The 131,063-nt window shown below is 46.1% G+C and overlaps 2 protein-coding genes across 3 annotated transcripts; one reads left to right on the top strand and one right to left on the bottom strand.

Annotated features, from left to right (window-relative positions):
- Positions 1 to 45,692: 45,692 nt before the first annotated feature.
- On the top strand, positions 45,693 to 110,147 carry LOC119464448 (venom metalloproteinase antarease-like TtrivMP_A). The gene is made up of 14 exons (XM_037725428.2): positions 45,693 to 45,989; positions 47,063 to 47,229; positions 54,756 to 54,848; positions 55,605 to 55,728; positions 72,767 to 72,814; positions 73,007 to 73,155; positions 77,825 to 77,896; positions 87,820 to 87,944; positions 88,548 to 88,597; positions 90,275 to 90,383; positions 94,201 to 94,332; positions 96,136 to 96,286; positions 97,980 to 98,090; positions 109,882 to 110,147. The coding sequence occupies exons 1-14, from the start codon at positions 45,917 to 45,919 to the stop codon at positions 109,921 to 109,923; spliced, it is 1,446 nt and encodes a 481-aa protein (XP_037581356.1). The 5' UTR covers positions 45,693 to 45,916; the 3' UTR covers positions 109,924 to 110,147.
- Positions 110,148 to 116,134: 5,987 nt separating this feature from the next.
- On the bottom strand, positions 116,135 to 125,498 carry LOC119464447 (shematrin-like protein 2). Of its 2 annotated transcripts, XM_037725425.2 has the most exons (6): positions 125,330 to 125,498; positions 123,723 to 123,898; positions 122,141 to 122,214; positions 120,147 to 120,227; positions 116,394 to 116,591; positions 116,135 to 116,351 (listed from the first exon to the last, which is right to left on the bottom strand). In XM_037725425.2, the coding sequence occupies exons 2-6, from the start codon at positions 123,869 to 123,871 to the stop codon at positions 116,302 to 116,304; spliced, it is 552 nt and encodes a 183-aa protein (XP_037581353.1). In that variant the 5' UTR covers positions 123,872 to 123,898; positions 125,330 to 125,498; the 3' UTR covers positions 116,135 to 116,301. The 2 variants fall into 2 exon arrangements, with proteins under 2 accessions (XP_037581353.1, XP_037581350.1); XM_037725422.2 differs by having other exon boundaries at positions 116,135 to 116,591; positions 125,330 to 125,497.
- Positions 125,499 to 131,063: the final 5,565 nt, after the last annotated feature.

The following is a 131,063-nucleotide window of genomic DNA, read 5'->3' as shown; positions in this document are numbered from 1 at the left end:
AACATTTTTTTTGCTCTCACAATTGTAGTTGAATCGCAGTATGAACGTGCACGGAATTTAAAGGCTGATTGGTTGCATTCTCCGCTTTGAGTCCGACCGTATAGCGCTTCACATCATCTATTTAGCGCATCACGTCAATGCTAACAAGGATAATGCGCAATGAAGGTGCATTGACTTATAATGCGCCAGAAGAGCAGGGTGGCGAGCTTAGGTGGAGCCTGTTGTGTAGTAAAACAATTGCATTCGCGCTAAGAAAATTATCAGGTGCTAATTATTTAACTCAGACATAAGTTAAAAGTAGTGTTACGTGTTCTCAATATATAACGATAAAGACCTGAAAATTAACTTCCGAGGTGGTTGTCTCTGAATCAGTGAAAACCGGAAAACCCCGAAAGCGTGCTCCATTGGCTGAGAAATCTCTCACGATGTAGATGTCCTTGTTTCCTATTAAGCTGAAGTATTAATTTCATAGCCCTAAAAGAATCGCGTTTCAGTTGTTATTTTCACTCGTTGGTGTAATAATTAGTGCTTTTAGTATGTGTTGAATAAAGTTGTGTAATATCCCGTGCGTTACACTTTCTCCAAAAATTATGCAGTTGCTTTACAGCACAAGCCTCGATAAACACCCATTTCTTTTTGGCATTGAAATTGGACCGTGAAAAACACCGATCCAAAGGGAAAAAGATAAACACTGAGATATAGCCCCCGAATCTGAAGAAAATGAAATACTGAAAACACGGAAATCCAGTTATAAGTCTGTACGTTACATCTATTCAGGTTGCATACATGTATGCAACCTTAACCCCCGCAGGGGCGTCTGCGTCAGCAGGCGTTTGGTGTGTTGCGACACCACGGACCCGAGCACACGAGGGTTGGACCCTCCCACGTTTAAACGTGCGTGGTTTAGCCGTGTCCGGGGAAAAGGGGATCCTGGGGGTTGAGCCGATGCTGAGTGCTTGGACCTTTATGGCCCCTCGGCGGAGGCAACACACCCCTTTGGCCTCGGCTTCACGTAGACGGCACTCCCGGACTGACCCATCCGGGAGAAATCGGTAGTTGCCTTTTCCTATCCTCCTCTCCAACCTTCGTCTTTCTCTCTTACTTTTAATCTTTCCTGTCTTCTCCTCTCTTCTATATTCCTTCCGATCTTCTTGGCAGCGAGGGTTAACCCTGTGTGAGTAGCCTGCCTAGGTTATTTCATATTCGGTTATAGTGGTGACGTACAGCTGGCGTCTGCAGGGCCTATGTTTACAGGCACTGCAGCGTCCCCTAGTAGGACTCCATGGTGGGTGGCTGGCGTTTCTGCCGAAACGTGAATATTTTATGGCTAATTCTTTTCCCGCGCTTTCTGATCGCCCCCAAAAGAGGGGGCGCACCGAAGAAGTTTTTAAATTTTTTGGCCGACAAGTTGAAAACTTTCCACGCTACCACGTGGTACACAGTGAGAAAACTGAAAAGACCGTGAGAGTGATCTCACCCTTTATCGTTTCAAAGACTCTGACAGAGACTATAGGACCAGGTTACAAAGCGACGAGGATGGCCAGCGGTGACCTCCTCCTGGAACTCCGCGATAAGAAACAGCATGATAAACTACAGAATATAGTGTCGTTTGGAGACTTTCCTGTGACTGTGACCCCGCACCGCACAATGAACACCACCCGCGGTGTTATTTCTGATGACGACCTGTTGGAGCTCACCGAAGATGAACTTTTGGAAGGATTCAAAGAACAAGGTGTTTTGACTGTAAAACGAATCAAGATGAGGCGCCATGGCAAGGAGCTAAAGACAAAACACATAATCCTTACTTTTGGTTCTAGTGTTCTACCCGAGACCATTGAAACCGGATACATTAAATTACGTATCAGGCCATACGTGCCAAACCCTCTTCGATGCTTCAAATGCCAAAGATTCGGCCACAGTTCGCAGAACTGCCGAGGCCGTCAGACTTGTGCGAAATGCAGTGCAACTGAGCATCTCTCTGAATCATGCGAAAACTCTCTCCACTGTGTGAACTGTGATGGGGAGCACGCCGCATACTCGCGGTCGTGCCGATCCTGGAAAAAAGAAAAAGAAATTGTAACAATTAAAGTAAAGGAAAATCTAACGTTCAAGGAGGCACGCAGGCGGGTATCCTACCTGCCAAAGAAAACCTTTGCCGAAGTGGCGCGTCAGGGGGCAGCGTCGCAACGGCTTCCGGCGGCTGTCCGGCCCACACACAGTGAGCCGGCAGTGACGCCATCCGCCCCCCCCGGCGGCTGCAGCTCGCGCTGCTCCGCCAACTCACAAGAAGGGGCCATCGACCTCCGGGCTGGTGGCCTCAAGGGCCTCGTCCCTCGAAACGAGGCCTTCCCGTCAAAACAACCGCTCGCAAGAGCGCGTGTCCAGCGCCTCGCAAGAGGCGATGGACACAACAACCTGCCAGACAGCGCCGCAAGCGCCAAAGGAGCCGCGAGAATCTCGCGATCGCTCCAAAAAAGAAAAAGCCCGCATCACAGGGCCCGACAAGGGCTCTGTAAGTTAAATTAGTCTCTTTTTTAAACACACAGCACAAAAAAACACTTCCAACATCAATACACAAATAATACAATGGAACGTCAGAGGACTCCTACACAACCTCGATGACGTCAAATAAATCCTACACAGGTTTAATCCTAAGGTGCTGTGTGTTCAAGAGACACACCTTAAATCTACACAATCAAACTTTCTCCGGCAATACGCCATTTTTCGTAAAGACCGCGATGACACAGTCGTGTCTTCCGGTGGTGTGGCTATTGTAGTCGATAGAGGTATTGCCTGCCGGGAATTAAAACTTCGTACGCCCCTAGAGGCAGTTGCTGTCCGAGGGGTGTTGTTTGACAAGCTGATCACTATCAGCTCTATATACATCCCTCCCAATTATTAACTACATAAAACTGAATTTCAAAACTACATAAATGAACTTCCGGAGCCATACATAGTTCTCGGAGATTTCAACGCACATAACACCTTGTGGGGAGACTCGCGTTGTGATGGAAGAGCTCGCCTAATTGAAAACTTTCTTTTTTCCTCAGGAGCATGTTTACTTAATAAGAAAGAGCAAACGTACTACAGCGTGGCGCATAATTCATACTCCTCCATAGATTTGAGTATCGTGTCGAGTACACTAATTCCGTACCTGCAGTGGTCCGTTCTGAAGAACCCCTTTGGGAGCGACCACTTTCCAATTATACTAAGCTTAACAAAACAATATGGTTGCTCGCCACATGTTCCCCGATGGAAGGTTAACTCTGCTAACTGGCAACTTTTTAAAGAAATAACATATTTAGGCCAGGATGACATTGCCTCTCTTAACATAGACGATGCTGTGGCGTATATAACAGGTTTTATCACTGACGCTGCAGAAAGGTGCATACAACAAACTAATGGACTAGCTAATAAGCGTCGCCTGCCTTGGTGGAACGAGGAATGCCAAAAAGCACGTAAAAAGCAAAACAAGGCCTGGGGATTGTTTCGCAACTCCCCAATAGCCGAAAACTTGATTAATTTTAAACAAGCAAAATCGCAGGGCAGGAGAACGCGCAGACGTGCTAAAAGAGAGAGCTGGGAAAAGTACATCTCCAGCATAAACTCGTATACCGATGAAACGAAAGTCTGGAATAGGGTAAATAAACTAATAGGTCGGGAGTCACATCCCCTACCCTTAGTAAATAGCCAAGGTGATAGCCTGGAAGACCAGGCGGATAGTCTGGGCAAACACTTCGAATATGTATCGAGTGAATCGCAGTATACACAATCTTTCCTGAAGTTCAAAGAACGCGAAGAGCGGCAGCCCCTTAATCGCAAAGGTTCATCAAATGAGGCTTACAATCGACCATTCAGCTTAGCCGAACTTAAAGCATCTCTCGCTTGTTGCAACAACTCAGCGCCAGGTGGCGACCGTATCATCTACGAAATGATTAGGTACTTACACCCCGAAACACTGACAACACTCCTCTCTCTCTTTAATGCCATGTGGGCGGCTGGATATATTCCTTCCTTGTGGAGAGAAGCCATAGTCATCCCGATTCTTAAACAAGGCAAGGACCCGTCTTTAGCTAGCAGTTACAGGCCAATAGCGCTAACAAGCTTCCTGTGCAAGTTGTATGAAAAAATGATAAACCGGCGCCTAATCTGTTTCCTAGAAAATGACAAAATACTAGACCCCTTCCAGTGTGGCTTCCGAGAAGGTAGGTCAACATAGACCACCTTGTTCGCATCGAGGCAAACATCAGAGATGCGTTTATACATAAACAGTTTTTACTGTCGGTCTTTCTAGATCTAGAGAAAGCGTACGACACGACATGGCGCTTCGGGATTCTGCGAGATCTTTCCGCGATGGGGGTCCGTGGAAATATGTTAAACACAGTCGAAAGCTACTTGTCTAACCGGACGTTTTGCATAAGAGTGGGCAATGTTTTATCTAGAACATTCACCCAGGAGGCTGGCGTGCCACAAGGGGGTGTGCTTAGTTGCACACTCTTTAGTGTAAAAATGAACTCCCTGTATACAGTTATTCCACGCAGCATGTTTTATTCTGTGTATGTCGATGATGTACAGATAGGTTTCAAATCATGCAACATTGCTATCTGCGAACGACAGGTACAGCTTGGATTAAACAAACGGTCTAAATGGGCTGATGTAAATGGATTTAAAATCAATGCAAAGAAAAGTACGTGCATACTTTTCTCAAACAAAAGAGGCATGACAAATCTCATGATTAATCAAGAGGAACTATCCGTGAGCAGTGAACATAAATTCCTGGGAATAAATCTAGACTCGAAGCTTACCTTTATCCCCCATCTTAAATATTTGAAGGCAAGGTGTCTGAAGACGATGAACCTTTTAAAAATTTTGTCGCGCGCAACATGGGGTAATGACCGAAAATGCCTACTGAACTTGTACAACAGTCTTGTCCGCTCACGTCTTGATTACGGAGCTATAATTTATAATTCCGCAACGCCAAGTGCATTAAAAATTCTAGACCCCGTTCACCATCTGGGCATCCGCCTCGCGACCGGTGCTTTCCGAACAAGTCCGATCCACAGCCTCTACGTAGAGTCGAATCAGTGGTCACTTCATCTGCAGCGTTCATATAATAGTTGTACATATTTTCTTAGAGTACACGCGAACATTGAACATCCCTCTTATTCAACCATAAACGACATGACCACTGCCACACTCTTCCAAAATCGACCGGCATCGAGAAAACCGTTCTCTTTGCGTGTGCGGAATCTTAGTGAGGAAATGGGCGTTCCGTTGCTTGAACACTGTCTTATGGCTCCAGCGAAACTGTTACCGCCGTGGCAGTGGCAGCTCATAGAGTGTGACACATCATTCGTGGAGGTCACTAAGCACGCACCAGAGGCACATATCAAAATGCATTTCCTGGAACTCCAGTCCAAGTACACATGCACAGAGTTTTATACAGACGCTTCTAAGTCACGTGACGGGGTGTCGTATGCAGCCGTCGGCCCATCCTTCTCGGAATCCGGTGTACTCCACCCGGAAGCAAGTATCTTTACGGCTGAGGCCTATGCACTATTGTCAGCTGTGAGGCATATAAGGAAATCTAAACTTCAAAAATCAATCATATTTACAGACTCTTTAAGTGTCGTAAACGCTTTAAAGCCACCCTGTAAACAGAAAAATCCTATACTCATTGAGCTCTATTCTGTACTGTGTAGAGCGTATGTATCTAACCAGCATATCATTATATGCTGGGTGCCTGGCCATAGAAGCATTGAGGGTAATGTGCTAGCTGACCGAATGGCTACGTCAATAACATCGCACGCTACTAATTCCTACAGCTGCTGTTTCTGCAACAGATTTGAAACATTTCTTCCGTAAGAAATTGCGAAGCCATTGGCAACGTCTGTGGGATGCAGAAACAAATAATAAGCTTCACTTGATTAAGCCACAGTTAGGTTTCTGGCCCTCCGCAACGAGAACACGGCGAACTGATGTCCTGTTCTGTCGTCTCAGAATAGGTCATACATTTGGCACCCATAGTTTTTTGTTGACCGGGGATGAACCACCAACCTGTGGTAGATGTGGTGAGAGGCTAACCGTCCTCCACGTTCTCCTGGAGTGTCGGGATGCCGAAGCAGATAGAAAAAAACATTTCCCTTTAGCTTACCGCTATCATGTCCCTCTGCATCCCAGTATGTTTCTTGGTGAGGAACCGCTGTTTAGCACCAAAGCAGTCCTCGCTTTCTTAAACGACGTGGTACTGCATGTTATAAGCCCAATAAATTCATAGCGCATCCTCTCTCCAGAGGATGCTGCTGTGATAGTAGTTTTGTATAAGCACATGCCTCCAGGCCCTTGTGGTTCAAGGGCTCTGTTTAGGCAGTAGTGCTTCTTTCCAACTACTACATCTTAAATATTTTAAATATCGTGTCATTCTTTCTCAGTGCATTCTTCATTTCATAGTACACCTCATTAGTCATTGCCATGATTTTAGTGCATGTATATTTTACGCATTTTACAGCGATTATTTTTAGGCCCCTTTACAGCCACACTTCATCTACTTCTCAGAATTCATCGCTCCACTGCACACTCACAAACACTGGCATGGCGCTCTTTGGTCATAACTGGCCCTTGCGCCATAAAACACCACACAACATCAACTTAACTTAACCTTAACATTTAACTTGGGCCAAACGTTAAAAATATGCAAATGTTACGTAGCTGGACAGAACCAAGGTAATGTTGTTTGCCGTCGCCTAGAAATGCCCAGATTATTTTTTTTTGCATTCCGCCTAATTACATAATTAGCCTTAAGTAATTAACTAACTTCTCAATTATTATAATTCGATGAAAAGTGTCAATGATAAAATTGTAGGCCAACATGAGAAACTCTCAATACTGCTTTTTGTTGCTCAATACGGGCTACATAAAAATGTTTTTCCGATTGGGAAAGATGCCCGCCCACGAATACAAGCAAAATTGCCGCGCGACTAGCCACTAGATGCACTTTTGCCTGTATTCGCGGGAACCTTTCACACGGGCATCTTTCACTGTGCTCCTGACTGTATATGCGTGATAACTCCCTATGCCTCAGAAAGAGCGCCATTTGCCTTCTTTCGAAGTTGCTTTTCTCGAACAGTCACTATTTTTTTGTATTCAGGAGGTAAGCCGAACCAGACAACGGAGCCAGTGAAAGGATGCCCCATCGTTACAGGAAGCTTCAATTTTTCGCCGCGGAATACGTCTCTGCTAGGACGATATTGCGCATTAGGCAACGGCGACAAAATCAACGATCAGGAAGAAACGGGCCCTCGCTGGATTGGATCGGTGAGCAAAAGCTGACAGCCATGCTTACTTGAAAGAAAGAGTACCGGTAGTTAAGTAGGTTTCTACTGTTTTACGACTATGCTGTAGACACTTTCCCACGAAAAAAATATAGCTGTTGCGATATTTAAGAAAATTGGCTTTTGTCTTCATTAAGAGCCTATTAACGATATCATCTTGATAGCAGAGAGCAGAAAGGTTTAATCGAAGATTTCTGCTTAACGCTTTCTGCAGAAAATTATTTAGGCATCGTTAACAAGGGCTTATTTATTTATTTATTTATTTATTTATTTATTTATTTATTTATTTATTTATTTATTTTATTTATTTATTTATTCATATTACCTTATATGTCCAGTGAAGGGAACTGAGTAAGGGTGGTAACAGTTTCTACAGAACAGAAAAAATGTTGGCATCAAGTACAAACACTAGAGTGGAAGATACCGTGTTATCAAAGAGCGTATTGACGTTATCGCGAAATGTTTCGCGGTTTGACATGAATCGGATGTGGTTCAGAAGATTGTTCTAATGTGAAATAGCTCGAGGCAGTGATCATGAATTAAATGCCCGCGTTTGACCATGTATGCGCATGAAGCTGAGCGTGTCGTGAAGGCGTCGTGACGTGAGCACAAGTGCACGAATCGGCAGACGGTGCGATTCAATTATATAAATGTACCTGTGAAACAGACAGAGAAGAGCGATCATGCGGCGAGTTTCTTAATGACTCAAGTGAAATGTCTTCTTTTATTCGGGTAATGCTAGAAAGATGGTCGTACTTACGCGAGATGAATCTAGCTGCTCTTTTCCGAACCGCTTCCAACATGCTCATAAGGTACTCCTGATATGGTGACCATGTGGATGAAGCAAATTCTAGTTGCGGACGAACATAGGTTAGATATGCTAATTTCCGTACATTAGAAAGTGTGTTACGCAAGTTTCTAGGCAGATAACTGACGGATTTAAAAGCTTTAGAAGACATGGCTGCTACATACATAGCCCAGGAAAAGTCATCTGTAAGGTGGACGCCAAGACATTTGCACGATGGGGTATGGCAAATTATGGTATTAATAATCGAATAGTGAAGCAGCGAACTCGTGCATTTACGGCTAAACGAAATTAACTTGCATTTAGAAGCGTTAAGGGACATCTGCCATGTTTTGCACCAACTATAAGTAAGGTCAAGGCTATTATTCACTACTGTAAACTGCTGACGCATAGAGAGGAAGTTACGGAGCCAAGATTGGGTTAATGAATCTAAACAAAGAGAAGGCAACTTGGAAATCAAAGGGCAATGAGGTACAGTATCTAAAACTGTAGAGAAATCAATAAAAAGGCAGTCAGTTTGGTCATTATAGCGTTCATGTTAATGGGAAGGTCAGTGATGAGGTTTGGCCACAGTTCTCAGAACTGCCGAGGCCGAATAACCTGTGCCAAATGTGCCGATGAACATCCGTCTGAATGTTGTGAGAACGCGCCACACTGTGTGAATTGTGATGGGGAGCACGCCGCGTATTCGCGGTCCTGTCCATCTTGGAAGAAGGAGAAAGAAATAGTAACGATCAAAGTCAAAGAGAACATATCATTCAGAGAAGCGCGAAGGCGGGTGTCCTACCTGCCGAAGAATAGCTTTGCCGAAGTGGCGCGTCAAGGGGCAGTGCCACAACATCCTCCGGCGGCTGTCCGGCCGACACACAGTGAGCCGGCGGTGACGCCATCCGCTCCCTCGGCGGCTGCAGCTAGCGCTTCGCCGCCATCCCGGAAGAAGGGGCCATCGACCTCCGGGCTGGTTGCCTCAAGGGTCTCGTCTCTTGAGACGAGGCCTCCAAGGCGAACAAACCGCTCGAAAGCACGGGTGTCCAGGGCCACTGAAGAGGCGATGGACACCTCTGGCGCTTGCTGCGCCGTCTGGCACAGCAAGCGCCTAAGGAGTAGCGGGAATCTCTCGACAGCTACAAAAAAAAAAAAAAAAAAAAAGAAGAAAACCCGCATTGCAGGACCCAAAAAGACCTCTGTAAGCTGATTTGCATTCCCTAAACACACAGCACAAACTCCTTTTCAATTTGAACACGCAAATATTACAATGGAACGTAAGGGGTCTCCTTCATAACCTTGATGATGTCAAAGAGCTCCTTAAATATTGTCACGTAGTAGTGACGCTGAAGTAAACAGTCGTAAAACTGTGTATGACGAAGCTGATTCTTTATTGGGCGAACCTGTGCCCACAAAAGCAAGCTACACTCGAAGCAGAACGATAGCGGCGAACACAGTCGGCGATTGTCGAAATCTGATCAGCGGTGAAACGCGCCGGCTTTTATACATGAGTCATTGAATGTTCCAGATTAATCCCTGGTACCCGCAGTGTCTTCCAGAAAGTTCTAGACAATTCGCGTCGGTCATATAATCTGATAACATAAGCGCCGGTGAAAACAGGCAACGGAAAGAAGCATCGATAACGTTCGAGAAGCTTCCCATGCAGGCGTGTCCTGCGCCGAGCGATAACGTTTAACATTTGTTAGCTAAAGCCCCTATATAAGAAAAGTACCGCCATCTACTCTTTCCTCCGCAGCCTCCTCTCCTAAAGCGCTTGGTTTTATTGCGATAGCAATTATATGGACACTTCAACCGGATTTCTGCCATCGCCGTCGTAGTCGCCGTCGCCATCGTCGTCGCCGTGAGGTTCCCTATAGATAAAATCTTCGCCGCGCGCCGTATGCCCGAGCGGAAGCGTGCGGGGACGCGCACTATCACGGAGAGCGAACGCACTCAATCTCCCACGCGCAAGCAAGGAAGCGGGAAGCCAGCGCCGGAGGTAGCGGAGGGGGGGGGGGGCGCACTTCCACTCTGCCAACAACCGCGCTCGTCGCTCGCTCGCACCGTCGCTTATCTCTACACGGCTCTGACCTTTATGCGCCGTGCATTCGCCGCTCAGTTTCCGTTGAAGCGATAGACCGCACGTACCTTCGCCCGTTGGTGCGGCGTATGCGCTTGCTGCCAGCGTTTTGACAGTCGTTGTCTGCAGTCATTCAGTGTGATCTATTCATGTTTGTTTGTGCGCGCTCACACCACGCTTGTTCAATCAGTTAGTAATAGTCGGACCACATTTTCCAACGCACGCTACACATGCAATGCTGCCCGGGTCGGCAGTGCAGCGCTACAGGTGTGTCCCTTCGCACGCGCTGCCCACGGGAAGCGCTTCTCGATCATCAACACCACCGTTTCACACGCGCCTTCTCGTGGTCATCGAGTCTCTCTTCATGTCGGTCTACTTACGCCGCAGCACACCTGCTTACTTAATCAGGTCATGTTTACTACAATTCATATTGCTACCAAAGCCGCTCACCTTACTTCGTATGACATTGCTGTGTTGCTATCGCATTCATTGCTTCGCCCTTAGGGCGAAACTGTGACATTTTTTTCTTTACTTTTTGCTTGCGAAAGCCAAGTCGACGGTGGCGCACCTAGAAAGTTTACGTTGAAGTTTTCAGGCCGGGCGCGCGCCGCCGCCGCCGGCGGCGACTGCGGCTGCGCAGAGTACTTCCAACATGGCTCTGAGGTGTAAAAAAACAAAATATAAAGAAGTTAAAAGCGCGCGCTATCATCGTCCTATCGGAGATACAGGAGAGAGGGAAGCGGCGTTTATCAAAGGATGGCGGTACTTTTCTTATATGGGACTTTATTGTTAGCCGGTGGAAAGCGGCCACCGGTGAAAGATAAACATGCGTACGTGTCAATATAGTCCGAGCGTGCTGTGTGTCCAGGAGACGCACTCAAAGCAGAACACACAAACTTTTTAAGGCAGTATGCCATTTTTCGCAAAGACCGCTACGACGCTACCGCCTCGTCGGGCGGTGTCGCTATAATAGTCGATAAATGTGTTGCCTGTCAGCAATTAAACCTCCGGATTTCCCTTGGGGCAGTTGTTGTCCGAGCAGTACTGTTCGGTAAGCTAGTCACAATTAGTTATATTTACGTTCCTCCTTGAGTAGCCAACCGGACACTTAACCTGGTTAACCTCTCTGCCTTTCACCTCTTATTTTCCTTCCTTCCTTCCTCCTTGCTATCAAATTTCCAAGAAACAGTTTCAAAACATGATCGATGAACTTCCTCCGCCATTCATAGTTGTCGGGGATCTAAACGCTCATAGTACCTTATGGGGCGACTCTCGTTTCGATGCGCGAGGACGCCTTATAGAAAATTTTCTGTTTTCTTCAGGCGCATCTATACTTAACAAGAAAGAGCCAACTTATTACAGCGTTACACATAACACATACTCAGCCGTATAGTAAGTATAGTATCGAGTACTCTAATTCCGTATCTGGAGTGGTTTGCTCTTAGGAACCCCTTTGGGAACGACCATTTTCCAATTATGTTAAACTTAACGAAAGAAGATACATGCTTGCCACATTTTCCTCGATGGAACATGGACTCGGCCAACTGGGAAATGTTCCGGGAGCTTACGTATTTAGGCGGAGATGAAATTGCTGTTTTTAATGTAGGCAACGCTGTTGCATATCTAACAGGTTTTATTATTGGCGCTGCAGCTAAATGTAATATTAAACAAACTAGCGGACTGGCTAATAAACGTGGCATCCCATGGTTAAACAACGAATGTCGGAAAGCGCGCAAAAATCAAAACAAAGCTTGGAGACTACCTCGCAATTCTCGAACCGCTGAAAATCTCGATAATTTTAAACGGATCAAATCACAAGGCAGGAGAACACGTCGACATGCAAAGAGGAAAGGTACATAGGTACGATAGGTACATCTCCAGTATAAATTCGTACACCGATGAAACAAAAGTCTGGAATAGGGTAAATAAATTAATAGGTTGAGAGTCACATCCCTTACCTTTAGTAAGTAGACAAGGTGATAGCCTGGAAGATCAGGCAGATTGTCTAGGGGAACATTTTGAATATGTCTCAAGTGCATCGCACTATACCGAAACATTCCTGAGATTCAAAGAACGCAAAGAGCGAGAGCCCCTCAACCGCAAAGGTTGATCGAGTGAGGCTTACAATTGCCCATTTACTTTAGCTGAACTTAAATCATATCTTGCTTGTTGCAACAACTCGGCGCCAGGTGGCGATCGTATCATGTACGAAATGATTAGGTACTTACACCCCGAAACACCCAAAACACTCCTGTCTCTTTTCAATACCATATGGGCGGCTGGGCATATTCGAGCGTCGTGGAAAGAAGCTATAGTCATTCCAGTGCTTAAACAAGGCAAGGATCGGTCCTTAGCCAGCAGCTACAGGCCAACAGCGCTAACAAGCTGCTTGTGCAAAGTGTTTGAAAATAGGATAAACCGGCACCTAATCTATTTCCTAGAAAATAACCTGCTAGACTCCCTTCAATGTGTTTTCAGAGAAGGAAGGTTGACAATAGACCACCTTGTTCGTATCGAGGCAAACATCAGAGATGCGTTTATTCATAAGCAGTTTTTACTTTCAGTATTTCTAGACCTAGAGAAAGGTTAAGACACGACATGGCGATTCGGGATTCTTCGCGATCTTTTCGCGATGAGCGTCCGTGGGAACATGTTAAACACTTTTGAAAGGTATCTGTCTAACCGCACTTTTCGCGTAAAAGTGGGCAATGCTTTATCTAGACCATTTACCCAAGCGACTGGTGTTCTGCAAGGGGGTGTGCTTAGTTGTACACTCTTTATTGTAAAAATGAACTGCCTGCATAACGTCATTCCACGCACAATGTTTTATTCTGTCTACGTCGATGATGCGCAGATGAGTTTCAAATCATGCAATATTTCTGTCTGCGAACGACAAGTGCAGCTTGGAATTAGCAAATTGCCTAGATGGGCGGATGAGAGTGGCTTCAAAATAAACATACAGAAAAGTACCTGCGTACTTTTCTCAAACAAGAAAGGGGTAACACCACTGCCAAGTATTACGATCAAGGGAGACCAGCTCTTTGTGAGGAGCGAACATAAATTTCAAGGAATCACTCTAGACTCTAAGCTCACGTTTATTCCCCACATTGAATATCTGAAAACGAAATGTCTGAAAACAATGGACATCCTAAAACTTCTATCACGCACAACATGGGGCAGTGATCGAAAGTGCCTCCTGAACTTGTATAACAGTGTTGTCCGGTCGTGCCTTGATTATGGAGCTATAATTTATCATTCCGCCATGCCAAGTGTATTAAAAACTGTCAGCCCTTCCACTGGGGTGGAGATGGAAGACCAGCGAATCTGTACTATATGGTGGGAATTATGTATTTCCAATTATGACTATTAAAATGTGATGGTGCAATTTGGTTATTTGAACTATTAAAGAATGAGAACTATATACGATCCGGTGGTTTTCATTTATTTAGTGACCACAGGGACCATGGCCTTATTGTCGCTACGGTACACCGCCATAGGGTGTACGGCAAAGGTTGGTACGTGCGAACGCGGGCAAAACGCAGTCGCCGCCGACAACAGTTGTGCGCGTTGTTTGTGTGACCGCACACTACCGCTGTCCGCTGTCAAAACACTGGCTACGTGATGGAACGGCTACACGCCGTTGTCCACACTGTTAGGGGAGAGGCGGGCGAGAGCCCCACTCCAAACTCTTTGCCTGCCATTATGTGTAAAAGAAAATAAAAGAAAGCGGCGGCGAGCTCGCTCCTACGTGAAGCTATAAAGGGCATAAAACCAGTTAAAGGGGTGTGAAAACCACCGAAAGCGCAAAATTAGCAGAAAAAAGAAACCAAGCCCAGAGAGAGTCGGCGGCAAAGGCGGCAGAGTCCAGCAGGGCTGCGCGCATGCGCCGCAGTGGGAGCGTAGTAGTAGTGATTTTATTGAAGAAGAAAATGACGCTTATTTCTGCTGCCCAATAGGGAGCACGGCGCAGCGTCAGGGGAAGGAGATAAAGGTGTTGAAAGGAAGGGAAGAGAAGGAGAAGCAGCAAGTCTCATCCGATCATGGAGGAGGCTGGTGATGGAGGCGGTGGCCTGCTGGGGGCGAGCGCTTAGCGATGGGCGGTGATTCCGTTCAATTCCACTAACTCCAAAAGGCTAGGAGAGCTCGGAGGTGGGGAGGCGACGAGAACAGGAGGTCGCTGATTGTCGCAGCAGGTAGACCCTGTTGCCTGTAGGCAGCGATGACCCTTGAGCGGTCCTGTGCCAGCGCTGGGCAAGCACAGAGAAGGTGCTCGAGGGTCTCGGGGTCGTCGCAACGTTCGCAGGCCGGTGAGGTGGAGCGTCCCTTGGCGTGCAGCCGCGCCGCCGTCCAGACACAGCCCGTGCGCAGTCGAAGCAACGTTGCGCGTTCCCTTCTGGTAAGGACACACTCTGGAAGTGGCCTGGAACCGTTGCCGTTTGCCACTCTGGCATCCAGGTGGACGGTTGTGAGCAGTTTTTTCAGGCGTTGCCTTGAAAAATCCGAGGAAGCGACTGCTCGTGTGAGCGGCACTTTAGGATGGTGGGCGGTTTTGGCGAGGGTATCCGCTGCCTCATTACCGGCTATGAGGCAGCGGATACCCTCGCCAAAACCGCCCACCATCCTGAAGTGGGAGAGCGGGCACGCACACGCACAGTCTAGGGTGCCTCGATGCCCTCCTCGCCCACCGCTCCCCTTCCACTGGGAAGTCGCGTTTGCTCTCCACCGTGCGTTCGCTCCCCGTGAAAGCGCGCATCCCTCGCCCTCACGCGCGTTTACTCGCACATACAGCATATGGCCAATGAGAGTTTTTTTTATTGCGATAGCAATTATATGGACACTCAAAAGCAGATTTCTGCCGTCGGCTTCGCCGTCGCCGTCGCCGTCGCCGTGAGGTTCCGTATGACGTCATTTTCAGATGAAATCGTCGCCGCGCGCCGAACGCTGTATGTGCGAGTGAAAGGGCGCGAGGGGCGCGTCTTTCACGGGGAGTGAACGCGCGGCGGAGAACAAACGCGCGTTCTGCGCCGTGCTCGCTTAAGGGCTGCAGAAGTAGGCGTCTCTTTTCTCCTTTACAATCACCATATAGGTAGAGCAAACGCGCCTTCTTCAGACGCGCGAGAGGCCGTGGGGGAGGGGGAGGGAAGGGAGGCGACGTTTAGCTGCGGCACCAAGTGCCTATTTATATCAGAGGCTCCAGCAACAGTCACCAACGCCGCACGCATTTTGAGCTAACGCGGGCAAAACGCCGATGGCGTCGACAACAGTTCTGCGTGTTGTTGCTACCAAAGCCGCTCACCTTACTTCGTATGACATTGCTGTGTTGCTATCACATTCATTGCTTCGCTCTTAGGGCGAAACTGTGACATTTTTTTTTGTTGCTGGACGCAACCATCGAAGAGTGAGCCCTTAACAGCTTTGCTGTAAAACCCTAGACCCCATCCACCGTCTGGGTGTCCGTCTCGCGATCAGGACAAGTCCAAACCAGAGCCTCTACGTAGAGTCGAATCAGTGGTCACTTCATCTGCAGCGGTCATACAGCAGTTCCACATTTTTTTCTGAAAGTAAAAGCGAACATTGAACATCCTTCTTATTCAACAATAAACGATGTGACCACTGCCAAACTCTTCCATAACCGACCTGCAGCGAGAAAGTCCTTCTCTTTGCGTGTGAGGAATCTCAGTGAGGAAATGGGTGTTCCAGTTCTTGAACATTGTCCTATGGCTCCAGCGAAACTGTTACCACCGTGACAGTGGCCGCTCATAGATTGCGGTACATCGTTTGTAGAGGTCACTAAACGCGCCAGAAGCACATATTAAAATGCATTTCCTAGAACTCCAGGCCAAGTACTCATGCACAGAGTTTTACACAGACGCTTCTAAGTCACGAGACGGGGTATCTTATGCAGGTGTAGGTCCATCCTTTTCGGAATCCGGTGTACTGCACCCGGAAACGAGCATCTTTACGACTGAGGCTCATGCACTATTGTCGGCTGTGAAGCATATAAGGAAATCAAAACTTCAATAGGCAATTATATTTACGGACTCCCTAAGCGTTGTAAAGGCCCTGATGTCATTCTGAAAACACAAAAATCCTATACTCATTGGGCTGTATTCTGCACTGTGTACAGCGCACATGTTTAACCAGTATGTGATAATATGCTGGATACCTGGCCACAGGGGCAATGAGGGTAATGTGGTAGTAGACAAAATGGCCACAACAATTACAGCGCAAGCTACTCCTACTGCTGCTGTTCCTGCCATAGACCTGAAGCCTTTTTTACGAAAGAAACTTCGAAGCCACTGGTAACGCTTGTGGGATGCATAAACAAAGAACAAGCTTCACGTGATTAAGCCACAAATAGGTTTCTGGCCCTCCATAACGAAAACGCGACGAATTGATGTCTTGTTCTGCCGACTGCGTATATAGGGCACACATTTGGTCCACACAATTACCTACTCACTGGCAACGAACCTGCACTATGTGGAAGATGGGGTGAAATGCTCACCGTCGTCCATGTACTTGTGGAGTGTAAGAAAGCAGAAACCGAACGGAAAAAGCACTTTGCGCAAACCTTTCGTTACCACATCCAACTGCATTTAACATTGCTTCTGGGCTCAGAATCATTTTTAATGTGAAAGCAGTTCTAAACTACCTAAATGATGTAGTGCTCCATGTTATTAGCCCAGGAATGTCGTAGCGCACTCTCTCACTAGAGGGTCCCCGCAGGGGCGTCTGCGTCAGCAGGCGTTTGGTGTGTTGCGACACCACGGACCCGAGCACATGAGGGTTGGCCCCTCCCGCGTGTAGCCGTGCGCGGCTTAGCCGTGTCCGGGGAAAAGAGGATCCTGGAGGTTGAGCCGATGCCGGGTGTATGGACCTTTACGGCCCCTCGGTGGAGGCAACACACCTCTTTGGCCTCCGCTTCACGTAGACGGCACCCCCGGGCTGACCCACCCGGGGGAAAACGGTAGTTGCCTTTTCCTGTCTCTCTCTCTCCAATCTTCGCCTATCCCTCTCACCTTCAATCTTTCCTGTCTTCTTCTCTCTTCCATTTACTTCCAACATTCCTGGCAGCAAGGGTTAACCTTGTGTGTTATGATCTACCTTGATTATAACATATGCGGTTATAGTAACAATGTACAGTTGGCATGGCAGTGCTTGCTCCATAACAATCTCTGCCGTGTCCCCTCGTTGGGCTCGGTGGTGGGTGACTGGCATTGATACCGAACAAACAACTCATTCCATGGGACCCTCGAAACCCTTCTCACCTGATCGTCCCCCGAAAAGGGGGCGCACCGACGCAACCTTTGAATTCTTTTTGAAGAAACGAGACACATTCCCTAAGTATCATGTGATTCACTGTGAAAACACTGATAAAAAAGCAACAAACATTTCACCCTTCTTGGTGTCAAAATGTCTCACGGAGGTAATTGGAAGTGGCTACAAAGCCACCAAGATGGCAACTGGGGACCTTCTGATTGAAGTAAAAGACAAGATGCAGTGCGAGAAACTAACAAACCTGGTGGCATTTGGCGATAAAACCATATCTGTTAGTCCACACCGAACAATGAACACCGTCAAGGGGGTGGTTTCAGACGACGACCTCATGGATTTGACTGATGAAGAACTCCTGAATGGATGGAAAGAAGAAAATGTTATAAATGTACAACGCATAAAAATCAGGCGCGATAACAAAGAACTACCAACCAAACACATAGTACTTACTTTTGGCTCTAGCACACTCCCGGATGCAATAGAAACAGGCTACCTCAAACTGCGTGTTAGACCCTACATTCCAAATCCACGACGCTGCTACAAGTGTCAGAGGTTCGGTCATGCCTCTCAAAGCTGCCGAGGACGACTAACTTGTGCGAAATGTGCTACCAAAGATCACTCTGCTGATGACTGTACTGCTGAGGCCCATTGCGCGAACTGCGATGGCAGCCACCCTGCATATTCCAGATCTTGCGTAGCCTGGAAGAAAGAAAAGGAGATCATTACTATCAAAGTCAAAGAAAATATCAGCTTCCGGGAAGCACGACAGCGTCTTTCACCTGCATTTTCGATGAAAACTTCTTTTGCCGAAGTGGTGCAACAGGGGGCAGCACCACGACGGACCCCGGCGGTCGCCCAAGGCACGCGCAGCGTATTGAGGCGACTTCCACCCGCCCCCTAGGTGGGAGCAGCTGAGGCTGCCCTGCCTCCCTCGAAATCGGCCACACCAGAGGCCTCTCCTAGCGCTGGCATCAGCCATTGCAGCTCAGAGGCTAAGGAGGTTCCATCGGCCTCCGGGCTGGTGAGGCCACAGCCTTCGTCCCTCGAGGCGAAGGCTACACGACGTACACATCGCTCGTTAGAGCGAGTGTCCAGCGCTTCACAAGAGGCTATGGACACTACCCCAAGCAAGGTGGTGCAACCAGCACCTAAAGAGCGGCCAAACTCTTTGGACCGCTCTAGAAAAGACAAAACCAAAATTACAGGGCCGCAAACAGCTCTGTAATCTAAGGCAACACTTCCTTTTTGTACACACAGCACCAATTTACTTTCATTATGGATACACAAATCATTCAATGGAACGTCAGAGGCCTTCTTAGGAACCTCGACGATGTCCAAGAACTTATTTACCAACACAATCCAAAAGTGCTGTGTGTACAGGAAACGCACTTAAAATCGAAACATACAAATTTTCTCCGACAGTATGTTACGTTTCGTAAAGATCGCGATGATGCTCTCGCATCATCAGGCGGTGTTGCCATTGTAATTCACAAAAGCATCGCATGTCAACGTTTGCAGCTACAAACGCCCCTTGAAGCAGTGGCAGTTCGACTTGTTCTTCTAAACAAGCTCATCACCATCTGCTCACTTTACATACCCCCCCATTACCACTTACATAAACATGAATTTCAGTCCCTTATAGATGAATTGCCAGAACCCTATCTTGTTCTTGGCGATTTCAATGCGCACAGTAGTCTGTGGGGCGACTCTCGTATCTATGCGCGAGGTCGTCTTGTTGAACAATTTTTCTCCTCTGGCGCGTGTCTCCTGAACAAGAAGGAACCTACATTTTACTGTCTCGCAAACAGAACCTTTTCTTCTATTGATCTTAGCATAGCTTCCCCGTCTCTATTATCTGAACTTAAATGGGAAGTTACCAAAAATCCGTACGGGAGCGATCACTTCCCAATACTACTGCGAACAACCAAAACTGAGCCGTCACCACAAGCCCCTCGATGGAAGATTGACACAGCCGATTGGGAGAAATTTCGAAATCTTACTAGTAGCATCTCCTGGGCCAACATGTCTTCGTTAGGAACTGATGCTGCTGTGGAATATTTTACTTCCTTCATAATTGATGCCGCTTCTAAATGCATATCCGAAACAAGTGGTGCGGCATGCAAACGCCGTGTCCCATGGTGGAACGACGAATGTAGGAACGTTCGTAGAAAACAGAACAAAGCGTGGGGGTTGCTACGCGATTCTCCTACTGCGGAGAATCTTATCAATTTTAAGAAGGTAAAGTCCGAAGGCAGGAGAACGCGCCGACAGGCCAGAAGAGAGAGCTGGCAGAAGTTTTTATCAGGTATACACTCGTATACAGATGAGGCCAAAGTCTGGAACAGGGTTAACAAGGTGAGAGGACGACAAACATATTCACTCCCTTTGGTAAACACACAAGGCGACAGCTTGGCAGACCAAGCAAACCACCTGGGTGCACACTTTGAACATGTGTCCAGTTCATTGCACTATTCCCCAGAATTTACAAAACACAAAGCAGCAATAGAAAAACAAAAACTAGATCGAAAGAGCACCGGGAACGAGCCTTATAACTTGCCTTTCTCTTTAGCAGAGCTTCAGGCATCACTCTCCTGTTGCAACCAATCTGCCCCAGGCCCTGACCGCATATTATATGAAATGTTGAAGAACCTGCCCTCTGAAACGAAGAAAACCCTTCTCTGTCTGTATAACTCTATATGGATTTCCGGCGAGATCCCCTCTGCCTGGAAAGAGGCCATAGTGATTCCTATCCTGAAGCAGGGGAAGGATCCATCGTCTGTATCGAGTTATCGGCCGATAGCGCTAACAAGCTGTCTCTGCAAAGTCTTCGAAAAAATGATAAACCGTCGCCTATTACATTTCCTCGAATCAAACAAACTGCTTGACCCATACCAGTGCGGCTTTCGCGAGGGTCGGTCCACCACTGACCATTTGATACGTATCGAGGCGCAGATACGCGAAGCTTTTGTTCACAAACAGTTCTTTCTGTCTGTGTTCCTAGACATGGAAAAGGCCTATGACACCACATGGCGGTTTGGAATACTGAGAGACCTCTCCCACTTTGGTATACGTGGTAATATGTTGAATATGATTGAAAGTTATCTGCTGAATCGCACATTCCGTGTTCGAGTTGGCAATGTTCTATTACGACCTTTTGTGCAGGAGACTGGTGTACCCCAGGGAGGCGTGCTCAGCTGCACACTCTTTATCGTTAAAATGAACACGCTTCGTGCTTCGTTACCACCCGCTATTTTTTATTCCATCTATGTGGACGATATACAAATAGGATTGAAGTCCTGTAACCTCGCAGTGTGCGAGAGACAGGTACAGCAGGGGTTGAACAAAGTGTCAAAGTGGGCAGACGAAAACGGGTTCAAAATAAACCCCCACAAAAGTTCTTGTGTTCTTTTCACCAGGAAGAGAGGTCTCGCTGCAGATCCCACTATCGAAATGTATGGACAACAAATACCTATAAACAAAGATCACAAATTTTTAGGCATCATACTTGACTGTAAGCTTACTTTCATCAACCACATAAAACATCTCAAGGCGAAATGCCTAAGAACAATGAACTTACTGAAAATTTTATCTCATACATCCTGGGGCACCGACAGGAAGTGTTTAATGAATCTTCACAAGAGCCTCATTCGGTCACGATTGGACTATGGTGCCGTAGTATATCACTCTGCCGCCCCTAGCGCGCTAAAAATGCTAGATCCTGTCCACCATCTAGGTATCCGCCTGGCCACTGGCGCATTCAGAACAAGCCCCGTCGAAAGTTTATACGTGGAATCGAATGAGTGGTCACTCCACCTCCAGAGAACATACATCAGCTTCGCCTATTTTCTCAAAGTGCACTCCGATCGGGAACATCCTTGTTTTACAACCCTTAATGATTTGAAGTGTCCAACGCTTTTCTATAATCGACCCTCTATGAGGCGGCCTTTCTCACTGCGTGTAAGAGAACTTAGCGAAGAGATGGATGTCCCACTTCTAGAACATCGCCTAATGCCTCCAGCTAAGCTGTCACCGCCCTGGGAGTGGCAGGTGATAGAATGTGATCTATCCTTTGTAGAGGTCACAAAGCATGCTCCCGACCTCGAAATTGCAATGCATTTCCGCGAACTTCAATCGAAGTACTCGTGCTCGGAATTCTATACCGACGCATCCAAGTCCCATGCTGGCGTATCTTACGCCGCGGTTGGCCCCTCTTTTTCAAAATCCGACGTATTAAACCCCCTAACAAGCATTTTCACCGCAGAAGCCTATGCAGTACTGTCTGCGGTGAAGCATATAGAGAAATTGACACTACAAAAGGCAATAATATTCACAGACTCGTTGAGTCTTGTAAAAGCGCTAACATCTTTACAAAAGCATAAGAATCCTGTTGTTATCGAGCTTTACTCACTCTTGTGTAACATTTACCAATCTCGTAGACATGTAATAATATGCTGGGTGCCTGGCCATAGAGGCATCGAGGGCAACGTGCTAGCAGACCAGTTGGCCACATCAACTACATCGCAAGCTATTAATCCTACCGCTGCTATTTCCTCCACAGATCTGAAGCCTTTTTTGCGAAGGAAACTGCGAGGCCATTGGCAGCGTCTGTGGGACGCTGAAACAACTAATAAGCTCCACTTGATTAAGCCACAGTTAGGTTTCTGGCCCTGTACAACTAAAACACGACGAACTGATGTCCTATTCTGTCGTCTCAGAATAGGACACACATATGGTACTCACAATTTTCTATTGAATGGAAATGATCCTCCAACATGTGGTAAATGTGGCGACAGGCTCACCGTCCTCCACGTCCTCTTGGAGTGTCGGGAAGCCGAAAGAGAAAGAAAGAAACATTTTCCTCTCGCATACCGCTATTGTGTCCCTCTGCATCCCGCTATGTTTCTCGGTAAAGAACCACTTTTTAGCACCAACGCAGTCCTTGCATTCTTGAAAGATGTTGTGTTACATGTTATTAGCCCAATAAGTTCGTAGTGCATCCTCTCTCTAGAGGATGTTGCTGCGATAGTTTTTTAACTGCACATGCCTCCAGGCCCTTGTGTTTCAAGGGCTCTGTTTAGGCACTTGTGCTTCTGGCCAATTCTTGTCTCTTAAATTTTTTGTAACTCGTATCATTCTTTCGCAATGCATTGTTCATGTCCATAGTACTCATAATCACTCATTGCCATAATCTTATCACTTATAGATTTTACGCACTTTATAGCGACTGATTTTAGGCCCCTTTACAGCCATGTCACATCTAGTGTTCATATAGTTCACTATTCATGTACCACTATCAAACCACTACCATCGTCTTGGCGCTCTTTGGCCACATCTGGCCCTTGCGCCAATAAACCACAATAATCATCATCTCTCACTAGAGGGTGCACCTGCAATAGTAGTTTTTGTAGAGCACACACCTCCGTACCCTTGCGTTTAAGGGCTTCGTGAGGCGGTAGTGCTAGTTACGTACTGATAAATTTTATTCTATAATCGTTCTATAACATATATTTTAGTTACAGTACACCTCACTGTTATGTTCACTATTTTAATACCCATCTATATTACGCACTTTTAGACCACATTTTAGGCCCTTTTACAGCCAAGTAACATCTACATATTGCAATCCATCCGCCCATTGCATTGACATATCGTTGTCACACATCACCACTTGCATGGCACTCTTCGGCCATATCTGGCCCTTGCGCCACTAAACACAGCACATCATCATCAGCTTTTTCTGCGGCGTCCTTGTCTGTATTTATTAAGGCAGATATAAATTACTATTTTGATAACCGTCGCTTAAAAATGAGACACAAAGCGGCTAGAAATATTTGTAGTATTCTTTAGCATTTTTGAGTTTATATATCAATACCAAATGAAGTAGAAACTTTAAGACTGGTAATCATGTTAGAGATTCTGTCAGCAGTGCCTATCATTGGTGCCATGAAGGCGAAGTTTCACTCTGGAACAAATGGCACATTGGAACAATCTTCTTGTGCAAAAACAGATGAGAAATACGTATTGAAAGCTACTAGACAACCTTCATCAGAAACTGTAGTTTGTTTTACATCGATGGCGTTTGGTAGAATTATAAGGGCAAATTGCTTCTCAAATTCTTTTATGATTACCGCTTGTAATATTTATCTTTGGTTGTGCCTAATGCGTCACAATAAGATTGTAGGCGTTCCTTATATTCATCCCAAAAAGAAACCGTATTATTACGTCTCGCGGTATAACAAGCGCTTATTTTTGTTTCGTAGCGATCAAAGTTGTTTAGTAAACCAAGGATTAGTTTTATGGTTTGCTATAAAAATTAATGGTACATACTTGTGAACTAAGTATAATATTTTCGCAAAATGTTGCCAGAATCTTGCCGAAAAGAATATCTATTTTTAGTTAGATAGCACTGGAAACTGCATGATTTAAAGCGACTGAACTGTGACCTTTCTGGCGGATGTAGGGTGCTGCTGCTCAAGTCAGCCCGCGAGAACTACTTATCAATTTATATTTACAGCCGTAGCAGTTATACGTAGTTTTCAGATTCATTCACTTTCATTGTACTTTCTTAGCTCACCTTAAATGGCACTTGCCATGTTTGCTGCGCTCGTGGAGGTGCCTCTACAAACACAACCTATTCCGTGATTCAAAAGCCTCCAAAAAATACATGCAAGAAAAGAAATCCGCGGTAAGTATGACTTTTCTGCGAGTAAGTAGACGCTCCTAACGTTGAATAATAACAATATTCAGAGCTTAAACCCGTTCTTGCGATGTGGAGTTTATCGTCTACTTAGTGATACACTAGAAAGCAACATCATACCGTAATTCCGAACAAAGTTCGACGCTACGTCTCAGTTTCGTTGCTTTGTCCATGATCTCCTAGGAAGCTGAGCTTTGAAGGATGAATCATGAAAAAGGCGACTTCCGTGGCTGTTTACCATATTGATAGCCAAGAAGCTGTCCGTGCTTAAATTTGATGTCAAGTCGGATTCCAAATCATAAAAAAAATTTTGAATGCGTTACATCTGATCGGCACTGAGACATATTAACTATTGGCACTAGTGCTATCAACGCATGAAGGCTGGCTCTGGCAATTTGACAGTTCAGAACATTTTCTGCCACAGTTCGAACCCAGGTTGTCGTTGATGCCCGACTGCTTGCCTTCTTACATCCTTGTTTTTGTCATCATCTTTAGTGTATATCTGCTTTCGTATTCATCTTACTGACATATCTTCGAGTTACTTGTATTTGCTTACTTCCAAGTAAAAATTCCCAACCTTGACAACATAGACCTAAACTGAACATACTGAAGGATGTGGCTTATCCACTTCTAGAATTCAGCAAGCAACTTTTATAACAATACCGAAAACAGCATGGTTATAAAGAAAACACCACGGTACAATAACATGCCATGCCCTGTCGTTCAGCGCGGTCAAATTCGTCTGCTGAATTCAAGGAAGAACAAACCTTAGTAGTTAGGTTTTGAGAGTTTAGTTAATCGCGACTTGTCAGTAGAGATCATGCCTGACAGCAAAACATGGCAGCGCTGACAATGGGGAGATTATTGACTTCCTCATAAACAGTGCTACTGCAAACTTAGTAAACATAGAAATTAATTCTTTTGTTTTCTGCTGAAGTTAAATGGGATAGAACACACCCGCTAGCTTGACCTACCATCACGACCCTTTTGCTCTCATTCTCAGTAAAATAAACATGAGTGACCCGGTACGCCACATTAAGCAAACGCAATGACGGGAGAAAATCGCGATTAAAGGCAAAAAAATATGTGTGTTGTACAGAGGGTGGTGTGTGTGGATCTTAGAGGCATATTCCCAGAGGTCCTTAGAACGCTAAACGGAAGCTATAATTTGTGCATTTGTTCTTATTTTTCAGAAGAAAAATTAGACCAAGGACGAAAGGAACTGGATATTGAAGGCCATGGCGCAAGACAGCAGACTAGGTCAACTGTGGGAAGAACGTTTCTTTCTGACAGTGCTTTGAAATAAACGGGTGTTGTAGAAAAACGAAACAAACAAACTGAACTTTACTGCTTACATTTTACTTCCTCGCGAATTCGATTCCCCGCCGCGGCGGCCGCACACCGAGGGGGGGGGGGGGGCGTGCAATGCAAAAACGCTCGTATACCCTGATTTGGGCGCACGTCAACTAACCTCAGATGGTCAAATTAACCCGGAGACCTCCACTACGGCGTCCCTCATAGCAAGTCAAACCAACAAGTACCCATTGCCGTCTCATAGACCATAAGGACTAGACTATAAAGCACACTGCCGTAGGTCTTCAGGAATATTTCTGACCATTTAATGTTTTTTTACGAGTACTGAAATCGCATAGCAGAAGCGGAAAACACATTTGGCAACAACGTTCACAGAGTCTCAGTGCTATTTTAAAGTGTTTTGCGAAAGAGCGGTAACCTTGCAACCATGACAATTCGGTGAAAAGGAACACGCGTGGCGATGGACTCGATACTTCTCTTTAGCGAATAGTAAAGACCAGTCAAAACACGAAGTACAGAGAAGAGACGTGGCAGTCGTTGTGTGTGCCACGTCTCTTCTCTGTACTTCGTCTTTTGACTGGTTTTTACTATTCAATATGGACCAACTGACCCAGATTGCAACTCTACTGCAATGCTTCTCTTTAGCGCCCCATTTGGTGAAATCCGCAAGTTCAGTGGAGAGAGCAGATATGGTTCATTCCACGCCAAGTGTCCCAACCGTGGTGCTCGACCATGAAATAGTCTTATTTCTAAACAAATAACAAAAAAATTCCACGTATATAAGCATTAAGTGCACAGTATTCTTCCAATAAATTTTGAGCGGAAAAAACGTTTTGGGCACATGAGGGCCGTTTGAATTTCACTAAACGGTGAAAAACCAGCTTCGAAACAAAATATGCCAAAAATCTTCTCGCGCATTCTTTCTAAATTTACGTTTTTGAGTAGTCTCAACCTTTTTATTTCATTAGAAAACATTTTCACAATACCTTTTTATTTCTTTAACCCTGGACACCGACTTAAAAATGCGCAAATCATAGCGTTATAGGGAAATTTTTCCCAAGGTCACCGAAGGAAACCTGAAATGTACTACTATCTTCTAAAATTTTATTTTTGGCAAAATCTGAAATAAAAGCATGAATTTTGCACAAATGCTATTTTCGCATATTTTTAGAGGTCGGTAACACACTAAGGTGGCCCATGAAAAAATACGTAGGAAAGTGGATATATTTCAGAAGCATAACTACTTTAGGCGAGGAGATATTAATTGAAGTAATTTGCGTTTTCCCCGAGAAATGTTTGAACTTGAGTTTGCTATAGTGAAATATTTAGGTTCGAGCTTCGACTTCACCTTATAACATATTGGCGGGAAATAGAAATCAGGGTGGGCCAGATGGTGGTGTGTGCGGAGAGGAATAAAAGCTATCATCACCATAAGTTCGTAAGAATTTAAATACAGAAGGTATGCTGACATTGCGCACTTCCGGGCTACTGGAAGTATAGATATGCGGCCGCCTACACGTTAAGTGGCTGAGCGGGCCACAAATCGCTTTCATGAGCGTGAACTGGGAGCACCACTTGCACGACAACATGATCAGTCCCGGTGAAAGCAGCGAAAAAAGACGAATACATTTGGGGAATATTATTGATAGGCAGCTTTATACCCCTGACACACGGGCAAAAGTAAAGTCCTTTGCAGGAAACCCTTTTTGTTACTCCGAAGGACCCTTTGCAGAAAGGAGTTGCGCCGATGACACACGGCAGCGCACTAACTTCTTTAGGTGGTTCCTCAAATGAACGCCGCTAAAAAAAAGCGCTGCTTGTTAAAGCAGTAAGAGAGAAAACATTTACAAGAAGCTGAGCATGTAGATTACAAGATTACATTGAGTGATTGTAGAACCTAAAAACATTTCCCCCCATTTTGATGGCTTATTGCGCATATTCGGAATTCAACATGGTGGCGCTAGCGACGCGGTGCGGGTGTTTGAGAGCATAGCTGGAGTAAATATTCATTGTACAACAAATCGCATTACCTCTAAAAACTAAAACATTTTCCAAGGTAACAAAAAATACTTACGAGGCACCGCAGTTATGTGACAGGTTTTCTTCTATTGATAAACTGGAACGACTGAAGCTCACACCCACCGGGAGATCAGTACTCCGACACCTGAACTACAGCGAGACGTACGTCGCAGACATCGACAAAAAAGAACGAATCCCATCGGACGTTCGAGAGTCCCTCTGCATTGCACCCATCCCGCGCAACATGCATCCCATATACCACAAGAGTAGAAGGCAAGCTAGAGAGCAACCCAACGCCATCAAACGAAGATTCAAGCAAGACCCGGACGCCCGCTACACCGACGCGGCCAAGTATCCGCATCGAAACGCGTACGCTCTCAGCGTTGTAGACTCCCGAGGCCTCGAGTGAGCATCGGCCACCGTCAAGACACGCAACCCGGAAACGGCGGAAGCAGCGGCATTCGCTCTCGCCACCACTCCCGCAGGGGCGTCTGCGTAAGCAGGCGTTTGGTATGTTGCGACACCACGGACCTGAGCACATGAGGGTTGGCCCCTCCCGCGTTTAACCATACGGGGCTTAGCCGTGTCCGGGGAAAAGGGGATCCTGGAGGTTGAGCCGAAGCCGGGTGTTTGGACCTTTATGGCCCCCCGGTGGAGGCAACACACCTCTTTGGCCTTCGCTTCTCGTAGACGGCACCCCCGGACTGACCCACCCATGGGAAAATCGGTGGTCGCCTTGTCCTGTCCCTCTTCTAAATCTTTTGCTTTCCTATCAACTTACCTCCCCGCAGGGGCGTCTGCGTAAGCAGGCGTTTGGTGTGTTGCGACACCACGTACCCGAGCACTTGAGGGTTGGCCCCTCCCGCGTGTAGCCGTGCGCGGCTTAGCCGTGTCCGGGGAAAAGAGGATCCTGGAGGTTGAGCCGATGCCGGGTGTTTGGACCTTTACGGCCCCTCGGTGGAGGCAACACACCTCTTTGGCCTCCGCTTCGCGTAGACGGCACCCCCGGACTGACCCACCCGGGGGAAATCGGTAGTTGCCTTTTCCTGTCTCTCTCTCTCCCTCCAACCTTCGTCTTTCTCTCTCACTTTCCATCTCTCCTGTCCTCTCTTCACTTCGTTTTACTTCCAATTTTCCAGGCAGCAAGGGTTAACCTGGTGTAGTTTATCCATCCTTGGGTCTATTATATTAGGTTATAGTGGCTATGTACAGCTGGCGTCTGCATCTCCTTCGGGTCTTGTAGCGTCCCCTTGTTGGGCTCGGTGGTGGGCGGCTGGCATAGTTACCGAAATTATTGTTACCTTATGGCTTTATCGTCATTCCCCCGACTCCCTGATCGCTCTCACAAACGAGGGCGCACCGAGGATATTTTTCAATTCTATGGCAACCGAACAAAGAACTTTCCACGTTTTCACGTCATCCACTCTGATAAACTTGAAAAGACGGTGAGAATGATCTCACCCTTCCTTGTCTCGAAATCTCTAACCGAAGTTTTCGGTCCAGGTTACAAAGCATCGAAAATGGCCAGTGGTGATCTGCTACTCGAACTCCGTGATCAGAAACAACATGAGAAACTGCCCAATCTAGTGTCCTTTGGGGATGTTCCAGTAACAGCAACCCCGCACCGTACCATGAATACCACCCGTGGCGTCGTATCCGATGCTGATTTGTTGGAGCTATCTGAAGCTGAACTCCTGGAGGGCTGGAGTGATCAGAACGTCATCAGTGTCAAACGAATTAAGATAAGGCGAGATGGTAAAGAAATTCAGACCAAACACCTAGTACTTACTTTCGACTCAAGTGTTCTGCCCGAGTCCATCGAGACCGGGTACCTCAAGATTAGAGTTAGACCATATGTGCCAAATCCTCTGAGATGCTTCAAGTGCCAAAGGTTCGGTCACAGTTCGCAGAACTGTCGAGGCCGGCCGACTTGTGCCAAGTGCAGTGACAATGAACATTCTTCTGAAACATGCCAGAACACTCCGCACTGTGTCAACTGTGATGGCGAGCATGCCGCATACTCGCGGTCGTGCCCGTCTTGGAAAAAAGAGAAAGAAATTGTGACAATTAAAGTAAAAGAAAATATTTCATTCAAGGAGGCACGCAGGCGGGTGTCATACCTGCCGAAGAGCAGCTTTGCCGAAGTGGCGCGTCAGGGGGCAGCGTCGCAACGGCTTCCGGCGCCTGCCCGGCCCGCAAGCAGCGAGCCGGCAGTAACGCCATCCGCCCCCTCGGCGGCTGCAGCTAGTGCTGCTCCGCCGTCTCAGAAAAAGGGGCCATCGACCTCCGGGCTGGTGGCCTCAAGGGTCTCGTCCCTCGAGACGAGGCCTTCAACACGAAGAAACCGCTCTCAAGAGCGGGTGTCCAGCGCGCCGCAAGAGCCGATGGACACATCTTCTAGCCAGATGGCGCAGCCAGCGCCTAAGGAGCGGCGAGAATCTCTCGACCGCTCCAAAAAAGAGAAACCCCGCATTACAGGACCTCTAAAGGGCTCTGTAAGCTAACTTTCTTGTCCTAAACACACAGCACAACACTCCTTTTAATATGGGCACTCAAATAGTTCACTGGAACGTCAGAGGTCTCCTCCAAAATCTTGACGACGTTAAAGAACTCCTCCGCAAGTTTAGTCCCAGGGTGCTGTGTGTTCAGGAAACACACCTCAAACATACACAAACAAATTTCCTCACACAGTATGCTATTTTTCGCAAAGACCGCGATGACACTATTGTGTCATCCGGCGGTGTTGCTATCATAGTTGACAGAGGTGTTGCCTGTCGGGAAATAAAACTTCGTACGCCCCTGGAGGCAGTTGCTATCCAAGGGGTGCTGTTTGACAAGCTAGTCACTATCAGTTCAATATACATCCCTCCAAGTTATCAAATTAATAAAACCGAATTTCAAAACTACATAGATGAACTTCCGGCTCCATACATAGTTGTCGGAGATTTAAACGCACATAACTCATTGTGGGGAGACTCTCGTTGCGATGCGAGAGGTCGCCTAATCGAAAACTTTCTCTTTTCCTCAGGAGCATGTATACTTAATAAGAAAGAGCCAACATACTACAGTGTGGCACATAATACATACTCCTCCATAGATTTAACTATAGTATCGAGCACACTAATGCCGTACCTAGAATGGTCCGTTCTTAAGAACCCTTTTGGGAGCGACCACTTCCCTATTATATTAAACTTAACAAAACCAGATATAAGCTCACCACACATTCCCCGATGGAAGGTTGACACAGCTAACTGGGAACGTTTCCGAGAACTTACGTACTTAAGCACGGATGATATTGCATCCTTTAATATTGAAGACGCTGTGGCGTATATTACAGGCTTTATAATTGACGCTGCCACGAAATGCATCCGTCAAACTAATGGACTAGCGAATAAACGTCGCATCCCGTGGTGGAATGAAGAATGTAAACAAGCACGGAAAAACCAAAACAAAGCTTGGGGACGACTTCGTTACTCCCCAACTGCTGAAAATTTGATTAGTTTCAAACAAATAAAGTCCCAGGGTAGAAGAACACGTCGACGTGCTAAAAGGGAGAGTTGGGAGAAGTACATCTCCAGTATAAATTCTTACATGGATGAGACAAAAGTGTGGAATCGAGTAAATAAATTAAAAGGCCGGGAGGTACACCCATTACCGTTAGTCAGTACTCAAGGTGAGAGCCTGGCAGACCAGGCAGATTGTCTGGGCGAACACTTCGAACATGTATCCAGTGCGTCCCACTACACACAAGCATTTCTGAGGTTCAAAGAACGCGAAGAACGACAGCCCCTTAAACGTAAATGTTCATCGAGTGAGGCCTACAACTATCCATTTACTTTAACTGAACTTAAGGCATCCCTCGCTTGCTGCAATGACTCGGCGCCAGGCGGTGATCGTGTCATATATGAAATGATTAAGTACGTACATCCTGAAACTCTGAAAACACTCCTGCATCTTTTCAATGCCATGTGGGCGGATGGGTATATCCCGTCCTCGTGGAAGGAAGCTATAGTTATCCCCGTGCTTAAACAAAGTAAAGACCCGTCCCTTGCCAGCAGCTACAGGCCAATAGCGCTAACAAGCTGCCTGTGCAAACTATTTGAAAAAATGATCAACAGGCGCTTAATCTGTTTCCTTGAAAGTAACAAATTACTAGACCCCTTCCAATGTGGTTTCAGGGAAGGTATGTCCACAACAGACCACCTTGTTCGCGTTGAGTCTTATATTAGAGACGCTTTTATACATAAGCAGTTCTGTCTTTCAGTGTTCCTCGACCTAGAAAAAGCTTACGACACGACATGGCGCTACGGCATTCTCCGAGATCTCTCGGCGATGGGTGTCCGTGGCAACATGTTAAATACAATCGAAAGTTACCTATCTAATCGCACATTCCGCGTAAGAGTGGGTAACGCTCTGTCTAAGTCATTCACCCAAGAGACCGGTGTACCACAGGGAGGCGTGCTCAGTTGCACACTATTTATAGTAAAAATGTATTCCCTGCACACAGTCATTCCACGCACAATGTTTTATTCCATTTATGTCGACGATGTACAAATAGCCTTCAAGTCATGCAATATTGCCATCTGCGAACGACAAGTGCAGCTCGGAATAAACAAATTGTCCAAATGGGCGGATGAGAATGGCTTTAAAGTTAATGCTCAGAAGAGCACTTGCATACTCTTTACTAACAAGAGAGGCGTAACGCCAGTCCCAAGTATTGCAATCAAAGGAGATGCGCTCTCTGTGAGCAGCGAGCACAAGTTTTTAGGAATCATTTTAGACAGTAAACTCACATTCATTCCTCATATTAAGCATCTGAAGGCAAAATGCCTGAAGACAATGAACCTTTTAAAGCTTCTGTCGCGTACGACTTGGGGTAGTGATAGAAAATGTTTGCTTAACTTGTATAAAAGTCTTGTCCTCTCACGCCTTGATTACGGGTCAATAATTTATAATTCTGCAACGCCAAGTGCGTTAAAAATACTAGACCCCGTTCACCACTTGGCTATCCGTCTCGCTACTGGTGCTTTCAGGACAAGTCCAATCCAGAGCCTCTACGTAGAATCGAATCAGTGGTCGCTTCATCTGCAGAGGTCATACAGCAGTCTTATATATTTTCTGAAAGTACAAGCGAACATTGAACATCCTTGTTATTCCACAATAAACGATATGACCGCTGCCACACTCTTCCGTAACCGACCTGCAGCGAGAAAGCCGTTCTCTTTCCGTGTGAGGAACCTCAGTGAGGAAATGGGTGTTCCGATGCTTGAACAATGTCCTATGGCTCCAACGAAACTATTGCCGCCGTGGCAGTGGCAGCTCATAGAATGTGACACATCGTTCGTAGAGGTCACTAAACACGCGCCAGAAGCACACATTAGAATCCATTTCTTAGAACTCCAATCTAAATACTCGTGTACAGAGTTTTACACAGACGCTTCCAAGTCACATGCCGGGGTATCTTATGCAGCCATCGGTCCATCGTTTTCGGAATCCGGTGTACTGCATCCGGAGACAAGTATCTTTACGGCTGAGGCCTATGCAATATTATCGGCTGTAAAGTATATAATGAAATCAAAACTTAAAAAGACTATCATATTTACAGACTCGCAAAGTGTTGTGAAAGCATTGCAATCACTCTGTAAACACAAAAACCCTGTAATTAATGAGCTCTATTCCATTCTGTGTAAAGCGTATATATCTAACCAGCATGTGATTATATGCTGGGTGCCGGGCCATAGAGGCATTGAGGGTAATGTTCGAGCAGACCAAATGGCCACATCAGTTACATCTCAGGCATTACATCTCCCTACAGCTGCTTATCTTTTATTCGCTTCGCCTCGTATATATTTTATGGTCATAGCATACCCCACTTTTTACACTTATAGCACATATATATTTGACGCACTCACACATTAAATGATTTTAGGCCCCTCTACAGCCATAGTGCACTTTAGACTTCATTAACCATTGTTAACTCATTGCATCATGTGTATGGCGCTCTTTGGCCAGAACTGGCCCTTGCGCCATTAAAACCAAATCATCATCATCATCCCTACAGCTGCTGTTCCTGCAACAGATTTGAAGCCTTTTCTGCGAAAGAAACTGCGAAGCCACTGGCAACGCTTGTGGGATGCAGAAAGAAATAACAAGCTTCACTTGATAAAACCACAATTAGGTTTCTGGCCCCCCGTAACGAAAACACGACGAACTGATGTCCTGTTCTGTCGTCTAAGAATAGGACATACATATGGCACCCACAATTTTTTGCTTACGGGTGATGAACCGCCAACCTGTGGTAGATGTGGTGAGAGGCTGACCGTCCTCCATGTCCTCGTGGAGTGTCGGGAAGCCGAAACAGAGAGAAAGAAATATTTTCCTCAAGCGTACCGGTATCATGTGCCTCTTCATCCCATCATGTTTCTTGGTGAAGAACCGCTTTATAACGCTAAAGCAGTCGTCGATTTCTTGAACGATGTGGTCCTGCATGTTATTAGCCCATTAAGGTCGTAGCGCATCCTCTTTCCAGAGGATGCCGCTGTGATAGCAGCTTTTTATAGCACATGCCTCCAGGCCCTTGTGGTTCAAGGGCTCTGTTTAGGCAGTAGTGCTATTTGCCAATTACTGCACCTTAAATATTTTAAATACCGTGTCATTCTTTCTCAACGCATTCTTCCCCTCATAGTACACCTCATTAGTCATTTCCATGATTTTAGTACCTGTATATTTTACGCACTTTACAGCGATTATTTTTAGGCCCCTTTACAGCCACGCTTCATCTACTTCTCAGAATTCATCTCTCCACTGCACACTCACAAACACTGACATGGCGCTCTTTGGCCATAACTGGCCCTTGCGCCATAAAACACCACACATCATCAACCTATCAACTTACCTTTCTGTCCTGTCATCTCTTCCCAACTTTTCTGTTTCTCCCAGGCGGCTTGGGTTAACCTGGTGCGGTATATCCAACCTTGAGTATGGCGCATTGGGTTAGAGCAGCGAGGCACGGCTGGCGTGTGCAAGTGATTGCTATGTCAAACTTGTAGCGTCCCCTTGTTGGGCTCCGTGGTGGGTGGCTGCCATTGCTGCCGAAGTAACTACATCCAGCATGCATAGAGCATCATTTCCTCTGCTACACGATCGTACCGCTACAAAGCACGTACGCACCGAAGTCTCCTTGAACTTTTTCACTCCACGCAAAGGATCTTTTCCACGATACCACGTTATCCAAAGTGATAAACCTGAAAAGCCCGTAAGAGTAATATCACCTTTCCTCGTATCTAAATCCCTGAAGGACACCATTGGACCAGGCTATAAAGCTAGCAAGATGGCAAGCGGCGACCTCCTTCTTGAGGTTCGTGACAAGCTACAGCATGAAAAACTGGCAAATCTCACAACCTTTGCAGACATCCCTATAACAGTGACCCCACATCGTTCCCTGAACACAGTCCGAGGCGTGATTTCAGACTCGGACCTCTTAGAACTAACTGAAGCAGAACTATTGGAAGGCTGGCAAGGCCAAAACGTCATTGAGGTAAAAAGAATAAAAATCAGGCGAGACAACAAAGAAATTCCCACAAAACATCTGATCATTACATTTGCCTCTAGTGTGCTACCTGAAACCCTTGAGACAGGCTATACCAAAATCCGTGTAAGACCTTACATTCCCAACCCTCGTCGATGCTTTAAGTGTCGGAAGTACGGCCACGGCTCGCAAAGCTGCCGAGGTCGACTCGCCTGCGCAAAATGTGGTGACAAAGACCACACTTCCGAATACTGTCTTGGAACACCCCACTGTGTAAACTGCGAAGGTGACCACCCACCCCACATATTCCCGATCCTGTGAAACTTGGAAAAACGAAAATGGTGTAATTACATTGAAAATTAAAGAAAACATATCGTTCCAAGAAGCACGAAAGCGTGTTTCTGTTTCCCGCAGGGGCGTCTGCGTCAGCAGGCGTTTGGTGTGTTGCGACACCACGGACCCGAGCACATGAGGGTTGGCCCCTCCCGCGTTTAACCGTACGTGGCTTAGCCGTGTCCGGGGAAAAGGGGATCCTGGGGGTTGAGCCGATGCCGAGTGCTTGGACCTTTACGGCCCCTCGGCGGAGGCAACACACCTCTTTGGCCTCGGCTTCACGTAGACGGCACCCCCGGACTGACCCACCCGGGGGAAATCGGTAGTTGCCTTTTCCTGTCTCTCTCTCCCTCCAACCTTCGTCTTTCTCTCTCACTTTCCATCTCTCCTGTCTTCTCTTCACTTCGTTTTACTTCTAATTTTCCAGGCAGCAAGGGTTAACCTGGTGTAGTTTATCCAGCCTTGGGTCTATTATATTAGGTTATAGTGGCTATGTACAGCTGGCGTCTTCGTTGCCTTCGGGTTTCGTAGCGTCCCCATGTTGGGCTCGGTGGTGGGTGGCTGGCATAGCTACCGAAATTATAGTTCCCTTTATGGCTCTTTCGTCATTTCCCCGACTCCCTGATCGCCCTCATAAACGAGGGCGCACCGAAGATATCTTTCAATTCCTTGGTAACAAATTGCAAAATTTCCCCCGATTCCATGTTATTCATTCTGATAACTCTGAAAAGACGATGAGAATGATTTCACCCTTCCTCGTGTCAAAGTGTCTCACCGAAACTCTTGGGGCAGGCTACAAGGCATCAAAAATGGCTAGTGGAGACCTCCTTTTGGAACTCCGCGATACGAAACAGCACGAAAAGCTTCCAAACCTAGTGTCATTCGGGGAAATCCCGGTGACAATATCCCCGCACCGAACTATGAACACCAGTCGTGGCGTTGTCTCCGACGATGACCTGATGCATCTGGCAGAAGCTGAACTGTTGGAAGGCTGGAGCGAGCAAAACGTGATCAATGTTAAACGAATTATGCTAAGGCGGGACGGCAAGGAGATCAAAACCAAGCATCTAGTACTTACTTTTGGATCAAGTATCCTGCCCGAGACAATCGAGGCGGGCTATGTAAAGCTACGGGTCAGACCCTATATTCCAAATCCTCTTCGTTGCTTCAAGTGCCAGCGTTTCGGCCACAGTTCCCAGAACTGCCGAGGCCGACAGACATGTGCTAAATGTAGTTCCGATGACCATGCCTCTGAAACGTGCGAAAACACACCACACTGCGTCAACTGTGATGGCGAGCATGCCGCATACTCGCGGTCATGCCCGTCTTGGAAGAAAGAAAAAGAAGTCATCACGATCAAAGTAAAGGAAAATATAACTTTCAAAGAGGCTCGCAGGCGGGTTTCATACCTGCCTAAAGTCAGTTTTGCCGAGGTGGCGCGTCAGGGGGCAGCGCCACAGCGGCATCCGGCAGCTGTCCGGCCCACACAAGGTGAGCCGGCGGTGACGCCATCCGCCCCCTCGGTGGCTGCGGCCAACGCTGCTCCGCCGCCCCAGAAGAAGGGGCCATCGACCTCCGGGCTGGTGGCCTCAAGGGCCTCGTCCCTCGAGACGAGGCCTTCACGTCAAGCCAACCGCTCGCAAGAGCGCGTGTCCAGCGCCTCGCAAGAGGCGATGGACACAACAACCGGCCAGACGGCGCCGCCAGCGCCTAAGGAGCGGCGGGAATCCCTTGACCGCTCCAGAAAAGAGAAACCTCGCGTCACGGCGCCTGGAAAGGGCACCGTGAGCTAGTCTTCATCTTCTGAACACACAGCACAAACACTTTCTTCATTATGGAAACACAAATATTACAATGGAATGTTAGAGGACTTATTCACAACCTCGACGATATAAGAGAACTCCTACACAAACATAATCCTAAGTTGCTGTGTGTTCAAGAGACACATCTGAAACCCACAAACACAAACTTCCTTCGTCAATACACCATCTTTCGAAAAGACCGCAATGAGGCTAACGCCTCGTCCGGCGGTGTAGCAATAATAGCAGATAAGTCTGTAGCTTGCCAACATGCAGCCCTCCAGACGCCCCTTGAGGCAGTGTCAGTTCGGGCCATTCTGTTTAACAGACTAGTAACTGTCTGTTCCATTTATGTCCCCCCCAATCATCGCCTTGAAAAAACAGACTTTTATAACCTCATTGACCAGCTTCCCGAACCTTACATCCTCGTGGGAGATTTTAATGCTCACAACACGTTATGGGGAGACTCGCGATGTGACGCGAGAGGTCGTCTCATTGAAAATTTTCTTCTGACCTCTGGTGCCTGTCTCTTTAATAAGAAGGAGCCCACGTATTACAACGCCCAACACGATTCGTATTCATCGATAGACCTTGCACTTGGATCCGCTTCCCTTCTGCCTGACCTTGAATGGAACGTCATCAAAAATCCTTTTGGAAGTGACCACTTCCCTGTAACTTTAAACTTAATAACGCAGCATGACAACCCTCCCAGTATTCCTCGATGGAAATTAGCATCTGCTGACTGGGAGCATTTTAAAGAATCAACTTATTTACCACGAGATTTTATAAACAATTTTAGTATCGACGATGCTGTTGCATATTTTACCGCTTTTATTATTGATGCTGCTGAAAAGTGTATCCCACAAACGAATGGTAGCTCACGTAAAAGACGTGTTCCCTGGTGGAACGAAGACTGTAGACAGGCGCGAAAAAGGCAAAATAAGGCATGGGGCATATTGCGTAGATCTCCAAATGCTGAAAATCTCATTCAATTTAAACAGATTAAATCGCAGGGAAGGCGGACACGACGTCAGGCAAAGAGAGAAAGCTGGGTGAGGTTTATCTCGGGTATAAATTCCTACACACAGGAGGCAAAAGTGTGGAATGGCGTAAGAAAGCTAAAGGGGCAACAAATTCATCCGTTGCCTCTGGTTAATGACCAAGGGAATACCTTGCAGGACCAGGCAGACTGTCTTGGGGAGCACTTTGAGCATGTGTCAAGCTCAATCCATTATTCCAAATCCTTCCTCAAATACAAACAGATAGAAGAATGCAAGCCATTTATACGCAAATGCCGACAGAACGAACCATATAACCGTCCTTTTAATATTGCCGAGTTGAGAGCTGCCTTGATCGCATGTAAGAGCTCTGCACCGGGACCCGACAGAGTCGTGTATGACATGATTAAGAACGTGCACACTGATACACAACTAACACTACTGGCGCTTCTCAACACTATTTGGGCTGCCGGATATCTTCCATCCGCATGGAAAGAAGCGATTGTGGTCCCTGTATTGAAGCAGGGTAAAGATCCTTCCTTGGCGGCAAGTTACCGTCCCATAGCTCTCACAAGTTGCCTGTGCAAGCTATTTGAAAAAATGGTTAATCGACGCCTTATACATTTCCTTGAACTGAACAAAATGCTTGATCCCTATCAGTGTGGCTTTAGAGAAGGCCGATCCACAACTGATCATCTTGTGCGCATTGAAGAAAATATCCGAGACGCATTTGTACATAAACAGTTTTTCTTATCGGTATTCCTCGATATGGAGAAGGCGTACGACACAACATGGCGTTACGGAATCCTGAGAGACTTGGCGCTAATAGGCATCCATGGCAATATGCTAAGCCTAATACAAAGCTATTTGTCCAATCGTACCTTCCGCGTCAAAATCGGGAATGTATTTTCACGCCCATTCATTCAGGAAACTGGTGTACCCCAGGGAGGCGTGCTCAGCTGCACACTGTTTATCGTTAAGATGAACACACTCCGTGCCTCATTACCACCGGCTATTTTTTATTCCGTCTACGTAGACGACATACAAATAGGCTTCAAGTCATGTAACCTCGCAGTGTGTGAGAGACAGGTACAGCAGGGCTTAAACAAGGTAACGAAGTGGGCAGACGAAAACGGGTTTAAAGTTAACCCCCACAAAAGTTCTTGTGTTCTTTTCACAAGAAAGAGAGGCCTGATTCCAGATCCCTGTGTAGAACTGCATGGACAGCAAATACCTGTGAACAAAGAACACAAGTTTCTAGGCATCATACTTGACTTTAGGCTAACTTTCATCCCCCACATAAAATATCTCAAAGCAAAATGCCTAAAAACAATGAACCTCATGAAGATCTTATCTCACACATCATGGGGCAGCGACAGGAAATGTTTAATGAATCTTTACAAGAGCCTCATTCGTTCGCGACTGGATTACGGTGCTGTAGTATACAACTCTGCTGCCCCAAGTGCACTAAAGATGCTGGATCCCGTTCACCATCTAGGTATCCGCTTGGCCACCGGTGCTTTCAGAACGAGCCCTATAGAAAGCCTATATGCAGAATCGAATGAATGGTCACTTCATCTCCAGAGATCGTACATCAGCTTCACATACTTCCTCAAAGTTCACTCTGATCATGAACATCCATGTTCTCAAACCGTTAACGATTTGACGTGTACTACACTTTTCCATAATAGACCCTCTGTGAGACGGCCTTTCCCACTACGTGTGAGAGAACTTAGCGAAGAAATGGATGTCCCACTTCTCGAACATCGTTTAATGCCTCCAGGTAAGCTTTTACCACCCTGGGAGTGGCAGGTGATAGCATGTGATGTATCCTTTGTGGAGGTCACAAAGCACGCTCCTGAACTCGAAATCGCAATACATTTCCGTGAACTCCAATCGAAGTACTGTTGCCCTGAATTCTACACCGACGCGTCAAAGTCCCATGCTGGTGTATCTTACGCGGCCGTCGGTCCATCTTTCTCTGAATCAGACGTATTGAACCCTTATACAAGTATCTTCACTGCAGAAGCCTATGCAGTACTGTCTGCGATTAAACACATTAAGAAATTAAAGCTACATAAGGCAATAATATTCACGGACTCCTTAAGTGTCGTAAAGGCACTAATGTCTTTAAGGAAACACAAAAATCCTGTTTTCATTGAACTTTACTCATATTTGTGCAATATTTACTCATCTGGTAGACATGTGACAATATGCTGGGTTCCTGGTCATAGATCCATCGAAGGTAATGTGCTTGCAGACCAAATGGCCACATCAATTACATCTGAAGCTACTAATCTTAGCAGTACTATTCCCGCCACAGATCTGAAGCCTTTTTTGCGAAGGAAACTGCGAAACCACTGGCAACGCCTGTGGGAGAGTGAAACAAATAATAAACTCCACCTGATTAAGCCACAGTTAGGTTTCTGGCCCTGTACAACTAAAACACGACGAACTGATGTCCTATTCTGCCGTCTCAGAATAGGACACACATATGGTACTCACAACTTTCTGTTGACTGGTAACGAGCCTCCAACCTGTGGCCGATGTGGTCAGAGGCTGACCGTCCTCCATGTCCTCTTGGAGTGCCGGGAAGCCGAAACAGAGAGAAGGAAACACTTTCCTCTTGCATACCGCTACCATATCCCTCTCCATCCCAGTATGTTTCTTGGCAAAGAACCACTTTTTAATACCAAAGCAGTCCTAGGTTTTTTGAATGACGTGGTACTACATGTGATTAGCCCTAGATATTCGTAGCACATCCTCCCGCCAGAGGATGCTGTTGCGATAGTGCTCAGTATAGCGCATGCCTCCAGGCCTTTATGTTCAAGGGCTCTGTTGAGGCAATAGTGCTTCATGCCAATTTTCGCATCGGACTTACTTTGCAAATAGTAACATTTATTTGCAATGCATATTTCATGCTCATAGCACACGCCATCAGTCATTTCCATAATCTTATTACCTGTAGATTTTATGCACTTTACAGCGACTATTTTTAGGCCCCCTTACAGCCACGTCATATCCACCACTCGTAATTCATCGCTTCAATTCAAACTCATTAACACTGGCCTGGCGCTCTTTGGCCATTATTGGCCCTTGCGCCATTAAACCCCATATATCATCAACGTGTTTCTGTTTTTTATACCGCAAGGTATGCTGATGTGTTGCGCAAGGGGGCAGCATCGCATCAGACTCCGGCATCGGCCCGGTCCACAAGCAGTGTGGCTGCGGCTGTGCCACCAGCCCCCGTGGCGAAAGCAGCTCACGCTGCTTCGCCATCCGCGAAGGCGGGCCCGTCAACCTCCGGGTTGGTGGCCCCAAAGGTCTCGTCCGACGTCTCGAGGCCTTCACGTCCAACACAGCGCTCTCAAGGGCGCGTGTCCAGCGCCTCACAAGAGGCGATGGACATAACACCTATTCAGATGGCGCAGCCAGCGCCTAAGGAGCGGCGGGATTCTCTCTACCGCTCCAAAAAAGACAAAACTCGCGTAACGGCGCCTGGAAAGGGCCCCGTGAGCTAATATTAGTCTCTTAAACACACAGCACAAACACTTTCTTCATTATGGAGACACAAATACTACAATGGAATGTTAGAGGACTTATGCACAACCTCGACGATATAAGAGAACTCCTACACAAACATAATCCAAAGTTGCTGTGTGTTCAAGAGACACAACTGAAACCTACAAACAAAAACTTCCTTCGTCAATACAACATCTTTCGAAAAGACCGCGATGAGGCTAGCGTCTCGTCCGGCGGTGTAGCAATAGCAGCAGATAAGTCTGTAGCCTGCCAACATGTTGCCCTCCAGACGCCCTTGAGGCAGTGTCTGTTCGGGCAATTCTTTTCAGCAAGCTGATAACTGTATGTTTTATTTACATACCCCCAAATCATCACCTCGAGAAAACAGACTTTTATAATCTTATCGATCAACTTCCCGAGCCCTACATACTCGTGGGAGATTTTAACGCCCACAATACGATGTGGGGAGACTCACGATGCGACGCGAGAGGCCGTTTCGTAGAAAACGTTTTAGTAAACTCCGGTGCATGCCTCTTTAATAAGAAGGAGCCAACATATTATAATCTTCACCACAATTCCTATTCATCGATAGACTTGGCGATTGGATCTGCTTCCCTATTTCCTGACTTAGAATGGAGTGTGATCAAAAACCCATTCGGAAGTGACCACTTTCCATGAACTCTAAGCCTAGTAACGCAAGGTGACTCACCTCCTCAAGTACCTAGATGGAAACTAGCCTCTGCTGATTGGAAACTTTTTAAGGAATCGACTTTTATATCCCGTGATTTTATCAGCGAATTTAGTATAGATGACGCGGCAGCGTATTTTACCGATTTTATCATCGAGGCAGCAAAGAAGTTCATTCCACAATCAAGTGGTAGCTCATCCAGAAGACGAGTTCCATGGTGGAATGATGAGTGCAAGGAGGCGCGTAAAAAACAAAATAAAGCGTGGGGCATACTTCGCCGATTCCCGACCGCAGAAAATTTGATAGAATTTAAAAACATAAAATCACAGGGAAGGCGAACGCGATGACAAGCTAAAAGGGCAAGCTGGGAGAAGTTGGTGTCTATCATCAATTCATACACACAGGAGGCAAAAGTATGGAACGGACTAAGGAGGCTTAAGGGACAACAAGTTCATACGTTGCCCGTGGTGGATAAAGAAGGAAACACGGTGGAAGACCAGGCCGACGCACTTGGTCAACACTTCGAGCATGTGTCTAGCTCCACCCACTACTCAGCGAGCTTCCTGAAGTACGAAGCAATAGAAGAACGTAAGCCACTGAACCGAAAATTCAGCCCAAATAACCCTTATAACCGTCCTTTTGGCATTGCCGAACTTAAAGCCGCCTTGTCAGCATGTCAGAGCTCTGCACCGGGTCCGGATCGAATCATGCACGATATGATTAAGCACTTGCACCCCGACACGCAAATCCCACTACTCACACTTTTTAATACTATCTGAGCCGCTGGGTATCTTCCATCTAAATGGAAAGAAGCTATTGTCATCCCAGTTTTGAAGCACGGCAATGATTCATCATTGGTGACCAGCTACCGGCCTATAGCACTTACGAGCTGCCTTTGCAAACTTTTTGAGAAAATGATCAATCGCCGTGTTGTACATTTCTTTGAGTCGAACAAAATGCTTGACCCATTTCAATGTGGCTTTAGGGAAGGCCGATCTACAACCGATCCCCTCATTCGCACGTTCGCATCGAAGCAAGCATCCGTGATGCTTTTGTACACAATCAGTATTTCTTGTCTATATTTCTTGATATGGCAAAGGCGTACGATACGACATGGCGGTACGGTATCTTACGAAACCTGTCGCACATGGACATTCGAGGTAATATGCTTAGAACTATAGCAAGCTACCTGTCTAACCGTACTTTTCGAGTCAGAATTGGCAAGGTATTGTCCCACCCATTTACTCAAGAAACTGGTGTACCTCAAGGAGGGTTGCTCAGTTGCACGCTGTTCATTGTTAAGATGACCTCGCTCCGTGCATCACTACCTCCAGCAATCATCTATTCTGTCTATGTAGACGATGTGCAATTAGGCTTTAAATCTTGTAACCTCGCAGTTTGTGAACGACAGATACAGCAAGGCCTAACCAAAGTGTCTAAATGGGCAGACGAAAACGGATTCACCCTTAACCCCCAGAAAAGTTCCTATGTCCTTTTCACAAGAAAGCGAGGACTAGTCCCAGATCCCAGTATCGAAGTGTCTGGGCAATGAGTACCTGTGAACAAGGAGCACAAGTTTTTAGGTATTTTACTTGATGCAAAATTGACCTTCATTCCACACAAGAAATAGCTGAAGGCAAAATGCCTAAAAACAATGAATTTCGGAGTAATCTCATGGTCGTCATGCGGTCGTTGTCACAACATCATCTTCATACCATGGTCTCCACTATTTTGCACACATTTGTGTCGTCAATACCTTTCAGGAATGCTGCCCATGACAGGTAATAATCAAGAATTGTTTCTGCCTTAATTTGTATTAGCATTTCTACATTACAGTTAAAAGGACACCTAATTACCACCCATGCTTTCCTTGGCTTCATTGTCTGCTGGATTTATGGAGTCGTAACTAACAAGAAATGAGGCCGCTTGGTTTTCGTTATTCTTCTCGGTCTCGCACAAGAAGGTATCGCTACTTTGACTCATGCTGAACCAAGTAGCGCAGTCTTCAGCGTTACTAAAATCACTGCAAAGGTTCAAACATGACTGTGTGATGGTCACGAAGGGTCGCAAACCTAGGCGCAGGGTATATGCATGTTCGAAGGTTACAGTGAAGCAGTTAAGCTTGTGGTGGTGCATTTAATTCCTGTTAGGTAACGCAGATCCGTCCATTGCTTTCTGTGCACAACCAAACGTGATAGCTTGGAGAAACTGCAAGTCCCAATGAAAACGAAAAATAAACCTTCGTACCCTCCCCCAAGGGCCTTGCGGAGCCTGGCGGCTAGGCGGGCGCGCGCGGCCACACGGAGTAGAACGCCCCCCCCCCCCCCCCCCCCTCCCTACCCACCTCCCGGAGTGTTGCGCGTGACAGAAGACGGCTGGCTTCCTTCCCGCTTGCTCCCCTTGGGTGCGCGAAATTGAGCCGCGATCGTCGACTCTATCTCGCACGCTTTCACTCGCTCACATCGTACGGCACGCGCCGACGATTTTATCGCCCTTGGACTTTAAATGGAACCTCACGGCGACGGTGACGACTACGCGGCGACACCGACGGCAGCAATCGGCTGGAGTGTCAATATAATTGCTATCGCAATATAAGAAATAAAGGTGGATAAATTCAGCAGCTCCTTGAAAATTTGCTGGCGTTATAATTGTGTGTAAAGCGCATTAAAATGCTAAGTTATCCTATAAATTAAGAAAAATGACAGCCATAGCCATCGAGGAACAAAAGTCTAAAAAGGTGTGCCCTATTCTACCGCTGCCAAGTCCCGCCATGATATCACTTGGATGAAGCAGCGGCTTAGGTGAGTGGCGATGAAAGCTAATTTAATTTAGTCCTCAATGCAAACTGAAATTAGGAACTTCCCTATTATGCTTCTATTAACTCGCGCAACCAGAACGACGAGGTTATTTTGTATCTTTCGTGTTCTCCCTTGTGAAGTAAACATTTGCAGTCAGCAGTACGCAGATGACGAACGCTTTCACATAGTTCCAAACACCCTGTACGTCATGATGACGTTAGGCACGGTGTCTGCGTGTAACTTGACCCCAGCAACTGTTCTTCCCACGTCATTCTGAATTTCTACTTTGGTTGTAGCTTATATTCATTATACTATCAGACAGAAGCAGTTCAGGTTTCGAACTTGAAGCTATAGAGCATACGTACCCAACTGCGCACGACACCAAAGATCAACGTATTGTTCTGTCATTGAGTGGACAGCGAAAGCGTTGATGGAAAGATGACTCCTCTGTTGGTGCGGAAACTTTTACACCGTCAAAACTACAGTGCATTGTCAATCCGCCCGAAGGTACCTTTTACCAAGCACGGGTTGTGTCCCAGCGGTTACCTGAAAGCAGCCAAGCTCGAAACGTCACCCGCCACTCATGATGAGAGTATGAACTTTTAACCCCCCTGAAGTCACACTTGGCGAAAACAGGCAAATAAATGCGGTTGTTTTTTGGAGACAACTGTTTATATATCGAAGAGTGAATGTTGTAAAACCAGCAGAACTTGTCCATCGCAGCTGTGCACCTGACCATTTAAAATGAGTGAAAAGACAATGAAAGAAATGCTCGGCATTGTCGTGCTCCTCCAATTTCTTCTGTGCTGTCGTGCCGGTAAGTCCTCAACTGCACCTTCACTGAGATTTCGCCATTCACATTAAATAAATATTGATAACTAGAATGATTCTATAATGTATACGGCTTAATTTAATCAATCTCGATTAACAATGAGTTAGAAGCTTCAATTTTTTTTTGCCTCAATGTATTCTCCAGCGATGCTTGTTAGCGTGTGCCTTCTAGAAAACGATAGTATTCAACAAGATTTCTAAACAGCTTTGTAGTATATGTTTACGGTTTCTGTTGTTAGTGTAATTATTTGTTCTTGTTTATTTGTAATTAAGAAACAAACAAAACAAATAAGCATCTGTTCCAAAAGTATGTGTGATCTATACTTAAAAGGAAGAGATCGAGACAGCGACCAAAAAGGTTTAAATATATTTAAGAATACATTAACGTTTCGGCTCCCCCACGGGAACCTTGTTCACATTGAAACATGCGGCAGAGCTTGCGGCTCAAGACATGACTAAGGCATTTGGCATACATGAATAGCAGATTTCCTTCGTTGCGATTAAGAGTGTGCGCCATGGTTCGGTGTCTCTATCTGTTCCTTTTAAGTATGCATCATCCCAACCAGACGGGCTTCCGTCATACTCTCGACTTAATACGTGTGATCCAATGTCTCGCCCACTTAGTGTTTATAGGGTATAATGTAACACATAAGACGATTCTAGCATCTTCAGCTTACATTTCAACTATTCTGCATCTTTTTAGCTGTCATATGATTAAGTTTATTGCGTCGAATATCTAAATACTATATTATTGAAGTCACGCTTTTGCATTTCACCTTGTGCTATTTCTTTTTTACTTTACAGAAAGTATTTAGATGTTTTTGCTGTTTTCAGTACGTCGTTACATTTGTAGTTACAACAGCAAATGGAAACATTATTTTGTGTCGTTTTTATTGTTCTTTTGGTATCTGATTTATTGTTGTGAAAAGGCCATAAAAGAGTGGTTTTTGCTAATTCATTATAATAAAATGTAAGCGTTCAGTCAACTGAAACTCTATACCCTCCGCACTTTGATGCTTGACTGTCTGATGCTGTCTTTTCACTTTGATCTTCGAGCAGGCAAGGGATGGCTAGTATTTCCTACAATCTTGCAAGAACGCATGACTGCATCGAATTTGGTTCTTCGGCTGAATGACGACATAACACTAAATCTCCAAAGAAGCTCTGTGCTGGCGGAGAAGCTGTTGGTTGTTACAACTACTGAGCGAGGGTACAATTTGGACAAAGTAAGTGCAGAGAGTTCTCCGTGGAATATTATTGATTTATTAGTTGCGACTATGACAAATCAGTTCTACAGAAGCCCGCAAAGTAGAGGAAGGTTCATGAAAGTGAAAATTGTCATCCACCCTACCGTAGCTTAAAGGCACAAAGGCAGCCCGAGTTTCTCAGCGAGAAGGCTTCGCAGACGAAGAAAAATTCTAGATATTTTTTTAGTAGCGTTAGTGGCAGCGTTAGAATGTGTAGGCAGCGTTAAAAATAACTTTGAAAGTGAGCTCCTCACTGAAAAATCACTCTATTTCCCCTCGAATAAGTTTTTCAGGCGAAGCTTATATACGCTAGCCTGCGCCGGCAATGAAACGCTAAAACTACTATGGCTCATAACCGCATTGGAATTTCGGATATGAGTCAGGGCAAGAACTAAAGAAATACAGAATGAGGGAAAGAAAGAAGGAAGGAAAGACAGAAAGAAAATAGGAAAGAAAGAAAGAGCAGGTGCGGGGTAAGCTGCGCCGGCGCCGGATCACGTGACGCGCGCGACCAATCAGGGTGGCTTGGTGTGTCGCGGGGAGGGTAAAAGAAGGAAAGGGGGTTGGCGTGAGGTCGCCGGGTTCAGATAATTTCTGGTCTGTAACTGCCGCCATTCGACAGACCGCTTTTTGTTGAGCTTTTGGTGAGGTGGTGGGAAAATGCACCTGTGCAATTTGTAGTGCTGTGCGATGTCATTAAATCTGGTCATACGATCCTCCCATTCCCCCTCCTCTCCATCCTCGTTCTCAGGTGAAAAATTAACATCGCCCGTATTTGCTGCTTATACTTCGCACAAAGCTCAGCATATAAGAATCGACCTCATTTCCACGTAGTGTATGCAAAGAAATTACTCTCTACCTCTCTTCTCAGCACAATGCAACATGTCGGGAGGACCCCGCAGGGGCGTCTGCGTCAGCAGGCGTTTGGTGTGTTGCGACACCACGGACCCGAGCACACGAGGGTTGGCCCCTCCCGCGTCTAACCGTGCGCGGCTTAGCCGTGTCCGGGGAAAAGGGGATCCTGGGGGTTGAGCCAATTCCGGGTGTTTGGACCTTTACGGCCCCCCGGCGGAGGCAACACACCCCTTTGGCCTCGGCTTCACGTAGACGGCACCCCCGGACTGGCCCACCCGGGGGAAATCGGTAGTTGCCTTTTCCTATCCTTCTCTTCAATCTTCGTCTTTCTCTCTCACTTTTAATCTTTCCTGTCTTCTCCTCTCTTCTATTTACTTCCGACTTTCCAGGCAGCGAGGGTTAACCTTGTGTGGTGCAACCAACCTTGGCTGTACATATTTGGTTATAGTAGTGGCGTACAGCTGGCGTTTTGTAGGACCTGTCTTTTCCAGGTCCTGCAGCGTCCCCTCGTTGGGCTCCATGGTGGGTGGCTGGCGTCGCTGCCGAAAAATTCTATACCTATGGCTGAACAATTCCCGCCACTCCCTGATCGCCGTCTGAAAAGAGGGCGCACCGAAGATGTGTTCCAGTTTTTTGGACGCCAAACACCGAATTTCCCCCGATTTCATGTAATTCACTCTGAAAAGTCAGACACATCAGTACGTACAATTTCACCTTTCCTTGTCTCAAAGTCTTTGACTGATATTTTTGGAACAGGCTACAAAGCATCCAGGATGGCAAGCGGGGATCTCCTCTTGGAACTCCGTGATCTCAAACAATACGAGAAACTGCCCAATCTAGTGTCATTTGGAGATGCCCAATTAACAGTAACCCCACACCGTACTATGAATACCACCCGTGGCGTTGTCTCAGATGATGATCTGTTGCAGCTGAGTGAGGCTGAACTCCTTGAGGGTTTCAGTGATCAGAATGTCATCAATGTTAAACGGATTAAAATGAGGCGAGATGGCAAAGAACTCCTGACCAAACACCTAATACTTACTTTCAACTCAAGTGTCCTGCCCGAGTCCATCGAGGCCGGGTACATCAAGCTTCATGTTAGGCCATACGTGCCAAATCCCCTTCGATGTTTCAAATGCCAGCGGTTCGGCCATAGTTCGCAGAACTGCCGAGGCCGCCAAACCTGTGCGAAATGCAGTGCTCACGAACACTCCTCCGAGTCTTGTGAAGGTTCTCTACATTGTGTTAACTGTGAGGGGGAGCACGCCGCATACTCGCGGTCGTGCCCATCTTGGAAAAAAGAAAAGGAAATAGTGACAATTAAGGTAAAAGAAAACATAACTTTCAAAGAGGCACGAAGGCGGGTTATCTACCTGTCTAAAACCAGCTTTGCCGATGTGACGCGTCAGGGGGCAGCGTCGCAGCGGCTTCCGGCTGCTGTCCGGCCCATGCGTAGTGAGCCGGCGGTGAAGCCATCTGCCCCCTCGGCGACTGCAGCTAGCGCTGCTCCGCCACCCCAGCAGAAGGGGCCATCCACCTCTGGGCTGGTGGCCTCCAAGGTCTCGTCTCTCGAGACGAGGCCTTCACTGCGAACAAACCGCTCTCAAGAGCGGGTGTCCAGCGCTCCGCAAGAGCCGATGGACACATTTTTCAGCCAGACGGCGCAGCCAGCGCCAAAGGAGCGGCGAGAATCTCTCGACCGCTCCAAAAAAGAAAAAGCCCGCATCACAGGGCCCGACAAGGGCTCTGTAAGTTAAGTTAGTGTTTTTACACGAGACACACAGCACAAACTTCGTTTGCAACATGGCCACACAGATACTACAGTGGAACGTCAGAGGACTACTTCGTAACCTCGACGACATCACAGAACTCGTACATAAATTTAATCCGAAGGTGCTGTGTGTCCAAGAAACACACTTAAAACCTACACAGTCCAACTTTCTCAAGCAATATGCCATTTTCCGTAAAGATCGTGACAACGCTTCTGCCTTGTCCGGAGGTGTAGCCATAGTTGTAAATAAGTCTGTTGCTTGCCAACAGTTTGCCCTTCACACGCCTCTCGAGGCTGTATCTGTGCGAGCAATTTTATTCAACAAGCTTATAACGATCTGCTCCATTTACATACCACCCAACCATCACCTCACTAAAACGGAATTTTACAGCCTCATCGACCAGCTCCCAGAACCATACATTATCACTGGTGATTTTAATGCTCATCATACCCTTTGGGGAGATTCGCGATGCGACGCGAGAGGTCGACTCATTGAAAACTTCCTTGTTAACTCCGGTGCGTGCCTCTTCAATAAGAAGGAACCAACATACTACAATATCCATCATAGTTCATATTCATCAATAGACCTGTCAATTGGCTCTGCCTCACTTTTCCCTGACTTAGAATGGCATGTAATTAAAAACCCATTCGGAAGTGATCATTTCCCAGTAACCCTAAACTTAGTAACTGAACATGACTCTCTTCCCCATGTCCCTCGCTGGAAACTGGCCTCAGCTGACTGGGAATGCTTTAGGGAATCCACGTACTTATCACGAGATTTTATAAATAATTTTACTATAGATCATGCCGTATCATATTTTACTGCTTTTATCATTGACGCCGCTGAGAAGTTCATCCCTCAAACATGTGGCACTTCATTTAAAAGACGGGTCCCCTGGTGGAATAACGATTGTAGACAGGCACGAAGGAGACAAAATCAAGCTTGGGGCAAACTACGTGAATGTCCTACAGCTGAAAACCTCATAGAATTTAAACATGTTAAATCCCAGGGAAGAAGGACGCGAAGACAGGCTAAGAGGGCAAGCTGGGAAAGGTTTCTCTCAGGTATCAACTCGTATACTCAAGAGGCAAAAGTATGGGACAGGCTAATGAGGCTAAAGGGAAAAGAAATCCATCCGTTGCCGCTAGTGAACGACGAAGCGAACAGCTTGGAAGACCAAGCTGACGCTCTTGGCGAACACTTCGAGCGCGTGTCTAGTTCAAATAATTATTCCGAGGCATTCCTTAAGCACAAACAAATCGCAGAACGCAAGGCTATTGACCGCAAATGCAGACAGAACGAACCCTATAACATGCCTTTTAACATCGCCGAATTGAGAGCCTCCTTGGCTGCATGTCGGAGCTCTGCACCTGGACCCGACAGGATCATGTACGACATGATCAAACACATTCACAGTGATACCCAAATAACGTTACTCGCACTTTTCAATGCTATATGGGCTGCCGGGTACCTACCTACTGCATGGAAAGAATCCCTTGTCGTTCCGATTCTGAAACAAGGTAAAGACCCCAAATTAGTAACAAGTTACCGCCCAATAGCCCTCACAAGTTGTATCTGCAAACTCTTTGAAAAAATGATCAATCGTCGCCTTTTACACTTCCTTGAGTCAAACAAAATACTTGATCCATATCAGTGCGGCTTCAGAGAAGGACGGTCTACAACGGACCATCTCGTGCGCATCGAAGCAAACATTCGTGATGCCTTCATACATAAACAATACTTCCTATCCGTGTTTCTCGATATGGAAAAGGCGTACGATACGACCTGGCGTTACGGAATCCTACGCGATCTGTCGGCAATGGGCATCCGCGGTAATATGTTAATTATTATTGAAAGCTACCTACACAACCGCACATTCCGGGTTAAAATAGGCAATGCACTGTCGCGTCCATTTATACAGGAAACTGGTGTACCCCAAGGAGGTGTGCTCAGCTGCACACTGTTTATCGTGAAGATGAACACGCTTCGCGCCTCACTACCGCCAGCTATTTTTTATTCTGTCTACGTAGACGACATACAAATAGGTTTCAAATCCTGCAACCTCACAGTCTGTGAGAGACAAGTACAACAGGGCTTGAACAAAGTGTCCAAGTGGGCAGACGAAAACGGATTCAAGGTGAACCCCGACAAAAGCTCTTGTGTTCTTTTCACCAGGAAGAAAGGGCTTGTTGCAGATCCCACTATCGAAATGTATGGACAACGAATACCTGTCAACAAAGAGCACAAGTTCCTAGGCATCATACTTGATTGTAAACTTACTTTCATTCCACATATAAAATATCTCAAGGTGAAATGTCTAAAAACAATGAACTTACTAAAAGTTTTATCTCACACATCCTGGGGTAGTGACAGGAAGTGTTTAATGAATCTTTACAAGAGTCTCATTTCATCACGACTGGACTACGGTAGCGCGGCATATCACTCTGCCGCCCCTAGTGCGCTGAAGATGCTGGATCCCGTCCACCATCAAGGTATCCGCCTGGCCACCGGCGCTTTCAGAACAAGTCCCATTGAAAGTTTATACGTCGAATCAAATGAGTGGTCACTCCATCTGCAGAGAACATACACCAGCCTCACATATTTCCTTAAAGTCCGCTCTAATCATCAGCATCCATGTTTTAATACCGTTAACGATATGACGTGTGCTACACTTTTTGGTAATCGTCCGTCTATAAGACAGCCTTTCTCACTGCGTGTCAGGGAGCTTAGCGAAGAAATGGATATCCCACTCCACGAACATCGCTTAATGCCTTCAGCCGAGCTGTTACCACCTTGGGAGTGGCAGGTGGTAGCATGTGATATGTCCTTTGTAGAGGTTACAAAGCACGCTTCAGAGGTTGAAATCCGAATGCATTTCCTAGAATTACAGTCCAAGTACCCGTGCACAGAATTTTACACAGACGCTTCTAAATCACATGCCGGAGTATCCTATGCAGCCGTCGGCCCGTCCTTCTCGGAATCCGGCGTGCTTCACCAAGAAACAAGTATCTTTACGGCTGAGGCCTACGCAATATTGTCAGCTGTAAAGCATATAAAGAAATCAAAACTTCAAAAAACTATTATATTTACAGACTCTCAAAGCGTCGTAAAAGCCTTGAAGTCACCCTGTAAACAGAAAAACCCTATTCTCATTGAGCTCTATTCTGTTCTTTGTAGAGCATACGCAACTAACCAACATGTCATTATATGCTGGGTGCCTGGGCATCGAGGCATCGAGGGCAATGTTCTTGCCGACCAAATGGCCACATCAGTCACAACACCCGCTATTAACCCTACAGCTGCTGTTCCTGCAACAGATTTGAAACCTTTCTTGCGAAAGAAACTGCGAAGCCACTGGCAACGCTTGTGGGACGCCGAAACAAGTAATAAGCTTGATTTGATTAAGCCACAGTTAGGTTACTGGCCCTCCGTAACAAAAACACGACGAACTGATGTCCTATTCTGTCGTCTCAGAATAGGACACACCTACGGCACCCACAATTTTCTATTGAATGGTGATGATCCTCCAACCTGTGGTAGATGTGGCGACAGGCTCACCGTCCTCCACGTCCTCCTGGAGTGTCGGGAAGCCGAAAGAGAAAGAAAGAAACACTTTCCTCTAGCATATCGCTCTTGTGTTCCTCTGCATCCCGCCATGTTTCTTGGTAAAGAACCGCTCTTTAACACCAAAGCAGTCCTCGCATACTTGAAAGATGTTGTGCTACATGTTATTAGCCCAGTAAGTTCGTAGCACATCCTCTCTCAAGAGGATGTTGCTGTGATTGTTTTTTTTATAGCACATGCCTACAAGCTCTTGTATCTCAAGGGCTCTGTTTAGGTACTTGTGCTTCTGGCCAATTCCTGCATCTGTAATATGTTTGTAAGTCATATCATTCTTTTGCAATGTATATTCATGTCTATAGTACACATCATTAGTCATTGCCATAATCTTATTACGTATAGATTTTACGCTCTTTACAGCGACTGTTTTTAGGCCCCTTTACAGCCATGCCACATCGAATGTTCATGTAATTGACTATTCATATACCAGAAACAAGTCATTACCATCGTCTTGGCGCTCTTTGGCCACATCTGGCCCTTGCGCCAATAAACCACAATAATCATCATCATGTCGGGAGGAGCACGACATTAGCGGACATGGCTATCAAGAACTCCTTATTCAGTAGTAAGAAATTAAAAAGAATCCTGGTGTCTTACGTGCCTGAACGACGATATTATTATGAGACACTCAGTAGCGGGGGACTGCTGAATAATTTCGACCACCTGTTGTTCTTAAGTGTGCACCTAAATCAAAGCATAAATGCGCAAAGTATAAATGCGCAAAAAAACCCCTTCGAAATGCGGCCGCCCAGGACAAGATCGAATTCGCGACCTCGAGTTCAACAGTGCAGCGCTGCAGCCACTGGGCTATCACGGTGGATCATTATAATGAGAAGCCTGTCATGAACGATACACAGCTACTCAGAAAAGCAAAACGCTCAAGTCTACAGAAAACCAAGGTTATCATAGTTTGTTCGCGCTGGAACCGTGGGCTGGCGGTGGACCATTTAGTAATTATGATACAAATTACCAGAGTTCACTATGTAAAGAAAGAATTCTTGAGATATTTTCATCCATGGTCGGTGTGGAACTGAAGTTCCACACATGAACGCATTGTCAATGCGACATTGTTCCGGCACATAATACGACTTTGGAATCAGCTTGATTGTGTGAATTTTCACGCAGTAAGTTTTTTTTATCTAGGAATGATGATGTTGTGTTCTACCATAAAACAAAGGCTGCTGTAGTATTGCATTTTACAACCAACTATTTTCAGTAACACTGAATTGAAAACAGCAAAACGACTTTTCTTGACAGGTAAATACATCTGATATACAAGAGAGGCTATACCACGATACTCACCACCAGTCTTCTCTGATGGTACACCAGAAAAATGGCGCATTGCATGTGGTAAGCTTTTTTTCACGACTGTGCTTAGATTTCGGAACTTGAGGAACCTACATATATTATTATTTATCATCAGTCTACCTCATATACGCTGTAGGACGAACGCCTATCGCAACAATCTACAATTACCCCTGTCTTGTGTCATCCGACTCCGTCTAATGACTGCAAATTTTTCGGGGTACGTTCACTATTGTGCAATCAGAGTACCTTGTAAAAACTATATCGTTTGTTATCGTATTGTTCTGCATTGTTTTGCACTGTATTGATAGATTCACCATCATTGTCTGCTTTACCGACATAATATGTTCACTCTTGTGTCACCACAGTACTTAAACATTTATTGAACCTTTTTTTATCCTTTTTAATATGCTTTTACGTTCCACTGTATTTCTATAATAATGACGATATCTTGTAAGTATGGCTTCATCATGGTCGCAAGGGCCTAGCCAGGCTGTTTAAACTAGCTTTTTGCTCTAGCATCAATGTACAATTTGTACTTTGGAAAAAAATACAGTAATTTCATTTAATTTATTAACCTTGCTAACAGTCCACGCAACTTCTTGCTGTCCTCAACTGCACTTCCCTTCCCTTGGCACCTATTCTTACTCTGTTATCTATTCTGTAATTACCGAAGTCAAATTTATGGTTATCAACTTATGTATGTGTGCATCGCAGGCTCTGAATTTATAGGACTCGAAGCCTACGATGGGCTTTTTGCTTTCAATAATTTTAATAAAAAGCTTACCGTCATTAATGCAGGAAGGTGTCATCAACAGCAGGCTGAGAATCAAGCCCCTACCAGAGGGCGAACGCTCATCGCTTGGTCAAGTACAACATAAGTTGTACGAAGTCGACGAGATCAAAGACCATTTCATCAAAACTGGTAAGCATTCTTGCTGCCTGTCTCAGCCAACCATATGAACGCACTGTAGCTAGCCAGTACATAAGATATCGCAGCATGCGGCGCGTCTTTGTTTGCTTCCCACTTGTTCTTCTAATTTGCTCTCACCGAATCAAGAATGACGTAAGACCGGACAGAAGTTGAAGCCCTTGCAATCCGGGCCTCTCATCGTCATCGATCTCGCTTTGTAGTAGACAACGATGCCTTCGTGGCGCAAGTGCGGGAGTAAGCCAGGATATTCTGCCTATCCCGCTGCGGGGAACCAAGCTTGCGTTTGCAGGGCCATGTTGTGCAGGGAACACGCTACGTGTATGTGAGAACACTGCAGCAAACTTAATGAACATTCCAGCTGAGCCCGCTCGGCCCACAAACGTAGTATGCGTGTCCTGCGCTCTCCCTCACCTCTTTCCTTCACGATGGTGCCGGGAATCTAATGTACACACCCGGTTGTTGGCATTAGGCAGCAGGTATACCGAGATCTTGTACGAAACACCATCACGAACGAACCTATAGTTTCCTGATCTTTCGCGTTAGGCTTACATCAGTGAAAAATATTGGCAGGACATCTCGACAGAGGAGATTTGCGGACAGGAAGAAAGCCACAGGTTGAGCCACTTGTTGAGCAAGCGTTTTGCGTCCTGAAAAAAATATATATAGGACTCGAAGTAAAACAAAGCTGAAAGAAAGTCTAAGGAAAGCGTCAAAAAGCAAGACATTTTAACAGCAACGTTTGCGGACACTGGCTTCTGTATTGCAACCCGCCATACAACATTCAAAACACTGCAACAATTATTCATTTTTATTTCTTCTTCAAAGCATTTACATATTGTGAAAGTGGCCAAGAGAAAAGTCGGTATCTGACGGCTTCGGAAAATCCTTGGTCCAGTTTTTATTCCCCACAACAACAAATCAACAGTCTAGTCAGCAAACGCGAGGAACAAAACAAGTAGGTAGTCTTCTAGAATACGTTAAACACTGAGGCAATACAAAATGTATCGCAAACACTAGGTGCAAATTTAGGAAGAACGTAATAATATAGGCGAGATATGTTAGCATTCTGGATTTGGTCCATATAACAGTAGTTATTACAAAAATGTTTGAGGGATAAAATGTTCAGGTTGTTTGCTTCATTTAGTGAATAACTAGGCTTGTTGTGTGATAGATCTGTGAAAAACACATCTAGCGACACACACAGGAAAATAATGTAAGGCACAACGCACATTATATAATTGGAATCAGATGGCGAAAGTGGTGAATCACGTCGCTGTGCGCAAGGAGGCTGGTAAACGGAAACATGTAGAAAAGCGCTGAAAAGAAAACCTTACAAGTCACCCTAAAGAGAGATAGCTGGCCCGGCATGCCGACAGGGCCCAGACGCTGACGCACTACCACTAAAGTAGTGGCTACGACACTAGCGCCGAGGATGGCAAAACAGCGCCCACGTGGTTTGCTGCAAGAAGAGTTTTAATTTATGGTGATCTTTTCCCCTAAGTAAACATGATGGCGATATTAGTTGCAACAGATGGCATCAATATGCTTGGATTTTGCCTGAACATTGCTTAAAAGCAGGAAAAGGCGGGAGAGGGGGCGATGCTCGATTACCGAGATATATTGTCAAGTAAGTACAGAGGGGTCAGAGGCCAAGGCAGTCAGAGCTAGAAATGAAATGAAGCGAGACAAAAGGGGTAGTGTCATTCAAAATGAGAGAGAACCTGGGATAGCTAGAATTGAGATGGTAGATAAAAGAAAAAAAATCGGAGTGTTGGGTGATGAAAAGTGGCAACGAGAAGAAATGAATGGAGGGTGTGGAATAAAAAAACAAGGGGGGGGGGGATTTCGTGCAGAAGAGGGGCTGAGCGGGGTTAAAGAATTGAGATATTGGACTTTTTCCCCAAGGAGGTTTGCAGGATAACATTGTCTTTTGTCTTCTGTGCCCTTTTCTGAAGTATGCTCCCTTAGCAACTACCGTTACCTCAAACTGTGGCGCACTGCAGCTGTGATTTACATCACTGGTTGGTTTCATAAAAAGTCACAGGCCTGCGCGGCACACGCACCACAGTAACAGCGTAAGCTGGTTGAGCGGCGCAAGAGTAGCTCCAATTTCGGCACCACGCACAACGAGGTCTTCGCGGCAAAGTGTCTTCGCCTCGATTTTGACGAGAACGATCTGAACTGTCCGCCCGGCGTCGACGGCGAGCTGCGGCTTGTAATGCTCTCTGCACAGCAGTCTGCTTAGCCTGATGATGCCTGGTTGCAGCCACGCACGTAGCTCTACGATTAGCTTCTTCAGCAGCGGTTCGTACCTTGCGAGGAGACGCCATAACGTGTACCGAAGGGGTACCGAGAATACGTGGCGCACATCTAACATCGGGATAGCGTTGATTGCGTGGCGGTTGCAGGCACTCTAACTAGACGGCGCCACCATACTGGTGGAGGCTCGGGTCATCTGCGCCTGCGCAACTGCCTATAGGGCGCGTTTAAAGGGAATATTTCTGCTGCCTGATAGCAAGCGCTTGGGTGGCTCAGTGGTAAAATATCCGACTCCCACGTAGCGGGCCTGGGTTCTATACCGGCGGAGCGCGGGTACTTTTTTTTGCATTTCCAGGGATAGCGGTTACGGCTAAATGCCAGCGGCGGCATCATCGCGAAACGAAACGGCTATGGGAATGAGCCCATAACAGCTTACGCTGTAAAATGCTGCACTAGTTAACAAATTGAGTTCTGCAGAATGAAAAGTTAAATGATCAACGTTCCATAGAACGTCTGCAGTTCATCACCGTGGCGAGCGGCATTGTGTACACAATGATCGCAAATGATGTTATTGATAACAAACGTATCCTTCCACATAAATAACGCTTCAATTTAAAATCGCTTCCAAGCCGGTGATGATAGCATTTCCGGCATCCAGTCAGTGAGCACCAAAGACGACGTGATGAAAAATGACGCCTGAAAGAAGCAAATCTCTTCGTAATGCCTTTCCTGCACTGTAGTCACTGGTGCTTTCGGCTATGTCTTTCCTCACTTTAGAAAATTACCTCTCATTCAATTTTTATACACTTTACTTTCTACTAGATTGTACTTTGCTTCGTTCATACGTTGTTTTTTTTTGCGCCATCACGCACTTAAGCTTCACGCCTGCCTAGTTAATTCATTTCTGAACTGCTCCATAAGTCGCGGGGTGTAGGCGAACACGAAAAGTTTTTCTTGTATATTTAAGCTTGCTCACTCTGTCAGTGTCAAAAATTGAGGCTGCCATTGCAAAAATCATCACGGGAAAGATTGTCCACGTGAATAACCAAGAAGCCCAGTTCACAAGAACTTGGCAGCTGTGAAAGTTAATGCCTTTGATAACAATTTCTCACAAAATCCAATTAACTTGAAAGTCGATGAAGATGACCGTTTTTTTAAAGCTGCAGTACAAGTTAGAGAGATGGAGAAAAATTTTATTTGTGATTGCTCCTCTTCACCCAAGCCATCGTTTAGTACATACTTCACTATTATCATTTCAGCTTATTGCGACCCCGTTGCGACAGGAGGCGGATACATTTTAACGCGATAGCGATAAGGGCCCTTGTCTCAGAAAATCCGGCGTCGGTGTCGGCGTGAGCATCGGCGTCTGGCTGAAATAATCATCCCGAACTACCCCGACCGGGCGGGCCCTTGGCGTGGCGCAAGGCGTTAGGGAACACAAATTGAATTTTTCAAAGTAAAATCCGCCAGAAAAATCGTAAAATTCGACTTAACCACAACATACCGGCGTGATAGCGTCGGATTGTAATTTGAATATACGAGAAAAAAGCCTGATAAGCAGTCAGGGATATTTGAATGCTATCGCGTTCCACTCTTAAAGGTGAATCTTGAGCGTCCTCCGATTCTGACGGTGTTTCACTGTACTTTCGTTCTAGGCAACATTAAGGGGAATCTTGAAAACCAAGCTTTTCTAAATTTTTTCTTCGGACGGCCAATTTCTCGGTAATCGAAAATGTTATATTACTCATATACACGTCCGCGCAAGACAAATGGCTCGCAGGAAGAATGAGATCTGATGTTATCAACAGTGCGTCGACAATAGAAGCCTTAACCTGGAGACAACGTTTGGACAAATACGCTGGTTTGAACGTTGTTTTTAGGCTGAGGCTTGCCTGGTTCACACACTGTTCATCGCACATTGAGGTCATCACTTTTCACTGGAATTGCTCTTCAGCGTATTTTGACATGGTTTAAGGCCATTTGATAGCTGCAGATGTGCGGACACTGACTTTGACCCCTAGATTTCTTGTAATGTAAACTGAGGTGGAAACAAGGCGGAAGGAAAGGTGAAATCTCTGAGGGAATAACCTAAGATAGAGGCGGGCACAAGCTAAATGACATAGCACGACGGCGACTTCCTTGGTGTCACTTTTCATGGGTGAATGTGCAGGTGTCATTGTTTTTCTCTACTTCTGTAACCTGCAGTTGATACTCGGGCTTCTTCGTATTCGCCTTAACAGGTTATGCTCGCAACTTCCCTCTTTTTTTTTGCGTATTTCCATCGTGTGAGTTGCTTGATTTCCTGCTTCTTTGTGCCATGCGTTTTGTTCGAAGGTGTTGATCATTAAACCCGTTAGCTTTTACGGGAAGCTCGGCCTGGCAAAGCGTTAGTCTAAAAGGTCGCAGCCACCACGTACCCGAGCACATGGGGGTTGGACCCTCCTGCGTGTAGCCGTGCGCAGCTTAGCCGTGTCTGGGGAAAGGGGGATCCTGGTGGTTGAGCCTATGCCGGGAGTTTGGACCTTTAAGGCCCCCCGGCAGAGGCAACACACCTCTTCGGCCTCTGCTTCACATAGACGGCACCTCCAGACTGACCCACCTGGAGGAAATCGGCAGTCGCCTTTTCCTGTCTCTCTCTCCCCAATCTTAGTCTCTCTCTCACACTTTTTAGCCTGTCCTGTCTTCTACTTTCTTCCATTTACTTCCATTCTCCCTGGCGGCAAGGGTTAACCGTGTGTGGCTATCCTACCTTGGGTACACCATATTTGGTTATAGTAGCGGCGTACGACTGGCGTCGTGCAGACTTGTTGTACAAGCTCTGCCGCGTCCCCTCGTTGGGCTCCGTGGTGGGTGGTCGGCGCTGTTGCCGAACATATACATCTTCTTATGGCAGCGCAAACCTCTGTCGTCTATGATCGGCCTCTGAAAAGAGGCCGCACCGAAGCAACATTCCAGTTCTCCTTTCGGAGCAACACCCCAGCATTCCCCAAGTATCATGTAGTCCATAGTGAAAACAACACACCCGTGAGAAAGCTGTCTCCTTTCCTGGTAGCCAAGTGCCTAAAAGACAAAATTGGACCGACTTATAAAGCCTCAAAAATGTCTAGCGGGGACCTCCTCCTAGAACTAAATGATAAAGATCAAGTACAAAAGCTCTCAGAACTTACCAGTATTGGTGATGCCACAGTTACAATTTCTGCCCACAGAACTCTAAACACAAGTAGAGGTGTGATATCCGAGGAGGACTTCCTTGGCTTGAGCGATGAGGAACTGCTGGAGGGTTTCCAGGAACAAAACGTGACCAAAGTACAAAGAATTGTCATCCGCAGAAACGATCAAGAAACCCCGACAAAACATGTAATACTCACCTTTGGAACAAGCGAAATGCCTACCTCTCTCAATGCAGGATATGTAAAAGTAAATGTCAGGCCATATATCCCGAACCCCAGACGATGTTTCAAGTGTCAAAGGTTTGGACATGCTTCACACGCATGCCGAGGACAAACAACCTGTGCTAAATGCAGCTCAAATGATCACCAATCTGACAATTGCACTTCTTCTCTACACTGTGTAAACTGCAAAGGGGACCATGCAGCTTACTCGCGGTCCTGCCCTTGCTGGAAAAAAGAAAAAGAAGTAATTGCGCTAACTGTGAAAGAAAAAATCTCATTCTATGAAGCAAGAAAGCGACTGTCTTACCTTTCGAGAAGAAGTTACGCCGAAGTGACGCAGGTGGGGGCAGCGTCACAGAGGCCTCAGGAGTCCTGCGGGCCCACACACAGTGGCCCTGCAGTGACCCCTCCCGCCCCCGTGGTGGAAGCAGTCAGCACTGCTCCATCCTCTTCAAAGGACCCGCGGACACCAGTCCCGCTGGGCCCTAAAATCAATCGAACCCCAAGGCCCGAGACACGTGTCTCGGCGCCCAACTCTCGGTCCTCCAGCGCCTCAGGGAGAGCGATGGAGGTCGACTCAAAAACCCCGGTGTCGTCGACGCCGAAGGACAAGCGCTCTCTCGAGCGCGCAAAGAGGGACAAAGTCCCAATAACCACGCTAATTAAGAAAGTGATAACGTAAAGGTTATCGCTCTTTTTTATATTAGCCTTCTTTAGGTCTATGTCACCAAACATCTTTCTTATCTCTTATTCACTCGTAATGCCATTTTTTACCTTTCTGCTTGAACATGGCTTTTATTATCCACTGGAATTGTAGAGGACTCCTACGTAACCTAGGTGACATCAAAGACATGCTAAGCAACTTCTCTCCTGTGGCCTTGTGCTTGCAGGAAACAAACCTAGGCGAAAAACATAAAAATTTTTTAAAAGGCTTCACTGTAGTACGACGAGACCGTACCCAGGCGAGTCGACTTTCGGGTGGTGTAGCCATTGTTCTGCAAGGAGGTATCGCAGTGAGGGAAGTTGCCATTAACAGTCACATAGAAGCCGTTGCTGTGACTATTTTAGCACACAAAACCATCACCATTTGTTCACTATACATTCCACCACACTCACATTTTACTGTAAGAGACCTAGAGCTAATTTTAAACCAGCTACCAGAACCTTTTTTAATCGCGGGTGATTTTAACGCACATAACACGTTATGGGGTAGCAAAACAAATGACACCAGGGGACAAACACTTGAAGATTTTATCTTAACAAATGACGTATGCCTGTTAAACACTGGTGCTGCAACTTACTGTTCCCCAAGCACAGGAGCTATGAGCTGTCTTGACCTGGCGCTGTGCTCCCCATCTATATTTAACGACTTCCAATGGAGTGTTATCGAGAATCCTTACGGTAGTGACCATATGCCTTCTATTATTAAAAACACATCTCCTTTCCCCACCATACCATCGAGATCACCCCGTTGGAAACTTCATCTAGCAGACTGGCCTCTCTTCACCGAAAAAGCCAGTCTGGATGACATACCAGATGGATTAACTATAGATGAACTAAATGAAAAAATTACTGCTTGTATACTTGCTGCAGCAGAACAGACAATCCCTCAATCCTCTGGCGTTCTAGGGAAAAAATTAAAACCCTGGTGGACGAACGAATGTACAGAAACTAAAAAGCTACAAAACAAAGCGTGGGGTATCTTTCGGCGATACCCAACACAAGATAACCTCCTATTATTCAAAAAAGCAAAAGCGAAAGCCAGGTACACACGCAGGCAAGCCGAAAGACAGTCATGGAAAAATTATATATCATCCATAAATAGCTCGATAACATCCAAAAGAATGTGGGATCAACTTCGTAAGTTTAGAGGGAACTACACTCCTTACACGATCCCCATACTCTCACCCCCAGGCAAGCAAACAAACTTAGAAGATCAAGCAAACATATTAGGGCAGCATTTTTATGACATATCAAGCTCGGTAAACTTTTCTCCTAAATTTCAAAAATATAAGCAATCAGCAGAAAAACAAAAGCTTCCGACAACAGGAAGTTCCGAGAGGTCGTATAACACCCCCTTAACACTCCAAGAACTCAACAGGGTACTCACTTCTGGCAAAAAGACAGCTCCCGGTCCGGACAGAGTACATTATACAATGCTCGCACATCTCTCACCTAAAGCAGTGGATACCTTACTTCGCTTCTTCAATGTAATCTGGGAAACGGGAAAAATGCCGAATGAGTGGAAGAAAGCAATTATAATCCCTTTCTTGAAAGCTGGAAAGCATCCTACAACAGCAACCAGCTACAGGCCTATAGCACTCACAAGCTGTCTTGCAAAGTCATATGAAACAACTATAAACATAAGATTGACATACGTCCTTGAAACAGAGAACCTGCTGGACAACCATCAGAGTGGGTACAAGAAAGGGTGCTCTACAACAGACCATCTAGTCCGGTTAGAACACGAGATACGTACTGCTTTTCTACACAAACAGTATTGTCTCACAGTCTTCTTCGACTTAGAAAAAGCGTATGACACAACATGGAGGTTTGGTATTTTGAGGGATTTAGCGGATTTAGGGATCCGCGGTAGAATGCTTAAATGTCTAGCTGATTTCATGTCCGACCGAACCTTTCAAGTGCGTTTAGGAACGGTGCTGTCACGCATATTCATTCAGGAAAATGGTGTACCACAGGGATGTGTATTAAGCACAACACTGTTTGTCGTAAAAATGAACTCCGTAAATAATGTAATCCCACCCTCTGTAATGCACTCGTTATATGTGGATGATCTACAAATTGCGTGTCGTGCATCGAACATGGCAACCTGCGAACGGCAAACTCAAATCACACTAAACAAACTCACACAGTGGGCATCTGAAAACGGGTTTCGTTTCTCAACTGAAAAAACTATTAGTGTTGTCTTTTCACAAAAACGAGGCCTACAACCAGAACCCGCCCTTAAGTTACAGGAAGCCATCCTACCGGTAAAACAAGAACACAAGTTTCTGGGTATTCTGTTTGATAAAAAGTTGAACTTTCTGGCGCACATGAATAGTCTTAAAATTAAAGGGAATAATGCACTTAACATCCTCAAAGTCTTGTCCCGGAAGCGCTGGGGCTCTGACCGTAAATGCCTGCTACACATATACCGCTCTTTAGTACGCAGCATATTAGACTATGGTAGCATCATATATGGTTCAGCCAGACCATCTTACATCCGACGACTTGATCCAATTCATAACCTTGGACTACGACTGGCAAGTGGTGCTTGCAGAACATCACCTGTCCAGAGTTTATACACTGAATGTAATGAGCCTCCTTTACAGCAGCGCAGGGCGCTACTAACATTTTCCTATATACTCAGAATCCAGTCATCACCACAACACATATGCTACAACATCGTCACACAGTGCAACTCACGCTTACACTACACAAATAAACCGAACATGATTAGACCACTTCTGCTGCGATATGAGGAATACTGTCGCGATTATGACATTCCTCATGAGGTCCTTCAGGTTGCTAAAAAGCCACAACGATTACCCCCGTGGTGCGAATTCATAGAGTTATGTGACTTCGCATTAACCCCTCTAAAGAAAAATGACACCCCACACGAACACATCATACAAGAATTCCGCGCTCTTCAGGACAAATATAAAAATTACACAGAATATTACACTGATGGCTCTAAAACAAAAGAACACGTTGGCGTGGGGGTCGTGACAAAAAATTGGGAAACAAGTATTAGACTACCACAGCACGCCTCTGTTTACACGGCCGAAGTCTACGCAATATGGACTGTTGTTAAAAAGATCATCGCTGACAAACACGAAAACACAGTCATATACACTGACTCCTTAAGCACACTGAAGGCTCTACATGTTAAATCTGAATGTGAGCCCTTGTTAGGGGATATTTTAACCCTGGTAAGATCAAACAAATATGGCAGATCAATCAGGTTTTGCTGGGTACCAAGCCATGTCGGAATACCGGGTAATGAAGAAGCTGATAGATGCGCGTCAATGGCAGCACACAAAGACATAAAAAACACAACACTCCCATATAAAGATTGTATCCGCGCAATTCGGGAGGCCGTGAGGTCAAAATGGCAACACGAATGGGACCAGTGTACAAACAACAAGCTACATCTCACTAAACCCGTACTTGGCGAATGGAAGTCATGTAGTCATCAGAAACGTTTCTTTGAAGTAGTTTTGTGTCGACTACGGATTGGGCATACACACCTCACACACAATTTTTTGCTCACAAAAGAAGACCCACCAATATGCGAGAACTGCCAAGAACCGCTCACAGTGATGCACATTTTACTAACATGTAAACATATCGAAACAGAGAGACGAAACCTTTTGCAAAACTTATACAAGTTACACATACCGTTACACCCTGCCTTAGTTTTAGGAGATGAAGCATTAGTGCCATTATCAGACCTTTTTAAATTTCTAGACGATACCGGCTATTTAAACAGGCTATAGACCAACACAGCCTTTGCTGTTTTTAAATTTTTACTCATAACACCTTGTGTTTGGCGCAGCATAGCCTTAGTCGCTTTTGCGCCACTAAACCCCAAATAACTAACTAACTAACTAAAAGGTCGCAGCGAAGTCATTTGAAGATAAATATTAAGGTCATAGCCTGCTCACGTTGCTGTTATCTTGGTACTTATTGTCTTCGGCATTTGAAGTGTGAAGGGAGGAAAGTGAGTTGTCAGCTGCGATATACTGTGGATTGAAGCGCTGTCTAGAACGACCCCTGAGATGGCTGTGACAGCTCGGCCACAGGTGCCCACGGGAAATCATTCTGGACCGTATGTTGGGGTGGCGACACATTGTTCGCGGTCGCTGTCGTAACTGCAGCATGTGAGTTGCAGTTCGCTTACGAGAAAGCAGGATTTTGAAATAGAGAAACCAATTGAATGTCCACACTCTGAAAGCTGTTTTGACAAACCAATGTGTGCTGCTGATGAAAAGAATAAATAGATACGACGACACTCATGCCTTCTGTCCCACGAAGGTAGTTTTAGTACGGTATGGTATTACACAAAGTTATAAGTAGATAGAACTGTAGAAAAACGAGTTATGCAGCACGAGGCAATGATTTCTATTCTGGTAATTTCTAGGTTGTCGCTATGAATAAACATTAACATTATTCGCCCCAAATCTTAGCTATATCATGCCGCGGCGTGTCTGTCAAAATAGTCGCAAGATTACAGACATGATCGCCTCTTAAGGTTGCAGCGTGTGAAGGACAATGTGATCTGTTACATAGTTTTTAATGACAGCAGTCAGCCTCTGCTTTATTGAATCCATTCACAACGGCCATCTCGTCGCCGTTATCGTATAGTAGTTGTTAGGCCAGGCTAGCACTAGCTTAACCCTCAACTTACGGCGAAAAATAAGGAAATATTAGCTTACTATCGCCCCTCAAACTCACGCTCAGTGGCAACGTGCATTTGGGAGCTAGACACCAATCGCAGTGCTATCGTGCCGCATTTATTCTTTATTGCGTAAAACTGTTGCCAAAAATGTAGGGCACATCAATAAAAATGTGCAAACAGCGGAAAAACGACGACACATAGAAGAAGAAACACACACCACAGACGCCGACTAACAACTGAAGGTATATTGCGGTGGAGCAAGCAATAAACAAGAAAAAAAGAAGAGGGGGGGGGGGGGGCGGACAACCGACACGTGACCAGCAAGCCGTTGTCACATGTTAAAATGTTATTCACGTGACAGTTGATTGCAAAAGAAAAATATAAGACAGCAGAAACACCCGTAAGTCAAGAGGCAAGAGAAAAATAAAAATTCTGGCAAACATACACAAGCATCTAGTATAGGAAGCTACTCGGGAACGGGTTGGAAGGTTGTAGACGAACACTACACACTTAAGCAGTTTCTTCATTGAAAACAAAGGGGACTAAACGTGTCTTTAGATCATGTGGTTCCTTCTGAACGAATGCAGTCCAAGCGGCATAAGTAAATCATAATGCACACTAATAATTTTTTGGCTGTTTTGGTGTTTGGTAATTTGTTCGGGTGTCGCATGCCACGCTGAAACTGGCGGTGTCAATGCGTGCACTTCGTAGGCAATATTTTCATGGTGCTGTGAGCAGAGCGACAAAGGCCATCAGTTAGTCGAAGAAGACGACGCAGGGTTTCTAGACTAGACCATCAGCCATCAGTCTAGTTATACCAAATATTCTTTGTTTTTGTGTTTGCTTTCTTTTACTTTGCGTTTCTCATTTTCAAAAAGAAATTATTTAGCTACCTACTGCCGCCTGATTCTTGGCCTATCCCCCTCAGTGGGTGCAAGCCATGATAAAGGATCATCATCATCATCATCATCATCATCATCATCATCATCATCATCATCATCATCATCATCATCATCATCATCATCATCCATCTTGCTTGCTTCGTGAAACATCGTGTATAATCCGCAAATACGTTTTCATTTATCTCTCTACCGGCGAATTACTGCGCTACAGGCAATATTGTAGCAGACGAGGATGCCGGTGTACGCACTGTAAAGAAGCAGTTGTTCCTGAAAAGGTGGAGCAGTCAGCTGTGAGAGCCCGCTGCCGTTTCGGTAAATGCGTTGACAGCTAAAGGAAGAGCTGAAGACTGCTGTTTCTTAACCTGTTTTGTTTAGCGGTGGTATGCAGCCGAAACACATACGCTTAGCGAACTGTCGTGCGCCATGACCACCACGCATGACTCGCTGGCATTTAGCCTTCATGGAATCATTACCCAACTCACACTTCACTTTTCTGGAGAAGTGCAGCAGTCATCCAATAAAAATGTTCATATTCATTCATACTAATTTTTATTCATATTTGGATAAAAAGCCATAACGTTAACCACATTCAAGCTCGATCAGTTATGACCAAGTTATCTTCAACAACAGATTTCTTGAAGATGGCCCTGTGTAGCCGTTTCCAAATTCCCATTACGTTCTTCTCAGTTCAGTGATTGTAGCGTCAGTAGATTGCCATATGGACTGGCGAACTTTACGGTCAATGTTAGAAGCGGCGGGCATTAGCACGCATCGATCATCGCAGTTGATAATGGCACACCGCCGTTTTGCCGGCGATTCAAGACAGGACATCATGGCAGCGAGGACATGTCGAGAATCAAACAGCTGTCGCAAAACACCTGCTAGCGCTTTTCGGTAACTTGTCAAATTTATTTTAACAACAACAGTTTCTTTAAAGGCTGTGAAAGCAAGGTAAGGACAAAGCCACATGCGACGAAATACACATCATGGGAGTCAATACGGCGAGGTGTCGAAAAAAAAAAAATCAGAGCCCTTCTACTACTGTGAAGATAGAAGCCAGCGAAGCTGTGACTAAGGGGGGTGAATATTGTCCCCACCATGAGAATGAGTGTATCGTCACTGGGCATCACCCAACCGACAACCGAACACGTCTGTCATGAACATTAGGGTTGAGAAAATCACGTTGAAACCTGGGCGTCGCAACGGGGAAGTTGGTGCTAGCGTTGGCGAGACGTGCACCACCGTTGTCGGGTTCCTGGAGGGCAAGACGACGCTGACGTTTGGCCTCAACATCGCGTTCCCGCAACTCGGGGTCGGGGGCCCTTCGCTGACGTTTGGCTTCAACATTGCGCTCCCTCAACTCGGGGTCCGCAGCGCTTCACTGACGTTTCGCCTGGGCTTCGGGAGCGCTCACGCTAGAATCGGCACATCGACGACGAGCCTTTTCCCGAGCGCGTTCATTCTGGATGTATTTCCATGAAATTGCTTGAAAATTAAATATGTCCGTTACGTAAGACAATGGACGGCTCATACCCCCTTAACCAATGGTTCATAGCTCCGTAAACGCGGCCTCCCCATTCCGACAATGAAATTGTACGCTGGAATCATTAGCGGCAACACAGCCAGCTGTAGAAACAGACGACGACGACGAACGCGGGAGCAGTGGCACGAGCGTGTGCCGAGCACGAGCACGAGCGCAAACCGAAGGGCGCCAACGAGCCAGCTGTGGAAGACGACGACGACGCTAGAGCTAATTCGGATGATGATAATTTTGTGCGTACACGGACACCACTGAAATCAGTGAGTTATAAGAAGCTTCGCTTGAAAAAGGAACAAGAGATCAAGCTCTTGTGCACAACAGTGACAAAGAAGTCAAATGTGTCATGTTTTGAAATGTTAATGGTAATGCGTGAGAAATAAAAAAAAACAAAAGAACATACGGCTGAGCTCGATGACTGTCGACGGTAATCGATTAGCATTCGAGCTATGTAGCGACAGACCATATTTCTGACGTCACGTTTATTTAACATCCATAGTGGTCATTCTGAGACTTCGGTTACTCCGGTATCGCCCCGCTTTGCTATGCTACTCGCTCGCCAAGAGCATGACGGTATGCCAAAGACTGTGTGACGCCAATGCCGCGACGAAGATGGAATGACGAAGAAGGAATGACGTCAATGGAACGGCAAGGGCGGTACGATGGCGATGGCACGAGGACACTGAGATGACGAATTCTCAAATCATGGCGATCGTATAACGACGACAGGAGGACAATGGGATGACGAGGAGTGTATGGCGTCGATGGCGAGACGAGAAACGAATGACGAAGCTGGAGTGACGGTGATGGCACAAACATGATGTCATGATGACCATGGTATGACAACAGGTGCATATCACCGACTGTCTTGACAAGCAATGACGACGACGACATGACAACAGGAGCATAATCAGGATTGACTAACGACAGCGTGATTACGCTAGAATGAGAGAGGTGGAATGACGTCAATAGAACGACGGAGGTCGTATGACGACGATGACATGACGATAATGAGGTGTTTCTGAAGTGATGATGATGGTAAAACGATGGCGTGACCACGACTACTTCAATGCAATGGTGTGACGACAATTGTATGGTGACGAGTACGTGGCGATGACGGCTTGACACGTGTGGGATGACGAAGTAACAATCACGACGATGGAAAGACTAAGACGGCATGATGATAACGGTATGGTAATGGATTCATGATAGGAGTGTTTGACGAGGACCCAATGACGACAATGGCACGCCAATGGCTACTAAATCGCGATTGATATACGCGTATGATTGCGCTAGAACGACAGAGAAAGAACGACGTCGATCGAACAACAGAAGCAGTATGACTAGGACAGCATGGTGACAATGGGATTACCTTTCTGAAGGGATGACGATGGTAAAACAGCAGCGTGACAATGGCGGCATGACGACATTGATTTAAAGAGGACTTTCTGACGATAACGGCATGACGATGAGGGTATGTATGATGATGACACAATGACGACGATGTCACGACAACGATACGAGCGTAATGGGATGATGACGAGTGTATGAGGACGAAAGTGTGACTACCACTGCATCACGAAGACTGTATGGGGACGAAAAAGGCGTGACGACGGCGGCATCGCGAAAATCGAATGACAAAGCTTGAATGACGACAATGCAACGACCATTGCAAGATGGCATCATGGCGTCGAGAACTTAACTAGTGGCCCATGTTATTAGACAACTTGGACCATTTGGTCGGTGTAGGAGGCGTGACGAAAGTCAGATAACCCAACTGTAATGACGACGATGGATTGACCCCGACGGCATAACAACCGCGAACAAATATCTAGTGGCCCAAGTTGGTAGACAACTTGGGTGACTGGGTCGGCGTAAGAGGTTTATATATATAGCCTCAATATGCCTGAAGTAGGCAAAGAATGCTTATCACATTAAATTAATTCCAATTCACTGAATGCAGCATTGCGGCATTATGCAACATTCAGGTAAAACTATAAAGTTGGACAGGAGGATTCAAGTTCATACCTTAAACGCAGCAACGTTGTGCACAAAAATTGAATGGAAGCGAAGTGCTTAGTAAATACAAAGTGCAATCTAAAGAACACATATTCATTTAAAACAGCGACAACAAATTCAAAGCGCCATTCTTGCTAAGCACAAGTTGATAGGGCAAAACTAAACTACCACGGCGTAACGTCGTCGTCACGTAGTGCATATGAGGTGACATCCTTTCCTCGTGTGAATACCCCTTTAACCACGGAAATAGTGCACGAGTGTCCCATGGGCTAAGTGGAATCTGATGGATGGATGACTATTATAAGCATCCCGTTTAAAACGGCATAGTAGCAACATGACAATAATCTCGTTATATTTACCTTTCTTGTCCACTTATCATCGGCTTTTAGGAACGAGGGTTCATGTTAAAAATAACCATTGAACCAGAAAGGTATTTGTTGCTTTAAGATATATTTTATAGGTTCCCTGTCTTTGCGCCACCAATACTTCGGCCATCTTTTAATACTCTCCACGGAAAATTCATTAACTCTTCTTCTAATATCCTTGAAGCTCAATGCCTCGGGTAGGGTTTCTACGAGCTCATTGAATTTTGTACGGACGCTACTACATGCTAGCAGAATATGCCCTACGGTTTCGGCGCTATTTCCACAAGGTGCGCATGTGTAGCGTCATCTGCAAATTTTCTCCTATAACATCAGGGCCTCAGACACCCTAATCTGGATTGAAAGAGTAGTGCACCTTGCTTCGAATTATCGTAATGTTTTTCTTTTTTATTTCTCTGCTCGTTGATGTATTTTCATTGCTAGCTTGCATTTCTGCGCACCCATTCAGTTTGACCCCATTTTATGTGTCAATGTGTCCACGCTGTTAACGTGATATTTACTGGTCAGTTTACCGTTTTTTTCCGTCTTTTGAGACGACGTAACATGTACCATGTAACTGTTACAGGTGCTTGCTGTCTTTGTGCTCTGCGGTTACGCTTGCCAAGTGGTTGCAACAATAAGAATTCAGGCGAATACTTCCGTTGGGAGCGGCATTGTCTTTTCTGTATAGGAAACATAGCTGTGTTTGAAAAGCGTTACAGTGTGTGATATCTGTTCGAAGAGAGTTAGCATTTAATGCAAAAGCATCGCATCACACAGTAGACAAAAGTTGTTAGAATTCGTCTCTTTTGCATTACTTTTTTTGAGTTTTCGCTCAATGTGTTTTTCTTTCGTATCTCGAGCATTCAATACATTTCAAAGCCTCCCAGCGTCGGCGTCGCCGCCGCTGGGAGGCAGCCCTGAAAAGTTCGGAGCTTTGAGACCAGCTCTGGGCCGTCCGGCAAGCTGAAGGTGCCGCCCGAGCCCAAGGACTTCGAGCCGACACCTGAGGCCACTAAAAGCAATGTGCCGGCTCTTTAAATAAAGTTAATTTCTTCTTCAGTATTGCAATGACGCGAAAGCTTAATCAGTGAGTTTGCCAGATTTACACGAGTTTCAAGCCTTCTTCACCACAAATGCGCGTTTATCATTTTCAGAGCCGAAGCTTCAACGCTCCTACTGGAATCGTTATGGCCATTGGTTTCGTAAGTATTTGCAGTGGCATCCCACTCCTTTGCAATAGCAGTCAACTGCAGTCTGCTAACGCCGTAGTGACGGAAAGGAAAACCTCCTGCAGAGAAATGACTTAAATCATTCTCGAAAAGGCGCATGGAAGCAGCTTACGCGTGAGCATGTGAGGCCAGGGCAAATTATTCAGTTTGTTACCTCCTTTTCAGCTCCCTACGTAGTAAGAACTACAGCTAAGCCACCAACGTACGTTGACAAGTTCGTCGTAGAGGTTCATGTGATCTCCGACAAGGAGCACCAGAAGCACTTCAAGACAAACAAAGAATTAATCGCTTACTTGGCTGTCATGATGAATGCGGTAAGCATGCGTTACCTCAAAGTACTTTAGAGCCATTTATTGTTGATTGCAGGCAGCCCAGCGCAGATGTATTGCTCACGCAGACTCAACATATTAACGCTTCAGGGGTATTATCGCTTGTGCACGTATTTATTTACTTGTGTGTAAAGGTGAACATGCTTGCTCCGAGCCACTTTAAAGGAAGCTTTATCTCCTAAACTCAGTGTTCAGGCACACGTGAAATGCATAAATGCCAGACTTACGTGACTCTTAGTGAATAACATGATAATATATGGCATTTACCATGTCAAAGCCACAGCTTGATGGGACGGAAGCCGTATTTAAGGCTTAAGGCTAATCTTGACTGCCTGCCAGGCTCCTTAACGTACACCGAAATTTCCGCACGCGATAGTGTTTGCATACCGCCCCCATCAGAATGAGGCCACCGCGGTTGACAGTTGAGCCCGCGAGCTCGGGCTCAACAGCAAAACACCGTAGCCACTGAGCCACCAAAGTGGGCGGGTGGCCTCTGAATTACTTTCAATTAAGTTTGTTGTACGAGAAAATATAACAGAAAGGCAAGTTATAGTCACGTATTAAAGTGTAAAGGTGGACGAGTTGGCGAGCATTCATAATTGTAACAACGCGAAAAAACGATGGACGGGGTGAAAGAACACAGAACGAGCGCTGACGCACAACTAAGCTTACTGATACACACACCAAGGAATATAAGCGACAGAGGCAATCACACCGCAAAGTGAAGGAAAACAACCAGGGCGTGTGGTTACAGGGTATCTGTTACCGTATCGAGCTATCTACTCTAATTCCCGCTGACAAAGCGCGATTGCAGGGCTAATACACTTCTCGCCCTTCCGCTCTATGTGGGCTGCCCCCCCCCCCCCCCCCCCCCCCCCCGTCTAATCTAATGGATGCATCAGTATGCTTGAACAAAATGGCTGCTGTGGCTTACATTTGACGCCGTGGCTTACATTTGCATTGTCGGCGATGCGACGACACATCCGCGTAATCATTCTTGTCCAAGGAGAAGTCATGCTCCCCAAGTCTTACATTGATGCACCGGACCCTTTGCCCCTATGTACACTCGCCCACACGAGAGCGGGAGCAAAATGATGGTGAAAGCAGTGACTTTCACCTTGACTGAGAAACATATGCGCACGTTAAGCCGATTGAATGAGCAAATAATTTAGTTCAATTATCATCAAACGTGAACAGTAGAAATGAAACAGAATGGGTGAATGCCGGAAAAATGTTGACAGTGTAAAAAAAGAAGCCCACAGAAAGCTCACAGTGGAAGTGTGCAAAGAAAAAGACGTAACTAAAAAATCCATTTAAAATGTACACCTAACTTGGTCAAAAATGCTTTGAAATTTATTGAATGCTCGAGATACATTAAAACGACAGGTTAACGAACGCAGTGAATTTGTTGAGAACAACTTAAGTACACAGTTTAAGTGGTTTTTGTGCAATATTGTGACTCTCAAACTGTAACCCTGCAAAGCAAGTGGTCAAAAAAGTTGTCGCAGTTTCACCTGAAAGGCGAAGCATCACTTGCGATAGCAAACTTGTAGAGAGCTATACGGAGTAATGATATTATCTTTATCAGCTGTATAAACTTGGACATGCAGCAGCATCGGCAACACGCAGAACTGTTGTCGACGCCATCGGCGTTTTGCCCGCGTTCGCTCAAAATGCGTGCGGCGTTGGTGACTGTTGCCGGAGCCTCTGATATAAATAGGCACTGCGTGCCGCAGCTAAACGTCGCCTCCCTTCCCTCCCCCTCCCCCACGGCCTCTCGCTCGTCGGAAGAAGGCGCGTTTGCTCTACATACATGGTGATTGTGAAGGAGAACAGAGACGCCTACTTCTGCAGCCCTTAAGCGAGCACAGCGCAGAACGCGCGTTTGTTCTCCGCTGTGCGTTCACTCAAAGACGCGCCCCTCGCGCCCTTTCACTCGCACATACAGCGTTCGGCGCGCGGCGACGATTTGGCGCTGAGCCGTGCTCCCTCAAGGGCTGATGATGATAAGTGGTTCTTGAGGGAAAGGGAAAGGTTGGCGCTATCTTCTGCAGCCCTTGAGGGAGCACGGCTCAGCGCCAACGGGGAGGGGTAAGTGGGAGCGAATGAAGGGATAGAGTGGAGTCGCCATGGCTGGGCGAAGCAAAACCGGCAGGCATAGGCGGCACGTATCAGGCCGAGATGGAAGGCCTTGGTGTGCTGCAGAGTCTGCAGGGGTGTTGTGCCAGGCCGGTCAGGCCCGGGGTGGGGTGGGAGGCCGTGAGGCCTTCCCGCTTGTAGAAATGTCCTTAGAGGCGTGCGGAGAGCCCTGACGAGTCCTCCCTCAAGGGCTGCAGAAGATAGCGCCATCCTTTCCCTTTCCCTCAAGAACCACTTATCTATCGGCGACGATTTCTTCTCCAAATGACGTCACACGGAACCTCACGGCGATGGCGATGGCGACGCCGACGGCAGAAATCTGCTTTTGAGTGTCCATATAATTGCTATCGCAATAAAACAGTAATCCAGCAGAAATTCTCTTGGAGCCCGATAGTTATCAACGACTAAAGCGAAACAACAAGAAAGAAGCAGGAATGCTGGTGGACTACTTAAAACAGGTAGCGCATCCGGAAGTGCTTCTGGCGACCATTCCAGGACAGAACCTAGCACATAATCAAGTCTTCTGATAAATTACCAATTCAGTTAACTATTCCGCTGTCTATATTGGAAATCACAGCGGGCACGTATCTGCAATTTTATTGCGATAGCAATTATATGGACACTCAAAAGCAGATTTCTGCCGTCGGCGTCGGCATCGCCGTCGCCGTAAGGTTCCGTATGACGTCAATGGAGATGAAATCGTCGCCGCGCGCCGAACGCTGTATGTGCGAGTGAAAGGGCGCGAGGGGCGCGCGCTTTCACGGGGAGTGAACGCACGGCGGAGAACAAACGCGCGTTCTGCGCCGTGCTCGCTTAAGGGCTGCAGAAGTAGGCGTCTCTTTCCTCCATTACAATCACCATATATGTAGAGCAAACGCGCCTTCTTCCTACGCGCGAGAGGCCGTGGGGGAGGGGGGGGGGGAAGGGAGGCGACGTTTCGCTGCGGCACCAAGTGCCTATTTATATCAGAGGCTCCAGCAACAGTCACCAACGCCGCACGCATTTTGAGCGAACGCGGGCAAAACGCCGGCGGCGTCGACAACAGTTCTGCGTGTTGCCGGTGCTGCTGCATGTCCAAGTTTATACAGCTGATAAAGGTAATATCATTACTCCGTATAGCTCTCTGGAAATTTGCTATCGCAATTGATGCTTCGCCTTTCAGGTGAAACTGCGACAACTTTTTTGTACCGCAATTAATTCTCAAGTTTTAGGGGCGAAGCTCCTTAGGGTGTGGGTCTGTCCCTCCTCTGTAGTAGTAGTCGTCGTAGTCGTCGTAGTAGGTAGCCACGTCTACTTTTATGAGAAAAAAAATTCCGAGAGTTGTGGCCGTAGCGGAATCGAACCAGGGACCCCTCGCTTCTGAACGCGTGGCGCTAACCACTACGCCACGAAGCGCACATGGATAGACGCACCCCGATGGCAATAAATACCCAACATTAACGAAAGACTGCGCGTTTCTAACGCGTTTGTGCTAGCGCATTACGGCCCGTGCAAGAAGCTGGTGTAAGACGCTGTGGGCCTCCGCCTATTCAAGCGACAGCGACAAGCGACGCGACAGGACACGCGTGGCGTGGAGCTGAACCACGAAAAAGAGTACGCCACGAATAAAAGCACGCACATCAAAAGGTCAATGTTTTATCTAGACCTACTAAAATATGCATCCCCAGTGATCCGGCAATAAAGCGTAGGTGCCGTGGCGCCCCAACACTCTCTCGGCTCTCGGTGCCGTCTTAACGTCAAAACAAAACAACCGATCTCAATAATGCGCGTTTAGCTAAGCGCGTACTAATTATTTTTTGTCACAGCAGAGAGCAAGTTAGCGCATTATTGCTGCCATGTTGTTGGCCCGTGCAACTTCCGGGCGACAAGCGCTGGCTGGCCAGAAACCGGCGACACGACCAGCGACAGCGACGGATAAGACGCTTGTCGCTGTCGCTCGAAAATCCTCCGCCTTTACCCCCGTATTCATAAACGCTGATGGCGTCGGCAAACGCGGTGCACGTTCCGGCTTGTGTAAACGGCTGCGTAAGACGCTGTGGCCTCTTCCCCTTAGAGTACTGCACGTTTCTAACGCGTTTGTGCTAGCGTCCTATTAAGCGGGAGATGGTGCAATTATAATGAAGGGCGCTGTTATAAAATAGGAATGACGTCACATATGGCGCGTGTCATTGGTGGAAGTCAATCCTTCGATTTAGTGCGGCGAGACTGGGCGAATTACACGGAAGATTCACGGTTTACCGATGATTCCCTCCGGAGCTTCGCCCACTCATCATCATTCACCCCGTGGATATGCGGTGTTTTTTTGTTGTGAATTATTTAATTTGCATGAAGGGCGCGCAAGAAGTTCAGTTCACTTCCTGCATCCCCCCATGCTTGACGTACTGATGTTATCTGATCTTCGCGGTGCTTCAAATTCACGCGAATTTTGCTCCTTGCATAAAAAATCCTTCAAGGAAGCGTGTACTCGCCATGACTTTATTACTCTCATAATTGATGAAGGTATTCTTCATTATAGGTGAACTTACGGTATCTGGATATGTCTGGGCCTAAGATTAGTTTTGTGATCATCGGAATAACACGCAGTTTGGTAAGTACGTCCAAAACCTTCCAAGAGAATGGGAATGTGTAGGAATGAGTACGTTTGAGCAGGAGAAACCTTTACTTTGCTTCAGCTGGGCACGCGCGCCGTATGCCTCTGTTCAAGCCGAAGTCCGACCACATAAATGCGTGGCATTCACAAAACCTCATGTGTGTTCTCTGCTGAAGTGTACAAATTTGGAGTTGTCACTGATTCACGCACCTGATGGAACGGAGAACTGAAAATTTTATTGTGTCACTGATAACCCGAACCACAGTCTACAGTGGTGTTCAAGTTAAGCCCTAGCTTGATCATTGCTTATGCAAGCATTCGTTAAGTTGTGTCACAGGAGTTACTAAGTCTTGCGAAGGAAGACATTTCAGCGGAGCGGCTTACAACAGTCGCCGACTCGATTCTGCACAATCTGTCTTTTCTGATGTGCTCAAAGAAGAGGCTATGCCACTGTGTTTATTGCGAAAGTATCTCATCATTTGCTTAGCACAGTCACCTACTCGATTCTGCAGAATCTGTCTTTTCTGATGTGCTTGAAGAAGAGGCTCTGTCACTGTATTTTTTGCAAAAGTATTGTTATCTCATCGTACCGGTCATGCCCTTCAAGTCTCCCGGACACGCAGCCGCACTGCTACATTCTCCGCCTCTTGCTTTCCACGCGCAGCATCCCATTAGAATGACCTTTCCCACAGCATTGCCGCTATCACCTGCCCGACACTATTTCTTCAAAATGTAACAGACTACCTCTCACAGAATTAACATGTGGTTACCTTTGTCAAAAAAATTTGTATATCCACCTCTCATGTAACACCCCCTAGAGGGGTCCTTAAGGTGATAAAATGAAATGAAATTGAATAATGCCAGCGATTCACCCTGAGCTCGGGATTCGAGCGTAGGGAACACCTATGTTCCTCCAGTGTAGGCTGAATGTGAGAGCCAGTTTATGCCCTGTGTTGGAATAGCCCTGCCAGTGAGAGCAGCGAGGACTTCATAGTAGGTTTTGTATGTCGCGTATAAGTGTGGGTAGTGGGAAGACAGGATGCCTGCGCTCTTTATATGAGTGTGGCATCTGCTGTGCTCAACATGCAAGATGGAGCCGTAAGGGAAAAAAAATGTCGCAGTTTCGCCCGAAAGGCGAAGCACCAATTGCGATAGCAAATTAGTAGAGAGCTATTCGGAGTAAGGATAGTATTCTTATCGGCTGCATAAACTTGGACACATTCGCTTACTAACTGAATAAACAAGCGTAGTGTCAGCGCGAACAAGCAAACATGAATAGATCACACTGAATGACCGCAGGCAACGACTGTCAAAACGCTGGCAGCAAGCGCAGCCGCCGCAGCGGGCGAAAGGTCGCGCGGTCTATCGCTTCAACGGAAACTGAGCGGCGAATGCACAGCGCATACAAAGGTCAGAGCCATGCGGAGATAAGACACGGTGCGGGCGACCGCCACCGCCGGCCAAAGTGGAGAGGATTTGTGCAGAGGAGAAGTTGTTGGCAGAGGAGAAGCTGCCACCCCCCTCCCTACCGCGCTGCCTTCCCGCTTTCTTGCTTTCGCGTGGGAGATTGAGTGGCCAGTTACCCTTGCGCCCGGTTGCAAGATAAGCATTTGGTGAAGCAGCACAGCGTCGGCCCGCCTCCCTTCCTCCCTCCCATACCCCCACGGCCTTTCCCGCGACGGTCGCGTTTGCTTTCCGCCGTGCGTTCGCTCTCCGTGATAGCGCGCGTCCCCCGCGCGCTTTCACTCGCGCATACGGCGCGTGGCGTCGGTGTTATCGCCCTTGGACTTTATACGAAACCTCACGGCGACGCCGACGGCATAAATCCGGTTGAAGTGTCCATATATGTGCTATCGCAATAAAACGTGTTTTTTGTTGTCGCCGCACTGTAGTATTCATCACCTTTTTGCAATTCACCAGTAAACGTGTATTTGTGGCAAGTAATAATATTTTACATTTATTTATTCATTTATCTGCTGGCGCTACTGCAGAAATGGGAAGTAGATCGCATGTCAAGTGGAAACAGAAAATGTGTTAATAGTAATAAATGAACTTCTCCAGGAACGTTCCAACGTTTGGCAGTTACAGGAGAAAAATGTGTTTCCACATGTACCTTCTTGACTGAAACATTAAAAGGTTTAGGCTGTCAGAGCTACGGGAACGCAAATGTTCAGCAAGCTTTATGTATTTAAATGTGTACAGCACGACAAGTAAAGTAGGGTATGCAGAAACGTTAGGTGTTTAATGCCGAGACGGGTTTACTGGCGGGTTAGCTTCAGGCTACAAAAGTTCCGAGAAGGTGAACAGTTGCTATCACGCTTGCGACAGGTTAAACGTAGAGTTTTCTTCTATATAGACACAATCTTGTTAACGTAATCTTTCTGAAAAGGGTTCCAACACGTACACATTAAAAGTATCAGTAGGGTAATAAGGAAATGTGTGATTCATGACTTGCGTACAAGCATGTTGAAACTCGATCACTAAATTTTACATTGCATGGCTGAGAAAGGCAAATACTGTCAGCCATCCGACTGTAGCACGAAGCTCCAAAGAAAAACCACGCGGGTTTCTCAGAAAGAAAACTTCGCAGTTAAAGATAGGTTTTTCCTGGTACGGGATTCGAACCAGGGACCAACGCCTTACCGTGAGGATTATACTCATAGTTCTCTTTCTTGAACTTTCCTCCACATTGCGGGCTTCCGCATAACTGATTTGTTATCTTGAGTGTCCCAGTGCTTCGAGTTGTCGATTAATTCACCCTTGCGCTGTGATCTGATTGCCTCATTGTTAGCTCAGATAGCAGAGCGACCACCCCGGTAAAGCATTGGTCATGGGTTTCAATCCCGCACCACGACAAATGTTCAACTGCGAAGCTTTGTTGCTGTGAAACCCGCACGGGTTTTCCTTGTCGTTTCGTGCTACAGCAGGGTGGATGACGATATTGGCTCTAGAGAGCGCTTGTAGCGCTCTCTAGAGCCACTGCGGCACTAATTTACTTACTGTAAGTGTTTCCGTTTGAGCTTGTATCATTAGCCAGAAGCTTTGATGATGTGTAGTGTTTAATGGCGCAAGGGCCAGCTATGGCCAAAGAGCGCCATGACACATGGTGATGGGTTCTGAATGCATTATGGATGGAGTGGACAGTAGGATGCAAATGGTACATAAAAGGTGGCTGTAAAGAGGCCTGAAACAAATCGCTATAAATTGCGTAAAATATATGAGCGTTAAAATAATGACAAAAACTAATGATGTGAGGTATGAGCGTAAAGGTTTCGTTACAAAGCGGTGACATAATAAAGTATATGCAATAGCACTATTGCCTCACGAGGTCCTTGAAATCAAGGACTGAGAGGCACGTGCTGTAAAATGTTTTTGCACTGCAGCTGCAGCCTGCAAGTCGAGACTGCGCTACAGATACCCTGGCCAGATGACTTGTAACGTGTTTACATCTGCTAAAAACTTTAAGACGGCATTAAAATCAAAAAGCGGCTCATGGCTAAGAAAGAATGCTGGGTGAAGGGGGATGTACTCACGATACGCGGGATAAAAGTACTTTTTACGTTGAGCTTCTATTTCTGGGCACTGGATAAGGACATGGAGAACTGTAAGTATGTCGCCACACCTATCACATGTCGGAGGATCACTTCCTGTAAGGAGATACGAGTGTGTTCCATAGGTATGTCCTATCCTTAACCTGCAAAGAAGCACTTCCTTGTGTCTTGTTGTTTTCTGAGATATCCATCTCCCAATTCTTGGCTTGATTTCATGTAGCTTATTTTGCACTTGATTATCCCACTGCCTTTGCCAATATTTTCGTAATTCATGGCGCAAGAAAGGCTTTAGGTCAGTGGAAGGGATGGCTATGTTTCTATTCGTATGTTCAAAGACTACTGAAGTGGCACTTTCGTCTGCAGCTACGTTGCCTTTAATGCCTCTATGGCCAGGTACCCAGCATATTATGATTACTTGGTTGTCCTTGTAAGCTGAGCATATCAAGCTGTACAGTTCGTTATAAACTGAATTCTTGTGTTTTCGTAGACTCATTAGAGCTCTAACGACGCTCAATGAGTCTGTGAACACAATTGCTTTTGTAATATTCATTTGTTTTATGTGTTTGACTGCTGAAAGGATTGCGTATGCTTCTGCTGTAAAAATACTTGTATGTGGATTTAGTGCCCCGGACACTGAAAGAGACGGTCCCAAAGCTGCGTAAGCAACACCAGTAAACGATTTGGAGGCGTCCGTATAAAATTCACTGCAAGAATACTTCTCCCGAAGTCCAAGAAAATGCGAATGTATGTGTGCTTCAGGTGCCCATTTTGATATTTCTACGAAAGAGATATCGTACTGGATGGTCTGCCACTCCCAAGGTGGTGGAAGCCTAGTAGGAGGCATTAGGACATTCTTTAGAAGAGGGACGCCTGTTTCCTCTGAAAGTGCTTCCAACCGGTGTGACAGAGGAGGCCTAGTGGCCGGGCGGTTACGGAACAGCCTGGCCGTGGACAAGTCGCGAATGGTAGAATGACATGGATGCTGGCTATCTGATTCAACCTTCAGGGCGTAGGCAAAACTTAAGTAAGTCCTTTGGAGATGTAGTGACCACTCGTTTGATTCAACGTACAGGCTTTCTACAGGACTAGTCCTGAAGGCACCTGTAGCAAGACGGATGCCTAAGTGGTGAACGGAATCTAGCATCTTCAAAGCACTGGGTGCAGCGGAATTATATACTATAGCTCCGTAGTCGAGGCGCGACCTTATGAGACTTTTGTAGAGGCTCAAAAGGCATCTCCTATCGCTTCCCCATGATGTCCGGGACAATAGCTTCAGTAGATTCATTGTCTTCAAACACTTCGCTTTCAGATATTTCAAATGGGGGATAAATGTTAATTTAGAATCTAAAATGAGGCCTAAAAATTTATGTTCATGGCTCACAGATAGCCGCTGTCCATTAAGATGAATACAGGGGTCAGGTAGTATACCTCTCTTGTTCGAGAAAAGAACGCAAGTGCTTTTTTGAGGGTTCAGTTTAAATCCATTCTCGTCAGCCCATTTACATACTTTGTTTAACCCAAGCTGAACATGTCGCTGACAGATAGAAATGTTACATGATCTAAAACCTATTTGCACGTCATCCACATACACGGAATAAAACATTGTACGAGGTACGACAGTGTGGAGCGAGTTCATTTTCACAACGAAGAGAGTACAGCTCAGCACACCACCTTGAGGTACACCTGTTTCTTGAGTAAATGGACGAGATAGGATATTGCCAACCCTAACACGGAACGTGCGGTTAGATAGATAGCTTTGAATCACGTTCAACAGGTTGCCTCGGACTCCCATTCCAGCCAGATCAAGGAGAATTCCAAAACGCCAAGTTGTGTCATATGCCTTCTCCATATCTAAAAATACCGATAATAAAAACTGTTTGTGCACGAAGGCATCTCGGATATTCGCCTCGATGCGGACAAGGTGATCAGTTGTGGATCTACCCTCCCTAAAACCGCACTGCAAGGGGTCTATTATTTTGTTGATTTCAAGATAATGGATCAGGCGTCGATTTACCATTTTCTCAAAGAGTTTGCATAAGCAGCTTGTCAGGGCTATAGGCCTATAGCTGCTGGCCGAACACGGGTCCTTGCCTTCTTTAAGAATAGGTATTATGATTGCTTCCTTCCAGGCGGACGGAATATAGCTGGCAGAGAAAATGGCGTTGAAAAGCGATAGGAGTGTTTTGTGTGCTTCGGGGTGTAAGTGTTTTATCATCTCGTAAACTATTCGATCGTTTCCGGGGGCCGATTTATTACAACAATTTAGTGCAGCCTGAAATTCTGCCATGTTAAACGGACGGTTGTAAGGTTCATTTCTTTCTCCTTTCCGATCCAGAGGCAGTCTCTCTGCTTGTCGCTTGTGTCTCAGGAATGTATCTGAATAATGGGATGAACTGGAAATGTATTCAAAATGTTCCCCTAGAGAATCAGCTTGGGCCTCAAGAGTGTCTCCTTGTGTATTCACTAATGGTAGAGGATGAGTTTCACGACCTTTTATCTTGTTTACCCTTGTCCAAGCTTTTCTTTCATCTGTATAAGAATTTATGCTAGAGATGTATCTCTGCCAGCTTTCCCTTTTGGCACGGCGGCGTGTTCTTCTTCCTTCAGATTTTATTTTCTTGAAGCTGATAAGATTCTCTGTAGTCGGAGAGTCACGGAGGTGATTCCAAGCCTTATTTTGTTTTTTTCGTGCTTCTCTACATTCATCATTCCACCAGGGGACACGTCGTTTAGAAGGCGATCCATTTGTTTCGGGGATACATATTGACGCCGCATCAACAATAAACGCTGTCAAATACGCCACTGCATCATCGATAGGAAGTGTAGAGATGTCTTCCCAGTTCATGCGCGTGAGTTCTTTATAACGCTTCCAGTCGGCTGACTCGACTTTCCAATGGGGGACCCGTGGAGAGCAGTCATCTGCTTTTGTTAATTTTATGACAATGGGAAAATGGTCGCTCCCATATGGATTCTTAATCACGTTCCACTCTAGGTATGGTACGAGCGTGCTAGATGCAAGGCTTAAATCGATAGATGAATATGTTTTGTTTGCCATGCTGTAAAATGTAGGCTCTTTTTTATTTAGTAAGCATGCACCTGTAGAGAGGAGGAAGCTTTCTACTAGGCGCCCTCTAGCATCACAGCAACGATCTCCCCAAAGGGTGTGGTGTGCATTAAAATCGCCCACGACAATATAAGGCTCGGGCAGTTCACAGATAAAACTGTGAAATTCTGTTTTTGACAGGTGGTAGTTTGGGGGGATGTATAAAGAGGTAATTGTGATCATCTTATTAAATAGTACTGTACGGACAGCAACTGCCTCTAGAGGCGTTTTAAGCTGTATTTGCCGGCAAGCAACACCTCTATCTACTATTATGGCCACACCGCCCGACGAGACAAGGGCGTCGTTGCGGTCTTTTCGGTAAATGGCATACTGCCGGAGAAAGTTCGTGTGGGAAGAATTAAGATGTGTTTCTTGGACACACAGCACCCTTGGATTGTACTTATGTAGGAGTTCCTTAATGTCATCTAGATTGTGGAGTAAACCCCTAACATTCCACTGTACGATCTGTGTATCCATTTTATATGTGTTTTGTGCTGTGTGTCTAAGAGAGGTAAATTAGGCTAGCTCACGAGGCCTTTCCAGGCCCCGTGATGGGGGTTTTCCCTTTCTTGCCGGCGCGCTCGAGGGAGCTGCGCCGTTCTTTGGGCGTCTGAGACGCCGGTGTTTTGTTTGTTGTATCCATCACCTCGTCTGAGGCGGTGGATAGTGCCCGCTCAGCGGGCACGTTTGCACGGGTTTCGGGCCTATCTGCACGGGCAGTGGCCCTGGGTCCGGCAGTCCCGCTGGTCTGCTGGCCCTCCTTTGCAGGGGGCGGAACAGCGCTTGCTGCTCCAGCCGGGGGGGCTGATGGCGTGACCGCCGTCACACTCCGTGTGACTTGGGCAGCCGCCGAATGATGTGGCACTGCCCCCCGACCCGCCACTTCGGTGTATGTAGGACTGGACTGACTGTGGAGTGAGAAACGCTTGCGTGCCTCTTGGAATGATAGGTTAAATTTGATTTTGAGTTCGATGATTTGCTTTTCTTTTTTCCACGATGGACACGAACGGGAGTACGCTGGGTGATCTCCATCACAGTTAGCACAGTGGGTGGTGAAATTGCAAGTGTCAGATGAGTGCTCATTGGATGCGCATTTTGCACAAGTGGTGCGCCCTCGGCAACTTTGCGAACCGTGCCCGAAGCGCTGGCACTTGAAGCATCGGCGCGGGTTCGGGATGTATGGCCGGACACGGAGTTTGCAGTATCCAGTTTCTATTGAGTCTGGTAGGTTACTTGTTCCAAAGGTTATGATTATGTGTTTCGTCGGGATTTGCTTGTCATCGCGCCTGATAGTTATTCTTTGTACTTTGACTACATTCTGATCTTGCCACCCCTCGAGTAGCTCGCTCTCACTGAGATCGATTAGGTCATCTTCAGAGATGACTCCGCGGACGGTGTTCAATGATCTGTGTGGGCCCACTGATACAGGAATGTCTCCAAAAGCAATGAGTTTTGTTAATTTGGTATACTGGGTCTTGTCACGAACTTCAAGAAGAAGGTCGCCGCTTCCCATTTTAGTTACTTTATAGCCTGGGCCGAGTGATTCTGTCAGAGATTTTGACACAACAAAAGGAGATATTGTGCGAACTGTCTTGGTTTCGTGCTGACTGTGTATTACATGGTACTTCGGGAAGGTTTCTTTCGGCTGCATTAAGAAATTAAAGGTTTCATCGGTGCGCCCCCTCTTGAGGGAGCGATCAGGGAGTGAAGGGAAATTGGATGCCATAAATAATATTGCAATATTCGGCAGGGATGGCCGCCGCCCACCATGGAGCCCAACCAGGGGACGACACAGGACGGAAACTATTCAGTTCTATGCACGCCAACGGTACATCCCCACTATAACCAAATACATATACCCAAGGCAGGATATAATGCACAAGGTTAACCCTCGCTGCCAAGAAGGTCGGAAGTAATATAGAAGAGAGTAGACGACAGGAAAGATGAAAAGGCGAGAGAGAAAGACGAAGATTGGAGAGAGAGACAGGAAAAGGCAACTACCGATTTCCCCCGGGTGGGTCAGTCCGGGGGTGCCGTCTACGTGAAGCCGAGGCCAAAGAGGTGTGTTGCCTCAGCCGGGGGGCCATAAAGGTCCAACACCCGGCATTGGCTCAACCCCCAGGATCCTCTTTTCCCCGGACACGGCTAAGCCGCGCACGGCTACACGCGGGAGGGTCCAACCCTCGTGTGCTCGGGTACGTGGTGGCGCAACTCACCAAACGCCTGCTTGCGCAGACGCCCCTGCGGGGAGCCAGAAGCTTTAAAGAACGGTGATTCCGGTGCGAAACCACACACTGGTGCTGTTGCATTGAGTGATGGTGACATTTCATTATTGACTGCAATCATTCCACCTCAACTCAAATTCGAGGTGGATCGTGCTTCCGAGCGGCTTGTCACTGTTAAAGGAACAATTGCTTTAAAATAAAGTGGATGCATGAAACGGACAAAGATTATCTGGCTACACACAGAAAGCGTGATCAAATACATAGAAAATGAGTATAATTTGGTCAGTCTCACCATCATCATTATCATCAGCCTATATTTATGTAGATCGCAGGACGAAGGCCTCTCCCTGTGATCTCCAATTACCCCTGTCTTGCGCTAGCTGATTCCAACTTGCACCTGCAAATTTCCTAACTTTGTCACCCCATCTTGTTTTCTAACGACCTCGACTGCGCTTCCCTTCTCTTGGTATGCATTCTGTAACTCTAATGGTCCACCGGTTATCGATCCTACGCATTACATGGCCTGCCCAGCTCCCCCTTTTCCGCTTAATGTCAACTAGAATATCGGCTATCCCCGTTTGTTCTCTTATCCACACCGCTCTCTTCCTGTCTCTTAACATTAGGCCTAACATGTTTCATTCCATCTCTCTTTGTGCCGTCCTTAACTTGTTCTCGAGCTTCTTTGTTAATCTCCAGGTTTCCACCCCATATTTTAGCACCGGTAGAATGCCATGATTGTACACTTATCTTTCAGCGACAGTGACAAGCTCCCAGCCAGGATTTGGTGATGCCTGCCGTATGCATTCCAACCCAATTTTATTATTCTGTAAATTTCCTTCTCATGATCAGGGTCCCTTGTGAGTAACTGATCTAGATAAACGTACTCCTCTACAGGCTCTAGAGGCTGACTGGCGATTCGGTGGGTCTGTGTCCTGTCAACGCGGCTGTGGGTCAAATTAGTTTAGGAAACTGTATATCCTACGTGTGTAAAATTAAATTGAAAATTAAGCTGAAAATTATTCTCATCCTCTTATTACGCAGAGCGACCCTTTCGCCAAGCACGTGCAAGGCACTCTTGAGGCGGCTCAAACTTTGAAGGCATTGGTAAAATATTACAAAGAAGGCAATATACCAGATAATCCTGACGCCGTATACCTCATAACCGGGTAAGCAAACACCGAGACATTTTTTCTAATACCTCCCGTCGAAAAAGATCAGGTGGTAGCCGACGGCTGTAAGACACTGTGTTAGGAAGTTGTAAATAAGCGGTTGGTGCGTTACTATGGACGGATAGGTCTACTGTAAAAATTCGAACGCAGTACAATGCCAAGTAGTTGTCGCGCTATTCTTACAAATATTACGGAATTTCATATGAAATGTGAATAAGTTCGACATAAATTGCGCAGAAAGTACACAGAAATTGCCCGGAAATATTTTATTGCATAAGGAAACGTTTTGTCTTGCAATTTCAGCAGGACACAAAAGGAAGAAGGAGAGAGTTGGACGAGTTGTTAGAGCTTCCATCTTGAGAAATCACAGGGCGAGGTAATGCGGACGACGCTAAGAACACATGGCAGGCTCAGGCAGTGCGTTCCTTACTTGGTGTTCTTCGTTTAGATACGCGCTGTGATTGCAGGATGGAAGGCAAACAATTCGCCCAGCTATCTGTTCTGCTAAGGAAGTCCACTAAGGAATTGAATTCGTACGTAAGGTGCTTACGGTAACAGTAGGCGTAATGTTCTCATGCAATTTTCGCAAATATTTTGCAGCTTAGACCTGTCCAGCATAGAAGGTGGAGTACTGAAGAAAAACGTTGCAGGTAAGTCAAGGAGCCGTGCCTTGGTTTGATAACTTCGTTATGTAGGTAATGCCAGGTATGGTTACAATTTTTGTATTCTTTGTAGAGGCAGCTTGACAGTGCCTAATATTTCGCGTTGCTTTGCATTTGTTGTATACAAAGAAACAGCGCTTCATAAATATTCAGCCATGCGACTTTTGGCACTGTAGCATGGGAATCATGATAGGGCTCTTGTGTAGGGTATCCGCCCATCTGCTCTTTATCACGGGAAATATCAAGTGCCATGTGAATGTAATACCCCTGTCAAGGGGTCTTTAAGGTATTAAAAAATGAAAATTTGACCAAACGTACCTTCTGTTTACATACTGGCACACCGTACGTATGCCAGTATGTCAGTACATACCGACATATGCCTTATTGCAACTACTGCTGATGGGACGCGAGGTGACGTCACGCTGGCGAGACGCAACAAGTTATCTACGCTCAGAGTGCTCTTTCCTTTAAGTTCAGTACTCATGTTCATGGAAAAACGCTTTTCCTTCTTTTGCTTATCACCGCCATTACCAAAGCCATCGAGATCGTTTTTCTACTTGTTCCTCTTCGACGATAGAAACAATGAATGAATGAATGAATGAATGAATGAATGAATGAATGAATGAATGAATGAATGAATGAATCAACAAATCAATGAACTTGAGGCCCATGGGGCTTCCCCGTAAACGCCGAAGTGTTGATAGGCTGTAGTAATTTGTAAATGGTCTTCAGAGCGTTCATTATAGCGTCGAAATTAAATAATAGTGGTCATGAACTTGAATACCAACTTCGCGTATTAGGTACGGCACATCTTGATGGTAAGAAACGCGTTGTTTCATTGCTGAGCACGCTGTCTTCAACAAACACACCAGAAAGTCGCGTCGTTATTTACATTTGTGGTAGCAAATTCAAGGAATCAACAAAAGCCAATTGGCAATGCGTGTTTCTTGACGTAAAAATTCGCGGCGTTCGCGCTCTGCTCCGCAACGTTTACTTTTATTAAGCGCATAAAGATGAGAAGGTAAGCCTCTTTAGAGCCAGGTATACCCAAATTCCAGATTCACTAGTCAAAAAACAACTACAAAAAATAAAAAATAAATAAAGACAGGCTGCTTCTTACGGCGCGGCCGCCATGGATTGAAAGCGATCTGCGACGTGGAAAAAGTGCGCGCCCGCGCGGGCCTCATCTTCAAAGTGTTCTGCAATGTGGACAAAGCACACTGAGTGGCGGTAGCTTTGTATGCGCTGTGCTTTCGACATTTCGTTCGCGTTGAAGCGAGCGACAGCACGAAGGTCAATTCGTTCGCTGCTGCTGCCACGCTTCCTCACTCCAATGTTTTGGCAGCGAGTGTCCACAGTCATCGAGCGAGATGTGTGCATGTTTACCTGTGAGTGCGTGACACCTGAATTGACACCAATTAGTAAGCGAATGTTTGCAAGTTTATACGGCCCATTAAACTACTACTCTTACTTCGTATAGCCGTCTACTAATTTGCAATCGCAATCGTTGCTTCGCCTTTCGGGCAAAATTGCGACTTTTTAAAGAGATTGTCTCCGTTTTTGTATTGATGCTCAACATAACTGCAACAACTTCAAGTCGGTTATGGTGGTCCCTCTGGAAAACACAACAATGACGTTAACGTGTCAACACTTCGTTGCCCGCAGGACTTGCATTCCTCGGCACTGTCTGCACTAAGCACGGAGTGGCTGAGGGGGAAGATATCGCTACTTCTTACGACGGGGTGTACGCGATGGCTCACGAGTTGGCGCATACGTAAGTGCTCTTCTTTCTGGGGTTTTACGTGCCAAAACAAGTTCTGATTTTGAGGCACGCCGTAATGGAGGGCTCCGGATTAATTTTGACCACCTGGAGTTCTTTAACGTGCACTACAACGCAAGCACACAGGCGTTTTTGCATTTCGCCTCCATCGAAATGCGGCCGTTGCAGCCGGGATTCGATCCCGCGATCTCGTGCTCAGCAGCGCAACGCCTTAGCTGACTGAGCCAGCCCGGCGGGTGCATACGTAAGTGAAGAAGCCGCTTAGTTCGAAAGAACGAGCTTATGGTAGGCCGAGAATAACTTTAGATAGAAACGTCGAAACCTTATTCATTGATTACGGCAGGGCAGCGCCCTTTAAAAAAAAATGGTGGCGCTGGAATTCCGCATTGTGGTTCTGGCTTTGTTGACGAAGACGCATATCACCTTCTTTTAGAATGCCCGTGTCACGACATACAACGAAACCGACCTAAATTGTCTTCAATGATATCAGACCGTACACCACTCAGAGTTTAAAGTAACTATTGAACTCGGGGTCAACAAGAATCGTTAAAAAGGGCGCTTTAATACAAGTGAACATTTATTGAAGAGAGTGGCATTGTTGGACATCATTCCCGCACGTTATAAAAGCGACGTTTTGTTCAAGAGTGTTCCTTATTTGCGTTTTCTCTGTGTGTGGTGTGATAGTATAGTGGCTCGGATTGCTGCTTTCAGTACATTTTTTTTTTTCATGCGAAAGCGTCAAATGGCCCATTGAGCGAAAAAACTGGCGTCTGCAGCAGCGAAACAGCACCTAAATTCCTATTGGCTGCGACACCATGTCACGTGTGCATCTTCACGGAGCAGAGCGGGAGAAAAGGAAGACCTGCTGCAGCGCTGGCGCCTGGTGTTGAGTGAGGGCATCGCCGTGACGCCGTGTCACCCTCGCTCTCGGAGGCCTGCGTTGTCCGCGCAAGCTCTCGCCTGCGTTCTAACTTCGCTTCGGAAATCGCTTTAAAGAATTAATGTGTAAAACACAGAATAAATTCGAAATGAAAAACGTTGGCGATAGTGAGTTTCGGACCCAACATTCACACGCCTAGAGAGAATTATGGGGTTTTGCGTGCCAAAACCACGATCTGATTATGAGGCACGTCGTAGTGGGGGGACTCCGGAAAATTTTGACCGCCTGGGGTTCTTTAACGTGCACCTAAATCGAAGTACACGGGTGTTTTCGCATTTCGCCCCCATCGAAATGCGGCCGCCGTGGCCGGGATTCGATCCGGCGACCTCGTGCTTAGCAGCCCAACATGATAGCTACTAAGCAACCACGGCGGGTCACACGCCTAGTGTCTTCCCCACTGGGCTAAACCAGCGCCTCCTAGATAGCAGGCCTGTGCGCTCTTCTTTATGACATCATGCTACATAAATTTTTATTGCCAAGCCAGGCTTGACGAAAGACCTGACTTCAAAACGACCGCGGCTTACTCTGTAGCGCCCACATTAGATTCTATGACAGTCGGGCCAGGTACCATGGCGTCACGGATCGAAGTGCACCATCCTTGTGCTATCTAAGAGACGTTGGCCAAGGGTCCCAACGCGCTCGCTTGCCAGCGAGGAGTTCTCGCTGGACTGCTCAACGGCGTTCGATTGGACATTAATGCACTCGATTGGACATTAATGATAAGTTCTTAGGTTTCCTCGGATTTTTCTAGTGCCGCTGTGCTGTGCGATATCGTTGTTGTTCTCCTTGTCGCTCTGGGTGTCTCTTAGCGATGTCAAGGATGCTGTTTTAAGGCGAAAACCTTAAATCTATATGTTTCAAGGTCGCTGTGAGGTGCAGAAAAAAAGTGAGCGGAGCTTTGAGCCCCGCGCTTGCCTAGCGCTCATGCCACTGCTCGCGCGTTCGTCGTCTTCTTCCACAGCTGGCTTCGACGCCGCTCATCTTAAAATACAGGGGAACCTGAATGCAGCAGTAATGCAACATAGACGACGTTGGGGCTACAGTAAAAAAAAATGGCTTTGGCTTAACTCAGTTATGCCTGGGTGTGCGTAGCGAGAGGTAAGGTTGATGTTATTGTTTAGCTTGGTTCTCTGTACGGTTACATCTTTATCGTTTAGCTTCGTAAGTCTGAGTGTTTAGGTTTGGTTGTTACCTCTCGTTAAGTTATGGTTACATTAAAGACTAGAGATTTTTAAAGTGTAACACATTTATTTTGAAAGTCTTCATCTTGTTGTTTCTCAATTACCACAAAGACGGTCCGATGGTCGGTGAAGTAGCAAGCAGCCGTCTCAATGGCTCCGACACAGGTGGGTAACGGTACCCGTCACTCACGCTGTAAAGCGGGATCTCACGCTTCTGTAGAAAGTTCCTACGCGTAGCAGAAACACTCGCCACGGGTCCTCCTTCCTCACCCCGATCAGGTGCGGCTAAACCAAGTGTTTCACGCATTGCGCTACTCACCGGACTCAAATCTCGCATATGCTAAAGTCTTTCGCAAACGTCCCACGCATATCCAAACGGATTGTCTGTAAAGTCGGTTTGGAACATGCGCGTCGCACTTCAATTTTGAGCCAGCCGAATCACATGGTCCGTCACACGGCGAGCCTTCACGTCCTCCAACTGTGTTGTATCGGCGGCTAGGCGTGGCGCTCTCCGAGCTGCTTCACTCTGCCGTCTCTGTTCGATACGCCGAGCATGTTCTTCTTCTGTCCCCGCAGCTCGTTGCCTCCTCCTGGTTTCATTCCGTCGTTGATCCGCGGCCCTGGCACGAGATCTCGAGCTAGACGACGAACCATCCTCATCTGAATGCACTCGCCTGGCCGCTTCGTACTTATGACGCTTCTCGGGGCGTGCGGCTCGTTCTTCCTCCGTCTCCTCGGCTCGCTGCCTCCTCTTGGATTCGCTCAGACGACGAAGCCTGGCTTCTTTCAATCTCTCCGACTCACTTTCCATATCTGCCGACGAATCCCACCGAGCCGCACCTTCTATATATACGATGCAACGCCGGCTCCTCTGGCGATGCAACGCCGGCGCTTGCTACGCAACGACTCAGCTCGCAGTTTCAGCGGCTCCTCCTCTGACGTCATGCCAGATGGCGCGGTGAGCAGCACTGCCATCACTGCCAGCTGCGGCGGTTACTAGGCAACGGCTCAGCTCGCGGTGCGGCGGTGCGTGTAACCTGGAAAGGAATAATGAGGCCAGTACTGTACCAGTGCTAACGTTTGCAGATGGAATTCTGTGCTAGCGTTCCCATACTGCCCCTTGCAGGGCGTTGAGGGAAATTGCAACAGCTGCGCAGGGGAAAAGGGAAATGTCAGTGGTGGCGTGGGAGGGCGTTGAGGGAAAGGGCAACGGCGGGGCTGGGGAGGAGGAGAGAAATGTCACCAGCAGCGCAGTAGGGGTGTTGAGGGCTAGCGCGGTGGCGACGCTGGGGAGGAGGGAAATGTCAGCGGCGGCGCCCGTAGAACGTTCTGGAAATGGCGGCAGCGCGCTCGCAGCGCGCTCGCGCGACCTATATACGTCGCGGCGTGGGCTCATAGCTTCATTCCACGTCGCTGTAGGCCCAACTAGGCTTTCACCTTCACATTCTAAGAAAGTTCTAAGCATCCCCGTCATTGTTGACTGATATGTGATAACGTCATTGTATGTGCACTAACTGTTTTGCTTTTTCTCCCGCAAAACTATGTGCTAAAGTACAGAAATCTGTATATGTGACTTTAATGCATGTTCAAGGACCAGATGTAGCCGGCGCCGTATTTGTGTGCCACCGTCTTCTATCATGATAAGGAAAAAAAAAAAAAAACGCAAGTGACCCACATCACTGTTATTCAGGTTGGGTGCAGAACACGACATGAGCCCCAAGTGTCCGTGGTCCCAGGGCTACCTCATGAGTTACGCCGACGGAGGAACGAAGAAGTACCGGCTTTCGCCGTGCAGTGAAGAACAGATACGAAAAACTGTGAGGTAGGTTGTTGTAATATCTAGAAGTTTGTACTTCAAAGCAGCGTAGCTAGCTTTAGAGAAAGAAAGCAGAAGTCAATGACTTGAAAATAAACCGGGAGATTCGAGCGACTCCTTCGGTTCTGAACTCGTTTACAGCGACAGCAGCAGGCTGCTCTCACAGTGGACTCCGCCATCTGCTCATGAACAACTTGTGATGATGATGATGACCGTGATCTTTATTGGCATCCCCATGGAAACAGAGCAGCAACCAACAATCACCTTGCCTGCTTGATGTAAAATGGTTTTACTACATCTATTCAAATCCAGCATTTTGCCCCATCTCCGTGATTCATTCTTTATTCATTACCACCTGTATTTCCTATATTGTATACCTATGCTTGTCACGACTCTGGTTCTATTTAAATCTTCCCTGCTTTGTTTCCACGAGTACTGTCTCTTGCTCATGTCGACTGCTGAACAGTTAATGCTTCCATCCGGTTTTAATCCGAGCGCTTCTGGTAAGAGAACGTTTCCTACGGGTTTTGCTGGGTGAATATCTTGGGTTTCCACTACGATGTGCTGAGTCGTTTGCCACACACACTGCACCCTTCTCGTCAGTTACGCTATTGCCCATTGTCGTCTTCTAGATGTATGCAGAGACGCCAGCGCCTTCGGAGTCTGTGTTGCGCGCAAGACACCACCCAAATTACCAAATACCTAAGCTGCGCCACGGTGTAACCAGTTCACAATGGCACATAGCCATCAGTTCGAATCCTAGTGGCGATGTTAGGCAGTTTTCTTTTTTTTATTCTTCTTTCTTCTAGGGTTTTGCGTGTCAAAACTAGTTCTGATTATGAGGCACGCCGTAGTGGATGGCTCCGGAAAATTTCGATCACGGGTGTTTTCGCATTTCGCTCCTATCGAAATGCGGCCGCCGTGGCCGGAATTCAATCCCGCGACCTCGTGTTTAGCAGCCAAACACCATAGCCGCTAAGCAACTAAACAAAGAATTCTTAATAATATGGTACATTATCGAGCTCAATATATTTACGGTATTATTAATGGTTTGAATTGATGTTGTAAGTACTGGAAAACGTGGATAACTTGTGATTGTGATGCTATCAGCTGCTGCAGATTGCAGTCACTCGTTCTTGTTTATCATCACATTAGTTTTGTCGTTTTTTTCTTAGTATGCAACTCGTGTTTTATAATTGCAGATATCTAAAAGTCCACTCGTACCTTGCGTTTGAAGTGGCCATAATATTCACGGCTCCTCAAGCGCCGCGTCGCCGTCTCCTCATTCTGTCCCATGCTTTCGCGTTGTATTGACTTCGAGGCGTAGAGCTAGCCCCCGTCAACACCTTTGTTGCTTGAGAGTGAACAACAAAAGTAATGAAAAGCAAAGTTGTCGTTTGCGTCCCTTTATGTACGTGATTTTTATGCCAGTCCTTTCAAACCATGAATCTCTACGAACTTTCTCACTTTGTCATTCTTATCTTCCATAAAGGGTATCGCACTAGCGCCATCACGTTCAATTCGCCTATGCTATTGCAGAATGTAGTCAACCCTTTTTTTATTGCGATAGCAATTATATGGAAACTCTAGGCACTGACACCCTCCAGTGTTTTGACAGCAAGTTTCCATGGTCATCCAGTGAGATGCGTTCATGTTTGCTTGTGTGCGCGTGACATAATGCTTGTTAATTTAGTTAGTGTGCCTATGTTTACAAGTTTATACGGCCGATACAACTACTATACTTTATTTGTATAGCTGTCCACTAATTTCCCATCACAATCGATGCTGCGACTTTTTTTTTCTCTGTAGGAGGCTTTCGCCAACTTGTATAAGTGTGCAGTCTTCCACAAACCTAATGGAGCAACACAAAGAAGTTCCGGGCCAGAAAGTGCCTGAGGAGTACTACTGCAGACAGATACTGAAAGAAAACGCACACGGAAGGACGGTTACCCCGGTGAAGGTGAGCTGTTCAAAAACGAGCTTACATTGAGTCGTCCCTAGACGACTTCAGAGAGTGGGTCATCCAGTTAATTACTTACCTGTCGTGCTGACGGATGTCGTCATGGACGAATTATTACAACGCAGGAAAAGCGCGGAGGAAACGACATGATAAGTTGTCATTTTTGTGTGGGTGCGCGCATGCACTAGGTAGGAATACCTTTTTCTTAATGCGATGCCGTTCTGTGCGTACCCCCCTCCCCACCTAACATTCCGGAGCCTGGCTGCTTGCTGACTGCCTGGCTTTGTTCCAGCTTATTCACGGGTCTCTCTCAACGTCATTTCAATGGCGCATGATGGTTCAGAAAGGTTAACCAGCAGAAAGACACACCAGAAACGCTTAAGGATGGAGGTTGGCGGCATAGACACCACCGTTTATCAAACGGGATGCTTTTATTAGAGAGTTTTTGCGTGTCCGGTATTCGGGTAAACGCAAGCGGACTGGGTGTTTTAGCGGATGAGCAGAGGCACCTACTTCGCACTATCAGCGAAGCAGAATACACTTGGTATACTGCAGTAGTAACTCTGTGTTTGTCTGGCTGAGCTCTGTGCCACCAGGTGGCTGCACCATGCATACCACTCACGTTGGCGCCACGCTCACCCGCTGTTGCGCCTGATCTGCCTGAATTTAGCGGTATACCGGACTGCTAAATCTTTCTGCTGTATATGGCACGGCAAAGCGTCCCTCCTGTTTGTATATTCTTCATTTCTTTCGTACAACCTTAACGCTCACCTGCGCACAAATGACGCACCAAAGAGCCTAGCAATTTACTATCCCGGATGTTTCTCAGTACAGAGTGAGTTATAAGAACAATTTCATCGCCAGGAAAATTACAATGAAGCAGTTAGACAAAGCCTTATTACTACTTTATTACTATTACTGAAGCCTCATCACAAAGCATTAATACGCTTCTATTGCTTTATCACACGGAAGCTTTATCACTGCCGTGCTATTTAAGAAGGGCTTACGTGCTGTAGTAAGCCACGGTATCTCCCAAAGAAACGCTCGGTGATCAGTTATGATGTTTCAAATTGACATCTACGTCGTATGTAACAGTATTTTGGAAAGCTGCCAGTTGCTATTGACCAGCAATCTAGTATTAAAAAATTAACGTTCGCTATAACCTCCCGTGGCATCTATATTGAATTTCGTCCCCAGAGCAGCACTGCCCCAATGGACATGAATTGAACCAGGCAATGACATTCTACTGCTCCGCAGCAGAATTTTACTACCGGTGCCTCAATGATTGGCTGTATCCTATAAACAACGGACGTCCTCATGGGGTCCACTTATGGGTTTTTACAAGAGCACGTTAGCTGAAGGGAATGATTGTGTGCTTTTGAAAGAGTATTACTAAATGGGACATTATTTTAAATCATAAAATCAAACCAGTGTCATTTTCCAGTATGTATGCTGGATGGTTATCTTGGGCTAAAAACTAGATAAGAAGCTTTACGTGTCCCAAAAGACTTTACAAGACACAAGCAATGAAAGAGTGCGTGCGCAATTTACAACAGTACAACATAGACATATGAAAAGCAAGTGAATGCAGGAATTCGTGGAAATGTGAATGGGAATTGAGTGTAAAGCCAACGTCTAGAGACGAAATAAACCACGCAAAACGTTAATTTTGTAACTATTTTTATATTTTCAGACTTCGGAGCTCAGCAGCAAGTGTAAGATGTATTGTTGCTACAACATCGGGTATATGAGAACGTGCCGGCAAGTGGACATACTTGAAGGCATGGCTTGTACCTACGAAAAGGTGGGTGTAACCTATTTTTGAAAATGACACCCATGTGCTTGGAAATCTCGGAATCCTCGGAACTCACATACAGTGAGTTCATGAATTTGAAAAATTGTACCGTGGCACAAATGTTTACGGAGACAGCGCATCCTGAAAAGTGAAAGTCGCAAGTAAAATTCAAGTTTCGAAACGCGACATCTGTGTTCACTTTCAGGCACTTTGTGTTCCGCCACATGCCCGCAGGGGCGTCTGCGCAAGCAGGCGTTTGGTGAGTTGCGCCACCACGTACCTGAGCACACGGGGGTTGGACCCTCCCACGCGTAGCCGTGCGTGGCTTTGCCGTCTCTGGGGAAAGGGGGATCCTGGAGGTTGAGCTAATGCCGGGTGTTTGGACCTTTAAGGCCCCCCGGCGGAGGCAACACACCTCTTTGGCCTCTGCTTCACATAGACGGCACCTCTAGACTGACCCACCTGGAGGAAATCGGCAGTCGCCTTTTCCTGTCCCCCTCCTCAATCTTTTGTCTTTCTCTCTCACTTTTACCATCTGTCCTGTCTTCTAGTCACTTCTTCTCACTTCCGAATTTCTGGGCGGCAAGGGTTAATCTTGTGTATTATATCCAGCCTTGGATATATATATTAGGTTATAGTGGTGGTGTATAGCTGGCGTGTGCAGGTAATCTTCAAACCTTGTACCGTCCCCTTGTTGGGCTCCATGGTGGGCGGCTACCATCGCTGCCGAAATCAATAAACCTGTATGGCATTCTCATCATTCCCTAAACTACCTGATCGTCCTCTTTCAAAAAGAGGGCGCACCGAAGAAACAGCTCAATTTTTCTTTCAACGCAAAGAAACCTTTCCACGATTCCACGTCATTCATAGTGAAAACCCTCAAAAGACCGTAAGAATGATTTCACCTTTCACTGTTGCAAAAAATCTCACCGAAACAATTGGTCCCGGCTACAAAGTTACAAAGATGGCGAGCGGTGACCTCCTTCTTGAGGTCCGCGACAAACAACAACATGAGAAACTCGCAAATCTGGTCTCACTCGGTGGTGTGAACCTCACAGTGACCCCACATCGATCCATGAACACAAGCAGAGGAGTGATTTCCGACGATGATCTGCTGTACCTGACCGAGGAAGAGCTCCTAGAGGGCTGGAAGGAGCAGAATGTTACCATAGTGAAGAGAATAATAATCAAACGGGAAAACAAAGAAATTCCAACTAAACATCTGATCGTCACCTTTGCGTCCAGTGTGCTGCCAGAAACGTTAGAAACAGGATACACGAAAGTCCGAGTCCGACCATATATCCCGAACCCTAGAAGGTGTTTCAAGTGTCAGAGATATGGCCACGGTTCACAAAGCTGCCGAGGCCGACAAACCTGTGCGAAGTGTGGTGACCATGGTCACCCCTCAGATGACTGTGATGGCACACTCCACTGTTCGAACTGTGACGGTGGACATGCAGCTTACTCTAGAGCGTGCCCTACGTGGCAGAAAGAGAAGGATATAATAACCCTCAAAGTAAAAGAAAACATTTCATTCCAAGAAGCACGAAAGCGTATCTCTTTTCTTCATTCCACAGGGTATTCTGGTGCGGCGCGTAGGGGGGCAACGTCGCAGCAGACTCCGGCATCGGCCCGGTCCACAAAGAGTGTGGCCGCGGCGGTGCCACCAGCCCCCCAGGCGACAGCAGCCAGCGCTGCTGCGCCGTCTCTTAAGGAAGGCCCATCGACTTCTGGGTTGGTGGCCTCCAAGGCCCTGCTTTTCGAGGCAAGGCCCACCCCGAAAACACCCCGCTCGCTTGAGCGGAAGTCCAGCGGCTCCTTGGAGTCGATGGACACAACCCCAAGCCAGGCGGCGCATCCAGCGCCTCCGGAGCGACGCGATTCTCGCGACCGCTCCAAGAAAGACAAACCCCGGATTACGGCGCCTGGAAAGGCTCCGTAAGCCAACTAGACTCATCTCTTGACACACAGCCCAAAAACACAAACAATATGGATACACAAATATTACACTGGAACGTGAGAGGCTTAATGCACAACCTCGATGACATTAAAGAACTTTTACACAAATACAATCCAAAGGTGCTGTGTGTTCAGGAGACACATCTTAAACCCACACAAACAAACTTTCTACAGCAATACGCCCTTTTCCGGAAAGACCGGGACGAGCTGCTACAGCGTCAGGCGGTGTAGCTATAATTGCCGACAGAGGCGTTGCATGTCGGAAACTGAAACTCCAAACTCCTCTTGAAGCAGTTGCTATCGAAGCAGTGCTGTTCAATAAACTAGTCACCATCGCGTCTGTATACATCCCCCCAGGTTATCAACTCTCTAGAACAACATTTCAAAGCTTTATTGATGAACTCCATCACCCTTACATAGTCGTTGCTGATCTAAACGCACATAGTACACTGTGGGGCGACTCTCGTTGTGATGCGAGAGGACGACTAATAGAAAACTTCCTACTCTCTTCAATTGCCTGCTTGCTTAACAAAAAAGAACCAACATTCTACAGCCCTACACACAAAACATTTTCTTCCATAGACTTAAGCATAGCGTCCAGTACAATTGTGCCGTATTTGAAATGGGATGTGATCAATAACCCTTATGGAAGTGATCACTTCCCCATACTACTAAACCTTACAAAACAATCTGAGTGCTCTACACACGTTCCTCGATGGAAAGTCGACTCAGCTGACTGGGCGCGGTTTCGCGAAGAAACCCATTTGCCCTGGGACGATGTCTGTTCACTTGATATTGACGCTGCAGTAGCATACATTACAGCGTTTATTATTGATGTTGCATCAGTATGTATTCCCCAAACAAATGGGTCGCCTTCGAAACGACGTATTCCATGGTGGAATGAGGAGTGTAGGGAAGCCCGGAAAAAGCAAAACAAGGCCTGGAATCTCCTTCGTAACTCCCCGACCACAGAAAACCTAATTAACTTCAAGGCGATTAAATCACAAGGTAGAAGAACACGCCGCCGCGCTAAACGAGAAAGTTGGGAAAAGTACATATCCAGCATCAATTCTTATACAGACGAACGCAAAGCCTGGAACAGGGTAAACAAAATAAAAGGCCGCGAAACTCATCCTCTACCTGTAGTAAACACACAAGGAGACACTCTTGAGGACCAGGCTGATTGTCTAGGAGCACATTTCGAGCATATTTCCAGTACCTCCCATTATACAGATAGATTTCTAAGATATCAGCGACAAGCAGAGCGACAGCCTCTGGGTTGGAAAGACACAGCCAATGCAGCATACAATCGTCCATTTAGCATGGCGGAGTTTCAGGCTTCACTGAATTGTAGTAACGCGTCTGCTCCAGGAAGTGACAGAATACTATATGAAATGATAAAACACTTACACCCTGAAACCCACAAAACACTATTGTCACTCTTTAACACCATGTTCTCTGCCGGCTACATTCCGAATGCATGGAAAGAAGCAATTGTAATTCCTATTCTCAAGGATGGCAAGGACCCTTCTTCGGCCAGTAGCTATAGGCCTATAGCTCTGACAAGTTGTATATGCAAGCTCTTTGAGAAAATGATCAATCGCCGCCTCATCCATTTTCTTGAAAGTAACAAAATACTCGATCCCTTACAGTGCGGTTTCAGGGAAGGTAGATCCACAACAGATCACCTTGTCCGCATCGAGACAAATATTCGTGATGCCTTTGTGCACAAACAGTTTTTCTTGTCAGTATTTTTAGATATGGAAAAGGCATACGACACAACTTGGCGATTTGGAATCCTGCGTGATCTTTCTGGAATGGGAGTTCGAGGCAACTTACTGATTGTGATTCAGAGTTACCTCTCCAATCGCACGTTCCGTGTGAGAGTTGGTAACGTCCTGTCTCGTCCATTTACGCAAGAGGCTGGGGTACCTCAAGGTGGTGTGCTGAGCTGTACTTTATTTATCGTCAAAATGAACTCGCTGTATACTGTCATGCCACGTAGTATGTTTTATTCTGTGTATGTGGATGACATCCAAATAGGTTACAAATCATGCAACCTAAATATCTGCGAGCGACAAGTACAGCTTGGCTTAAATAAATTGTCTAAGTGGGCGGACGAGAACGGTTTTAAATTAAACCCTCAAAAAAGTACGTGTGTCCTCTTCTCTAACAAGAAGGGTGTACTGCGCGACCCGGTAATAGATATCAATGGAGAACGACTATCTGTAAGCCGTGAATATAAATTTCTAGGTATCATTTTAGACTGCAAGTTAAATTTTGTCCCACACCTGAAGTATCTTAAAGCAAAATGCCTCAAGACTATGAATCTGCTGAAGCTTTTGTCACGCACATCCTGGGGAAGTGACAGGAGATGCCTCATAAAGTTATACAAAAGTCTTATATTATCGCGTCTTGACTATGGAGCAGTAGTCTATAATTCTGCGAGGCCTAGTGTTTTGAAAATGCTGGATCCTATTCACCACCTAGGCATCCGCCTTGCTACAGGTGCCTTCAGGACTAGTCCTGTACAAAGCCTGTACGTCGAGTCAGACGTATGGTCTCTATTCTTCCAAAGGACATATTTAAGTTTCTCCTATGCCTTGAAGGTAAAATCCGCAGTAGACCACCCATGCCACTCAATTATTCAGGACTTGTCCACGGCCAGGCTGTTCCGTAACCGCCCAGCCACTAGGCCTCCTATGTCCCTCCGATTGGAAGCCCTGTCGGAAGAAACAGGCTTCTCTCTTCTAGAGAATGTCCTGATGGCTTCTACTAGGCTTCCACCACCTTGGGAGTGGCAGACCATCCAGTACGATGTCTCTTTTGTAGAAATATCAAAATGGGCACCTGAACCACACATACACTCGCATTTTCTTGAACTTCGGGAGAAGTATTCTTGCAGTGAATTTTATACGGACGCCTCCAAATCTTCTACTGGTGTTGCTTACGCAGCTTTGGGACCATCTTTTACAGTGTCCGGGGCACTAAATCCGCATACAAGCATTTTTACAGCGGAAGCATTCGCAATCCTTTCAGCAGTCAAACACATAAAACAAATGAATATTACAAAAGCAATTGTGTTCACAGACTCATTGAGTGTCGTTAGAGCTCTAATGAGTCTACGAAAACACAAGAACTCAGTTTATAACGAACTGTACAGCTTGCTATGCTCAGCCTACAAGGACAACCAAGTAATCATAATATGCTGGGTACCTGGCCATAGAGGTATCAAAGGCAATGTAGCTGCAGACGAAAGTGCCACTTCAGTAGTTTTTGAACATACAAACACAAACATAGCCATCCCTTTCACTGACCTAAAGCCCTTGCTGCGCCATGAATTACGGAAATATTGGCAAAGGCAGTGGGACAATCAAGTGTCAAATAAGCTACATGTAACCAAGCCAAGAATTGGGAAATGGATATCTCAGAAAACAACAAGACACAAGGAAGTGCTTCTTTGTAGGTTAAGGATAGGACATACCTATGGAACACACTCGTATCTCCTTGCAGGAAGTGATCCTCCGACATGTGATAGGTGTGGCGACATACTTACAGTTCTCCATGATCTTATCCAGTGCCCAGAAATAGAAGCTCAGCGTAAAAAGTACTTTTATCCCGCGTATCGTGAGCACATCCCTCTTCACCCAACATTCTTTCTTAGCCATGAGCCGCTTTTTGATTTTAATGCCGTCTTAAAGTTTTTAGCAGATGTAAACACGTTACAAGTCATCTGGCCAGGGTATCTGTAGCGCAGCCTCGACTTGCAGGCTGCAGCTGCAGTGGAAAAACATTTTACAGCACGTGCCTCTCAGTCCTTGATTTCAAGGACCTCTTGAGGCAATAGTGCTATTGCATATACTTTATTATGTCACCGCTGTGTAATGAAACCTTTACGCTCATAGCTCACATCATTAGTCTTTGTGATTATTTTAACACTCATATATTTTACGCAATTTATAGCGATTTGTTTTAGGCCTCTTTACAGCCACCTTTTATGTACCATTTGCATCCTACTGTCCACTCCATCTTTAATACATTCAGAACCCATCACCATGTGTCATGGCGCTCTTTGGCCATAGCTGGCCCTTGCGCCATTAAACACTACACATCATCGTGTTCCGCCACATTGGCAATGCACAAACCAGGCGGTTTCGTCGAGTGAAAGCTTTATGACAATTTTATTGTCATAGCAATTATATGGACACTCCAAGAGCATTTCTGCCATCGGCATTGCCGTCGGCGTCGTTGTCGTCGTCGCCATCGCCGTCACCGTGAGGTTCCGTATAACGTCCAATGCCGATAAAATCGTCGCCGCGCGCCGTATACGCTGTGTGTGCGAGAGAAAGCGTACGAGGGTCAGCCGGCAATCGAGGCTCAGTGTAGCCAGCGCCTCTATTATTAAAGCGAAATTTTTACGAACCTGGCAGAGCCGAGTTTTGCCGTCGCCAGCAATTTGACCTTCATTTGACCGCAGCTGTGCCGTGACCTTGGCGACGCATCCCGTGACTCGCCGAACCGAGCTCCGCCGGCGTCTGACCACTCCGCAAACGGCGTCTGACCGCCCCGCGGATATCGCCCGGCGATCTGCTTCACTGGAAAGGGTCCGGAATGCCAAGCGCGCGAAGCTAGCGTCGGAGACTGAGGAAGAGCGAGCCGTCCGGCTCGCAAAATGCTTGGACTTGTCGGTTTTATTGCGATAGCAATTATATGGACACTCAAAAGCAGATTTTTGCCGTCGGCGTCGCCGTCGCCGTCGCCGTCGCCGTGAGGTTCCGTATGACGTCAATGGAGATGAAATCGTCGCCGGTGGTAAGTGGTTCTTGAGGGAAAGGGAAAGGTTGGCGCTATCTTCTGCAGCCCTTGAGGGAGCACGGCTCAGCGCCAAGCGTCGCCGCGCGCCGAACGCTGTATGTGCGAGTGAAAGGGCGCGAGGGACGCGCGCTTTCACGGGGAGTGAACGCACGGCGGAGAACAAACGCGCGTTCTGTGCCGTGCTCCCTTAAGGGCTGCAGAAGTAGGCGTCTCTTTCCTCCTCTACAATCACCATATATGTAGAGCAAACGTGCCTTCTTCCGACGCACGAAAGGCCGTGGGGGGGAGGGGGAGGGAAGGGAGGCGACGTTTAGCTGCGGCACCAAGTGCCTATTTATATCAGAGGCTCCGGCAACAGTCACCAACGCCGCACGCATTTTGAGCAAACGCGGGCAAAACGCCGACGGCGTCGACAACAGTTCTGCGTGTTGCCGGTGCTGCTGCATGTCCAAGTTTATACAGCTGATAAAGCTGCTATCATTACGCCGTAAGCTCTCTTCAAATTTGCTATCGCAATAGATGCTTCACCTTTCAGGTGAAACTGCGACAACTTCTTTTAATTTATACCTGGCTTAACGATGAGTGTGTAGCTAAGTTTAATAATTAGAGTTAAATCAGATGTTAACCAAGTGAAACCAAGACTTAACAAGGCTAAACCAAGCTTTCGCTTTGTATATCCAGGGTTAGTAGCCATTTTTTCAATGTCAGCCAGATGCGGCCGATCCAACGGTTCACCACGCTCTTCGATCGCCCTTTCCTGTTCTCCCCCGTCGGCTAGCGCTCGCGCCTGCTTTAAGGACGTGGGGGAGAGTACACTCTGAGTGGCGCCTCACGACGGAAGTCGGAGGAAGTAATCCTTACAGACGCGTGAAGCGTCTACCGCCATATACTTAGTATACTAACTCTAGAGTAAAAGCCACCATGTTGCTACTACTCATTTTTGTACAACTAAAGATATTCAAAATATTATGCAAAAGCAAGCACTTACACGTAGCACGTAGGCACGGACAACGTTTGAAGTTCATTCCGTATATTTTTCAGAAAGTTCGGACGGCTATTTAAAGCTTTTCGCATAAAATTTAAAGTGTCTAAAAGATTGCGTTTGCAGGAGCCTTAACTAGATGGCGCTACCACACTGACGGAGGCTCGGCATCGCGTTGATTGCGCGCCTCGTCTGAATCGCATCTCGTCGTCTGCGCCTGCGCGCCTGCATAGAGTAGCAACATGGCGGCGCCCTTGCAGCTCCCGATTTCAATACATGGGCACTATGGAAGCTTTTCCTCAAGAGTTGGTCATATTAATTCTATGTTTTCCGCATCTCCAACGGAACGCCAGCGGCGCGCGCTCAGACGCGCGCGTGACGCAAGCAGTCGATGATGATGATGATGATGATTTATTGGCATCCCCTTTGGAACGGGGCGGCGATAAAGGGTCATCTAGCCTGCTTGATTTAATCAGGTATATTATACATGTGCTTTATCTAGCATTTTTGCATACCTCTCATTATTCTTTTTCTTTTTCAAAAACTTACCTTGTACCGCTACCTATGATTTTAGGAGATCAGGTCGTATCCATATTTTCCCAGATTTTTTTCCACCAGTACTCTAATCGTATCCTGCTTAGCTCTACGGCTGATCTGTTGATGTTTCCTTCCACTTTAAGCCCAAGCGCTTCTGGGAGTTGCACGTTACCTGCGGTTCTCGCTGGGTGGATCCCGTCGCATTCCATTAGGATGTGCTGAGTGGTTTCTGGATCTTTACTCGTACCCTCTGGGTAGCGTCACATGGCGGAAATTCACTGAACTCAGGCGGATGAACGGCTCCCATTGCGGAGCGAGCGATTGCACTTCCATTGCGAAAATAGAGGAGGCGCTGATGTAGCGCACGCACGCGAGGGAGGAAGGCAGGCCGGAAGCGCGCGTTCTTCTTACACGCGCGGGGGTGAGGCGACGGAGAGGTAGAGGAAGGAGGGGTGCGTGTTCTGCTCCATCGGCTGCTGCTCAGAGCGCGGCCGCGCGGACGCCGTATATTGAAAGCGATCTGCGATGTGTGCGAAGTGCGCGCCCGCGCGGGCCTCATCTTCAAAGCGATTAGCGATGGGGACAAAAAGCATGCACCGAGTGCCGAGATCATTGATATCATGAACCCTACACAATAGTACAGAATCTAATCTAATCTAATCAATCAATCAATCAATCAATCAATCAATCAATCATGTTTGTTTAACGTGCCCAGGAACAACCCTAAGGTCTGAGTGCTGGCGCACGCATACATTACAAACCAAAAACAAAACACTCAGGGAAAAATCATTAAAAACTAAATGAATAAAAATAAAAATTGTGAAAAGAAGAGAGTACCGACAACACAGCGCAAAGTAAATACAAAAGAAAAAGGAGGAGAAGGGCACTTGAACAATACATGAAATCATAACACAAGGCAAAGCTTGGAAAAGAACGATGACAAGGAGTTATGAAAGATATTAAGTTCAAGAAAGTAAGCGTTATAAAGATTCTGTATTCTGTGGACAATTGAGTGTTCGTGATGACAGGCAGGAACACGGAAAGGTCTATGTTCTCTGGTGATCTTGCGTGGGATACGGAACATGACACAGCTGAGAAGTTCGGGACACGTGAGGTTACCGTGAAGGAGTTTAAAGAGAAACGGGAGGTCAGCGCGATTACGTCGGTCGCGAAGTGAGGGCAATGACAATCCAACAGTGCTAGTACAGGGTGCAATGTCCAGGTTTGCAAAGCGGTGATTATATATGCTTAGAAACTTTTCTGGACACGATTTATAATGTCACTGTTGGATCTAGAAGAGCCATTCCAGACGACCGACGCATATTCGAGTTGAGTTGTGTTGAGTTGAGTTGAGTTGTGTATAATTTGCGGAACGGTGTAGGAGACTTGAATTCCCTCGATTGTCTGCATACAGAACCAAGAGAGCGCATACCCCGCATTGCAACACGTTTAGTGTGAGCCGAAAAGTGTAAGGTTGCATCAAAAAGTACACCAAGATCATTGATCTCGCAGACCTTACACAACGGCACAGAATCTATAGAATAAGAAAAAGAAATACTTGCTGTTTTGCGTGTGAAAGTCATGACTTTGGTCTTAGCAGCATTCAAGGTAAGGTTATTATCCTTGCACTATTTAGAAAAGGAAAACAGGTCAGACTGCAGGGCGCGACAGTCATTAACAGTGTGCATTTTCTTAAAAATCTTGATGTCATCGGCATATAGAAGGAAAGAAGAGTTCCGAATAACAGAAAGAACTTCATTAATAAAAATTAAAAAAAAGGAGTGGTCCTAATACTGATCCTTCAGGGACGCCGCTAGTTGCCATGTAAGAAGACGTTTGGCCATTGACGTTAACATAGCAGGATCTACCAAGAAGATAACTGCGCAAGAGATTCACAACTGACGAGTCAGCATCAAAGTGCGTAAGCTTGATCAGAAGCAGCGAGTGGCTGACTACATCAAAAGCCTTGCTGAGATCACAGTAAATGGTGTCAACTTGCCCCCTTTGAAGTGCCGGCGTGGAGATCTGTGTCATGAAACTTGCGAGATTTGTGATAGTGGAGCGGCCGGTGAGAAATCCATGCTGATTCGGAATGAGCGAGGTCTTCACAGTAAAAGAAAATATGTTGTGAAGAGCAAGCTCAAAAATCTTGGACGTAGCACAGAGAAGAGAAATTGGGCGATAATTCGAGACATCTGATTTACATCCAGACTTAAATACAGGAAAAACACGAGCAGTTTTCCACATGTGAGGGAAAGTGGAAGTAGTCAAAGAGTTATTAAATATAGATGTCAATACTGGAGCAAATATACTGCCGTAAGCTTTTAGAATTGCGGAGGGGATGCCATCAAGGCCGCAGGATAGGGAAGGCTTCAAGCGCTTAAGGCATTCGTGGACAAGCTCTTCATCAAACAACACCGCACTAGATGTAGGAACCGTCGTGTGCTGCTGACTGACACCAGCGTTGAAACCTGCATCTTTATATAAGGAAGAGAAATGGGCTGCAAAACAATCCGCGACTGCTTGGACTTCTGCCCCTCTAGAGTCAAGTAAGAGAAAACCCTCTCCATGTTTATTGGAGCGCTTACGGATATACTTCCAAAATTCCGCCGGCCGGTCGGAGGCGCTATTTTCCAAGAATGCCATATATGAATCTTGATTTCGCTTATAGAGACGTTTACAGAGAGCCCGAAAAAAGCGGAATTCTTCTCTGTACTCATTAGGTAACGGAATTCTGGATTTTCGGTGTGCGCGATCTTTATGCTTTAGGGCAATTATGAGTTCAGACGAAAACCAGTGGGGATGTCTAGAGCGTCTAGGCCTGTACTGAGAAATGTACTTGCGCATACTGCTCAAAACAAACTCTGTAAACTGATCTACTTGGTCATTAACATTGCTTTTTGTCTGTAACCAGTGACCAGTCGGTGGTGGACAAGGAATTATATAAACCAAGATAATCACCACGCTTATAAAGCAAAGCGTGGGGATTCATTTACGCCGCTGGAGGAGCTCTGCCTCAGTGCTGACACAGAGGCAGTTAATAATAATAATAATAATAATAATAATAATAATAATAATAATAATAATAATAATAATAATAATAATAATAATAATAATAATTGTGCACACACAAGTGTGCAATAGAGTTCAAGGAACCAACATTTAGGCGACAACAAGGAACGTATAGTAAATGGTTGGTAGTGAATAATTTGCCCACCACACACAATGATACGTTGAAGTAAATTCAAGCCTAAGCGAAACATATATTGCAGGCGTGTTTTGAGTGAAATAAATCGGGTTCTTCAAGCACGTGCGCATAGTGTGGTATTGGGGTCAGTAAATTGAAATGCCATGTTGAGTGTAGGTTTTCAGATAATATAGAGCAAAAAGCGTGTTCTGTAATAAATACTTCACCATAAACTCGCACGATCGAAACCGCATGTTTTACATGCATTAGTGGTAGTACTTCTAACTAGAAAATTAATTCTTCATTTTAATTTCTTTCAGACCTGCAGGAGAGGAGTCTGTGGGTATCACATCTGGAAATAGCTCACAGTAAATCTTATCTTCAGTCGCTGTCGTAAGAACACAGCCGGAAGTAAGGCCTTTCGAGCAATAAATTATTAATAGCGACTTATTATTCATATTTTTCTTGTTATGTCGAGGCTTTTTATCAATCACGAGATGCAGGAACAATCAGCATCCAGGCTCTCAGCTGTTGATTCACCTCATTCAATGAAGTTGCTAGCGGACCGATAATAAAGTTTTAATTTGTTGCGTGTTTGATTTTCTTTAGTCGAGAGATGTTTCAAGACATGCAATGTAGAAATGTATCGGATAATGACACTGTATCTCTGCACAATGCAAATATTAAAATAATGTTTTTGCAAACTTTTTTTCCCGTTGGTGAACGCGTTTGAGCATGGTCGTGCGAACATGTGCTTGAAATTCTAATCCGTATACGCTTTGCCTTCATAGATTCATGTCAACTTAGTGCTGATCATTATGCACAAGCGATCAAGAATTGCAAAAGGTGCAACATATTGTGACAATCGATGCGGCAAACACTGAAAAGCGTAGCTGTCGATGTAGAGCGTAGGATTCAGCGGCACACTATCTCTGGAGGACTGGCCAAGAACAGGATAGGTCTCCGCGCTGCTACAGCTATCAAATCTTTTTAAAACTTTCTTTGCCTACTTTATCTGGTTTAGCGTGTCTATCGTCTTCTGAGTCGATCAGTATCGCGGCGGATACGTTTGTGGAAATATATACGGATGTTATATGTGGCGCCGCATGCTAGTAAATGGGATAAACAATTCTTGTAACGCTGATCGACAAAGTAATGCGAGTAAGCACGCCTGGGTGCGTAACAAAAAATAGAGTCCTGCGTAAAACACTTCAGGTATTGTCGGCTCTCAGGTATCTCAAACAGAGCGACCTGTTAATAGAAAATCGTATACTATTTATGAGTTTGATTTACTCGATTTCTTTAATTTATCAACTCGACTAGTGCAACTGGGTCTGTTCCCACTCTTGGACAAACCTCAATAATGGGTACATGGGACGGTAACCCAAGAAGCCATCATCATTAGCCTATATATATGTCCACTGAAGGATGAAGGCCTCTCCCTGTGATCTCCAATTACCCCTGTCTTGCGCTAGCTGATTGCAGCTTGCGAATGCAAATTTCCTAACTTCATCACCCCACCTAGTTTTCTGCCGTCCTCGACTGCACTTCCCTTGTCTTGGTATCCATTCTGTAACTCTAATGATCCACCGGTTATCCATCCTATGCATTACATGGCCGGCCCCGCTCCGTTTTTCTCTCTTAATGTCAGCTAGAATATCGGCTATCCCCGTTTGCTCTCAGATCCACAGCGCTCTCTTCCTGTCTCTTAACGTTAGGCCTAACATTTTACAGCGTGGGCTGTTATGGGCTCATTCCAGCGGCAGTTTCGGTTCGCGGTGGTGTCCGCCGCCGCCGCCGGTGACCGTAAGCACTATCGCCGGAAATGCGAAACAAAGGACCCGGTCCTCGCCGAGATCGAACCCAGACCCGCTGCGTGGGAGTCAAATACTTTAGCACTCAGCCACGCAAGCACTTACTATCAGGCAGCAGAAAAATGCCCTCTAAGCGCGCCCTAGGCAGGCGCGCAGGCGCAGACGACCCGAGCCTCCGCCAGTATGGTGGCGCCATCTAGTTAAGGTGCCTGCAAACGCAGCGTGCCGGACATGTAAGTTGCATATAGCAATTGCAGGCTGCATGTACCGGGACCTGGTTCACTCAAGCAGGCTAGGTGACTATTTGTCGCCAGCCCGTTTTGAAGATTCCAATAAAAATCATGATCATCATGAGCAACAACAACAACGTACCATTCCACGGGTGAAGGAATGTGATATGTGCACCACGTATTCTGGATACCTCTTCAGTACACGCTATGGCGTCTCTTCGCAAGGTACGAACCGCTGCTCAAGAAGCGAATCGTAGAGCTACGTGCGCGGCTATAACCAGGCATCATCTGGCTCAACACACTGCTGTGCAGAGAGCATTACAAGCCGCAGCTCGCCGTCGTCGCCGGGCGGACAGTTCAGATCGTTCTCGTCAAAACGAGGCGAAGAGACCGCCGCGAAGACCCTGTTGTGCGTGGTGCCGAAATTGTAGCTACTCTTGAGCCGCTCCACCAGATTACGCTGTGATTGTGCTGCGTGTGCCGCACAGACCTGTGACTTTTTCGTTCCATCGCTCTTTTTGCGGTCCTTAAGTGGTTTTCGAGCTTCTTTGTTAACATCCAAGTTTCTGCCCCATATGTTAGAACCGGTAGAATGAAATGATTCTGTATCCAAGAAGTACAGAATCCTTGAAACCTACCTGGAGCAAACGATCGGCGTACAAGCGATGAACTTCATCCGGCGGTGATCGCCGTACACGCCGAGTAAAGAAACGTTGCGCCGGCCGGCGATCTGACCTGACCAGGTATTTTTGCTGGGCATACGCCGCTTCCGGAAGCGCCCACCGGGTGGCGATGAACTCGAACAATCCGTGCGCAGAACTGATCTTGCCGACAAGCCTTGCTTTCCTGTTCGTTTGTTTGTGTTGGCAGACAGTTTGCACATCGACACGAACAGAAATTTATTAATACCATCGAAATACGCGCGTCGCATGGCACCTAATATAATGTCTCCAAGAAAGTTTGTTATCCTGGATCATTAGCTTTTTAGTTTGTTATCCGTTAGCATTAGCTTTCCCCGGGTTGGGCCCTTTTTGCGCGTTTCTGTTTAGCACGGAATGATGAAACGTGCTCTTCGTCGCAAAGCCTTGGCATTCTTCCGTCGATGCTCAAAAACACTGTTGTGCGCTGTTATATGATGCCTCACTAAATAGGAAATGACGGCTGAAGGTCTACGAGGGGCAAAGTGCGTGCTAGCGCCTATTTACTCCCATATGCGTTAATTTTGTTTTCCACAGATCATACCACTACATGCACGTGGGTATGTAGAATTGGAAAATCTGTACAAAACTTCGTCACTGCCAAAAACGCACTAAACTTCAAAATTTGCAGGTTACATTAATGTTTATCACCTTGTGAGCTGATTTGAAAACTTTGAACGAGTCGCGTGCTGATGTCGGTGCTTGCTTTCGTCTGTGCAGTTCGTCGTGGTGATACGGCGCGTATTAAGCAAGGCGTAACATGATCAGACCACAGAAACCAGCTGCAATCGCTCGCGTACTTGATTTAGGTGCCTGTTAGAGAACCCCAGGTGGTTAAAAGTATTCCGGAGTCTCGTACTATGGTTTGCTTCATAGACATACTATTGCGGGTTTTCGCACGTACACCCCATAATTTACGTTATTTAGTTTTTTTTTGAGTCGCAATCGCCACAGTAACACTTCGTTGTGCTAAGTCACCAACTGTACTAGGGGTCCCTTGGCCATTTGATTATAAAATTTTGACCCTTCTTTAATGAGAGAAAAGAGTGTTGTGCGTATCGACTTGTATTAGTTGCTAACAAGCAAAAGAATTCAAAATAATTATGCGAGAGTGAAGAAAGAAAAATCTGATTGTTTATGCCTCTAGTGTTGACTTTGCTGGAAAATGAACAGACCTAACTCACAGGATATAAGTATGCTAGTCCTAAGGCAAATATTTAAGTTGAAGTGTCAGTGAATTGGGCCAACGCCCATTTCAGCTAGGGTGCAGCAAGCGTAAAAAACAGCTAAGTTATGCCATTTCCTGCTGCGTGCCGGAGTCTCAAGACTCCATGAAGCGAGAAACTGTCCGCAAAGCATTAAATGAAAAATTTTGCAATAATTTGCTCATTGATTAGAAAATGTACCCATCAAGCAGGTGTTGCCACAACTATAACAGTAATGACTAAAATGGTAATACAGTGAGAGAAATACTAGTCGCTTTTCCGCGCGTCTGCTTACGACACGTTTATTTTATTATTTTTGAGATATTTCTTTATGAATACATTACATACACCCAGGAAGGCATTGGCAGGATATAAGAATATAGAAAGTTACAAGATAAAATAAAGACGCAAAAGGAGGAGACGTTGATATGGCAAGATGTTCGAGGCCGAGCTGAAAATTTGCCTGGGGATATATCCAGTGAAGATATCCCGCAAAACTTGAAAAGAAAGATGATGCGCACGTTAGGTGTCGCGCGGTTTACCTTCTACGGCCGCCAGCGCGGCCGCGAGGTGATGATCATGATTTATTGGCATTCGTTTTGAAACGGAGCCCTCTGCTAGCAACGCCATCTCGGGGCAGCCGGGTGCTCGCACCGCATTGCATTTTTTTTTTTTTTTTTTGCTATAGGGAGTGCGCCGAATGGGATGGCCAGAGCAAAACCTGTCAGCGCGCGCAATATTGGAGGCGATGGTTCCACGAACAACAAAATAAATGAATTCAAGCTTCACAAGGACCCTACAAAATTTTCCCCACGAATGCGCATTAGGCATTTCTTCTCAGACGACAACGCACCAGACCCCGGGACGACACCGCTTAGAGCACAATGCACTTTGGCTTCTGAACCAGGCAGAACAAGACGTAGAACTTGATCTTTGTCCTAAAAATGTTACTAAAGAAATTATAAGCGAATACAAGACAGCTAAGCGACCTAAAACCATAACTGGCACGGAGAGTTGTATCATTTAAAATATTAGTTCCCGGAACGACATTGTCATTAAGGAAGCAGGTAAGAAGTGAAGTATAGTTATCTGGTCAGAAGACAAGTACAAACATGAGGCTTACAGATAGTTCAACAACCCTGAGGACTACTGTAAGCTAGAAATTGATCCGACATTACCATACACTCTGACAACTACCCACAGGTTGAAATTGCTTTTAGCCGAAGAATGAATAACACCGGCAGAATTCGAATTTCTTAAACCAAGCTACAAAACTGCAGGACACTTCTAACTCCATCCGAATTTCATAAAATTTTATCCACTGAACTATACGTCGCTAATATCCCAGGGCGCCCTATATTATCAAATGACGACCCGGCAGAGCACCTCACCACATTTCTTAACCGCTTTCTTGGTGGTTTACACAAAACACTTCCGTCGTTTATACAAGATACCCCTCAGCTAAATGATCTCGCTGCACAGACAAGCCACGCATATACCTACTATACATAGACCATATGCTTATAATATGGCGACATGGCTAGGACAGCCTAGATAAATTTGTAACATTCCCAAATTATTTTCACCGAACAATAGCATTCACATCGAAATCTTCTACTGAGCGTGAAAGCTTTCTGGACAAAACAATATATATTGACAATAGGACCCTAAGGGTAATGCTGCACAGGAAACCTTTTGACAAACAGTACCGAGAATGCACAAGCCACCATCCCAGACATTGGAAACAACGTATCTTTAATAGTCAAACCACACGACTACGTCGCATTTGCGTTGAAAAGCAAGGTTGCATAGATAGACTCGAACGCATAAAAGAAACCCCACCAATCAGGAAGCACACAAACACTGTCCTTCCACCGACGTAGCCAAACTTCAACAAGCCGAGTTCCTCAAACACTGGCCTATGATTACAAAAACAACGCCTCTTCATACCACTAAATTCTCAAGCGCACTACCAAAAGTGAACAACGTCCTGAATAAATACTGCACAATTCTCATTCGCAACCAGAAACTTAAAATCTTTCCCGACCCGCCCAGAGTTGCCTACATACGCAACACTAATATTTAGGAGATTCCTGTACGTGCCGAAATAAGGACAAAGACGAAGCCAACATCCTCTCACTATGGCAATCGACTGAAGTTTCCACAAGCCGAGCGCTTTGAGCACGATTTCTGTACACTACAGCGAAACACTTGAGCATTTGCTTTTGGAATTCCAAACGCTCAACAGTTGCCGTTCTGTACTACTGCATAACCTCAAGCAACCAGATTTTTTCCAACGGCACTGAATGATTTTTATTTTACTTTCATGTGGCCGTGCTGCCACTCGACACGATGCTCACAAAGTTGTGCAAGAATCCTTGTCAACTACGGGGGCTTGACTGTCATCAGGAGTGTCCTTACTTTGCGTGCGATTTGACGTGTGAAGATCTGCCTTCCACTTTTCTTTTCATATTTTTCTTCCCCCCATCTCCCTCTTTTTTGTTCTTGCCTCTTCACGCGGGCAGGTGTGGTGTATCTTTCAGGAGACCATTCCAAGCCCTCTTCTCTGCTTGTGTACGTGGGGTGTTTATGTATGTTTACATGACTGACAAAATAATTCGGGCTTGCTTAATAAATGTTTATTTGGTTTAACGAATAACAAATGAACACCGCGCTAATAAATTCACAGAATTATATGAAAATATGAGAGGGCCACAAATTTATTTAAGCGAGTGCTACAGCAGCCATAAGATCTATCGTGAATGCAAAAATTAACCGCTCGTCAAGTACGAATTACTTCCACATGTGCCCGCCCTTGGAGCCCAGTCCTCCTCCAAGACCTCCTCCAGAGCCTCCATCAAGGCCTCCTCCTAGGCCTCCAAGGCCTCCTAGGCCTCCTCCAAGACCCGCTCCAAGACCTCCTCCAAAGCCACCTCCATAGCCTCCTCCAAAGAGACGAGTGCACGACGGCTCGAACACTTGGTACTTGGGAACTCCACCGCAGAATATGTTGAAGATGAAGTCACAGTAGTCGGCGCGCTTGTGCAGGTGCGACGTTCGACGCCACATCGCACAACCATATCCTGCAGGGAAGCAACGAAACATTACATGAAGTACTCGAAGCGATACTTTGTCCAAACGTGTCTTAAAACATCAAGATGACTTATGTTGATCTCTTAACCGTTGATCTCTTCCACTTCGGTTCCAACGATAGTGTAAAATTTATGCAAAAATTTTCTACTTATATTAAAATGCGTTTCACTTAAAATCACAAAATATAAAGAACGGTGTTCCATATACTTGAACGTCAACTATGTCAGGCATCGGGACTTCGTTCCAGTTACAGGTTTGTGGAAGAACGTTTCAGATAATTTACAGGTACAGGCATTACGAACGCTGTTCCAGTTAACAGTGGCTATCTTAATTGAACTTACAACGGGAACTTCAACGGAACGAGATTAACGGTGTTGAGAAGCAAAGAAATCTCAAGGTTATTTTTATTCATTCTGCGGCGAGCCTTGCAATCAAGCAATAGATGGAGTGAAAAATTATTCTGTAAAATGCACTCATGCATCCATAAAGAGCAAACACAAATCTGGTAAGTAGGGGTTATTTGACCTATTATAGGTTGAATAAAAAAAATGTGGTTGATCCCTCTTATATAGGAATCGGTATAGAACACGAAAGTGAAACGTGTCTTCACAGAAGTAGTGTAATGTTTATTGCACATTGATATATAATGTCTATTGGTGTTTTGTGGCTAAAGCGCCCTTAGGCGTTGATGCACCCACGCTGACGCCTGGTGGCACGTCTCCTCCATCACGACTACCAACGTCGATGACCATGAGCAACCGTCGTGCATATGGAAGCTGCACTACGCTGCACACGCTAGCACAACGCGAAAGACGAAGCACGTAACTGACACACTAATACAACGCGCAAGACAAAGCACGTAACTGAATCGTCACCGAGTCAAATCAGCGCGTACAGCGCGTCGTAATTGCAGCCTCCGCGATCAACTTCAGAAACATTTTCAGAGCTAATTGCGGAGGCCGCGCTCCGCTGTGCTGAGTACGGTGAACGCCACCTAGGTGGCGTTGGTAGTGCTTCTTGATGCCAGCGTCCCTTCGAATGCTGGCATCGAGGCGTCGTAGTGCTGAGACCACCGAAGCGTTCACTGTCGGTGCGCGTTAGTGTCATAATGCAGTACTTCTCTTTTCTGCTCGTAGGCGGCGGCACCGCCCCGAGCAAGAGCGCGGGTACACGGAGGAGTGTTAGATATATAAGGCGCGTCTGTGTAGCTCTCTGCAAATTCGTTTGTGGCGCAATGGGTTAAACGCTCGGCGATCTATCGTCGCGGACCGAGAGGTCGTGGGTTCGATTTCCAAATTTTGCATGTTTGTGGAACTTTTTCTTCTGGTTTCTTTCTTTGTATTATGTTCGTGTACATTGTAAGCTGACGTATTTCCGTGACGGAAATACGTCAGTGAAGTCTTGGTGGACCCCGGCATAAAACACTTTCGTGTTAAAATGTCACAGTTTCGCCCTAAGGGCGAAGCAATGAATGCGATAGCAACACAGCAATGTCATACGAAGTAAGGTGAGCGGCTTTGGTAGCAATATGAATTGTAGTAAACATGAGCTGATTAAGTAAGCAGGTGTGCTGCGGCGTAAGTAGACCGACATGAAGAGAGACTCGATGACCACGAGAAGGCGCGTGTGAAACGGTGGTGTTGATGAGAAGCGCTTCCCGTGGGCAGCGCGCGTGCGAAGGGACACACCTGTAGCGCTGCACTGCCGATCCGGGCAGCATTACATGTGTAGCGTGCGTTGGAAAATGTGACCCGACTATTACAAACTGAATGAACAAGCGTGGTGTGAGCGCGCACAAACAAACATGAAGAGATCACACTGAATGACTGCAGACAACGACTGTCAAAACGCTGGCAGCAAGCATACGCCGCTGCGGGCGAAGGTACGTGCGGTCTATCGCTTCAACAGAAACTGAGCCGCGAATGCACGGCGCATAAAGGTCAGAGCCGTGTGGAGATAAGAGACGGTGCGGCGAGCGACGAGCGCGGTTGTTGGCAGCAGAAAAGTGCCCCCCCCCCCCCCCCCCCCCCGCTTCCTCCGGCGCTGGCTTCCCGCTTCGTTGCTTGCGCGTGGGGGATTGAGTGCGTTCGCTCTCCGTGATAGCGCGCGTCCCAGCACGCTTGCGCTCGGGCATACGGCGCGCGGTGAAGATTTTATCTATACGGAACCTCACGGCGACGGCGACGGCGACGGCGACGACAGAAATCCGGTTGAAGTGTCCATATAATTGCTATCGCAATAATAGCGAGCTATATGATTTTTTACACTGTTATGATGTTAATTGCTTGTTCAATGCTTTTTCTTCCTTTTATCACATGACGTTGAGGACATTTCGGCGCATTCATGTGGAGCCCGCTAATAATTTTCAAGTAGACTTGCATTAAAAAAATACAATCAAGGATAGGAGATGGCACCGAATAAAAGGAAGGGAACAGGTATAAAAAAATCCGCAGTTTCGATGGCGATAGCAAATTAGTGGACAGCTATACGAAGTAAGGGTAGTAGTTTTATCAGCCATATAAACTTGTCAACATAGGCATACCAACTAAATTAACAAGTATAGTGTGAAGCGCGCACAAGCAAACATGAACGCATCTCACTGGATGACCGCGGAAACTCGCTGTCAAAACGCTGTAGTGAGTAAGCGCGGCAGCATGCGAGTTGACCTTCGTGCCGCCGCTAGCATGCGTCAACGCAAACTAAGCCACAAAAACACAGCGCAGGGTGGACTTTGCCCCTGACACAGAGGGCTTTCAAGATACAGCCAGCAGGGCGGGCGGGCAGGTTGAGCCGCGATCGCCGGCTCAACCTCGCACGATTTCACTCGCACGTACAACAGCATACGGCGCGCCGCGACGATTTTATCGCCCGTGGACTTTACACGGACCCTCAGGGTGACGGCGACCGCCGAAATGCTCTCGGAGTGTCTAGGTACTTGTTATCGCAATAAAAAGTCTAATATACCACATTGAATCATGAAGCGAAGTTACAAAAAAGCACTAAACACAGCTACAAAAACTTCTCCGGGGAAGACGAATGTGCGCGTGAAACTATGTCACAAAAAATAAAAACACGTGCACGCAACCCAAGTAGTACATAGAACAAGAAGGGCACTGCTTCTGTCTTCGTTGGCTCTTATTTACGTATTATGCTGTAATCGTTAGTAACCAACCAAATTGCCCAGCTGTGGACATTTCAGAAGATATCGACAGTTTTAATGCAAGTTAAATCTTTGAGTAAGCCCGAAATTTATTTCGAGTGTCCTACACACGAAAATTGTTACGCCCCGCATGTGGTCATTGAAATATATTGGCGAACATAAAGCAAGAAAAGTACTGCTTTTGTCTTCGTTGTCTCTTGTTTATTATGTTGTAATCATTAGTATTCATAACCAAATCACCCAGCTGTGGATATTTGAAAAGATATCGACAGTTTTAATGTATTTTAGTCATTCAAGTAAGCCCAAAATTTGTCTCCAGTGTGCTACACACGAAAATTGTTATGCGATGCATCTGACCATTTAAACATATTGGCTCTGAACTTACCGTTAAGGGCGTAACGATAGCGTCCGATATAGCAAGTGCTGCAATCTTTGTAGATCGCATGCTGCTGCCACGCCGCGGGACCTAAAATATGAACAGGAAATGGGAAGATATTTTATTCATGCATCGAGGAAACCTCGAGGCACAGCCCTGTAAGCATGTGTAGCAAATCTGACATGTCTGAAACATTTTGAACACTGCAGCTCTTTTGTGAATGTATAGAAATGGTGTGCGCGTGTTTCGTGGGGTGCTTCATTAAAGTTTGCTTGGTACAGAGCAGTTAGTATTCGGTGCTGGCCAGCTCTACATAATAAGGAATTTTCCCGTTCAAAGCTCGAGCACTCCTGTCCAGCAGAAAAAAAAAATTGTCGCAGTTTCACCCGAAAGGCGAAGCATCAAGTGCGATAGCAAATTAGTAGAGAGCTATACGCAGTAAGGATAGTAGTTTTATCAGCTGTATAAACTTGAACATGCAGCAGCACCAGCAACGCGCAGAACTGTTGTCGACGCCGTCGGCGTTTTGCCCGCGTTCGCACCGAACGCGCGCGGCGTTGGTGACTGTTGCCGGTGCCTCTGGGGGCGGCTCAGAGGTTTTCGACGAGATCAGAATGGGACACTCGTCGAGCTGCGTGGGAAATTTTAGCCACCTTCTCGCCTCGCAACGTTTTTATATAAATACGCATTTGGTGCCGCAGCTAAATGTCGCCTCCCCTCCCTCCCGTCCCCCACGGCCTTTCGCGCGACTACAGTCGCGTTAGCTCTCTATATATGGTGATTGTAAAAGAGCAAAGAGATGCTTAATTCTGCCGCCCTTCAGGAAGCACGGCGCAGAACGTGCGTTTGCTCTCCGACGTGTGTTCGCTCCCCGTGATTGCGCGCGTCCCTCGCGCCCTTTCACTCACACGCCCGGAGCGCGGCGACGATTTCATCGCCTTTGAAGTCATACGAAACCTCACGGTGACGACGACGCCGACGGCAGAAATTCGCTTTGGAGTGTCCATATAATTGCTATCGCAATAAAAGAAGAAATTAGCGCATTGGGTAAGCGCTTCAGCAAAGTAAGTCTCCACTGCTATACGGACCGAGTCCAATATAAAATGGCGAATACGTCAAAAGCAGCAGGCTTTTGACAGACGAATAAAAATACACCTAATATTCACAGTATTACGCTCTTTTGTGCATGTTTCTATCCCAAAACAATATTTCTTTGTCGCTTATTTTCCAGGTGTTTCATTACTTTAAGGATGTGTGCTGTGCGGCTTTCCCCCAGGGACGCTCTGTATGTACAAATTGTTGCTCATAGAAAAGCACCCGGGAAGCAGTATGAAATTATCAGAGTACCTTCAGGACTCATGTTGAGTGTTGTAAAATGAAACAAGTCGTGATAGGGTATGACCGGTTTGAGAGGGCGTAATGCGGATGGTGGCCGATTATTTACGCATGACAAAGCAAAAAAAAAAAGTGCCAACGAATTAGGCTTATAATCGGGTTCCTAGCTGGCCATCGTAAGTGAAACTTAGCTAGGGTGTCTGTGCGTAAGGAGAACTAAACATTACGCTTATTCTATGCATTGCAGGACAAACCACACCGGCGGCTAAAGGACCGAACTGGACGAGCGCACAAGTAAAACCATGATTGATTGATCAACATAATCACTAATATCCATATTGATATGCTATGCTTCCAGCTTTACTTCATTTAGTTTACCGATTCATAAAAGCTTGCCTTATGCCATTAAAAGAATTAGGTGTAAATACCCTGTTGTGATGTTCCTATAGAGCCAGTTCCTACAATGTGTGCTCAGGTCGTTGTAGTGAGAAGCAGTTATAGCAACTGAATATTTGTGAATTTTTGAAAAAAAAAAACAACAGCTAACAAACCAGTTATGATGTCAACTTTAAAACAAGGGAACTTGAGAAAAGCTAAACATAAGTGTTTGGTGACCTGAATGCTTACGCAATAATTAAGTATGTTTTCTTGCTTTCGTGTTTCCTTACCATTGTTCGGATAAAAGGTGTACAAGTTTCTTGCCCAGTATCCTGGTAACGCAGAGAGAACGTAACTGCCAACCCTGGAAAATAACATAATTCAATCACACCTTGCTTCGAGCATTAGCTCATGACGAAATTTTTCGAGCCGTCACTGTGGCATCTAATACACATTTGCTTACCTCAAGGTCTTATATTTACGTGTTTTAAACGAAATTTAGATTTCGCCCTCAGCCGCTTAGTTGGTCATCGCCACGTATCAACTAACAATTTCCTTCATTGGTGCTTTTTGCTATTGGTCTGAAATCGAGATTCGCTCAAACTTTTTTTCTTACGAACATTTCTAGCGGATGAGCGCGTTATTAATACGGGTCCACATTATTTGCGCGGCTTTTAATGTATGAAAAGGTGAGCATCGTGGCGGCTGGAAGTATTTTCGTTAACTCAGATTTATTACAATATATTCTACGCAATTTAGGGCGCTGTGCAACCCGGTTGAGAGACGAGTGACACTGCTGTCTTTATTAATACTTTAAACATGTAAAAACATACAATTCAACATAAATCGAGTCGCTGAAGCTAAAGGTGCAACAAATAGTAAAGTCGGGTAATGTACCACAGAACGAGCCGGCTTATGTGGGGTAGCATGCCGATGACTAATTTCTGCAGAATCGAGTTAACCCAAAGGTACCGGCTTGCGACTTTTAACGTAACTAGGGTCGATAGCAATTCGTGACCTGTATGGAAGGTCTCGTGGCGTAAACCGATTTTTTTTTTCAACTTTCCACAGACTGTCGCATATAAGATGCAAGAAGCCACATTTGCAGCATAGTCTCTGCGTAGAGTGTTAAAATACCCTAAAGGAGAATTTGAACGTTACAAGCGTATAACCAATGCTCCTTAAGAAGTTTCCTGAGTGATGTATACTTTTTAAAGTAAATGTCTCCGATGTTTATTGAAATTTTGATTTGCGAAAGTAATTTTGATTGCTGCGTGTCATATCTGTCAGATAAAAGTGTGATATTGGGCGATCGTGCTTCCTAACAGTTGCCACTAAAGCTGAACCGGAGTGGCGTAAAGTGTACATTTACGATTGCTGAAAACGAACGGAGAAAGGGCGTAGCGTGCGCTACGTCTGTTTTTGGTTTAGTAAACTATTACATACTAATGTTGATTGGAGACAGCATGCGTGGTTGCAGAGACCTCAAAGCAGGCGCGTAATCATCAACATTACGTGACATTCACAATTGCTTTCATTCTATTGCTTGAGGATGTAATACTTCTGATGAAAAAAAATGAATATTCTGGAAGATACAGGAACGCAGTGCTCAATGGAAGTATGCGTCCGCTGGTCGCTACTTACAAATTATAAAAGGACATCACGAACTAGCAACAAGTTGCGCCTTCGTTTCTTTGTCAACCGTGGTGGTTAAAACAGGACTTTCAAAAAATTAACAACCTGCACGCCTGCCCGACATCTGCAATATTTTTTCTGCAGCAGGCCTCATTTTAAACTCTGAAATTGTTTTCTCTGTTTATAAACTCGACATCTCGACAATAGATTCCGTGTGAAGTTCGCCATGATTCTTACACTGATCCACATCCACGTCCGGATCCATCCTGGCACCATGAGAATCGGGCTGGGATGGTGAAGTTCCTGAACGGTCCAATTCTCTCGTACAGCACACATCTAGCGTCTCCACCGTAGTATGGATCGACGGGGTAGTTTCTCTTCACCATGACCCACTTGCCATTACGGGGATAGCACTGCGTGACAGAAAAGAGAAATTAGGCGCGGTTGCTTGAAGCCAAATTAAAAGAAAAGAAAAGGTGTCCTGACACGGTGTTACTTTATTTTACGTTGTTCATACAATCTACAGACCTATGGAAATCTCAGGCGCACCTACTGTCTTCCGGTGAGGCATTAGAAGTATGCAAATCAAATCAACCTTTGTTTCCCAGCCAAAAAAAAAGCTGGATGGTCATTTTTGACTAAAGGCTAGGACAGTAGATTGATAGTGCCCAAAATGCTGACATTGCCGGATCTGTGTGAAAATGCAGAGCTAGTACGGACGATTGATTTATTTCGCCGTTGAGCCGTTAGTTTCGTTATCTTGCGTAACCGAAGTTATGTACTTCTTATGCCAGGAATTCATCCTTAAGGTTCTCAATGTAAACCAAGCAGTACATAAATATTTTTTCGTTAGCGGAAACTGCCAAACACTTTCGACCGAAACATTAAGCACTATTATTAGGCCGGCAACTAAGTATACAGTGCATAACTCAGATGCAGACAGCCGAATTTGATAGCGAATCATTCGGAATCTTTTCGAATTTCTTGCAATTGCAAAACTAGTGGCCAGCTGTACGCGGGGTGGGCAGTATATTCCACTAAACAGTGGAAGGCTGCTGCCTTGTTTTCTAGTTTTCAGTGCTCATGCAATGTCACTACACAAACGTTTTTAAATTCTATGCGAAGTAACAATATAAGGCTGTTGATATTTGTGAGCTTACTAGATGCCGTATTGTCTTTATATCAGGTCGAAGGAAGGGCAGAAGGCTATGACATATGACAGACAAATTTTGTCGCGGGCTGGACAGCCAAAAATGGAATTGTGGGCTCTGCACAAGAGCATGCGCTCTATATTATGACCTATATAAATATTTGTGTTCTTACAATAGATTACAAACACCTTGTGAGCATAAAATAAGCGCCTGTGTGCGTAAAATAAACGCGACAAGTACTCTACGGAACAGCGACACGAGACAAAGGTGACACAACGCGGCGCTGTCTTGTGTCGCCTTCGTCTCTGTCGCCTAGCAGTGGTATCACGCCATGGCAAAACAACACGCCCACTGCAATGTGTCAATCGCAGAAAACGCTATGACAAGTGGGGTCACAACGTACGGACTCTTGGTTATGCAAGTCTGAGATATTACCTACATGTGTGCCGTACAGAAAATTGTTTGACATGCATTTTATCTCACCTGGACTGTGAACGAATATCACGAATGAAACTGCACTTACACGTATTGACGTGGTATAAATGGCCTAGTGTACTAACATTCCTTACAAAGTGTCACAGCACAGACCTTTCGGATGTCAAACGCCATTGTCCTGTGCTTAGAAACACTAATTGGTCCTACTCGATATTTACCGATTCCAAGAGAACAGGAACGTTTGGCTCAAGGACTTACGTGGGAGGGATTTTGGTATCTTTGCAGGTCGCTTCTCAGTTCTGGATAATCGCATCCCTCCGCGAGTTCCAGCCCTAACCTGCAAGGTGAAAATGGCAATAGTTGCCAGCAAGATACTGGAGTGCGACGTCATTCTTGCTTGTAGTCCCAGCACAATGAGGAGTACGCGCTATCGGGCCCTTCCTTTTATATGCACTGCTATGCAGATTGAGACAAGGGATAAGATGATTGCATAACGTGCTTCAGTTCTGACGGCTTCAAGGTAAAAGATGCAACAATATCAGCAGCCGCATGCTGAAAGCGTGTCTTATGAACAAAAGAAAGGTTTCGAGTAACCTTGTTTTTATTCTTCAAATTTTAACCAAAGTTCCCTCGTCCTCAAGTACGTGGATCATTGCTGTCATCAAGCTTTAGTCTCACAGCGCATTGCTTGCCAGTTAGAGAATTCATGGTTATTATTGGTGGCTCTGGCTGTTTTTCAGGTTTCATAACGAGCAGTTTCACGTGGCTGGCTGTCATCTGCAGAAGTCTGTGCACTGAGGAAGTGCGGTCGCTGCCTTTGTTTTCTGCGCTAACGCATTTTAATATTTTTCTTATTCATTCTGTCAAAAAATGTGGAATGACTGATGGAAGAAAAAGAAGGACATAACGGCTATCCTCAAAGGTTGTCTTCGACGCGATACCATAACGAGGAAATGTGCTTACAAGAAATTTGCACCTGTGGTTTTACTTGCATGCCCGGTATTCCTAATATAACAAAAAATACATTTTCTTGCTTCTGACCATCATCATCAGCCTATATTTTATCTCCACTGCAGGACGAAGGCCTCTCCCTGCGATCTCCAATCACCCCTGTCTTGCGCTAGCGTATTCCAAATTGCGCCTGCAAATTTGCGCCTGCTTCTGACCATATGCAATAGAAAAAAAAAAAAGCGTGAAACCTACATCGTCTTGGCATTTGCTCACAGTGAAAACAAGCAAAAGAAAAATTCACCGACGATTACGATACCCCATAATGGGAAATTGGAGAGCAGCTATATACGATAGCAGCTACCTTTCGCGATATATCGAGAGAAAAGAATTTGAGAAAGACATGTTGCCGAGTCAGTAATCGTCAAAAAGTCTGATCTGCGGATCAATCGCGTCGGCTTATATAGATGACTCGTCAAAGGTTCGAGTGTATAATCGCTGGTACCGCTTGGCTTCCAGGAAGCACTGCACAATTCGCGTCGTGCATACCATCAGATTAGAAAACAATCGCAAGCCATGGCAATCGAAACAAGCGCGAATGAGACCAAACCAAGCAAACCAAATAAGCGCGAGCGAGAACTGACGCGAGCAGACGATAGTACGAAACGAGAGGTCCGGCTCAGACCAGACACGCAACGATCGGTCGGGCGGGTCCGCATGAAAGCAGCTTAGCGCGCGCACATTCACTGAAGGGGCCGCTCTCATTGGTCTCCGCGGTTCGTGGCTGGCGTCTCGCTCTTTCATCTTTCACTGTTGTACTCGTTCGTTCGATTACGCCTCCGCCGACGTTCCGCCGCAGGAACGGGCCATTACGAGCTGCAATTTAAAACAAATTACGGCAATTAAGGTAGCGGCACACCGTATTGCTGTATTTACGTTTATTTAGAACCCAGAGTGGTCATTCCGAGACTTTTGTTGCTTCGGTTATATGCGACATAAACTTTCCAATATCGGCCCAGTTTGCTAGAACACTCGCTTGTCAAGGGTGCTTATGAGCATGGTGGCATGATGACTGTATGAGGACAACGCAGTGACCAGTGTGGAATGCCGAAGAATTGATGTCGATGCTACGACAAATGTGGTACGCGGACGACGGCATGACAGTGAGATGACGGTCCTGAAAAGGTGATGATGGTTAACAGCCACAGCGTGAACACGACGGCAGGCGGCCAATGAGACGACGACTGCATGACGACAATGACCCGACGACGACGGTTTGACAATAACCGGATGACGTAGCTGGAATTACGGTGATGGCATAACCACGACAGCATGAGGACGGCAGTATGACAGCGAGTGCATGAAAGCGACTGTCTGACGACGCAATGGCGACAATGGCGGACAACGGCGGCGTAAGCACAAATAAATGACGACACCGTGATTAGGGTAGAATAAACCAGAAAGAATGACGTCGATGGAAGGATGGAGGTGGTATGACGACAGCAGCGTCGTCGATGAAGCACACTTGCGCGCCCGAGTTCCTTATCAGCTAGCAGCAAGAAACGATGTGCTCGGCCGCAGCGAGTGTCGCTACTCACGTGCTTTTCAGTTACTTAAAGCTCAAGGGCAGAGCAATAAACCGTTCAGTATTCTTGTCTCTAATGCGTCATGTCACCTCAACGACGACGACATGACGAAAGTCGGATGAAGAAGCTGAAATGACGATGATGGAGCTACCACGACGGTATCACGACGACGGTACATAAATGAACGCATGACGACAGTATGGCGATGATGGCGCGTCCACGACGGCATAACGACAACGAGACTAGTGGCCCAAGCTGGTAGACAACTGGGGCTACTACGCAGGCGTAAGAGGCTAGATAGATAGATAGATAGATAGATAGATAGATAGATAGATAGATAGATAGATAGGCAGGCAGGCTAAAAATGATTGAACTAGGCAAATTATGCCAATCGCATTAAATGCTCTATCGAAAAAGAAGTGTCTTATGTCCATCTACAACAAGCTCATTGCAAGAGGAACGGCCAATGGCCCTTCAAAGATTTCCTAAAACCGGCAACCGCATTCGCAGGTTATTTAAAGTCCTTGAAATGTGATCATCCATGTACATACTGTTTAATAATTTCAACCGGTCGATACTAGAGGTTATAGTCTCACTTTGTCAGTTTTAATGTCATCTGATCAAATGTTACAGAGGAACAGCGCAGTGATTTGACGAAGCCGAACAGAAGCATGTGATGCGAATTGAATTGTCCTTGTGTCAAAATGTTTTCTGACCTTCCTTTTCTTGAGTACCTTTATGAGCTCGCTTTCCATAAATCTGCATATATGTGATAAGCGATCTTCAGCATGAGGATTGATTTACGCGTACAATCTTACGTATTCATATCATGTCAAAACACGTAGCAGGGTCACATGTAGACACAAACATCTCGTGAATGAATGAATTCTGGGGTTTTACGTGCCAAAACCATTATTTGATTATGAGGCACACCGTAGTGGGGGACTCCGGGGGTAATTTTGACCACTAGGGGTTCTTTGACGTGCCCCCAATTCACGAGACACGGGCGTTCTTGCATTCCGGCCCCACCGAAATGCGGCCGCCGCGGCCGGGATTTGATCCCGCGACCTCATGCTTTGCGGCGCAACACCGTAGCTGCCAAGCCACAACGGCGGGTTCGCAAACATGTCGTGATAATGGTGTATTAGTGCTACACAAAACCATGTTTGTGTCGTCAATGTTGCTGCTTGCTGTTTTGTGCAACACAACGCACACACGAACACGGCAACATAATTGCGGAACCAGAAAGCGTTCACTTGTTATATATCACAATATTTCTAGACACGGCACAGGGTCTAATATACCCTGCTGTGTTGATCCCGTGAAAGGGGGTGTCACTGCTTTCCCTCTGCAGTACATAGTGCGTGCATGTACGATATATTGTGCAGGCACACGACCAAGACGTTCAATCACTTTGGGCCATTGTGTTTCGCATTCTATAAACTCTCTTGCATGGATTTGTCATTTGTAAGATCTTGTTGAGGGTACTTGTCTTGATTTCTTGAAATAGCGTAAGCATGTTAAGCTCAACTCAACTGCAATTCGAAAGAATTGAATGGGGAGCGGTTAGCAACAATGGCAACAAGACAGTATGCATCAAAATGGAGTGAAACAGCAATAGTCAAGTCATTTGAATTGGCTTCAGTGTGTAGTGGTAAACTACCCTGGTAACTGCAATGCCATCATCCAAGCGGTTTACACAGCAGAGAGGCGTGACATCACAAATTCAGTTGAAACGAAGTCGTCAAAAAAAAAAAAATAATAAACGCAGCGATTGCCGTAACTCATCAAGAAAAGCCCCTTACTGGAAAGTCCTAATTGAAGTGATGGTATAAATTGGCGTATTTGTGTATTCATCTTTCTTAGCATAATAAAGAGACCTTAATACAAACGTATTTCTTTGTGCTCTAGCTACCTATGGCGAATACTTAAACGTGTTTGTTTTGCGCGCGTGCATGTGTGCCACCGCTAGCTCTCACACTGTAGCCATTGAAAATAGCTGGGTATCCTTCCAACGTTTATAATGAATGTGTGTATTAAGTTTGGTTTTGTTGCTTTTTTATTATTCGTACGTGCTACTTCACCTATAAGGGAAACTATACGCGCCTATTTTCGTGCAGGGAAAACGCGGGGAAGGTGGGACATGGAAAATCAAGACCAAGGAAGAACAAGGTGAAAGCAGGAGCCATCGTTTCGACAAGTGGACTTGTCGAAACGTTGGCCCGAAACGTTGGCCTTGAAAAAGACAAGTCCACTTATCGAAACGTTGGATCCTGCTTTCACATTGTTCTTGTTTTGCTCATCATTTTCGTGCAGGTGTTCGCTGTAATCAGTTGGGCCGTGTTGTATGCTAAAGTTGCAGATGTAGCAGAACCACTGCCCCTTAGGACTCCCTTTGGCTTGTGCAGGCCCACAGATATGCATCTCACTTACGCAAATAAAAGATACTGACATTATTGATTCCCCTAACCACCAACGCCATTGCGTGCTCAATTTTCGACGTATTCAGTAAAGCGCGTCGAATAAGCAACTTTCTTGCGATCAATTTACTCTCCTCCTCGCTCCCCGCCATCCTGAACCGTGACCACCTGAATGCATGTTTGCGGAAACAATTGTTCCTACAAAATCTCTATCGCAGAAAAGAAAGACAAATAATGGGCAGAACAACCGTAATATTGTTTTACTTCAATAGCATTTACCTCGAGGATGACCTTAATATTCAAATATATATATTTTCATTCTTTTAACTAAAGTGAAGGCTTTATCATTCTTATATAATATGCGACTGCACATATTTCAAGATATTTATAGATGAGCCAGGGACATACCTTCTATTGGCAATTGTTCTTAAAAGAGAATTCTTGGACGCCTTTGCAAGCAAAGACAGAAGTGTACGCACTAAAATTACACAGCACGTATTTTTCTTTACTTCGAACCCTTAAAAACATACTGTAGAATTTTCTTGCATTTCATGACTGAGGAGGAATTATCTTCCAAAGGGACATCACTTGCACGAAAGCTAAATCAATCTATTCACTGATTACACTCTGATACCCAAAAATTTGCTAAGAAGATAAATAAATAAAAACACTGGAATTGCTTTACACCAACTAGTACATAACAAATAGTACAAAAGACTGGTAGTGATATTGCACTGCTGTCATTATTCCATAAATTCATTCACTGTGACGGATCATCCCTGCCATGCTCGAAACACCACATCTTCACATTGCGCAGATCGCACAATAAATTCAGCTATGCCCGCATATACGGCGCGACGCAAGCATTTAACTTTTCACCACTGCCTCACGCTATCCGTTTCAGAAACTGCCTTCTGGATAGCATTGCTTGACTCAGAAATCATGACGCCTTTTGCAGTAATTTGGCCAAACATTTTCTCCACACTGCGCGTAGTTTTTTCTTCTTTTTTTCTGGTTGAGTTAGTGCACGGTTACTTA

The sequence above is a fragment of the Dermacentor silvarum genome, chromosome 9, assembly GCF_013339745.2.
Source record: "Dermacentor silvarum isolate Dsil-2018 chromosome 9, BIME_Dsil_1.4, whole genome shotgun sequence".
NCBI lineage: Eukaryota > Metazoa > Arthropoda > Arachnida > Ixodida > Ixodidae > Dermacentor > Dermacentor silvarum.
This window is presented reverse-complemented; position numbering and strand designations above follow the sequence as displayed.

Coding starts and splice junctions, on each gene's coding strand:
- LOC119464447 (XM_037725422.2), bottom strand. CDS start 123,871: ATGGTGAAGAGAAACTACCCCGTCGATCCATACTACGGTGGAGACGCT. Junction 122,215..123,722: donor GGACGTGGATGTGGATCAGT/GTAAGAATCATG, acceptor GTTATTTTCCAG/GGTTGGCAGTTACGTTCTCT. Junction 120,228..122,140: donor CACCTTTTATCCGAACAATG/GTAAGGAAACAC, acceptor TTCATATTTTAG/GTCCCGCGGCGTGGCAGCAG.
- LOC119464448 (XM_037725428.2), top strand. CDS start 45,917: ATGAGTGAAAAGACAATGAAAGAAATGCTCGGCATTGTCGTGCTCCTC. Junction 55,729..72,766: donor AGACCATTTCATCAAAACTG/GTAAGCATTCTT, acceptor TATCATTTTCAG/AGCCGAAGCTTCAACGCTCC. Junction 87,945..88,547: donor GCCGTATACCTCATAACCGG/GTAAGCAAACAC, acceptor AATATTTTGCAG/CTTAGACCTGTCCAGCATAG.